We start from the raw sequence: 131,354 nt of genomic DNA on the forward strand, positions 1-131,354 counted from the left end.
AAAGCTTATAGAAGAACTGTAATTCCTGCAGGAAGATACCACATTCGGTAAGACAAACGCAATGATCATCGTGATTATCTGTAAGAAATGTATAACACTATCAAAAACAATAGCATAATACAGATCTGTATGTTACAGAATGAAGCAGGAAGACGGCTTTTTTATTGAAGAGTAGGATTGAAGAGTAGTCCACACACACACACACACACACACACACACACACACACACACACACACACACACACACACACACACACAAGCTATAACGTTAGCAAATAGCCTGTAAATAGTTTGTAACGTCTGTAAAATGTAAAACATTATATTGAATAAAAAATTATTTCACAAACATCTACTGCATGTGCAGTTTGTTAACATAACGTTAGACGTCGTCTTTTTGTCTGGTACTTAAAGGGGTGGTTTACTGCTTTTTTTCTTTGCATGATTGTGTTTATGGGGTGCAATATAACATGTCTTCTGGGTGTTTTTTTTTTTTTAAGTCTTATTTTTCATAAATTTCACCTTTATTGTAAGCCGCTTTCTCCTCTGTCATTTGAACGACCGGTTGACTTCCTGATTCTATGAAACCACTCCCTCAGAAACAGGCAATGGGCTCAGATTGGTTAGTTGGGCCGGTGTGTTGTAATTGGCTAAACTGCGTAGTGCATGTTGTCCGGAAACTTCACGCCCATTACCTTTATGGGCGAAAGTTGCATGTGCTCCGGTCAAATGTAAATAATGGTGTCAATACTGCCGTATCAGTTTGAGCCAGAATCAGACCCAGAAAGCGGCAATGAAGAGAGTCAAGCAACCTCCCCAAACACGGCTCTTACAAAACATTTCTGAATGGTAAATTTTTTATTATTATTATTCTATTCTAATCTACTATTATTATATAAGAATTTCGATACGCTGTTACTTGAAAATGCTACTGCTGCTTGTTAGCTTTTGAGATACGGTTTTCTCCTGATTAAACATTTAATATAACTGAATAAATGACTGAGTAATACCGTTTTTTAAAGTTATTGTTTTAACTTCAGCAGCTGAAGTTGGCTGTTGCGATTACATATAATTTTTTGAACTTTATACACGTTTGTCTTATACACACAAAATAGCATCGAACTAACTGGCTATAAACAAACAGCGTTGGCATTGGTTTACGTTCCTGATCAAATCGATCGTCATAAAATATACATGGAAAATACATTTACAAAATTAGTACATAATTACAAATTCAGGTTCAAAATGTTTGTACGCGTTTGTACGTGTAAGTGGCTACTAAAGCCAGCGCTGGCATTTGTTTACGTCCTTGATAAAACTAAAACATTACCTCTGAAATTATACATGCAAACATTATTAAGTCTTACTTACAGGTTGTGGCCCAACAACTGCTGCCTCTGGTTTTAAAGTTGGAACTGCTTCATGTTTTAGTAACAGTTTCTTGTTGAATCCGGCATTGAATTCGTGGAGATTCTGGAAGCTGTCTTCCGTAAAATGCGCAGCACAGAGAGCTATTACGATTGAAATTTTCAGGAACATAATCAAACATAAATTTTAGCCATTGTTGACGAACTACAGCGTCCGTATGAAGCCCGAACACAGAAGACCTGGCAGCTGGGTGAAAATAACACACTTTCGACGGCATGGCTACAGCTCTCCACTATAACTCTTCCTCTTCGACAAAGCCGCAGAAATATGGCCATGCCCCCTTTTTTGCATGGGTTAGTTACGTATAAAACCCGGGAAGTATCTCGTTGTAGTCCCATTCGAGTCGTTTTTGTAGGCATTAAACTTCCTGATTTTTAAAAGACAATATCTCTGCTTACGTTGAACTTTCAGCGCAGCAACTTTGCAGATACTGTTCATGCACCAACAGCAACATTACACACCATTTAAAATGAAAAAAGTGAAATCACAATCAACCACCCCTTTAAGTTAGCGTTATTTAGCTAGTTCATGCTTACAGCTGTTAGCTAACAATGACTGTACCTAACGTTAGTTGTTCGCTGGTTCGACCAGCACATGCATCTTGTTAACGAGCCAGTGTGATGCAAACATGTATGAGAGGTTTGACATGATAATATGATAGCAGATGAATGCTTTTTATGCGTAGTTTAATGTTAAGTTTGATGTCTTTCACTGCGTTTTACTGAACTTCAGCCCAGAGCCTTTAAAGCCAACCAACCCCGTGACGTCACATGTTAGAATACTGCACAATGGCGGCGCCCTGGCCGTGAAAGATATAACGTTTTTTTCTTTTTTCTTTTATATGTTTACATTTATCATGTTTCTTATATAATTGTTGATTATAGTGGAAATCCATTTTGTAAATCATGTAAACTTGATTGACTGCTTCATTTCCCCTTTAATCTATTAACATTAGATTTAGTTTGACTGCTGTTGATTGCTGTAACTGAGTTATAACTGCTATCAGTGGTTCCCAAACCTGTCCTGGAGGACCACCAACACTGCACGTTTTCTGTCTCCCTAATCAAACACACCTGATTCAACTCATCAGCTCATTAACCCATGTGATAATGAGCTGATGAGTTGAATCAGGTGTGTTTGATTAGGGAGACAAAGAAAACGTGCAGTGTTGGGGGTCCTCCAGGACAGGTTTGGGAACCACTGCGCTAGATGAACAATAAGAAAAGCTGATCAGGTGGTATTGGTTATGTTTTGACATAATCATCATTTGACCTGAGTCACAAAACTCATTTAGAAAGTCAGGTTTACCTTGTTGATTACAGCAGCTTGTGATTCTACAGTATACTATTTTCAGCATTTTCAATATAATCTAAAATATTTCTTAAAAGTTGTTTTATTTGGACACACAGACATCAAGAATCAGCCTGTGATTCTCAACAATGGTGACAATAATAAAGCATATTGCAGTCCATTCTGGGTGCCACCAATCAAAACTCATTCATGGCTCCCATCATGCATTGCGGTATGAATAAATTATGATCTGAATTGTCTTAGTAATTTCCTTTTCCTAATTGAATATTATTTTTGTCACCATTGTTGAGATTCATACACTGATTCTTGATGTCTGTGTGTGCCTTAAAGAAAGTTATTTTTTTATTATTTTTTATTATCAAAACATGTTTTAAGAAACTATTTGGATTATATTGAAAAATCTGGATATTATTCTGTAGAATCACTGTGATGCTATAATGACCAATATACATATAAGTCAGAGATTAGGCTCTAAATGAGATCAGTGATTCAGGTCAAATGTAGTGGTGGGCAGATCGAGGCTTCGTGAAACAATGAAACAGTTGAAGCAAATGTGCCATATTGTGTCGAGGCTTCGAAACAATCCGACACCCGTCGCAACGGTGACACCTAGTGGTCACTTGCAGGTGTTGATCTGAAACAACCTTGACGAGCCATTACATTTAAAAAAAAAAATAAATTATTATTGTATTTTTCTAATATGTGAAACTTGTAACCTGTAGGCTCCTCACTGTGCATAATGTTATTTTGGTCATGAAAAATTTATATTAATAAAAGAAATCAAGCCACAGCTAGGTGCAGAGGATGGTAGCATTCCCCCTGTACCTAGGCCTGCTATGTCAGTCTATGTTATGTTATGTAATCTGATTCATGTAATTTATACTTCATATATGCCATCAGTTTAGGATTTGTTACTAATTGCTGTTTTCATTTTCATTCAGAGTCACAAATGTCAACATCAGGCCCATCATCATCATCATCATCATCATCATCATCATCATCTTGTGTTGTTGTTGTTTTTTGCCTCTTTATGATGTCTCGCTTATATTAGTCCTAATTTGTAAGTCGCTTTGGATAAAGGCGTCTGCTAAATGACTAAATGTAAAAATGTAAATGTAAATCATCAACAACACCAGTAGAAACACAGGACAGTTTATGGGAACTTTTTGATAATTGTGTCCACTTTTTTATAGATTTTTATTCAAAAATATTAATTTCTCTGCTGTGGAAGGACTTAGGGTGTACTCACACTAGGCACGGTTGCCATGAACCGGGCCCGAGTACGATTGTCCCCACTCCCCACTCCCCACTCCCCACTCCCCACTCCCCACTCGCCACTCCCCACTCCCCAATCGCCACTCCCCCTCTGGCCTGCACTCACATAGGGTTTCAGCATTCGTGCCGGAGCACGCTTACGTCATTATGGTGCGACGGTTTCGGGATAAACAGGAAGAGCGGCGCTCTCACTGAACACAATGGAGTCCATCGCTCTGTTTACTTTGTGGATAATTTTGAGTCGTTTGGTCCACGGTGGTCCACAGCCCTCTCACAGCCTGTTGTTAAACAGATCTATCGCCTTTGTGGCACGAAAATTTTCACGTTTTTTATGCGTTTTGTCCAGCTGTTCTTGTATGCTCTCATCTGCCCAAATTTCCAACAAGCATTGCACCTCTGCCGTAGACCAAAGCGACCCTTTCCCCGCCATGTTGGTTTTGGAGCGTCGCAAAACCGTGACGTCACGCGTCCTGTTCCGTGCTCCAGCACGGTTAGCGCTCACACTGCATGTGAACCGCGCCCGAGTCCAACTGAACCGTGCTCTGGCCCACCTCTTCCAAGCGGGCCAGGGCCGGCTAATCGAGCCGCGCCCGGGCACGGTTCGGAGCACTCACACTAGTCAAACGAACCGCGCTTTGGTGGTCAAACGCACTCGGGCACGGTTCAAACTGGCTAGTGTGAGTACACCCTTAGCCTACTTCTTTTTTTACAGATAATTTCTCCAGCCTTTGAAAAATCCTCTCACAAGGGACACTTGTTGCTGGCATGCAAAGATATTTTTTAGCAAGGACATACAAATGAGGAAAGATTACTGCTCTCTCTTTCCAGTAAGTTAGGGGATCATGAGTTCTGGGCAAAAACGCATCGTTGAGGTATGTTTTCACTTCCACTGTGGCATCAGCTGTAGCATTGTGTATCATCTGGGTTTCACGGACACAGTTATCAAAAAGTTCCCATAAACTGTCCTGTGTTTCTACTGGTGTTGATGTAGATGATGATGATGATGATGGGCCTGATGTTGACATTTGTGACTCTGAATGAAAATGAAAACAGCAATTAGTAACAAATCCTAAACTGATGGCATATATGAAGTATAAATTACATGTATCAGATTACATAACATAACATAGACTGACATAGCAGGCCTAGGTACAGGGGGAATGCTACCATCCTCTGCACCCTGCAAAATGGCAGGATGAGTGCTCCTCAAATGGCGCATCATGGATGATGTATTTGTGGCAGGATTAGTTAAGTGAGTGACAGTCCTGGCATCCTATCAGGAAAGAGTACGGGCTATTTAATGCTGGTTGGCTGTACTCTGAGATGCGTCACGTCTTGTCCTCCCCCTCCTGCGTCATCCACTAGCGCCTCAGGTATGTGCTGGTAGCGAGTGGTTTAAATCGTGTGTTTAGAACGCTACTGATATGTGTTATCTCTTCAAATTGTAGTGTTTCATTTAAGCACTTTTCCGACGGTGCATTTCATCAGCTTAGAATAGGTGTCTGCCCACCCTTCAGGTGTGTAAACTGTCCCTGTATTGAGTGGCGGTTATGATGGCGTGCAGTATACTGAGTCGCTATATCACTGTTAATGCGTTGCTTCCTGTACCCCAGTTAATCGGTGGTTGTGATGATCGCGGTAAACAGTAGCCTGTGGGGATTATATGTGGGGTGATGTCGTCTTTTGGTAAGTGTCATGTAAGATGTCTGGAAGATTGTAGTGGAAAGAAAGGCACTAACATCTCGCTGCTTCTCTTTAAGGCGTTCGTGAGGCGCGGGTCCTCCCTTTCGTCCTCGGGACTATTTTGCTGGTTCCCTGCACAATCTCCCTCTCGTTCTTCCGTGTTCCTATGAACTTGAGTCCACCCGGATAACCACGGTGCTTGCGCTGCCCTCCGTGTCGCGCTGATCGCGCCGGCGGGAATTCATAAGGGCACAGGATTTGTACCGTCTACTTCCTTTCCTTTTTTAGTGTGATAGAAAAGTTATGATCAATAATAATTTACTGTTATTTGTACGAGAACCTGTGTGTGCGCGCGCGAGTGTGTGTATGTGTGTATGTGTGTGTGCTGCACCAGCTCTATCTGCTGTTATTCTTTTCCGTGTCTTTAGTTCAGCTGTGTGTATTTTGTTTAGATTTTGTTTCTGTTATTTACTTGTGTGTCGTTGCTGACCTTGATTATTATATTTTCTTTTGGCTATTTATTTTTGGCTTTTACCAAACTCAGCTGTTTATCTTGTTTTCTCCCAGGAACTGAGGTGGCCAGGCGGGAGGACCTTCGAGTGCATTGTGGTGGTGGTAGTGTTGCAGTGGGTGACACTTTTGGAGTGCTTGTGTGTATGATCCAAGTGCACGGTGTGTGTGTGAGTAGAATTACGCTTTTGGAAAAGCCATTAAGTGGTCCTTCCGCCGGTAGACTCAGCCTGGTTGTTTTGTTTTACTTTTTGTTTGACTGAAACTCCTCCTACCCTCGTGGGTAGAGGACTATGTTGGTGTGTGCCATTCATATTGCCCCCCTGTGAGCACTTGTTTTTGTGCTTTGACATTTGTGCATTGAGTGCTGAGCGCCTTTGTTTTAAGAAAAGATACTGTTTTTAACTATTTTTGTATGTCAATAAAAGACCTTTTTGTAATTTAGTTGTACTCTTGTCTCTAACCTCCCTGACACACACGAACCTGTGGGACCTAATGCTAATTGCTGGGTTATTTAGATATTCCCTGATTTATTCAGGGTGGTGTAGTCGACAATTATCACCATAAGCAAAGTAACTTATTGAAATCCTATACCGCTTCATGCCACATATTGTTGCAGTAGGCTAGCTGCTGATCACAATACATAGGCTACATCTCACTTTATTTGGGGTTTCCAAATGGAAATGCTCCCCCACCACCTGTGGAGCCTCCCTTTTTATTTATCTATCTATTAATCTATCTGTCTATATATTTATATATATCTGTCTATATATATATATATATATATATATATATATATATATATATATATCTATGCATCTATTAATGTGTCACTATATGTATACTGTCTGTCTCTAGCCTATCAGTCAATGTGTACATTTAAATGTAAGCCTAAATATAACTAAACAAATCACACTATAAATGTCACTATATCACCAAAAATCTGCTATCTGAAAATCAAACTCCTCTCACAAAAACCCACGAGGTCATTATGCGTTGACTTTTATACAGATGTGCGATTGTGTGGTCTGTTCCCGACCCTGTCAATCAAACGCTGATTTGCACCTGTCGAAACACTTGGGAAACACTCCGAAGCTTCATTTAGCCATAGTCACGTGACATGGGTGTTTTGAACCACGCTTCAGATCAGTGTTTCGAAACATCTGCGCTTCGGGATCTCGAAAAGCTTCGGAACGTCAGTTTCGCGTCAGCCATCCCTAGTCAAATTATGATTATGTTAAAATATAACCAACACCACCTGTTCACATTTTCTCTCTGTTCATCTGGCTGTTATAACTCAGATACAGCAGCCAAACAAAATCTAAAGTTAAACATTGAAAGGTCAACTGCCCAACTAAATCAAACACTGATCTCCATAATGGTAACAAAAATTGTGATTTTTCTCCTTCAGTGATTCTGCTTGTTAACATCAGGTGTCTTCAATAATGCTCAATCATCACTCAATCAATCACTTAAAGGGTAACTAAACCCTAAACCAACTTTTTTTAGTTAATGATCTGTAAGAATGGGGCTTTATTAGTGCTGTTCATTGATTCAAGTAGTTTTTTTGACATTTGTGTTTAAAGTGTTTTAATTTTACAAAATATGGTGTAAAAACGTCTGAGTGCTGCCCTCTTCAGGTTGAACAGTGGCTACTGCAGTTGAATTTTCCTATTGGAAGTTGTGGTACCCTCTGACGTCAGAGGGTACCAGCTAACCACGCCCTTGCCTGCAGAGAGATACGTCACAGATGCACGCCCCCTCTCCACTGGGCTCTGCCTACTTTTCCAGCATTTTTCAAATATTGCCAGTGGGTGGAGTCAGGCTCTGACCAGGGGTTTAGTTACCCTTTAATTAGCTAATTAACTTTAACACTCTTGAGTGTTAATTTAACACTCATATTTGAACACTTTAAGGGCGTTTTTCCACTGGGTTCGTTTGCTGCGGTCCGAACCCGAGTGCGCTAGTTCCCGGCGCCCCCCGCAGCGTTGGTCTGGTTTCACACTCAATTAGTTGTATCGAACCCAGGTGCGTTTGCAGTGATCTTACGTCATCGCAAACGCACACGGAAAACGCATGGAGAATACAACTCGACTGAGCATAGCTGTAATTTGTCTGTTTTTTTGGTGCTATTATGCACAACATAGTGAGAGACAACTACGTTTATATTCATTACATGGTGTAATTCAGCACATATCCAGGGGACGCCGTGTTTCTGCTGCTCGCAGAAGATTTTTCACTGATGCGACAGTGATACGCATGCGCGGGATACTATACTTCCTGAACAAGCGCGCACCCGAGTCCGTGTTGCTTGCACATTAACGCGAACCGCGCCACGGTTCGGGAGCAACCGAGCTCAGACCACCTCCTCCAGGTAGTCTCGGGTTCGGTACTCTAGTGCGCACCCGGGTCCGATGACAGCGTTCACATTAGCGATTTTTCATGCGAACCGTGCCCCGGTCCGCACTAAACTGCCAGTGTGAAAGCGCCCTAACACTCTTGAGTCTGGAGCCAAATAAACTCCCAGGAGAGTTTTTGCTGTGCAGCTGATTTCACTAATTAGTTCTCTTTCTTGCTGAATTAACAAATCCAGGTGATTGGAACAAGATACTGAGGAGGACTTTTACTTTCTGAACCTGGACTTTCCACCTCTGAACTACGGTCATCTGCAGTCAGATGATGAATGTAGTTTTCTCAAACTCTAAATTGCAGTACAGTCCAACACATTTTCAAGTGTTTTTTCTTATATATTTTCCTTATTATTTCATGACAGGTTTTAAAAGAGGACTAACTAGCATCTTTGTTATGCTGTTGTGTAAGTATGACTTGTTTTTTAGTTTTCCATAACATGTCAAAATGAATATTCTACATATATATGACGCTGTTTGGGTTACATGTTTGTTGGAGCATCTGAAATTGTTTGGTCTTCAGATATTAGTTTTTTAGGCCAGCTGACAGTTATTTCATTGTGCCCTTTGAAAGTGAAATGTGAAGGCCAATATGATAACCCATATTACCATTTAAAGCCATTTTTGCTGTGGTGCCCAGGGAGCGATTGAGGGTTCGGTGCCTTACTCAAGGGCACCTCAGTCATTTCCTGCTGTATTGAGATCGAACCCACAACCTTCGAGTTATCAGTCTTGTAAGGACCACCCATTGGCCCAATGATGGAATCCAACGGCCTAGCGAAGGAATAATGCGTGTATGTCTTTTCAGCGCTCCAGTGAAGTTCACTTAATTTATTGGAATTTAGTTTCAATATTAGTTTAGCTCTACGCTTAATCTGACTCCAATTTCAAATGATAATCAAATTTAGATCGTGTTTCTGATTAGAAAATAGTCATAAATATAGATAGATTTACGATGACGTCACATTTCTCATGCAACTCCTTACGGCGCCATCTTGTGTGTCAAGTGGGTCAAGCGTTTGTGTTACGGAGCATGATAATATGCTGAATCGGCATTATTCTGAACATGAAAATCATACGATTGTTCTCCGTTTGGCTGGAGTTAATGTTCAGTGCTGCTCTTGTGAACATTTAGAGGTTTTGTGCTCTGGAGATGTGACACTTTATCGAATAATTTCCAAGATGGGCTAGCTAAATGCACTAGCTCTCATCGGCTGTCAAATCGCTGTACCCAGGCGGCTGCTATCGACACAGCCCTTGAGAGGTGTTGGCTGGGCAGAAGCACACTCTGACGATTGTCCACCTTCATCACTTTCTCTGTGGCCACATCAGCTGGTCGAGACAGAGGCAGAGGCTACACCTGGAGCACATCGCTCCGTGCCTCTGCTCTCCATCTCTCTCCTACACTAAATTAGTTCGTAGCGTTGTGTTGTTGTTTTTTTACCCAGATGGTGTTGTCTTGACACTGAGTCTAAATGTACCGTATAATAAGGGCTGTGCAGATATCAGCCGCCTGGCTACAGCGATGTGAACCGTCAATGCAGGGCTCCAGACTAACTTTTCCACGAGGGAGAGAGAGCAAGACAGCGCTTAGTTTGGAGACGGTGAAGTCTTGTTTACATTTTCGCCTGGCTCCGAAGAGAGAGGGAGTGCGCGCGCGCGACCGGCTCTCTCTCTCTGCTCGTTCTTTCAGTTAAACATGCGGCCAGTTCATCTACATTACTCACCGATCAAATAAGACTTTGGCGGGACAAAAATTCACTTTGGCGGGCGCTAAAACAAGTTCAATGCAGGAGAATTCAGTAGTACATGACCATGCACTCACACAAATGCGACCACATAAAATTTTAACTCGCACATTCTCATCATATCTTGCCTTGCAAACATGGTCTAATGTGTCCCTGTAAATAACCTTCACATGTCCTAGGTTTGGAGGAATTTGTCATCGTTATCTCAACACAAAAGAGTCAAAAATACTTTATATTAACTGGCTTTCTATTAATGCAGGACAGTGAATGAGCCGTGTCTCCTAGTAGCTTACTGACAGGTTTGACACACAACATGGCGGCGCGCCGCAGAGGATAATGGGTAATTCGAGAAACGGAAACCCATCTATTGATTATGAATTAATTTAGATCTTTGATTATTCTGAGCATCTCATCATTTTGAATATTCGTTCATTACGGACCTAGTGTCACTTTGAGACGTCACGTCGCCAATGTGCGCTCACGATCACAAACTAGCCAGTCCTGAAATAGTCTGAGGGTGCAGTGCAACTATTTTACCCTATGCAGCCGCTCACTGCTGATCCATAAGTGTAATTTTTTGTAATAGTTGCAGCGTACAACATGCTAAGTCAGGGAATAGTCAGAAATCAGAAGGTCTTCCTAAGATGTGCCCCATGGTCCATTCAAAGTGCTTTCAGTTGGATCTATCCTGGACAAATATTTGCGGAAACACCAGACTGCACTTTTAATCTACTAAAATGAATGATTTCTGAAACTTCAGAATAAATCAAGATGTAACATTTATTTGTCAGGTAAAATTGTATCATGCCAATTACACAAGTAAATGCTTAAAAGCCAATTCAGAAATAATAAATACATGACATAATTTACTCAAAGATGACTCTAAAAGTAAGTAATGCTTTCCTGACAGAGACACACAGTGGTGTGCCAGTGCGGAAAAAAGGAAAAAACAATATATTCACAAGATACACCATATGTGATATATAGACATTCTTAATGAACTTTCAGTGACTTGAGGAGGGAGAGGGGGGATGAGTTGAAGTCAAACAAGGGGACAAGGAGATAAGTTTGGGCAGGGCAAGGTCCTGTGCTCTGTCTTTGCTTTCTGCTGCCCAGGGTTCATTGTATTGCTTTATTGCAGGGTGCATTTTGTCTTAGCAGGAAAATCAGTCCTTACAGTCTGACTCCCTAAACATTAGGCCACGACTGTCCCGTTGATTTGTATTATTATTTTTCAGATGTCTTGACACTAAATTTGGCCTTTACAACTATCACACCAGAAAAGACTACAATTGGTAATGTATTGTGCTTTGAATTGAGCTGTTGCCTTTTTCCTGCATATGCATGTCATTAGCTTTGCATCCCTTCATGAGAAGTAAAGTTGGATCCGTATTAGAGTATAAATCTTGTGAAATCAAAATGTTTCTGGTGATTCTAGTAATATTGCCTATATGAAGGATACTGTACGAGAACTGCTTCTAATGTTAATTTGTACTGTATTACTCAAGCTTGGCAATACTGCCTCCCATTTACAGTGTAATATTTTGCTAATAATAACAAGGTATATAAATGCTCAGCTGCACTTCTGGATAGATTTTTCTAACTTGTTTATAAACATGTACATTTCTTAAAATATTTCCATTACAGCTAATCTGTCAGACCCCTGCTACAACCACACTGTGCTGGATGAACCATGGAGAGCCATAAATTATACAGATTTCATCAATTCATACTACGTGTGTGACACCAATGTCTCCTGGAGCGGCTGGTATCGTCTTTTCATTGATGGCCTGAGTGCTCAGATCCCAGACACGTGTGTTGAAGTTGATAGTTGTAGCACTGATGTCCCACTCTGGATACTTGGTGGACACCCAACAGTTGAGGATGGAATCGTCACTCGAGATGTCTGCGGTTACTACGACAATTACTGCTGCTATTATGGGTCATATCCCATTAAAGTCAAAGCCTGTCCAGACAATTATTATGTCTATGAGCTGGTTGCACCAACTGTGGACTGTTCAGGATACTGTGCAGGTAATTATATTCACATGAGCTCTTTCTACACATTCATGATATGTGTATCTGTTCATTAATCACTATTCATCCAAACTTTCAGACGTTAGCAGCATTAACACCAGCTCTACAACTGTCTTACCAGTGACCATCTCAACTGGTAATGTAACACACTGTGTCTCTTGACTTATTTTCTGGCATGATGAATGTGATGATCTGTACCATGACATATGTGTGAGTTACTGGGCTTGTGTCAGTAGGTGAAGATGTTAGAAATGCAGTTAAGAAACTTCTTCCTTTGCAAACCACCATCTCTGGCTGCACATAAAGACCATGTGAAATGATCATTTTAAAATAAGTAAATGTAGGACAGGTATTAAACATACTGACATCCACTTGGGTGACTATGTTTTATTTGTACAGAAACTGCATTTGCAATGGCTGATATACCAAAGAGACATTTATTATTTACCCCAGGATGTATCATGCAGTTTAAGCCTAGCATTACAGCTTTGTGTTATTTGTGGCATTGTTTTCTTCTCCTGAGATCTTCAGAGATTTAATGTGGTCTTTTATCTTCAGTTGATTTCATCTCCGGAAGTCAGTTGTAGTTCTTTTGTTTCTCTTTTCTTCAGTGATTCTGCTTGTTATCAACAGGTGTCTTCAATAATCCAACAATCATCACTCAGTTAATTATTTAATTATCTAATTAACTCTCAGTGTTACTTTTAACACCCTGCTGGTGGTTCCCATATGAACACCGAGCGGTGTTAATTTAACACCGGGGAATTTACTGTGAAGAAGGTCTTTTATTAGACCAGCAAGAAAAAAACGAAGCAATGCAATAAAACACAATGACAGTTTTTGAATTTTTGTGTGAACTCATCTTCATTTAATAGTCCACTGTGTATGTCCCAGTGTATATAATAAAAAAATAAAAAAATGTCATTACAGCTAATCTCTCTGTTGACCCCTGCTACAACTACACTGAGCTGGACGAACCATGGAGAGCCAACAGCAGTCAGACACCAAACTCCTACAAGTGTGACACGTCTGTCTCCTGGAGCGGCTGGTATCGTCTCTTCATTAACGGCCTGAGCGCTCGCATCCCGAACACATGTGTTGAGAAGCATCACTGTGGCACTGAAGTCCCACTGTGGATACGTGGTGGACACCCAACAGTAACAGATGGAGTCGTCACTCGAGATGTCTGCGGTCACTGGGACAATTACTGCTGCTATTACGGGTCTTTTTCCATTAAAGTCAAAGCCTGTCCAGACAATTATTATGTCTATGAGCTGGTCAGTCCAACTAAATGTGATTCAGCATATTGTGCAGGTAATTATAAATGCATGAGCCCTTTTTATTGTTTGTTTGTTAATTCATTGGTAACATCAGCAGTCACACCAGAGACAGCCTCAGCTGGTAATGTAGTCTGATGTTTCACTTCCTTTCAAAAGATGCTCTGTTATAATTAGTGCTTTCACAAAGAACACAGTAATTCAGTATCTGAGTCTGATTTATCACCTGTTTCAATCTGTTATTGTTTCAGTTCCTTTACAGCCAGTCACTTACACAACATTTACCAGTTCTACATCTACAACTTCTACCAGTTCTACATCTACAACCGCTACCAGTTCTACATCTACAGCATCTACCAGTTCTACTTCTACAGGTGAGTGTGACTCTATAAGTAGTATTATGATTCACCAACTGTCAAAATGATTGATGACCGTGAAATTGATTGACCTCTTGACCTTGTCCCATCCCCTGCCCTTGGGTTGACCTTGACCTCACATGACAGTGTCGCCTTTGACCTTGTATCCTCCGGGGGTGGAAATGACCTATGACCGTTGACTAATTGGTTGATGTGTATGCCCTTGTGAGTATAAGGTATCTATTGATTAAGGTTTGAACTTTGTCCCAGTTATAAAGTCATGAAGGGTTATTTTTGTGAGCTCTGACATCCGGTTGTGTCACATGCCATTCCATTACATTGTGGGGGTTTCCCGAGCACCGGGTTATATAAATAGGGTGTGCTGAGTGAAGAGATGATGGAGAGTCTGACTATGACTCAGAGAAAACCATATGGGCATGTCCGTTTGACAAAGTTTCTCCATGAAACGAAGGGTGAGTTTCTGATGAGTAGTAACCGTTTATTCGGGTACAAATTTCATAAGCCATCTCGAGTTGTTACACTCTACACAGCTGACAGCGCCGGTGAATTTCTACCGGGAGAAGACCCCTGCCTGGTATTTCCTGATAAAGACTGGTCTTTATTTTACAAGCATGTCTGGAAGGATCTGAATGACAGTGGTGAAGAACCTTTGTACATTGCGGAGTGGGACGGGGTAGCACCGAATGTCCGGTACCACGTGGTCGGTGACCACTCTAAAAAGAAGCGGGAGGAATGCGTCTACATATTCTGCTGCAAAGACAAGACAAAACTCTGTAAACGATCAGGGGCAGTACTACGTAATGAACATCATGATCTGTATGAGATGCAATTTTTGTTCAAGTGGTGCAATATGGGTCTGCTGAGTAGCATTTTTTTTCAACCATAAACAAAATGTTCAAGTGGTGTGACATGCAAGACGGATACAACAAGATTAAAGTGCAACTGTTCCACCCTGAGAGATGCGCACGCAGCAGTACATGCTCTCTCCCATCCCCGCCCATTTACTACAGTCATTATAAAGCTCAGCGGTCAGACCCTCCCACGTTTCATTTATAAGCCATGGCTGAAGACACTGATTCAGAACACGCACATGTGTGCAGCTGCGGCATCTCTTTCGTCAACATTCTTGACCCTCCTGACGACAACGCAACCGATCATATTCTGACTGCCACCCCAGAAACATCAGACCTCCACAAAGAATGGCTGGATAAATTAGGCACCGACCTTGGATCTCGCAACCTGTCTTTCCTGTCTGATGTGTGTACCGGCAGCGAATCTGCTGCTAAACCCGGTTCCGACGCTACAGACGGTTGCTTCACCGACATTGGATTCAAAATCATAAAAGCCACAACTGTGCTGCTGCTGCAAAATCTCATCGGGGACAAGCTGAAGGAGGACTGCGAGGGTTGTGCGATAAACCATCCTAGCCAACTACAACATTCATGCCTGTTTGACCCACCCTTATACTTCTTCGACATCTACTTTGAGCTGGCACGCAAACTCTTTAAACCCAATCTTCATTCCATCATCGCAATTGTCCTAAACCGGTGCGGTTTAAAATCACGACCTCAGCGGATTCAAGGAACAGTCGGTACTATTCTGCATGAATTAAGAGAGGAACCATTCATCACTGCTAAGCTAGAAAAAAATCAGGGTGAAACTTCTGGACAAAACCTGCAAGGAAATAGTCTACAACGTCGTCGATCTCTGGCAAGTCCTCTCAATTGTGAATGGCGAGTGATCAAGACCCCACCAGCACGGGTGCCGCCTGTAGCCGAAAGAGCTTCATGGAATTCATATTTAAAGGACATTACAGACGACAGCTGATTGTATTGACGCGTAATATCATCGAGAACGCAGGCGAATCGGATGATGAATGTGCGGATGATGATGATGAAAACAAGCGTGTAACAAATCTCAAGAAATACATGATGTTTATAAGAAGACTGCCTAATTCATGGTCTGATGTATCAAACATTTGTGTTAATGGCATTGAACCACCGTGTGTGATGATAAAAGATGTTCTGGATATGATGCGTGATTGTAGCGATGAGTTTGCAATCACCGACGTGCTCTGTATGTGTACGTACTGTATGTATCAGACGTATGTCTGTTATTGCTTTCAAAACATGCTGACAATGACGATAACGACATCGATAGAATTATCTAAATGTTTGCCAATTACATCCTAGACCATAATGTGATGGGGTGCAGAAATGGTCTTTTCTGGTTAGACTATCAGTAATGTTATTAGTATGACCTTTTTTACTAACCACGTAATACCATTAGGCCTATATCAAATTCAGTTAGAGTATGATGTTGTAACGGGATTCCACTGGAGGCAAGTTATAAAGAACCCAAGTGCAGTTTATTACAAATAATAAAAAAACATAAAACAAAAACATGGCATGGCATGAAAGCAAAAACCAAGGCATGAACATGAACATGAACTTACACAACAGCAGAACTACAGGAAACAATACAATACTTGACCAATACACATGGCAAACAAGAGGGCTTAAATACACAGACTCATGACAAGACAAGGGAAACCTGTGAACAATGAACAGACGATTAACCAATGACAAGACACATGGCAGGATCACATGACAAACAGGGAATCACATGACAAGACACAGGAACATGACAATGACATGAAACGTGACCAAGACAAGACCAAATCGTGAGAGTATGGTGTATCATGTATTAATTTTACTGTCTGTAACGTCATTGTGTAATTTTTTAATAAAAGATTAATTCAATCCATTTGTAAGCATTATTCGTTTGCAGAGGTTGAAACGACAGCATGTCAGAGCTCATGAAAAAGGCTTATTAAACACTGTCCAATCCCGGATCTTTTGGGGGTAAAAAAACGATTAAACGACGCCGTCTTAAAAGATAGTGGCGTCCGTCTAAGCGATAAACAAGTTTCAGAATGGTTGGTTGGAGAGGATGCTTACACATTACATAAAACAGCTCCTATAAAATACAAACGTAATAGAGTCATTGTGTTAGGGGTTGATACGCAATTCCAAGCTGATCTTGTCGACATGATAACCTATTCCAAGGATAATGACAAAAATAAATATTTGCTGACATGTATCGATGTGTAGGCATGGGGTCGTGTGTTGAAGAATAAGAGCGGCACTGAGGTTACTAAAGTGTTTGAGTCTATACTCGAAGAGGGACGCGTGCCACAGAAATTGCAGATGGACCAGGGAAAGGAATTGTTTAACAAGCATTTTCAAGATGTGATGGAAAAAGCCACTACCAACTTGAAAGCGAGTGTCGTGGAGCGTTTTAATAGAACATTAAAAAGTCGTATGTGGAGATTTTTAGCGGCTACAAATTCCCGTCGGTACATGGATGTTTTACAAGACATTATACAAGGATACAACACCAGTTATCATCCAAGTATCAGAATGAGGCCGGTTGACGTCGACAAAGTAAATGCGGACCAAGTGTTTCTAAACTTGTACGGTGATATAAAGAAGACCGAGAAACCTGTATTTAATTACAAAGTCGGCGACATTGTCTGGATTTCTAAAGTGAGAGGTCCGTTCGGCAAAGTTTATGAATAGAACTACACAGAATAATTTTTCACCATATCATTGCGTATTCCGCGTCAACCCCCCGTCTACAGACTAACAGATTATGACAGTGACATAATGGAGGGGTTTTTTTTTATGAAAAAGAGTTGCAAAAAATAATAGTGAGTAAAAACAAATATTTTAAGGTGGAAAAGATTTTAGGTCAGAAAAAAACAAGGGAAATCTACGCTTGTATTAGTGAAATGGTTAGGATGGCCGTCAACATTTAATAGTTATATAGATAAAAAAGCTCTGGTGGACGTACATTCTCCTTAAAAACATGTGAACTGCTGGATGAGATCATACGAGCGAAGGACTGACATGGATGACCGCGGTTTCTATGTCGCCCTACCGTGCAATGCTTCTTTGTCAGTTTATCCTGAAAATCGCATTTCCAGCTATACAACCAGGTTAGCAAAAACTATAAACTTGAAAGGGCAATGGGAAGTTGGACTCACTGAAATTGAATATCCTAGAAGCTGGTATTCGTTTAATGATGAAGATGGATATTTCACCCTACACACCGCACCTGGACCCCAGAATAGTGGAACTCTCCAAGACGTAGCATCGTTTAAAAAAAGAGTTATCAGGGTTTTTTGTATCGAGGCGATTACAAATAAACGAGGGGTACTATGCGAACATTCGTGCAATCATCCGTGCGATAAATCTAGTTCTCGCACCGACGGTCGTATTGAATCACGATTCAAAAAACAGTGTTTCTGGTCGCAAGACCTAACGTTTCGGTAAGCTTCCATGGAAAACTCTGCAATATTTTGGGAATGATACCGGAGGATGCTCTCGGACGTTCTGCTTACCATGAAGAAGCTGATTTTACAACGAGCATTATCACGTACGCACCTCATCAAGCCGATATCAACGCGGGGTTCTATACATTTTACGTTTACACCGACATTATCCAATATCAAGCATTCGTACGTCCCCCTTTTGAGATGTGAACCGTGAAATACCATTTTCTTATGGAAAAGTCATCGTAAAACTACACTTTAAACCAGCGATCCATTCTATTCTTTAAAAAAAGAAAAAAGAAAATGAGTTATTATTATAACCCTAGAGATACGAATTCTGCGGAATATGTCAACTATTACCAAAATCATGCCGGTGGAGGGCTACCAGGATATTCTGGGGGAGGGGTGATGTATGGGGCGGGGTTAGGGGGTCTTTTCAGAGGACTGTTCAGGATGGCCATACCTCTGTTAAAAAGAGGATTTAGCATCACGAAACCCCACCTAAAATCAGCGGCTAAAAATATAGTATCCGATGTCGTCTCAAACGTATTGACGCGTTCGCATAACGATAATGGTAAAGCTCTAGACGGCTCTGGTCTTATGGTCATGGCCCGTAAGAGGTTGTCTAAACCGCCGGGCGTAAGGAGGCCTGGTCAATGGGGTAAGCAGAAGAAGAAAACAATGCGAGGATCAAAGAAGCGCTCCGTCGTACGTAGAAAGCTTAAAGGGATAGTTCACTTTGAAATACAATTTTGGAATGTTTTAGCTTACCTCAAGGGCATCCAAGATGTAGGTGTCTTTTTTTCCGCAATAGTTTCAATTTTGATTTTTTAGGTCAAACCGTTTTTGTTTGTCAGTCATATAATGTAGGTCTATGGTCACTGTCTCAAAGAGCATGCACAGAGTCCAAATTAAAACAATTCCCCATCGTCCAAATTAAACAATTCCCCATCGTAAGTACACATCGATGGCCTAAGACACGAAACGAGCGGTTTGTGTGAGAAAACGAACAGTATTTATATCGTTGTTACCTCTTGTACACAGCCACGTCCAAGTGATCTGAGAGCGCGGGCGGAAGTCGACTTGGCTACTGCAGTTCATTGGAACGAAACCGTAGCCAAGGCGACATCTAGTGTATATATCTATACCCGCCCGCGCTCTCAGATCACTTGGACGTGGCTGTGTACAAGAGGTAACAACGATATAAATACTGTTCGTTTTCTCACACAAACCGCTCGTTTCGTGTCTTAGGCCATCAATATGTACTTACGATGGGGAATTGTTTAATTGTTTAAGAGTTCGAGCACTTATTCTTATCGTTGTATCATCAAAAGTCTGATCAACTACAGTAAAGATGCGCTGGAATCTATTTTCTCCGCTAGACTGCTTTACAAAGACACTGCCGGTCACATGAAGCGAATGACCCCGTCGGCCATAACACGGGGCTGACGAAGAGGTCGCTCTACACAAGCACGAGCAAGGTGGTGGAGCTGCTGGCCCCTATTCACAGCGATATTTTCTAAATATATAATTATTACTAAACGGCGTTGACATCAAAATATGCATGATTAGAGCAAAATATGAATTCTGCCTGGTGAGGTGCGACGACGTGGCTTACAAAATAAATAGTGTCAGCATCCTTATTTGTCAAGAAAGTCTCTGTATCACTGCCAGTGAGACTGGGGCATGCACAGGCATTACTCTCGACAGCCGCCAAGTACCCCATAGATAGGGTGTGTCTAAAAAATGTCTCCATACCTGCGAGGGCACGTGTTTCAAATCAAGAAAATCTGTTTTAAGGACCGCTACCAAAATCTATCGTCATAGCCATGGTCGACAATGATGCATTCACCGGTTCCTATGATAAAAATCCATTTGCATTCAAACATTACGATCTGGAGTTCCTAGCCGTCTATGTTGATGGTCAGCAATTTCCCGCTAAGCCTCTACAACCAAATTTCAAAGCAGGGTTGGCAGTGATTTTATCAGCTGGCGATGACGACCGGAAGACACCTTAAAAACCAGGCACTCTCTAGCGACAGGAGTGATTTCCTGAACGGATACACACTTTACGCATTTAACCTTATGCCTGATAAAGACTGTGGCCAGCACATTTCCCTCATCAAGTCCGGGAATATCAGACTCGAAGCCCGTTTCAGACAACCGTTGCCAAATACTGTTAATTTATTAATGTATGCTGTATTTGACAGCATCATTGAAGTGTCTAACCACAGACAGGTCCTGGTCGATTACTATTGAGATGAATACGGTACAACTCACGACGATCATGGATAAAATTACGTGCAGGACTCATTTTCTCTGTGTTTTACCGAGCGATTAACTACCCAAAACCCCTGTAAGGATCTTACCATCGATGGGGATTATTAACACCCAGCCTGCACGGATGTCGGGGAGCATTGGGTCGCTGTTTATTTAGCCCAAGTGGGCCCCGCTTTTTTTTAATAACAGTTTCGGCAACCCCCCCAACAGCACCCGCTTTCCAGTCACCATCAACAACTTTCTAGCAACCAATGATGTCGACGTATTATATTCCGACAGACGCGTCCAGGATTTTTCATCAGATACCTGCAGACAGCTCTGCATGTTTTTTCTATATAATTTAGCCAGAGGTTATGACTATAACTATGTGATGAAACTATACACCGATGATTATATGAAAAAATTATAAAATGGTATCGCTCTTTGTGAAGAGATTAAGACCGTATGTTTGTAATGTTAAAATGTTTTTGTGTGGTCAGTGTGTGCAGACATGTAAAACTTCAATGAATTATGTTCGATAGTCTGTGATTTAAACACGTCGTCTTCTGCCTCTGGATACACAGAACGTAAATATCTTCGTGCTTTTTTAGAAGGACGAACATGAGGGGACGTGTGTGTAACAGGTTTACTCTTTAGAGAATTAATCACACGTCTAACATGATGATTTGGCACTGTAGAAAAAGGGATGTTTAATTCGGCAAAAGCCGGTAGAAACTCCAACCATCCTAGAGGTCTTCTGTCATCCTGAATCTTTTGCGGGGCAGTAACATTTTTTAACAAATCGATCATGTGTGAACCTTGTACCACTCTACCCCTGAACACAATCTCCCCCAACTCGTTCCATGCGCTTAGTCCTTTAGCTTTAGACATCTTGTCTAATATGTATCGGCTGTTTTTCATACTTCTCGACGGTACATTCTTAAGAACTGCGCCCACAACATCTTCCACAGCTCTGGCGTCTTCAACGTTAGGATTTGGTTGTTCATCTTTATGACCGGGGTCAGGATAGGGTAATGAAAGCGTTAAAACACTGCTTTCACAATCGCCTTGTTTAACGATTGTCAAAAACCTGCTCAGGGTATTTGTGTAAAGTTTGGCTTTTTAATACGGATTCAAATCAGTGCGGAGTAAAATATTTCTTAGGGCATCATCCAAATCGTTCTCTACGGACTAGTGTTGTCAAAAGACCCGGTACTTCGGTACCAAGTCGGTACTCCTTTTTTTTTAAACGTCACGGTACCAGGTTTTCTCAAACCCGGTACTTGATGCGTGTGCATGCCCGAAGCGCGTGCAGTTGCGTCCTCTTCATAAAAGCGCTGATGGCGATCGGCGGTGCTGCTGCTGATGTGGTGCTGATGTTTTTGCGCGTGCAGATACGTTATTTCAAATGGCGCGCGGCAAGCGCGCTCATAATAGAAGCGGCGCGCTCGCTTTTCCATGTGCGTTCACGGATGCATAGCAACGACAGACGCCACGGGAGTACAAACGCTTGTGCGAACTGCGCTCTCCATGACGACGAGAAAGTGTGACATAGGCCTATTAATTGATTTCTAGCCCTTGCATTAGCTTTACTACTAGATATATTTATGGAGATGAGAAATAAAAAGCCGTCATTAATATCAGTTCGTCAGAAAAGCAGTTCTAGTCTTATTCTTGGCTGGATAACTCTTAGCAGGTTTAAAAAGCCCTTTTAAAGTTAAATATGAATACAGTTTTGGATTAAATAAAAGTATAGTCAAGTCAAATAAAACATTTTATCTCCTGTATAGTTTGGTAATGCTACAATAAGATACCATTCATTAACATCACTTAATGCGTTATCTAACAAACACATTGAGTGAACAATATATTTTTACAACATTAATTAATGTTTGTGAATGTTATTTAATACAAAACACTTGATTGGTCATGTTTGTTCACTTCATTCATTGTGCATTAAATAATGTTAACAGAAATAATGTTAACTTTTGATTTTAAAAATGTATTTTTAAATTAACCCCTAAAGGAGAATAATTGCGACAGTATATAACTATTGTTTTTTTTGTTAGGTCATTTTATCTAATGTTATCTAACAAATGGAATCTTATTGTAAAGTGTTTTTAATACTACAGTTTCCATCTTTGTGATATACACTTTAATATAATTATGTAAATTTAATCTAAATTAAGCTTTGGTACCGAAATTGGTACCGAGAACCGTGGATTTTCACTGGTATCGGTACCGAATACTGACATTTTGGTACCGTGACAACACTACTACGGACTGTTGAATGTTCTCGCAAACATTTTCAGTTTTCATCTTATCCAGTTGATGGTGTGGAACTAAATACATATTTTCAGCATACTCCATCTTCACCCCTATCTATTTGCTATTAAGCTTGAAATAACGACGCTTAGGAGCTGTAAAAGAAATCCACCGGTCTGATTGAAGACTCGTTTCTTGGCCGCTATGCCAATTTTTTTATCGGCCACAAATTTTATTTCAGCTTTACTCTTTTTCAGTTTTCAGTACTGTTGTTGATTGACCGAAATGGTACCATAGAGGATGTTGAGCGCTACTTCACACAGCGTTAAAATGAATTTGTTGGATGCCGATTGTAAAATAGGACGTTGTTGTTTAGGAGCGGCTTTATGTAGCAGTTTTAACATCTTTTTTTTTGCGGTGCTTATTCCAACCAAAATTCAACATCTGTCTGACGTTGGAGCTTGACGCCAAACAAACGTTGGGTTTAGACGTCAACCTGACTTTCATTTTCAACCAAAATATGACGTCTGACTGACGTTGGATTAGTTGGAGTCCAACGTCTTCCTGACGTCACATTGACGTACTCTGCCTGCTGGGTCCAGTCGGGTGTGTGCTGTTGTAAATGCACTTACAAACACGTTAATGTCGTGTCTCACAAACATCGCCTTTATGTTGGACGAGAGCTACGGCGTCTGCGACAAATGTGAAATATGTCAGTGTGTCAGTATTGCCAAAAAACTATTCTGGTGAATTCTTCGGGCTCGTTCACCAGGATGGTTTGCGGTAATTCTCACGCATCGAGAACCGTCCCCAGAGGCTATTCAGTAGTAGTTGATATCCCTCTGGGTGGAGTTGTGCTCACAAATGTTTGACGTCAACGCTTGTTGTTTCAACCGCAAAAACGTTTTTACGTAATCACCAAACAACGTATCTGACCGCTGTGGAAAATGCCAAACCTCGTCTATCCTGGGTATAACATAACCCTTCTCTACGGCTTTTAAAAGCTTGATACTTCGATCACAAAGTTTAATGGCAAACAAGTACAATTATGGCATGTGTGTATACATAAAACCTCATATAAACGGATTAATCTATGTTGTATACCCCGCGTTGGCCATGCCACAAAAAAATATGAACCATAAGCCTTCTTTCACGATGGTCTTCAGTTAATATGCAAAAGGTTCAAGCAAAATTATTGTCGTTCTCTATTTGCATATTATGGATACGATTCTCTACCGCTTGCTGGTGACGATATAATTCATAGTTTATTTCCTGCATATGGCATTCCTGTACTTCCTGAATATAGCGATCCTGTGCATCTATACGTCTAAGAATCTGTTTGATGAACTGATCCAGTCTGTGACGTGTCTCAATATGTCATATCTAAGTGGTTACGAATATGGCTGTTCAGCGTATCTATTCTGAGTGAGCGCTATCATTCAATGGCACATCACTCCTAGGAGCCGATGGCTGAGACGCTGCCGGCTCTTCGTTTTCTTTGTCTTCGTCTTCTTTTTCTTCTTCTTTTGACGATTCGTGAAAAGGATACGGTGTTTGACGATCTCTCGTGTTGCCTCCTCCTCCTCACGATCGCTCGTCTATGACCCCCTTTCCCAAGCAACCAATTGGGACGTTGTCCAGCTAGTCACGTCATCAGCGCTTCTACCAGGCCCTGCTGTATAGAATAAAAATTATAACATAACCCCTATTCAAGGCCCTAATTGTATACACAATAGTTTTATTAGCATAATACATTATACAGAGTTTTAAACAAAAGTGGAAATATTATTATTAATAATTAAAAATACATAATAATGTAGTTAGTCTTACCATCAAGTCAAGTCAAGTTTATTTGTATAGCGCTTTTCACAATACAGATTGTATCAAAGCAGCTTCACAGTATTAAATTAAAATAATACAACAAAGTTTGTTTCAAGAGGAATTTATTGATTGATAAAATTAAATTAAATATCCCCAAAATATCCCCAACTGAGCAAGCCAAAGGCAATCGCCATGGTCTCAGGACTCCTCACCGTACTAGAACTATCAGTTATTCTCCTCTTTCTCAAAGGTTCACCATTAGGCCCTGGGCTTAGGTCTGAATCCGAAGCTAAGTCTAGCACACTGCTACTAGGAACTATTTGGTCTCCAGCTCTCATCGACGCAGAATTAGGAGCACACCCGTCTCGCCTAGCGGCTACAATGGCACTAGGATGTTGATCTTCTTCTTCATTATCTTCTTGAGTCAAATCGATAAAGCCGGGCTGGGTTACACATTGGACCAAATCTATAAAAAAAGAATAATCAGATTTGTTGTAAACATAAATATTTTTATTTTATTTTATTTATTTATTTATTATTATTATTTTTAATAATAATCCGTCAGATCCGTCTGAATCAAATATCGATGCAGATACTGTGAATTGAAAGCAGAGGACAAAATTTAAATGTGTGTATTTAATTTTACAAAAATTATAAAGATTAGAAATATAAAAGATAGTCTTTCTCATAGCAAAGCCAATATCATAGCAGCTCCAGTCCAACATGTCACATTTTCACCCTACCTGTGTAAAAACGGATGTCATTACTGCTCCAGATCTGTAGGGGGCGATATATAACCATTAACCAATGCAAAACGGATGTCATAACCACTCCGGCCCTGTGGGTGGCAATAAACCTGTTAACCACAGTGTCAGTTTAACACGGCCCGAAGCATAACATTATATTATTAGTACATGTAAGCATTATATTGACAGACGATGCGATCGCCGGTGTATTGGATTCTGACACATTTGCATCATTATATAACATGGAACCATAAGTGCACTTAAGGCCATTCAAGAATAGTTAGCAACAAAACATGCTACATGCTATGCCGTCATATCAACTCACCCGGATGTGATAACGTGATGTTGCACGCAATGTCAAATCAAAGTTTGAATCAAAGCAGATTTGCGGTGATAATGTGCAAAATAATGCAACAAAGTTTGAATCAAAGCAGATTTGTGGTGATAATGTGCAAAATAATACAACAAAGTTTGTTTCTAGAATAAAATTGCATCATCGTTCACCAAGTAAGGCTTAGATCAATAATAATATCGCTGACCACCAGACCACCAGAACTATGAAAACCAAAATACACCCCCATGAATAACTTTAATAACAATACATATAGGGTAAACACAGAGGGTCTTGGAATATCCCGACCAATAGCTTTAACGATTGTCACTATCTACGTAAAATAAAATGTATAATTAAACATTTTGTTCGCCACAAATTGCAGGGACTCAGAGGAAATACAAAATAATATCTATACATTTAAAAAAATATATATTACAGCAATAATCATTAGAGATGCTCTATTAAGTATGATTAATTCGTGGAATATTAACTATCTCTCATTCTTAAGGATAATTTAATACATACATTTTTAAAAACTTATATTTCAGCAATAATCATCATAATACAATTACATTAGAGACGCTCCATTCACGAATATTAACTACCTCTCATTCTTAAAGGGATACTTCACCTCTGGAAAGATGAATGTGTATTTAAAATAGGTCATTTATGTAGAAGAAATGTGAAATAATTTTTGAATTTGGAGCTTTCTAGACTGAAAATGTAGAAAATGTGTTTTTGGCTTATGTGGATGAAAGACAACAACTCCCAAAATGCACTTGCTTCGCTGCCCTAGGAGGCCACTCCCAAGCCGCGCCTACCGGTAAGAGAGCGCAGTTGAAAACAACAAGGCTAGGCTACTAGTGAGTCTCCGTGACGAGTTTGCCCGGGATTTCGAGATCGCCCAAAATGTCCGGGATTCGGCTATTGCGTTCTACAGTCGCCATTCATTGTTTACTGTGGCGAGCAGGACGAGGCTGAGGGCCGCGGGAGAACGGCGTGAGGCCGGTGGCGTGATTACTGAGACGCATCGGTCTCGTATCTCTCACGGAGGAGCGGGAATTTTCTTAGCAATGTTAAAACGCACATCAACCGATCACTTGTTTAGCGTTCATGTAAACACTACATTCAGATTCACCAATCGAAATGAATTCAGTTAGATTGAAACAAAAGGTGTGCATGTAAACAATGAATGGCGACTGCAGAAAGCAAAAGCCGAATCCCGGACATTTTGGACGATCTCGATGGCCGGACATGCCCGGGAAAAAGAGGATGGTAACCCCAACTACTCAGCTTTCTCCTACTACTCAGCTTTCTCCACAGAACAAGAGCCTGTTAGCTTAGCTTCCAAAGAAAGACAGCTGACACTATGTGTACATTCTGTGAGTGAGATCCCACCCTCTATGGGCAGGTTGAAGACATGCGGGACAGCCCCTACTACTGGCTGTAGTCTTTAGCCTCTGGCCAAAAAATCCTCTGATGATGCAAAATGACGATTTTTTGCGTCATCTGAGGATTTTTTCTAGACAAAAAATACATAAATCTCTCATCTCAGGGGGATATGAGGGTAGAAAGCATGGTAATTAGAAAATTCTACAGGTTTTCTACTAATACAAAGCTTAATAAATGAGTAAAAGCTTAATTGTAAATGAGGAATCCCCAAACATGATGAATATGATCGAACACAGACTGTATCAGCCAGTAGCTAACACTGATGCTAACTGGCGCTCAAGGTCGAGCAGACAGCGGCACTCAGCTCAGAGCACAGCCGAGCCAAGGACTCTGATAGTGGGGGACTCCATAATCAGAAACATTAGCAGCAGGGATACAACTACATGCTGCCTTCCACAAGCTACAACTTCTGATATAAACAGGGAACTTCAAAACATTCTGATGAAACATAAGACTGCAAATCGACTCATAATTCATGTGGGGAAGAATGATATTCATAAAGAGCAGTCAGAACTCCTTAAGAAGGATTTCAATGAACTTTTTGAAACACTTAAAAGACTGAAAGTTCAAACATTCATCAGTGGACCACTCCCAGCAAGAGGAACAAACAGGTTTTCACGGCTGCTTGGGATTAATACATGGCTGCAAAAAACCTGCAATATAAAAGGAGTAAACTTCATTGACAACTTCAATCTTTTCTGGAGTCAGAGACAACTATTTCATCGGGATGGCCATCACCCAAACAAACTTGGTTCAAGAGTGTTAAAGGACAATATCGACTTCTCCCTCAATCATCCTTCTGCAGTGTGTGTCAATCTGAACGACACACACACACCTGGAAACAGTATGAATGAACACGGGACTTCACTTCAGCAGCAAAATGGACATGCGGTTGACATATCACACAAGGACAATGATAACACCACTGAGCCACAACAACCTCTGCTCATGGACACCATCTCAGCTGAGCCCTGCCCACAGAGCTCACCACAGACAGTCATATCAGAACTGCTCCAAGATTCAGCACCCAAGGACGACTTCCTGGAAAACAGCCAGGGAAGCCAGGACAGCATATCCCAGCCTCCGATAACACCTGAGCAACAGCCCCTTTCACCAGATACTTTCTCACTCTCGCCAGCAACTCCACTTTTGTGCTTCTCACAGAAAATGGAAGAACTGGTGCATGCTGGAACCAGACTATCCCACTCTTTTGCTGCAAGCCCCCAGATACCAACCAAAAAACGTCAGGCACCTCAAACACCAAAGCCTGCGCGCCGAGCTCGCCCGCCCCCTCCTCCTGTGAGAGCTCTTCGGCCTCTTCGGCCAAAACGCTAGGGCCCACACCCTCCTCCATCTGCTCGAGGTGAACCAAAAACAACTGATACCAGCTCTCAGTGATGTGTTTTGGGTTCCTGTTATGATAACAGTAACCTTCTCAAATGTTTACAGAACAAGCGGGAACCCAGTGTGCCTGTATCTTTCTCTATTGCTGTTCTATTACAAGATAGAAAGTCTAAGGCCTTCAATAGCCGTACAGCAAACCCAACTAATCTGGTGCCTATTACATGTCAAACTAAGATTGCTGTGGGGACAAAAAGTAAGACTGTTAAGTTAGCAATTTTAAACATTCGCTCACTTAAAAATAAATCACTTCTAGTCAACGACTTAATAACCACAAACAACCTGGACTTTATGTTTCTAAATGAAACCTGGCTAGAAGACAGCTGCAGTGCAACAATCCTCAATGAAACAGCCCCTCCTAACTTTACTTTTATGAGTGTCTGCAGAGCTGTTAAGAGAGGTGGGGGTCTAGCTGCTCTTTTTAAAGATATCTATCAATGTAAGCAAATATCATTTGGGAATTACCCGTCTTTCGAATATCTGGGTACTGTGTTAAAAGGTGCTCCTCGCATTTTACTTATCATTATTTACAGGCCTCCAAAATATTCTCCAGCCTTTGCTGAGGACTTTACAGAACTGTTATCAACAATTACCTCAGAGTTTGACTGTTTTGCCATTGCTGGAGATTTTAACATTCACATAGATAATGCAGAAAACAATATGGCAAAAGAAATCAAAACTGTTTTAAAAACTTTTGATCTGACTCAGCATGTACATGGACCCACACACAATCATGGACACACTCTAGATTTACTTATCAGTAAGGGTCTAAACATTTCATCGATTGTTATTAAGGATGTAGCACTGTCTGATCATTTCTGTATTTTCTTTGATATATTGATCTCTCCTGCCATTGAAGCTAGATCTGTGTCTGTCAAGAAGAGATGCTTAAATGAGAACACTAGTGTACTATTTATGAAGGCTATATCTTTAACACCAAGCATATCTGCTGACTCTGTTGATTTTCTCCTTGATTCTTTTAACTCAAAAGTTAAAAATATAATTGATGATATTGCTCCTGTTAAAGTCAGGAAGAAGAGTGGCAGACAAAAAGCACCTTGGAGAAACTCAACAGCAGTGCAAAATATGAAAAGACAATGCAGAAAAGCAGAGCGCATGTGGCGGAAGACAAAACTTGTAGTCCATTATAACATCTACAAAGACAGCCTGCATGCTTTCAATATGGAACTAGGCAAAGCTAGACAGACTTTCTTCTCAAATATTATAAACAGCAATTTAAACAACACACGCACTCTTTTTGCTACTGTAGAGAGACTGACAAACCCCCCAAGCCAGATCCCTAGTGAAATGCTCTCAAACAGCAAGTGCAGTGAGTTTGCTTCTTTCTTCTCTGACAAAATCAATAATATCAGAAAGGTGATCAGCACATCCTTGAGTTGCACTGAGGTCAGACAGATCAGACCACCTGAGAAAGTAGTTACTATGTCTGACTTCAAAGAAATTGATGGCAAAATTTTGGAAGAAACCGTACAACACCTTAAAACATCAACATGCGCTCTTGACACACTTCCCACATTTTTCAAAAGTGTGCTAAACAGTTTAGAAGCAGATCTTCTAGAAGTGGTAAATGCCTCACTTCTCTCTGGGAGTTTTCCAAACTCCCTGAAAACTGCAGTTGTCAAGCCCCTCCTGAAAAAGAGCAATCTGGATAAGACCATATTAAGCAACTATAGACCGATCTCAAATCTTCCTTTCATAGGCAAGCTCATTGAAAAAGTTATCTTCAATCAGCTGAACAAATTCTTAAGCTCAAATGGATACTTTGACAATTTTCAATCTGGTTTCCGATCGCATCACAGCACAGAGACAGCGCTCATAAAGATAATAAACGATATTCGCTTAAATACTGATTCAGGAAAATTATCAGTGCTGGTACTACTTGACCTCAGTGCTGCATTTGACACTGTCGATCATAACATACTCCTTGACAGGCTGGAAAACTGGGTGGGGCTATCTGGGATAGTCCTAAAATGGTTCAGGTCATACTTAGATGGGAGAGGTTATTATGTTAGTATAGGAGACCATAAGTCTGAGTGGACATCCATGACATGCGGAGTCCCTCAAGGCTCAATCCTTGCGCCACTCCTGTTCAACCTGTATATGCTCCCAATGAGCCAAATAATGAGAAATAACCAAATTGCTTACCACAGCTATGCAGACGACACACAGCTGTACTTAGCCCTATCGCCTAACGATTACAGCCCCATTGACTCCTTGTGCCGATGCATTGACGAAGTCAACAGTTGGATGTGTCAAAACTTTCTTCAATTAAACAAAGACAAAACTGAAGTTATTGCGTTTGGAAACAAAGATGAAGTTCTCAAGTTGAACGCATACCTTCACTCTAGGGGTCAAACAACTAAACATCAAGTCAGGAATCTTGGTGTGACACTAGAGTCAGACCTTAGTTTCAGTAGTCATGTCAAAGCAATAACTAAATCAACATACTATCATCTGAAAAATATTGCAAGAATTAGATGCTTTGTTTCCAGGCAAGACTTAGAGAAACTTGTGCATGCTTTCATCACCAGCAGGGTGGATTATTGTAATGGACTCCTCACTGGCCTTCCCAAAAAGACCATAAGACAGTTGCAGCTCATACAGAACGCTGCCGCTAGGATTCTGAGCAGAACCAGACAATATGAACATATCACACCAGTCCTCAGGTCTTTACACTGGCTCCCAGTTAAATTTAGGATTGATTTTAAAGTACTATTACTGGTATATAAATCATTCAATGGCCTAGGACCTCAATACATTGCAGATATGCTCACTGAATATAAACCCAACAGATCACTCAGATCATTAGGATCATATCAGCTACAGTAGAAATACCAAGGGTTCACTCTAAACATGGTGAGTCTGCTTTTAGCTATTATGCCAGCCACAACTGGAACCAGCTTCCAGAAGAGATCAGATGTGCTCCTACAGTGGTCACATTCAAATCCAGACTCAAAACACTTCTGTTTAGCTGTGCATTTACTGAATGAGCACTGTGCCGCTGTTCGTCCGACTGTTTGTACTGTACTGTATTTTATTTTATTTTTCTAAACTGTTTTAATTATCCTTATTTCTTTTAATTATTTTAATTTCTCCTACGTCAGCAGGGCATTTAGCCCGAAACTGTAAATGCCCACTCAGAAGGTAAAAGAAAGTGATAATGTGAAAGTGACGTGTATTAATGTGGGTTTGAAAGTAGAACAGTGTTTAAATGACGATATTAAAGTTTTCGTCTGAGAAAGAATGTGAACGCAGTGCTAAAGAAAGTGAAAAGAACGTGTGAGTAAATGAGGGAGAAAAGAAAGTTAAAGGAAAGTTGATAGATGGAAGTCGAGAAAGAATGTGAACGCAGTGCTAAAGAAAGTGAAAAGAACGTGTGAGTAAATGAGGGAGAAAAGAAAGTTAAAGGAAAGTTGATAGATGGAAGTCGTAAGAAGATTGAAGGTTAAAAGAAGGAAAGATTTAAGTCTTAAGGGAATCCTTTGAAGGAAAGATCTATAATAATATTATTTTTTTATTTTTAAAAGTACTGTATTTTATTTAATTTTTCTAAACTGTTTTAATTATTCTTATTTCTTTTTATTATTTTAATTTCTTCTATGTAAAGCACTTTGAAATGCCATTGTGTATGAAATGTGCTATATAAATAAACTTGCCTTGCCTTGCCTTGCCTTGCCTTAATGCTAAATCCTGAAGTATCCCTTTAATGATAATTTAATACATCAGATAGTCACTTAACAAATCACAGAATAAATTAATTAAAGAGATATCACTTACTATGGTTTCTGTCCATTGTGATCGCTGGGGAGATGAAACAGCTAAGTTTTCACAAAGAATGTGTGATGGCTTGGCGCCAGCGATATTTAAACAACTCGTGGGGGTGTGACAGGCGGGGTGTATCGCCATAGAACACGTCTGTGCGACATGTCAAAGTGTGTCCACTAGATGTCCTCAGTGCTCTATGAGAAAAACATCATGCCGCATCCTGCTATGAATTCAATCAATGGGCTTATTCATTGAGACACTCAGTACTCTATTGTGTATTTTAATGATATTTCTCGTGAGTCATTCATTTACACATTACTAATTTTATGGCTATGTATAATGACTAACTCTTGTATGGGCAGGTAACGCATGATATTATACAATTTCTAATTCATGGTAGATACAATCAACGTACACATTTTAGGACATAATACATATCTTGTCTGATGTTCTGCATCCTAAACCGTGTATAATTGTCTAGTAACTTCTTTCTCATAAGATGTGTTGGCGAATAGAAGTAGCTTATAATCAGTTTATCATTGCTGACCGCATGAGGCATCACACTTTTCTAAATATGTTCAGGACGGCAATTCTCTCTGAAGATAGACCTATCTGATGATGATGATTTTTCTTACAGATACAACTTATGTCATCAATCATGACAATCCAGATTTTCAAACGCATGAGATTCTGCTGCATTTTTATCAGTAAATCTGAAGTATTTAACATTAAAAAAAATCTAATTCTGTGTACATGAAGTTTAAACCACTTTATTGAAACAAACTTCAAGAATCAGCACGTGAATCTCAATAACAGTGACATGCTTCATGCAGCAATGCATTCTGGGTGCATCATACAAAACTCATCAGTGGCTCCCAAAATGCATTGCGGCATGAAGCATGTCACCGTTATTGAGATTCATGCGCTGATTCTTGAGGTTTGAATGTGTGTAAGTCAATGTTTCTTTTTTTATTCTTTTTTTTATTATTGTATAGATTTTCAAAACTAAACATGGTGGGATATCATGCTGTAGAAACATTATTGTAATACATTTTATGAAATTAGTAACACACATAACATTACATGATGATTATATCATTGTCATCATCATCAAGTAGCTGACATCATCTGATCACATTTTAAACCATAACAAACAGTTACAGCAGCCAGAGAAAAACTAACATTAAAACATGGAGAGTCAAACTGCCCAACTAAAGCAAACACTGATCACCATAATGATGACATCAAACCAAACTATTAACTTCAATACATCATCAACATCTAAACCTTTGTTAATCTCAATAAGAACTTTTCCACACATATGACAGAAATAAAGTCTGGTTTGTAATAAGTGAAGCTGGTAATGCTGTTTGTGGAGTTGTTTAATGAAGTTGGAGCCTGACATCCGATGTTTACATGTCAACCCAAGCGACGTGTCCAATAACATTTCTAGCTGGGGTGACTCACATTGTGGCCATAATAGGAGCACACAGTGAGTGTACTGTGAGGTTACACTTTTAGCTCAATGTGAACTCACATTGTGATCATATGGAGAGATCACTGTGAGATCAACGTGTTGACAGGGCACAGCACTGGTGCTCATTACTGCATGTACTGCACTATGAGATTCCAATTTTTTTATTGTGTAATAAACATCCACCATAAATTAATAAATATTAACTTATTTTGCACTAGTGCAAATTACACCTGTGCATGCAACTATAATGCTATTCCACATGCTCCTGCACAAAGTACACCAATAATATCACTACCACAACATCTCCAAGACTTGCCAAAACAACAACAAACATCACCACTACTAACCCTCCCCATAATTAATGTCTTCATGATGAACACAATAATAAATCTGATTTGTCAAAATTTTCCATCTGTTAATATTACAGGTCATTTATTGACAGTCATTTTCACAACATCTACCAGTCTCACTACTGAAGGTGAGCATGTTTCTGGGCTGAATGTGACTTTCATAAGATGCTCCTCCATAATTAGTCTTCTTGAAGAACACAGTAATTCAGCATCTGAGTCTGATTTATCTTCTGTTTCCATCTGTTATTATTTCAGTTTCTTTACTTCCGGTCACTTCCACAATATCTACCAGTTCTGCTACAGGTGAGAATGATGTTAGACTGGACTGTGATATCGATATGTAACCTTCCATAATTACTGTCTTCATGAAGAATACAGTACTTCATCTAAATTTGACATTTCTATCTTGTAAATGTTACAGGCAATTTACTGACATTCACTTCCACATCATCTACCCGCCCCACTATTACAGGTGAATGTTTTAACGAACTAAAGTGTGGTTTTGGTTTTCAAAAGAAGCTCCTCCTAATTTGTGTGTTTGTAACATCGGAAATACAAGACTTCACCATTAATGAGTGAAAACACCGAGTTTTTAAAGGCAAAAACAAACAAGAAAATGAAAATGCTGATTCTTGATGTCTGGATGTGTATCTAAAATTATTTTTCCTTTAATGTATTTTAAAAATCAAAATTCAGGATTACTAGAAAGCTACAGACAGGAGAGTTTATCAGGGTTGGAGCTAAACTCTGCAGGGCAGTGGCCCTCCAGGACAGCATTTGCCCAGCCCTGTCCTAGAGTTTCTTCTAATGAGCTGATGAGTTGAATCAGGTGTGTTTGATTAGGGAGACAAAGAAAACGTGCAGTGTTTGGGGTCCTTCAGGAGCAGGGTTGGGGAACACTGGGTTAAAGGATATGTAATTCATGATATGATTAAGGATATAGGAGGAGTACCCTCTGGTGGTTATCATGGGCACTACAGCTGGCGAGTGTAACCGCAAGCCTCCATAATCATTGTCTGCATGAAAAACAGTAATTCAGCATTTGAGTCTGATTCATCATCAGTTTCCATCTGTTAGGTTTCAGTTCTTTCATATCTAGTCACTTCCACAACATCTATCAGTTCTACTTCTACAGGTGGAAAATAATAATAATAATAATCTAGACTGAATGTGGACAAAAAAAAAAAAAAAAAAAAAAAAAACAACTCAAGATGATATTGAACATTTTTGAAGATTTTCTCAGATTGTAATATTGAAATGCCACCCTCCATAATAAGTGTCTGTCTTCTTGAAATAGAACACAGTAATTCAGCATCTGAGTCTGATTTATTTTCTGTTTTTATCTGTTATTCTTTCAGTTCCTTTTCAGCCAGACACTTCCACAACATCAACTTCTACAGGTGAGGATGATGTTACACAGGACTGTGGTATTGAAATGCCCTCCATAATTAGTGTCATCTAAATCTGACTTGACATCTCTTTCCATCTTATAAATGTTACAGGTAATTTACTGACTCACTTCCACAATATCTACACAGCAAAAATCCCCAGTGTTAAATTAACACTGCTCAGTGTTTATATAATCCACACTCTCAGAGTGTTATAAGTAACACTGAAGCAGTGTTAAAGTTAATGAGATAATTAAGTGATTGATTGAGTGATGATTGAGCAGTATTGGAGACACCTGATGTTAACAAGCAGAATCACTGAAGGAGAAAATCACAAATTGTAAGTCGCCATTATGGTGATCGGTGTTTAGTTTAGTTGGGCTCTTGACCCTTACATTTTTTACTTTAGATTTAGTTTGGCTGCTGTACTTCAGTTATAACAGCCAGATGAACAAAGCAAAAAAGTGATCTGATGGTGTCGGTTGTGTTTAAACAATATTTTTTTACCTGAATCACTGAACTCGTTAAGAACCTGATCTCTGAGTTAGGTTTATTTTTTTGATTGTAACAGTACTGTTTTTGCATAGAATAATATATATTTTTTTAATGTTTTATTTAGACACATAGACATCAAGAATCAGCCTGTGAATCTCAACAATGGTGACAATTATAAAGCATGTTGCAGTGCATTCTGGGTTGCAGTGCATTCAGTGCACTACCACCAATCAAAACTCATTCATCATGCATTGCTGCATTAATTAATAATGAGATTTATTTTCTTGTTAATTTCCTTTATTCTTACTATTTTGTTTGATTTCTGCTGTTTTTATGTGACTTTTTAGTTGCTTGTTTTCTAATGTTCAGAGTTGATCTGTTTATCTGAATATACTGTTTATCACCATTGCTGAGATTCATACGCTGATTCTTGATGTCTGTGTGTGCCTAAATGAAAAGTTCTTTTTGTATCAGAATAACTTAAGAAATCTTTTGGATTACATTGAAAATGCTAAAATTATTATACTGTACAAGGCCAGTGCTGTTCTAATCAATAAAGTAAATCTAACTCCGAGATTAGGCTCTAAATGTTAAAACATAATCAACACCATCAGATCACATTTTCTCTTTGTTCATCTAGCAGCAAAATCTAAAGTGAAAAATGTAAGGTTCAAGAGCCCAACTAAAACAAACACTGATCACCACAATGGTGACTTACAATTTGTGATTTTTCTCGTTCAGTGATTATGCTTGTTAACATTAGGTGTCTTCAATAATGCTCAATCATCACTCAATTAATCACTTAATTATCTCATTACTTCAACACTGATTCAGTGTTACTTATAAAAACTCTGAGTGTGGATTATATAAACACTGAGCAGTGTTAATTTAACATTGTGGATTTTGCTGTTTACCCATCCCACTTCTACAGGTTAATGAGCAGAACTGAATTGTGGTTTTCAAAGCAGCTTTATTGTCTTCATGAGGTACACATAATTTAATCTGAGTGTAATTAATCATCTGTTTCCATCTGCAATTTTTTCAGTTATTTTACACCCGGTCACTTCCACAACATCGACCAGTTCTGCATCTACAGGTGAGTGTGACACACTTCCTTTCATCAAAGTATATGTTCTGGTGATAATTTCTGTCTTGTTAAAATTACAGTTTGTTTAGAAACAGTCAATGACAAGTATGCATGTAATGCATCAGGGTTTCATTTGACATTTGTTATATATTCATGTTACATGTAATATTACACTCTCATAACCTAAAGTATGTATGTGATTGTGTGTGATTTTGTGCCCTGCCCTATTTCATTGGCTCTACATCAAAGTTAGAAAGATATGACATGGTAAATAAAAGAGTATCATGATCCTCAGTATTTATAACTTTTAATGTAACATTTTTGTTGTAGCACATTAGCTCTATGAAATATTAATAATCAATAATAACTGGTTATAATTTATTATGAATATCTGGATCAGTTAATATAATTAACTTACATTTACATTTACATTTAGTCATTTAGCAGACGCTTTTGTCCAAAGCGACTTACAATTTAGGACTAAATTAAATGAGTCATCATGAAGAGGCAAAAACAACGCAAGAAGGGCTCAAAATATGAAGTTCAGGCATTGTTCAGAGTAGCATAAGCCAGATAAGGGAGGATTAAAGGAAAATAAAAGATTTTTTTTTATTATGAGGTCAAGTGCTCACGGAAGAGATGAGTTTTCAGCTGTCTTTTGAATGTTGTCAGGGATTCTGCATTCTGGATGAGGGTGGGGAGAGCATTCGAACAGCATGGAACCGTGAATGAGAATGTTCTTGAGAGTGATTTTGTGACTCTCTGTGATGGAACCACGAGCCGTCGCTCGTTGACCGATCGTAGGCTTCTGGTAGGGATGTAGACTCGTAGGAGTGAGTGAAAGTAGGAGGGAGCTGAGCCTGTGATGGATCTGTAAGCAAGCGTCAATGCCTTGAACTTGATGTGAGCAGCGAGAGGTAGCCAGTGCAGAGAGATGAACAGAGGAGTGACGTGGGCCCTTTTTGGCTCGTTGAAGACAAGACGAGCTGCAGCATTCTGAATCATTTGTAGAGGTTTAGTTGCACGCCAGAAGAGCATTGCAGTAATCAAGCCTAGAAATGACCAGGGCCTGGACGATGAGTTGTGTTGCATGCACAGTTAGGAAAGGCCTGATCTTCCGGATGTTGTGCAGTGCAAACCTGCATGATAGAGCTGTCTTTGAAATGTGGTCTGTGAAGGTCAGCTGGTCATCCAATATTACTCCAAGATTTCTGACCGACCTTGATGGGGTGATTGATGCTGAATCTAGCTGGATAGTGAAGTAGTGCTGTAGAGACGGATTGGCAGGGAGGATGAGAAGCTCAGTCTTTGCCAGGTTGAGCTGCTGGTGATGTTCCTTCCTCCATGCCGAGATGTCCGTCAGACAGCTTGAGATCCGTGGAGCTACTGTGGGATCATCTGGTTGAAATGAGAGGAAGAGCTGTGTGTCATCAGCATAGCAATGGTAAGAGAAACCATGTGCCTGTATGATGTGTCCCAGTGACGTGGTGTAGATGGAGAAGAGGAGGGGTCCAAGAACTGAACCCTGAGGAACCCCTGGGGTCAGTTGATGTGCTCTGGATACCTCGCCTCTCCATGCGACCCTGAAGGACCTACCTGTGAGATATGACTCAAACCAGTGGAGAGGAGTACCTGTGATGCCTAGTGATGAGAGGGTGGACATAAGGATCTGATGATTCACAGTGTCGGAAGGCAGCAGACAGATCCAGGAGAATGAGAACTGAAGATTTGGAAGCTGCTTTTGCAATCTGTAGGGCTTCTGTGACCGACAGTAATGCAGTCTCAGTTGAGTGCCATTTCTTGAAGCCGGATTGGTTGACATCTAGCTGGTTGTTCAGAGACAAGAGGGATGTTACTTGGTTGAAAGCAACTTTCAAGTGTTTCAACATTTTCAACTTTCATCAATCTTTCATTTCAATTGAAAATAGCCTTTATTTTATGTCAAATAGTAAACTGAACTTAATGTTATAAACTAGTATTACAATCAATTAACCTGTTTGTCCCGTGAACACTCAGTGTTAATTGTTTTTGTTTTTTTATTCTAAGAAATGTACTTTCCTGGGGCATGGGAAATGTCTTTCTTTCTTTACAGTACTACTAAGAGAAAATAGTCAAGATCTATGATTAGAGACACCAGACATGAGCTTGAGACACGGACAACTCAACGTGTGGCATGAACAAGATTTTATTAACTAGACTAAACAATTAAACTACTCTAATATATACATACATGTATGCATACAGTTTCCAAGAGAAAGAAAGCTGAAGCAGAATACAGGAAAGCAAGAAGTTATAGCATTGTTTGAAATTCAGCAGATCAACAGCCTTGATCAAACCCTCAGTTTAGTTCAAACACGCCCTTCTTAAAAAGGGGTAAGGATATTTAATGTATCAAATAATGAGACTAAGTTTGATACTTGCATGTCTCGCCCATTTGAATTAAACTGCCCTGATGCAATTTGTTGAGGCTCCAATTGATCTTTGCTGATGTGGTCTTGATGAGAGAGAACCAGTGGGAGTCAGAGGATCTTTGGTGAATGGAAAGACAAGGCCGCAGCCTGGCACAAGCTTGGGGGTCCTTAGACACTTCTAGTTCAGCATCATCTTCACCTCAGCATTTCAGAAAAGGACTAAGAGAGTAAGAGAGCTGGTCTTGTTATCAGTGATTTTTAAAGCGTGAAGATGTCACACCCTCTGGAGGTGTGTGAGCCAATGAGAAGATTTCCATTTGGAGGGAAATTTTACGACCCATTGTTCTAGCAGGGCATTTGAATGTAATTTCATTGTGTGTTTAAGAAAAGAATCTTCAAGATTCTTATAATACTAATGTGTCACAAAATTTAGCAAAATGTAATGTAAATTAACCCTCTGGGGACCAAGCTGTTTTTGGGGCCCTTGAGATGTTCTGACATGCTCTGACATTTGTGCTTTTTTCAGTTATTTATAAACATGTTAATGGCAAAGGTGTAAATTCACTCTATATAGCACAAACAGGCCTACCATAATATGCGAGCAACATGTATGTAGATGTTTGTATTTTTAAGAGAATAATGTTTATGCGTGGTTATTTAAAAAAATAAAAATGAAAGTTGCTGAAATAAGACCACAAAACTCATACAAAATATGTGCCCACAAGACTTTTGACTAATGGATGTTGTCCCTTTCAGTTCTAGCTTCAAAATTATGTGAAAATAGTCTTGCTTTATCGTTCACAAAAAAAAATACATTGATTTAAATGGTGTAAAACAGGTTTTGCTTGGAAAGCCAATATGCGAGGGGGAGGAGTAGTTTACACCTTAGTCCCACCCACTCTGCATAATGACTCTGCATAATTAGCCATTCATTCAGGTGTGACACTGACTGAGCCACAATGCAAGGACAAAATATATATTTTGAAGAAGACTTATATTGACCATTTAAGATTTTGCTTACATCTATCTTGTAAATATGTTTTGCTATTTTATTAAAAAGGTTACAATTACAACAATAATTACAATTTCAGCAATATTTCTGCAAAAAAGTACTCTTTCTTTGTAAAAAAAAAAAAAAAAAGATTATAGGCCTACATTTGATCATATGTATTCATTAGTTTGAATATAGCCAACATTGGAACATCTTAGTCATGACTTTATTTTTGACAAAATAGTATTTTATATATATGAGCAGAAAAGCTTATTTGATGTGACAGTATATTCTACAGTAAAAACTGTACCCAAATCTAGTCAACAAAATGTTGTCTTTCATACTTCGCCTGACTGTAACGCAGTAACTGTAACTGTAAAAGCAGTTTATTCTTTCACACACAGACGCGCGATTCATATTTAGGCTAAACACTCTTTACAAATATGTACCCTTCATTCATCTCACAGAAAACGCGATTCATATTATAGAAACGCGATTCATCTTTTTGTTTACATAAGCCTACAACGTTATTCCATAACGTTATTCCACATTAACACTTGAGAAAGGATAACTTAGCCTACCTCACTCCTCAGCGGGATCTGCTCCTCATATCAGCACGGAAAATTTTCTCCATAAGGTAGGCTATATTATGCCTCTTTGTTTACAGCTGATGTGGGGGCGTTTCACAGACTGAAATGGTTCTCAGAATTTGCGTTTGAATAGCACGCGCTCTCCGGGGCGTGGTCAAATTACTTTTGAATGGCTCGTAATGAGCTCGACTGGAGTCGCTCTCTTTTTATACAGATTACAGAAGCTGATAATATTGGTTTTTTATATAAATTACTTCATTTAAAAGCTGCGATCTCAAGCTTTATGCCCGTGGGTCTGTTTGCCTGTTTGACTGAATTTTCGCGGAGTTATAGATAATTTTCGAACGCGTTTCAAATGGGAGTTTACTGACAGAGAGAAGGCAGAAATAGCATCAAGTTAGTTTTTCTTTATTTGTCAAAAAGCAAAACACTTTATTTGTATTGTGAGTATACAGAAAAAAAATAGAAACTGAACAGGATCGATTGATGTATTACACGAAAATGAAAGATCAAAATTAACAGAGCATTTTGTGTTTATTTTTCATTGCTAAAAAAAAAAACGAGCAAAACGCGCGGGCGCGTTTTTGGTCCCCAGAGGGTTAACAAATGAGGGACGAAGATTAGAGTTTATAGAGACCAAACATGCCACACATATGATTTTGGTTAGCCATAGTATGCAAAGTCTGAAACATTAGTCCAATAGAGTTTACAATAATAGAAAAGCCAAACCACATAAAAGAAAAATCATGAGATGGGAAAATTAGATACATGTTTACACATTTCTCAAGTGTTTATATATATAATATATAGGACTAACAGGGTTTATTTCTCTTCATCAGTAAGAATTAGGTGAGCATCACAGCCCTCTGCAAATTCCTTTTTGGGGTCGTAAAAGGTATGATCAATCTTAATGATCCTGTAACAGGACACCAGGTTCTGCCAGTGTGTTAGCTTCATTTGGGATGTTAGTTTTGGGGGAAGTTTCATAGACCTTTGTTGGAAAGTGAGTTTACTGTATTATTCATTAAATATAATGAATACTTTGTGTGTCAAGTCAAGTATATTTGTATAGCGCTTTTCACAATACAGATTGTATCAAAGCAGCTTCACAGTATTAAATTAAAATAATACAACAAAGTTTGTTTCAAGAGGAATTTATTGATTGATAAAATTAAATTAAATATCCCCAAAATATCCCCAACTGAGCAAGCCAAAGGCAACAGTGGCAAGGAACCGAAAAACTCCATCAAGTGACCTAATGGTGTCCTAAAACTCCATCAGGTGACCTAATGGAGAAAAAAAAAAAAACCTTGGGAGAACCCAGGCTCAGTCGGGGGCCAGTTCTCCTCTGGCATTTATGAGCTAGAGGCCGGATTGTAGTTTGAACTGTAAGATTATATGAATGCCTGGCTGAAAAGATGCGACTTTAATCTAGTTTTAAACTGGGAGAGCGAGTCTGAGCAACGAACAGTATCAGGAAGACTATTTCAGAGTTTTGGAGCCAAATGTGAAAATGCTCTCCCTCTGATTGGTGTGTGTCTGATTGGTCCAGATGCTACAATATACAGGACTAACAGGGTTTATTTCTCCTTCTCAGTAAGAATTAAGTGAGAGTCACAACTCTCTGGAAATTCCTTTTGGGGTCGTAAAACTTCTTATCAGTCTTAATGTGTCCTGTAACAGGACACAGAGTTTTGCCAGTGTGTTAGCTTCATTTGGCAATGGCAATCCATGGTGGAGTTGATGGGTCGTAGGGTCGAGGTTGAATCTGGGGATTGGAAGTTTGATGTGGACCTGATGACTGGAAAGCTTCTGGCTGATCCGTGTAGTACACAGCAAAATCCCCAGTGTTAAATCAACAATGTTCAGAGCCATATGGTCCCACTCTACAGGATGTTAAAGTATCACTAAAGCAGTGTTAAAGTTAATGAGATCAGTAAGTGAGTCTACAGCATAAGATTTTGCCATTTTTAATATAATAAGAGGGATTTAAAAAAGTTGTTCTAAAAAAATCTTTGAACAGCTCTATCATTTAGACCAGGGGTCACCAAACTTTTTTCTCTGGGGGCCACATTATCGTTCTTGACTGTGATGGGGGGGCCGGGTCAGTTATATAACATAGAATTGTATGACCCAGACCAAAATGACCACCAGCAGGCCTCATTGTGTAGTAGAGATTACCATTTTGCTGTCCTGAACACTGACAGTTATCTGACAGTTCTCTGCGCGTGCGTTGTCTGTCACTGCTTGATCTCGAGCATGTCGGGTGACGAAAATTCGGAAAATTCGAAAAAATGTAACTGAAAAAATCAACAAAATACCAGATGCAGACATGTTATTATTTTCCAAAAAGCAATTTAAAAAAATAGGCCATGACGACTTTTGGGGATTGCCTCATAGGGCCGTTTCAAGTAGTGGGGGGCAGATGGGCAGGGGGGGCAGTCAAAGGGGTGCGGCGGGCCTGAGTCGGCCCGTGGGCCTTAGTTTGGTGACCCATGATTTAGACATACAGACATCAATAATTGGTGCATGGACCTCAACAACAGTGACCAACAAAAAGCATGTTGCAGTGAATTCTGTGGCCACCAATCAAAACTCACCCATGGCTCCCAGCATGCATTGCAACATGAATAAATTATGAGCTGAATTGTCTTAGTAATTTATTTTATTCTTTCTATTTTATTTATTCTTTATTTATTATTTTTAGCAGTTTGTTTTATGCTCAGAGTTGATCTGTATATGCTGTTTGTCACCGTTGTTGAGATTAATACGTTGATTCTTGATGTGTATGTGTGCAAAAATTTTGTTCAAATGGCACAGCATGATATTCTGCACAAACAATTGCTGAATCTCATGCTGTAACATCACAGGGCTGATGTAATCAATAATGTAAAAATAACATTAACTATATATAATCAGAAATTGGTCAGAGAATTATTCAGCACCCGCAGAAATGTTTTTTTGTGCTTTCTTTTGCCATAACACATGTGTTTTATAAACAGTTAAAGCAGCCAGATTTTTTTTTAAGTCAAGGGTCAAAAGCCCAATTAAAACAAACACTGATCACCATAATGGCGACATTAAAATGGTGACTCTTTCCTTAAGTGATTCTGCTTGTTAACATCAGGTGTTCATAAGAGTCAATCATCACTAAATTATCTCACTAACTTTAACACTGCTTCAGAGTAACTTTTCAGAGTAATTTGAACTCTCTTGAGTGTGGACTCAAATAAACTCTGAACAGAGTTAATTTAACACTGGGGTTTTTGCTGTTCAGGACCATCCACAATGAAGGAGATCTAGTGTTGGGTTTAATCAGCGATGACTTGGAATCGGCTGGGACCAGCTGTGATTGTAGCACAGCCAAAACCTTCTCCTAAAGCTAATTAAACATAATTTCTCAGCAACCCAGCGTTGTGTCTGTACCTCAGGGGTGGGAGTGTGAGTGGGGCTCCAAATCAATACGTCAAACTACACCAACATGCCCTCGATGACGGTTGCTGTTACCAGCTCACGCACCTCGACTGACTCCGCATTGGGCTTGGTAATAATACATAGTGAGCAGCCGGGGTATTGGGTTAGGCACACCAGGTTGAGAAAATACCATGTGTGATCCTCGAGTGCGTGATCCTCGAGTGTGTGATCCTCGAGTGAGCGATCCCCTGATTCAGCAGGAGATTAATCAAAGATGAACATCTTGTCTTGGTCTCTCATTCTGACAGGGGTTGCTGTGTATAATCCACAAGGCAATGCCTGACTGAATGAACCACTAATAAAGACTTTTGATTAACACAATAAGATCACAGGCACTACACAACCTAACAAAACTACAACATTCACACAACTTCATTAAATGTAATATTTTTTTGATGAAGACCATAAAATAAATCTCGATTTAGTTATTTGACTATTACAAGGTATTCTTACTCACAGACTATTCTTACTCTGAGATTATTCATTCAATACCATTGACAGTCACTGTTGCAGATCTCAGTCACACATTCTGATTATTGAAGGTAATGATTTCAGAACAATCCAGAATAACCACATTTGTATTTGTCAAGTAATGTATTTTACCAGTTTTATAATAAATAAGTAAAAGATACATGTAAACCAATTCACAGCTGATTTATTCTCACACCACTTCTACAACCACAACCACAGCCTCAGCCAACCCCACTGATTTGACTTTTAAAAGGAAATTCTGTTTAATTCATGCTGAGTTTTCTAATTCCAGGTCTGAATATCACACTGCTGGAAGAATGCAGGGTAAGTTGAGACAAATTTCTGAAACTGCGTTGGGAAGTTTGGAAAACATACCAATAAAACTGGAAACAACCAACACACTAATGCGCTATAATATGCACTGATGTTTATTTTACTTTGTAGGAAAACACTAACAATTCACTTTTATTTCACTTTAAAACAATTAAAGAAAAACATTATCGAAATCAGGAAATGGTCCACAGTCCAGGGACTGAAATTTAATTTTTTTTTAAAAATATGTTTCAATTGTGATTTCAGGCCATAAGACGATGTGTAGAAAATCTTCTTGACCAGGTAGAGAACATTACAGCTGTAGAGCTCCTTTTGATAGTATAAGAGAAAAAATGAAAAATAATAATTATTTATCACATAGATATAATATACTTTAGAAATGCCTTCTTTTGTTTCAACATCTACAAATAATCCTATGTATATGGTCACTAAAACTAGGATGTAATTGAAATGTTGGATGTGGTCCTCGGCGCTTCAGAGAAGGTTTTAGTGTCATCATCAGCTGACCCAAATAAACTGGTGTCATATGGAAACCGTGTGTTAAAAGCCAGTGAGAAGCTGGTGTCCATGCTGGTGATGCCGACAAACACAACTGCCAATGTCAGTTTTAATCTTGACACTGTGGGTAAGTGAATCAGAATTGTGAATATGCTGTGAAATCAAATCACTGAGTTAATGTGCATAAGTCTTAGATGTGTGAAATATCTGTTGACATTTTCTTTAGATGGCCTAAAAGTAATTTTAGATAGTCAAAAGTAGTCGATCTCCGCATGCAACGTAACATGAGGAGATTAAAGATGGAGAGCTTCTTAAGCGTCGCAGATAATTTTTTATCTAAGTTTTCAAGCCTTTAATTGAAATGACAAGTTCATGACATTTCCTCATATGGAGTCAGTTCATTACGTTGCACTTTTGACTGACAAAATTCCAGCCACCGGAAACACTAAGGGCCCTATTTTAACGATCTGAAACGCAAGGGTCAAGCGCAAAGCGCAAGTAACTTTGTGGGCGGATCTCCGGCACTGTTGCTATTTTCCCGGCGGGATAAATGCCTCTTGCGCCCGGCGCAAATCTAAAAGGGGTTGGTCTGAAGTAGCTTCATTATTCATAGGTGTGGTTTGGGCGTAACGTGAAATAAACCAATCAGAGCGACATCTCACATTCCCTTTAAGAGCAGGCGCACTTGTTCTAAAGCGGATTCCTATTATAACGGCGGATTTGCCAGGCGCGCGCCAGGAGCGGTTCACAGCCGAGGAGACCGACGTTCTCGTCAGGGACATTGGGGATGGAGAAACCCACCCAAATTAACTTCGGTTAAACGGGCGTATGATAATTTGGGTAAAGGTGTAAGTTAGATGTATGCTTTTATATTAAATTGTCTATCTATCTATCTATCTATCTATCTATCTATCTATCTATCTATCTATCTATCTATCTATCTATCTATCTATCTATCTATCTATCTATCGTAATAATGTATGATTCGCAAAAATGAAAACTGCTGCTTCTGTGTAGATGAGAGAATCAAAGTGCGCGTTGTGCACACGCTACATTGATTATGGCCAAGCATGCGCCCTTAAAATAGCATATGAATAACATGCGCAACGCGCCACTGACTTTAAACAATTTTTTCCTGGTTAGTGGCGCAATTGTTTTCTAAACCTGCAAAATAGCATGAAGGAACTTTTGCGCCGGAACACGCCTCCTCTTTGCGCTGAACCGCCCCCGGGAGCGCAATTGTATTTCTTAGTTAACCGACGTGCTTCTGTGGAGGGAAAAGTCCGCTTTGCACGGGTGCAAAATAGGAATGATACATGCGTCGGTGTACAAAGTCAATTGCGCTGGGTGCAAGATAGGGCCCTAACTGATAAAGTGAGTCGTACAAAATCTTTCTTTTTAGTAAACTTTTAGTAAACGAAAATACAGTCAATCTTAAAAGTGGCGTTTCCATTCTAATTATGTTTCAAAGTTTGACTCGGGTAGATTAACAAAAAGAGCCTAGGTTAAATTTTGGCTAGAGTTACCCTTTAAAATACACATAATTTGTGGTTCAGATAAGGTCTATTTCTGGTTTATTTCTTTGCTCTTGTCTGACATGTGGCATTGCTATGGCCTGCTTGTGGCCCAGATCTGGCAAACAGAAGTGAGCCACCCAAGGGTCGTCATTCCATGTTGCATGTGGGCCAGAGTATCTTTCCACGGGTGCCAGATGCGGGCCGAAACAATGTTGTGATCCAGCAGTGTCATAATCATTAATGAAGAATTGTAAATGCATGATAAGACACAAACATTTTGAACTACTGTGTCAATTATACACAAAGAGACAATCAAAAGCTTCATGCTGCAATTTCATGCTGGGTACCTATTCTTTGTGCATTGAGTGCACTTTGACCTCACATTGTGACCATGTGAGTATCCTGGGAGCTCACGGTTAGATAAAATTGTTGACAGGGTTTCCATCTAAATTGGTTATATCTCTTAAGCCAAGTAGTGAATGCTTTATAGGTAGTATGATAATCATATTCATCTGCAGTCATGCCGAGCCAAAGCAAAACCACAACAATGTTCTTCCACAAAAGGCATGCAGTTTTGTTTTGACTGTGAGAGGGGCAAATGTGACATAGCATAGGCCTAACTTTAACATAACTGTATTTTTTTTAATCAGTGGTTGAAGTCTTCATGGTTGGACCACAGGTCACCTTAGATAAAATCCCTCAACTTGACACAACAAATTCTTCTGTGGACATTGATCTCATTGGGATCGCCAAGAACAACAATGAAAGTATGTGAAATGTTTTAGTTTGATTTAATAAAAATAATAATGAATTGATTGTTCTAGTATTGCATGTAAGCTTCTGTTTCTGTCACACAGGATCAGCTGCTGTGGCTTTCATGAGTTATAACACAATGGAGAATCTACTGAAGCCAGACTTCTTCAACACATCAAATGACATGATTAAAACCATGATGTCCACTGTGATCTCAGCTACTCTTCCCAAAACCACCAACACTAAACTCACCAAACCAGTCAACTTCACCCTCAAACACATCAGAGTGAGAGACTGAAATGTGTTTTTGTCCAACCTGAGAACTGATGAACATCTGAAAACATCTAATATTCAGTGTTGTTATATTTTCTGCATGTTCTTTCTTCTTTTTGCAGGAGTTTGACCCCAACGGTTCCCTGTCCTGTGTGTACTGGAATATCAGCGAGTGGATTGTAGATGGTTGTTCTGTTTTAAAGACCAACAGCAGCTACACTGTGTGTTCCTGTGTTCATCTGTCCACATTCGCTCTCATCATGCAAACCAGCCGCCCATCAGAGGTACGAGAACATTTATAGTGAGCACTGAAGAACAGCACAGATTTGGCACTCATGTACTCTGACATGTTTTCTCAGAGCGACTCACTGCTGGACCTGTTGAATTTGGTGTGTGTGATCGTGGGGCTGGTGTTCTTCAGTTTGGCCCTGTTGACCTTTGCCCTTTGTCAGTGGAGTCCTGGAGTGAATAATGTGGCTCGAATCAACCTCTGCCTGAGTCTGCTGTTGGCTCACCTTCTGTTCCTGCTCACACAACAGTTCCTGAGCCTCATACGCCCTCATCAGGTGAGAATGATGAAGGAGCCCTACAGCTCAGCACAGTCTCACTGAGAATCATCATAACCGTCTCTCATGATCTCCAGGTGTTGTGTGCCGTGATATCAGGTGTGCTGCACTTCCTCTTTCTCTCCGGCTTTGTGTGGATGTTCATTGAAGCTGTGCTGCTCTTCATCTGTGTGAAGAACCTATCACAGATCAGCTCCAAAAAGAGGGAGGTGCTTAGCAGTGGATTCCTGTGTGTGATTGGATATACGGTTGCTCTGGTTGTGGTGGCCGTGTCTGTCGGGCTGCTTCCTGAAGGATACGGCAGTGAACAGTGAGTTATTGTTGTTGTTGTTGTTGTTTTAGTTTTAAGTTCATTTGATTTGAGGCAAATAAAGCAGCTTGGGTCTTTTGTGACATTTCTTATCTGTTTAAATATATTTTAACTGTATAAGCACATACAAGATTAAAAAGATTTTAAAAAGTCTACACCAGACAGTATTTTTGACACATTCATTCAGTTCTTATATTATGTTTCCTCTAAACAGGTGCTGGATTAAAATGGATAAAGGTTTTATCTGGAGTTTTCTGGGTCCTGTTTGTGTCATACTAGCAGTAAGCACATTTCTTATTGCCTCATGATTTTAATTTATATTAAAGGGAAAACAAAGTGCTTCATCATTATTTTCTACTTCCCAGTTAAACATGATTCTCTTCATCAAGATCATCATCAGTCTGAACTCAACTCTCAAAAATCTAAACGCTGAAGTTTCACAGATGAAACAAACCAAGTAATAAATATTCAGATTTGAACACGCCATATCAAAAATATAAAAAAAGTAAATAAAGACTCTTTCTCTGCAGGATTATGGTATTTAAAACACTGGCTCAGTTTGTGATTCTTGGTTGCTCCTGGATTCTGGGTTTCTTCACTAATGGCAGGAAGGTGCTGGAGATCCTCTTCCTGATCTTGAACTCCCAGCAGGGAACCTTCATCTTCCTGGTCTATTGTGTCCTCAATAATGAGGTCAGACATCACTCAATTTACCACCATATTTAATTCAAAACTGAATATGAAAGAATATTACAGTTGTTTTCATGTCTTGGTAACCTGTGACTTTTATAGAGAAATGTAAGAGGCAGTTGTTTAATCTGTTACTATTCTTCCATTTCCTTCCTGTAACGGAATGTTAAAATGAGCAAGTGTCAGAAATTTAGATGGCAACATTGTGACGGCCCAGATCCGGCCCACATCTGGCCCGCACGGCCCTTGGGTGGCTCACTCCCCCGTCAACATGTGAGATCATGTGATGATCACAGAGCCATCACACCATTCTCATATGGTGATGCTCACAGTGTCAGTAATATTTGAGCTCACTGTGAATTCAAAATGTTGAGCAGGTTGAGAGGAGGCGGTTCAAATATCAGTCACTGGGGAGAGATTCTACTTCCTGTTTCTCAACACTATCACAGTGATGTCACAGTGATGTCACATCTATGAGTGCGCACCAGATAACAGATTTTTATAATAAGAACATTCTCCAAACATACAATCAGAGGTGTATAGTCCAGGAAAGTCCTGCCATATGTTTATTCCACCCATGAACTCAGCCAGCTGATTTCACTAATTAGCTGAAAAACTGTGCTAATTGCCCTGTAAAATAACGGTAATCTATTGGCAGCTGTGGTTGCCAGCACTGTACTGTTAATTCACAGCCCTTTACCGTTAATTTACAGCTCTCCTTTTTTACAGTATGTTACCGTAAAATACCATGGAGGGTAACTCGTATCATTTGGGAAACCGATTTCTTCAAACAGTTCGAGGTCAAAAAGTAGTATTTATACTGATAGTACTGTGAACTGACTTCGAGTCCACTGAAAATTAATATATCTTTATATAAAACTGCAAACACCTAATAGTGTTGTAATAGTGAATTCATTAAAAACATGATTTTAGCTAAAGTCTTTGCAGTTTGTATATTAGCAAACAAAGAACACATGAATGTGCTAAAGTACTTAGCAAGGAGAATGTCACTGCATCAGCAACTACACAGTTACTGCCTTTAAATAAAGCAACCGGCAGCAGCACATCAGTGTTTCTCTGCTCATCTTTGACTGAAGCACAGGCTCTCCTCTCCAGCTCAATGGTGACACACAAAACGAATGAATTAAACTAACAGATCTCTCCTATATCATATTGTGCAAAAACACATAAAACATTTCAGTTTAATATTTACTCTCCTTATCAGTTATTGACTTTGCATAACTTTTTTCTTTGAACTTTCACTAATATTTCAGTGAAATTAACTTCTTTTGTTTAATAAATCTTGACTGTTACATTTTACAGTATATTACTGTTTTTCCTTGATTTTACGGTAATCTACTGGCAGCTGTGGTTGCCAGTAAATTGCTCTTTTTCTACAGTTTTATGCCGTAAATTAATTTACAATTGATTACTGTTAAAATACGCTTCACGCTGTTTTGTTGTTGTTTTTTGTTGACACATTTAACCCTTTTAACCCCACTGCAAAATCTTCAGTTTTAAATGAACACTTGTGTGTCCACACTACAGAGTGTAGGAGTAACACTGAAGCAGTGTTGAAGTTAATGATATAATTCAGTGATTAATTAACTGATGATTGAGCATTAGTGATGAACACCTGAGGTTAACAAGCAGAATCACTGAAGGACAGAGGAAGAACAAGAAGATAAAAAAGCGAAACACAAGAACTACAACTGACTTCAGCCACAGAAGACATTAAATATCTCAAGATCTCAGCCGAGGAGGATTAAACAACTCCACAAACAGCATTACCAGCTTCACTTATTACTAACCAGACTGACTTTAATGGTTTAGATGTAGTTTTGTTTCATTTGACGTTAGCATTATGGAGATCAGTGTTTACTTTAGTTGGGCTCTTGACCCTTGACTTTAACAATAGTTTTCCTTTAGTTTTGCTGTAATTGTGTGTTTTTAAGACATAGCAATGCCACATGTCAGCCAAGAGCAAGTACATAAACCAGAACTGGACCTTATCTGTGCCACAGCCTTAATAAGCCTGTTAACAGGCAGAATCACTGAAGGAAAGAAGAGAACAGAAAAAAGAGATGAGCAGAAACACAAGCTGTCGTTTTGGTAGCTTGGTTTCAACAAATGTTATTTTTGCAGCGATGATGATTTTTTGTTCTGAAACCTGCAGTACGGTTTTATAAAACAATGACTTCTTAAATGTCAAAAGATCTAAGAAATATTTGATTCCGTGTGTCATGACCCCTTTAAATTGATGTCATGAAGTCACTCAGCTCCTCTCTTCTCATTCTTGTCCAGGTCAGACAGCAGTACAGGAAGTTCTTCAGATATCTTTACTATGGACTCAAACCCAAACACATCAAAAGTGTCCAGTAAAAATATTGAGGACTACAGCATCCAGATTCAGGAAATAAATGAACTGCCATTATCGTACAGTACATTTTAACTACAACAGAATCAACGCTTTCAGATTAATGACAATCTCAAATTCTGTCTGTAAATATTAGCTATAGCCTAATGTTATACTGGTCTTATTTTATAGCTGTCATTAATTAATAAATTTTGATCTATTATCTTTAACTATTAGTTTCTTCTTTTTATTCTTGTTTTGGTCTTTCTTTATTTTTTAGACCAGTGTTTGATATATTATACTTGAGACCCTTATATTATACTTAGTTATTATTGCTTTTATTTTTATTCACCTCTATTATTGTGCATACATATTAATGTGTTAAGACAGTAGATGATTTGTAATTAAATTATTCTTATTGATATTAATGAATGTTTCATTTGACTTTTTTTTTGGGGGGGGGGGGGGGGGGGGATTTCTTTTTTTTCTCCAGCATTTTTGAGTTGCTAGTAAATATGAAGAAAATGATCAGAATTCAAAACTAATTAGACTTTTTATAACAGATCCATCATAATAATAATATTAAAGTTTTAATAACAAACATGTTACATGTTAATCTATTTATGGGATATTATAAATTGCAGCTTTTTTAAGGAATCTCTTCAGAATCTGCCTCTTTCACTTCTAATGTCTAGATCAAGGATGGGCAAACTCGGTCCTGGAGGGATTGTTTTGATGGTTGCTATCTATCTGACCCTAATCAAACCAGAGGTGGAAAGTCCAGGGGTCAGAAAGTAAAAGTCCTGCCATATGTTTATTCCAACCATGAACACAGCAAAAACTCCAGTGTTAAATGAAGTCTCCTGGGAGTTTATTTGGCTCCAGACTCAAGAGTGTTAACGTTAATGAGATAATTTAGTGATTGACTGAGTGATAATTGAGCATTATTGAAGACACCTGATGTTAACAAGCAGAATCACCAAAGGAGAAAATCTCTTTTTTAAGTTACCAATATGGTGATCAGTGTTGGCTTTAGTTGGGCTCTTGACCCTTAAACTGATAACGTTAGATTTTGTTTGGCTGTTATAACTCTCAGGTGAACAAAGAGAAAAGTTGACCAGGTGGTGTTGGTTATTTTTTGACATAATCATCATTTGACCTGAATCACAAAACGAATTTAGAGAATTAGGTTTACCTTGTTGATTACAGCAGCCTGTGATTCTACAGTATACTATTGTCAGCATTTTCAATATAATCAAAAATGTAAGAACAACAATGGGTTGTACATTAATATTAATATTAGCTCAAATGATCTATAGGGAATTGTAATAATTAATCATGAATATGATTAATATTTTGCATATTACCGTTAAGTTAATTTATTCGAAGTTGAAAATAGATCGATTTGTATATATGAATAATCAATCACAACGAATTCTAAGTCATCATTCATATATCAATAATCCTATTTCAGATCGATTATGAGATAACCCTTAATGGAAAATTAATGTAATTACCGAACAGTCGTTTGTCCCGCAAACGACCATAAGATTAACTCACCAACTTTCTCATAAAAGTTACCACTTCTTATAATTCCAGAAAGATCAGTTTTCTGGCCATGAAAACTATTCTCCTGTCCTTATAGATTTAGGTTACTAAACCATAATCAAATTGTAAAGCCTGTAGCTAGATCAAACATTTCAGGGACTCGTAATGTGAGAATTATAGACAGGATCAATCAAGTATATAGGTTTTAATACAATTGAACTAATGAATACATAACTACGATTCACACAGAGTAAATATGTATGTATATACAGAACACGTAAACAAATACAAGACTAAACGGATAACAGATGAGAGAGGGAGATGATGAAAGGGAGAAAGTGAAACTAAAGTTCAGGATGAGAGATCACCGAGATGATCTCAGCATGGAAAAAATCACAGGCACTGTAACCTTGAGAGACAACAAGAAATCAGATTACATTAAAAGTTCAATAACTTATCTTGCAAAATGGTTCTCTTTGTTGCTGAAGAACGCCGAGTCGTGTTCGGGCGTGTGTCCTAAGAGCAGCGTGCGTGTTTCTTTAAGAAAGCAGGGCTTGCTTCTGTGAGCGCGGCCGCGGGATGTTCAAGTCTCTTTAAAGTTGAGGTTACCGGCTACGTTCATTTCACTGAACGTAGGTAGAGTCCGAAGACGAAAATAAAGAAAAGACTTAAAGAAAAGAAGTCTTTGTCTCTGGGGGAAACACCCACTCGAGGGAGTTATGGTGTTGTCAGAATTTGAGCCTTTATACTCTAGTAAGACGATTCATATAGTAATAATCATATCACTGCAATCTATTATCGAGATTCAACTCCGTTAAGTCTCAAGATTTAAAATGATATAAAACATGTCATATGAAAGATTATAGGAATACACAAAGTTACATAAGATATGCATAATTACACATATTTAAGCTTTGTTCATTCAAATAAACGTCATAAACGAAGTGAATATAACCTAGAAAAACACTCAGGAGTATATGAAAAATTACATGCTTATATTCTAAGTTTAATGTCCAAAGTTAGTGTATGTGTGTGCGTTAATTTGTGTGCTTCCCATTATCTCTTGCAGAGAAGCTTTGGCTGCAGCTTCGTGCAGGGTCGTAAAGTGTTATCCTCGACGTATGATATACATTTGGGAGTCAGGAGGTTACAAGCTTTAGTAAGCTTAGCAAAGAACTTTTTGGGAAGGAATGTGCTTTGAAAACACAGAGAGTCTGAATTTGTTAATTCAGGACAAACGAACGAATGATTCAAATAGCCCAGTCGCTACAAAAATATTTCTTAAAAGTTGTTCTGATCAAAAGACTTTGAAAAAGTACTCTATTTGGACACACAGACATCAAGAATCAGCCTGTGATTCTCAACAATGGTGACAATAATAAAGCATGTTGCAGTGCATTCTGGGTGCCACTAATCAAAACTCATTAATGGATCCCATCATGCATTGCGGTATGAATAAATTATGATCTGAATTGTCTTAGTAATTTCCTTTTCCTATTTGAATATTCTTTTTGTCACCATTGTTGAGATTCATACACTGAATCTTGATGTCTGTGTGTGCCTTACATTTTTTATTTAATTTTTTTTATTTTAATTTGATTATTATCAGAACAACTTTTAAGAAATCATTTGATTTATATTGAAAAATCTATATCTTATTCTGTAGAATCATTGTGATGCTGTAATGTCCATTATACATTTAACTCAGAGATTAGGCTCTAAATGAGTTCAGTGATTCAGGTCAAATTATGTTTATGTTAAAATATAACCAACACCACCTGATCACCTTTTTTCTTTGTTCATCTGGCTGTAATAACTCAGTTACAGCAGCCAAACAAAATCTAAAGTTAAACATTTAACCCTCTGAGGTCGGCAAACGCGCCCCCGCGTTTTGCTGGATTTTCTTCACATTGTAGCACAATAAACTTAAAGTACTCCGTCATTTATGGTTATACAGAAAAAAGAAATATAAAAAAATAATCTGTGATATTTCTACTTTTGTATGTGTCCACTTACAATCAAATCAAAACATTGTGCTTTTGTAAAAGAAAGAAAATAAACAGGGTGTGCGTTCTGCCTCTCCGTCGCGGAGAACTTTTTTTTCTTGAGCACGTCTATAAACTGAAACAAAACTCAGCGAATACTTGTCACACATTTATGAGCCATATACCCTTGTGAAAAAAAAGTGCACTTAAGTGTACTTTTATAAAGTGTACTTATTACATAAATAATATACTTTAAATACATACACTTAAGTGTGAATTAAATGCCATCTTTTCGGCGCACTTAATGCACATTAAGTGTAATTAATTTCAAATATATCATATATTAAGTTGAAATAAAATGTAATAAGTTGCCATTAAGAGTGATTTTTTGGAACAACTTAATTGGTACTTTATTACAACTTTATATATACTTTCATAATTGCTTCTAGTGTTTTTAAAATATACTTAAAGTGCACTACAAAATGTAATGACACGCAATTAATGTGATTTAAAATATACTTTAATGTCAGTTAACAATACACTTAAGTGTGAATTAAATGCAATGTTTTCGACACACTGAATGCACATTAAGTGCAATTAATTTAAAATATATCACATATTAAGTTGAAATAAAATGCAATAAGTTGCCATTAAGAGTGATTTTTTGGAACAACTTAATTGGTACTTTAATACAACTTTATATCTACTATCATAATTGCTTCTAATATCTTCAAAATATAGTTAAAGTGCACTACACAATATAATGACACGCAATTAATGTGATTTAAAATATACTTTAATGTCAGTTAACAATACACTTAAGTGTGAATTAAAAGCAATGTTACAATCAACAAAACTAAATGTAAAACCCTCTAAATTTACTGACAAAATAATCTCTAAAAGAAGTACATAAAAACCTTTCTGTTGATGCACAAGAAAACCCCAAGAAACACTATGCATAAACACAAACAGTTTTGGAAAGAGACCTTTGGGTAATGCTTTACAAAAATATATTAGTTACCTACTTCAGTTAACATGAACTAAGAATGAATAACACTTTAAGCATTTATTAGTCTAAGTAAGATAATATTAGTCTTGGTTAGATCATGTTGGCTAAAAAATAAACTAATATTAACAAATGAGACCTAATTAAAAGTTACCGAACCTTGTTATTTAGCTCTTAAAGGGATGTTCAGCAGAAGAAAGAAATTCATACAGGTTTGAAACAACATGAGGGTGAGTATATGATGACAGAATTTTCATTTTAAAGTGGAGTATCCCTTTAAACCTTTACCAGCACCAACATTAAACAGGACCAAATGCTTACTCCAGCATTACAGTGAATCTAAGTTTGTCAAAAAAAAAAAAAAAAAACCCTGAAGAACTCCAAAAGTACAAAAACCAAAATGATTTGTCACCCAATTTTTTAAGTTGTTGGAAAGTGCTGTTTATGTCAATGTCCCAGATGCTCTCCAGAGTATATGTGAATGGAAATGTTTCAAAGATGCAGGAAAGTCAGAAAAAATGCCTTGAGGAAAAAAACAAAAAAACAGAAAATTTGTTTACAATACAGATCCAGTCTATTATTATATTTGGCTCAATTGAATGAAAGAGATAGATATACAGTTGCGCTTCAAAGTTGATATACACCTTGCAGTATCTGCAAAATGTTAACACTTTGATCAATAATAGGGATCACAAAAATGTACGTTTTATCTTTATTTAGTACTACCCTGATGAAGCAGTTTATTCTGCAAGGTGTATGTAAACTTTTGAGTGTTAACTGTTGATGAATGTGTGATGTGATTGATTACCTCAGTCACCAGGGCCACATCGTAGTAGAAAGCTGGGCAAGGTTCCTTCTATTTCCCACAAACACCAGGATTCCACTGACTACGCCATCTTTACTGACACTGGGCTTAAAGTGATTCAAAATAGAGAACCTTTTTATTGCTATTTTACAGGGAATTAAGCATAACTTTATCAATTACACAAATATAGATATATGACCCATGCAAACCCAGGACCAATGCAAATTAAGAAAGGTGTTGTAAAGTTTTCTTTTATCGAAGCAGAGACCAGGAGACAGTTGGGATCACGTTCAAACAGAAGAGTTTCTTTATTTGAGCGCGGCTGCGGTTTCGTCCAACATAATCTAAAGTATATAAATTTACAGGGTGTCTTATAGGCATTTTAGGAGGAGGGACTTTTGAAGGTGGAGACAAATTCAAACAAAGCATGTAAATGAGTATACAGGTTAAGGTAACACCCTAGACTGTGAGGGTCTGGCCAATCCTAATTCAATCAGCATAAAGGCTCCAAGAGCCATTTGGGTCCGAAGGCCATTTGCAGAACAAAAGGTGAGATTCTCAGTGAATCATTCGTGAGCTAATCCCATCATTCTGAGTGAAACTGGGGCTCGAAGAGCCATTAAAGACAATGAGGAGAAAACAGGAAAGGCAACTTTGCTGAGCAGAATCATTATCTTACCCTTAAACACTAAATTAGTGTTGGGCGGTATTACGGTAATATCGGATACCGCGGGATCTTAAAATAGCACCGGTATCAGTTTCAATACCGTCATTACCGGCACTTATATAGCCTATAATATATATATAATTTATTTATTGCCTAAAAACTGCTTATGTGTGGTTGCAGTTTGGCAATATTTCTGGTTCCAACCGCATGAGAAGGGAGAGGCGGTAAATACAAGAGATGTAAACACCTCTAACCTAATGTCGCATCTCCGAAACAACCGCCCACTCACTGCTGCCAGGATGCATTTTGTTCTCCAGTTCATTAAATAAGCGCATTAAGTTTCGTATTTGTTAAAATATTATAATGTTATTTTTTCCATCTTTGTTGATTATGAAAAGTGAACGGCACAAATAAGATGGGATGCATCGGGAGTCAGACGATTTGACCACTTCAATAAATTTCGTTTTGTAAAAGGCCTCTTTAAAACGAATTTCGTTTTGTATATATTGTTTCTTAATTTTAATACATTTTTCATCAACCAATTTCCTGGATAATCATGACATGATGGGCATGCCGCGGTCACTTGCATTGAAATCTCATAAATTAACCGAAACTCAGTGTAGGCTATGCCTCACAGACATGGCAAATATATATAAATAAAGCTTGAAATTTATTTAAACGAAACAATTGAAAACGAAAGAAATAGGCTACTCACTGATTAGGCTAAGTAATCCATGATGTGCATTTCTCTCTAGGCGCGTTCATACGGAGATGCGATCGTCAATTTCATTAAACGAAACCATTCAAAACGAAAATAAATAGACTAGCCTAACGTACTCTCTGTAATCCATGATGTGCATGTCTCTCTATAGCGTTCAGATGCCGATCGTCAATTTCTTTAAACGAAACAATTCAAAATGAAAAACAAAAAGGCCACTCTCTGATTGTGTAATGATGTGCATTTCTCTCTATAGGCGCGTTCACTACAGAGATGGCGATCGTCAACTTCCATCTTTGCAGAAAAGTTGTATTAATAAAAATCAATGGACACGTGTCACCGGATTACAGAGGCACTTTTTGCTTGTTGCACGCACACAGATATTATGTTGAATAATGGTGGGCTCCGGCTCATAATAACAGTTAATGCCGTCGGCCTGACTCAGACACAACGTGCAGGGGTTGGGCTTGATTTTTTATTTATTTTTTGCCCGATCTGGCATTCAGTTTCTGAACGGTGTAGGCACAAGCCAACAGTTTGGTGACGCCGTCTGAGCCCATTATGTCATAATTTTTAATTAGTCACGGTAATACCGTATACCCCGGTAAAATAGGGAGGAGGTTTGACGGTATCAAAATTCGAATACCGCCCAAGCCTACACTAAATACAATATTCTTTACCGTGATGTTATGTAAGGAAGCATATTTGAAATAGATTCTTAAATTTTAACCCTTCAAAGGTATTCTTACATTTTAAGCTTGCCCCACATAGCTATCTTCATGAAGGATGTTCCTGTTCCTGTATTTACCACGGTTGACACAGCAATGCTGCAAGCCTTCTTCCTTTGGTTTGTTACCTATAAAATATATGATGATTATAGGTGCATGTGTAAATGCACAGGTGGGAATTTATTACTTGCACATGACATGCAAAAGATTCAAAGCATTTAAAAGCTATAGGGATAGTTAGTGACTTGAAAGTAGTGTTTTAGCTTGATCAGGATGTGCTGCCCTGTCATGATAAATCTTGTAACATCACCTCATCAATACAGGTCTGTGATTCCACACCGCTTGCACTGTATCTCCAATAACAAATATGAACTGATCCTGCAAAATGAATGTTTAAATCCAGATAAACACAAAAAATATGACATATTCCAAAACAAATAGTAATTGAACAACTCTTTAAATACAAAATGAAATTGAACACATTACAAGCATTTTTTCTAGAGGTGGGTAATATATTAAATATTTATGGTGGTTATAAAATTGATTATTTGTATTAAATGTATATAAACGTCTTCGAGTGTTACAATATTGGATCAGCATTCAGCAAATTTTTAGTAGCTTGTTTAAAATAATTTAAAAAGTCGGTTTAGTTAAAAAAAAAATCAGCAACCAAATTCCTCGAACACGACCACACACACCTTCCTCACATTACAATGCAAGACATTATTAGAATGCAATCATATATAAATTATTGAAAACATGATTAATTCACCTCCCGAGTCTATTGAGTTTATAATATCTGTGATTAAAATGCACTCAGCAACTGACATGTTACGGTGAAAAAAAATTAACAAAAGAAAGCATCAAGATATACTTACTTGACTGATTATTTGCAGCATAACGTCTCATCTGCAAACAAACATCCAAACGTGGTGCTCCTTTTGTTCTCTTGTTTGGCTAGCTTCAGTATCATCACGCATCGCAAACGGATCGCAAAACATAGCGCATTTTTCAAACTCTAGTGAAGTAGTGCGTCATAATGACGTAGTATTTCTCGTGCATGCGCATTAAACAACATATTCATATATCATGCATGGTTAAATGTTATTTCAGCTTTTCTGTTTAAGTTGAAGTTGTTCTAACTCATTGTGTTGTTAAACTCTGTAAGTTCACAAAACTTTCATTAACCTAACTAAAAGTCAATATTTTTTTCAATGTAGTGTAGTGTGATTAAAATTAAATGTATTTTAACTGAATTTAAATGCAAATTAATTTTGTTTACATTTGTTTAACTTTTGCTCGCAATTAATACAATTAAATGTGTGTTTAAAAATGTGTTATAAATCATAATTATTTAAAATGTATGTTTAAGTAAAACTTAGTAGACATTACAAAGTGCAGTTTTTAAAACATGCACTTAAGTATGTTTAGTGTTCTTTCTTTAAGTAACATTTAATTAGACATTATTAAAAAGTGCACTTAAGTGTGTTTATAAAAATTAGGATGAAAGTGTACTTTCTTTAAGTTAAGCTTAATTAGACATTATTACAAAGTGCATTTTTAAAAATGCACTTAAGTGTGTTTATAAATATTGTGATGAAAGCGTACTTAAAGTTAAACTTAATTAGATATTATTACAAAGTGCATTCATAAAAAGTGCACTTAAGTGTGTTTATAAATATTATGATAAAAGTGTTCTTTCTTTAAGTAAAACTTAATTAGACATTATTACAAAGTGCATTTTTAAAAAGTGTATTTAAGTGTGTTAAGAAATATTGTGATGAAAGTGTACTTACTTTAAATTAAACTTAATTAGATATTATTACAAAGTGCACTTGTAAAAAAATGTACTTAAGTGTGTTTATAAATATTGTGATGAAAGTGTACTTTCTTTAAGTTAAGCTTAATTAGACATTATTACAAAGTGCATTTTTAAAAATACACTTAAGTGTGTTTATAAATATTGTGATGAAAGTGTACTTACTTTAAGGGCGCTTTCACACTGGCAGTTTAGTGCGGACAGGGGCACGGTTCGCATGAAAAATCGCTAATGTGAACGCTGTCATCGGACCCGGGTGCGCACTAGAGTACCGAACCCGAGACTACCTGGAGGAGGTGGTCTGAGCTCGGTTGCTCCCGAACCGTGGTGCGGTTCGCGTTAATGTGCAAGCAACACGGACTCGGGTGCGCGCTTGTTCAGGAAGTATAGTATCCCGCGCATGCGTATCACTGTCGATATCATTGTTTGATTGCGTTTGCGATGACGTAAGATCACTGCAAACGCACCTGGGTTCGATACAACTAATTGAGTGTGAAACCAGACCAACGCTGCGGGGGGCTCCGGGAACTAGCGCACTCGGGTTCGGACCGCAGCAAACAAACCCAGTGGAAAAACGCCCTAAGTTAAACTTAATTAGATATTATTACAAAGTGCATTTGTAAAAAGTGCACTTAAGTGTGTTTATAAATATTGTGATGAAAGTGTACTTTCTTTAAGTTAAGCTTAATTAGACATTATTACAAAGTGCATTTTTTTAAATGCACTTAAGTGTGTTTATAAATATTGTGATGAAAGTGTACTTTAAGTTAAACTTAATTACATATTATTACAAAGTGCATTTGTAAAAAGTGCACTTAAGTGTGTTAATAAATATTGTCATTAAAGTGTATTCCCTTTAAGTACACTTAAGTGGTCTTTAATTTTAATTTTATTATATTATCTGCAAGTGCACTTTTCAAAAAGTATACTTTTATTATTTTAAGCACACAAAAAGTGCGCTTTCAATACAATTAAGCACACTTCTTTTTCACAAGGGTACCTTTATACACATTTAAGTGTGTACTTTTAAATGATCGGATTCAAACTGAAAACAAATATTCTCTGTTTAAGTCATTTGTATAAAACCAACAGGATGTCCAGTATCTCAAACGCTTGCTAATTACTTTTTAATTCGACACGCCCACTCTCGCAAAAGAGATTCACATGCAAATCTCCACATGGGACGCGAACGCCCTCGTTACCTCAAACACAAAACACCAAAACTTCACAAGTCTCTGCTTTTCGTCGAGTTTGGAAGACACGTCTGAGCTTACATTGGATTTACATCAGAAGAAGAAGAACGCGATTTGAAGTCAAGAAAGATGTAAGGTAAGAAATTCTTACTTATTAGTTTATGGTATTGTTGCATAAACTTCACATTGCAGTTGAACTGTTGCTAGATATATGGTGAATATTATACTATTTAGACCCGTGTTTACTGTTAAATACTGTTTGTGGATATCTGCTCAAACATAGATATGTATAACCATAATGTTTAATATTTTGGAGCGCGATGGCATTTGAATGTATCATATTTTGGAGCGGGCTGTGGGTTTGAATGTATCATATTTTGGAGCGCGCTGTGCGTTTGAATGTATCATATTTTGGAGCGCGCTGTGCGTTTGAATGTATCATATTTTGGAGTGCGATTGCGTTTGAAAGGAAAAATGCACCAAACATTAGGCTTTATGTTTTTACAATTATCTCATTTCATATCATCATAACGAATGGAAACATTTGAAGTAACATATGATAATCAATATATTTTTCTATAGCGTAGTTGTTCTTGAAATCTTTTGGAAGATTTAATTTATTGTTATTATTATTTTATGCAGCACTGCGTAGCCTATGCCTACAAGGCACAACAAACCTGGTGTTCATAATATATTGTTGGAAACATGTGTGTGTGTGTGTGTGTGTGTGTGTGTGTGTGTGTGTGTGTGTGTGTGTGTGTGTGTGTGTGTGTGTGTGTGTGTGTATTCTGTGAATTTTAAAAAGAAATTTTAAGCAGAAAAATCTAAAATCTATTCCCAAAATCGTGCAGTCCTATAGTTTCTCTTGATATCAGTATGTTCACAGTTTTTTCTTTTTTTTTTTTCTTTCAGGGACCAGATGCAGTCCTGCTGACTTCAACATTCACATGAGTCTCTGTATATGAACATGGTAAAGTGAAAATCAAACACCTTGGAAATGAAATGTATGTACAATGTTTTTAGGAATGGCACAAAGGTCTCTGTCTTTGGATCATTGTTTTCAATGTGCTCTTTTGTCATTTGTTGTGTATTTTTGGATTATGTTGTGTTGTAAATAAATCCAAACAATCTAAAAGCCATTATTTTTTAAATCCCCTCATTCTTTGTGCAAGGTTGCTCTGAATGACAGGGCCTGATAGCTCCTAATAGGGCAGTTAGGGGAGTGTCTTTGTCTTTCTCAGGTGTGAAAAGCTTACATATTAATGAGCTCCCGCATAAAGCTTTCTCACACAAAACACGTCGTAAAATTTTTAAATCAATATATTGTCTTATCTGAATGAGCAGTCAGGGTGATTTTCACATAGTTTTGGAGCAAATATTCTAGGCTACGTCAATAATTTTCAAAAGTCTTGTGAAGAAATAATCAGTATGGGTTTCATGGCCTTATTTCAGTGAGAATTTTTTTTGTATTTTCACAAACCACGCATAAATGTCATTATCTCAAAACTACAAACTTTTACATACATGCTGCTGATATATTATTGTAGCAGAGTTTGTGCTGAATACAGTGTAATTAGACTTTAGCCATGAAAATGTCACTAGTAATAGAAAAAAACACAAATGTCAGAGCATGTCAGAACACCTCCAGGGCCCAGAAAACAGCTCAGACCCCAGAGGGTTAAAGGTCAACTGCCCAACTAAATAAAAGACTGATCTCCATAATGGTGACTAAAATGTAGATTTTTCTCCTTCAGTGATTCTGCTTGTTAACATCAGGTGTCTTCAATAACCCACATGGAAAGAATCTATATGAGGATATATGCGCATATATGAAACCTATATGCAGTTTATATGCACATATATGCTGCATATATACAGCATATATGCACATATATGATAATATATATGCTGCATATATGCGTATATATGCCACATATAGGCATAATTGAGGTGCATATATGTGCATATACAGGCCATATAGGTCTCCTGTATTGCTTCTTTATATATACATATAAGCCCTATATGTACATACAAGATATGTCTCCTATAGCTCATGGCAGGATGGTCATTTTGTAGCTCATATCTCACTTTGGAAACTGTCATACATGATGCCTAGCTCAGATAGGCACATCTATCAATTCGAAGCTCACGGAGCTGAGATCAAAAAGATAAAAATAAAAAAAAATAAAAAAATTCTGTTCAGTTTTTTGTCTTATTTTTGTTCTTGTACTATTTGATTGTTCTTAAGTAAATAAATAATGTAAATTTCTACATTTTGGGGTTTTATTTATGTTGCCTACACTGTAAAAAAAAGTGTACTTTTACAGGTAATGGTCTGTATTTTTTTAACAGAATTTTACCGTTTTGTCATTATAGTGAATGCCTGTTATTTTACAGATATTTGCTGTAATTTAAAGGTCCACTATTAAATTTACAGGTAATTGCTTGTATTTTGGTTTTACATCAATTTACGTTTTTTAAGGAACTTGTCTGTATTTTTACAAAGTAATATTTTACAGATTTTTTTCTGTGAAATTAGAAAACAAAGAAAAGAAGGTATAACTGCAGAAATCTGCATCTATTCAATATGTTGTCCTTACAGATTATTAAGCATGTGGGGGTTAAAGTGAGGTTTTTTTTAAGGTTAAATAATAGTATTTGTACATACAGCCTACCCTACATAGGCTACAGTAGACCTGTATTGAATTGTTTTTAGGCTATAGTCTTTTAATCTTGTCTTGCAAATAGATGCTCATTTTGATCATTATTTCATTGTCTTATTCTCCCATAATTTCATGTATATTTTATTAATATTTTTCTAAATCTCCATTGCTGCACATTCAGGGCTTTGTGTGTGTGTGTGTGTGTGTGTGTGTGTGTGCGCGCGCGCGCACGCGATGACGCAGATTCAAATTCGCCGCCATTACGTTTCCGCTGTTTAGTCCCGCCCACAACGGTCAGCTGATCAGTCGACTTTGGATCTGTATCAAGTGCAAGTGGGAGATTTGAATTCAGTCTACTCTCCTGAAGTGGATTGTGAGATTAACAGGGGTTCAATATGACACCTCATAATTCAAAGCAATCGTGTTCGTCGAGAGCAGCCGTGAGCAGGAGCCCTAGCTGTTGTCAGTTTGGATTCTTCGGAAATAGCACCCTTTTCAGTGAGCCTGGTTCGTCACAGCGGACATCATGCCAACCGATCACCGGCTGAGGTAAGAGTCTGCATGTGAACGATATTTTATATTACATTTGTGTTAAGTTTACGTTACAGTTTTCAAGCTAACATTAGCATTTTAAATGATGAGCTGGAGGCAAAACACTGAAAATGTAGCATGCATCTTTACATTTTCCATGTTTTAAGAAAGATCAGTTGAACCCACACCTCAAAAAATAATACCTAAAACAAGCTTTCGTAGACTTGTTATACATAAAGTCCGTTTAATTGTGTATAAAATCTTTGTTAATACGCGATAGTATCTGTCAGTAAATCAATCTCTTAAATGGCGGGACATTTTAAACACTAGCTATGTTTCCATCAACTTGTCAATCGAATTATCTGAAGTTCGGTAAAAAAAATCATGCGAATAAAGCTCGTGAAAGTGTGTTTCCATCAAACGGCTTTAAAGCGAATAAAAACCTGTGCGTAATGACGTCACATGCTGTTTTGCGATCAAATTGGTATATCGAATTGATTTGAGACATTTTAAGGTGTTTCCATTCATTTTCGCACTGAATCGCACAACATTCAAGCAAACATTTGCGAACAAAGTTTTGCTAGACAAAATGGATCGCGCCATCTACCAACAAATGTTCAATATTGCACAAGTTGTAATAGTGCAGAGTCCTGCACGGGTCCATTTTTGGAGACCCGTGCCCGCGATAAATCGCACACAAGCTAAAATCATTCCATTTAAAGTGCTTTATTTTTTATCTCGCACCTCTCTCAACATCACAATAGCCTCATGAATGGGCTAATGAGCGCTAAAGTGCGCTTTGTTTTGGGCCATTCAAGTAGCCTAGGCTACCTCCAGTTCACGCGCGGGCGCCTCTCCGTGTCCTGATTATTGCCTGATATATTTAGCTCTTATTTATTAAATCCAAGGAAAATGGTTGATTAAACATTGGTTAAAATTAAGATACAATTAATACAAAACGAAATTCACTTTAAAGAAAGTCTTTCTACAAAAACAAACTTAATAAAGTGGTCAAAATCATGTCTGCCCACTCCATTTGTCTCCCGATATTCGGGATCATCTTATCTTATTCATGCTTTTTTCACTTTTCATATAATCAACATGCAATTTTAAACAAATATATATATATATATATATATATATATATATATTATTTTATTTAAACATGAATATGAAACTAAATAGTTTTTTACTGACTGGGCTACAACACATAGGCTTATTAGCCTGCCCTACAATCATTGAATATTATTTTGCTTGATTGACGGGTTTTTATTTAAAAGAAAGAGCGTAGCCTACACAATACTTAGGCCTACTAAAATATAATTAATATTATTTTATTGCATTTGTATTAGTTGTTTGAAGAGTAAAAAAAAAAAAAAAACGGTCGATCTTAACGCAAGTTTACAACCGGCCAGTCGGTCGGACTAAAAGGGGAAAAAAATGTATTGGGTCGGTCCTAAATTGACAGGATCGGTCGGGTAACGGCAAACAAGAATATTTTTAAGGATGCCCAAAACACATATTTGCGAGTGTGTAATGGCAATTTAGACATACAAATATTGCACATATTTTTCATCCGCTACCCGCCCGCAAGGAGTTCATTATCCGTCCGCGTCCCCGCCTGTGAATTTTAGGAATGTCACAATCCACCCGTTTTAGCCACTTTTATGCGGGTACCCAACCCATTGCAGGACTCTAGGTGCTTATGTGACAGCTGATAGCGACATTATTTGACTATTATGGCATTTCTTAGATTTTTTGCTATAATAGCCGTTTTATTTTTCTGTTAAATTAAATTCAAAAAGTATCTCGTCTCCTCGTTTGTCCACTTTGTTGACACCGGCCATGTGTGCAAACCAGACAGTATATAATGGGTACAAACTGGGCGGAAATTAGCTAAAACTTCTTCTTTTGTGGCGGGTTGTACCCATAAAATGACCTAAAACTTAATCGCAATCCATTATTTATTCGGCAAATAACGTTTCCATCAGCGTTTATCGCATAAACCGTACATCGATCAAGATAAAATCCGATGAGACCGACCGTATTTCATTTTAGTCGATATTCAAGAAATTCAATCGAATTTTACTGTTTCCATAAGGCATTTTTCATTCGATATCACATAATTCGGATAAAAACGTGTTGATGGAAACATAGCTACTGTCTGGAAGCTGAAAACTCTTCTCTTAAAAAATAGTAACCACGTTTTTGGCGGATTTTTATTACCATTTTTAATAACCACAGTTATACTACAAATAGGCCTAACGTTACCAAGGTTTTTTTTTTTTGGTTAAACCATAGTTAATTTTCATAAGGGTTAATGTGGTTATCAAGACCGTTAAGAAAACGAATTCAGCAAATACTGTACTCGTTGATGATACAGGAAAACACATGAGGCTAGAATATGAACACCACATGATAAATTCCATATTCTGGCTGCATGCTTGCCAACACGTCAGTTGAGGTTTTGCATTGTCCCAGTGGAACATATTCTGACATATGCAAATGTAATACTGAGTTGTAAAAAAAAAAAAAAAAAATATATATATATTTGTGATTTCAGGTCAAGTGGAAAGCAGAATGATCATGGCAAACAAGGTATGGGAAGAAGTAATTTAAAATATTGTAATGGCCGAGTCTTCTGATTCCATATGATTGCACTAAAAGTGGCAGAAAATTTAATTTGTTTTATACTATATTTTCCCATGTGAATATTCATTTGATCCTTGTGAGGCCACTGGAGCTGCACAAGGTTTGGTTTTGCTTCAGTAAGACCACGATTGTGTTAGATTCCACCCATCTATTATTATTATTTTTTTGTATTGTAACTAGGCTCTGTCATTTAGAAACATGGGTTTTCCTATCACTTATAATGACATATATCTCTACCTTTCATTCCAGCCAGAGGATCTGACGGTTGCTGCTGGCATCTCAGCCTACCTGATGGAAAATTCTTGCTGGATGAATGACCTTCACCTTCAATTCAACCTTGCCAAGACAGAACTGCTTATGGTTTCACTTTCAGCCAAACCATGCGATCCTGCTGATTTGCCTTATACAACACCAGAAAGATCCGGCCCTTCCTGTCGGAGTCACACAACTCCTTGTCTAAGCTCTTGTTCTATCCAGACTGGACTATTGTAATGCTCTCCTGGCAGCTCTTCCAGCATCAGTCAAACCTCTGCAACTGATCCAGATGCTGCAGCAAGACCTAAACTCACTGCTTCAGATCTATGTGTCTCCAGAAGCTTGTGTTCTGCAAGTGAACGGCGCCTTGTGGTGCCATCATCCCAAAGAGACACAAAACCACTTTCACTGACCTTTACCTGGACTGTTCCCTGCTGGTGGGATGACCTGCCCAACTTAACACATTTTCAAGAAACTGCTAAAGATCCATCTTTTCATAAACACTTGACCCAATAATACTAAATCTTTGTTTTAATAATAAATAAATAAACTTGTACACTGTGCTACACTAACTGGGACTTGTCACTGCACTTGTTGCTTCTATTGTTCTCTTAATTTTTAAGTCACTTTGGATAAAATGTAATTGTAAATGTGTAAAATAAGTTATATTAGAGTATAAAGGTATACAGCAATTGCCTTTTAATGTAGATATTTTTACATGTTCTAAATTATATACTAAGATTGTATTTCCTATCATTCACATATCTTGATGTTCAGTGTTTGTTTAATGAGTAATACTGTAAATGTGCAGGTATTTTGTACTTATACGTTTAATTAATTTAACAGAAATTGACTGTACATTTGCTATTATTAAGTACTTAATTAGAGATTGGTCAAAGTTGTGAAATTGGAAATGCCTTAACTGTAAATATACAAACTTTGAATTTGAATTTATGTATTTAATGCATTTTTATACATAACTTCATAGTTATTATACACAGGAAAAACTATATATTAAAAGATAATTACTGTAGATAGACAGCATTATTATAAAATAACTTTATAAAACCCTAAATTTACAGTTTAACTTGAAAGTTAAATGTTTTTTTTTAAATGTAATTTGACATCATTTATCCGTTTTTCCACGGTTTAATAAGCCATTATCAACAGTAATGTACTGTAATTTAATAAATTTTGACTGTAAAGTCAATTCTGTATTTTCACTGTTTTTGCCTGTAATTTTGTGAAATGGTTATTTGCTGTAATTTAACGGGATCCGTCTGGAAACTTTGCTGCCAGAGATTTACCGTTTGTATACAGGATTTTTTATTTTTTTTACAGTGTAGGCCTAGTAGCTATGGATTTTAATAATTTTACTAATATATAGTAGGTAAACATATAGGTGCATATATAGGTGAACATATAGGTGCATATATATGTGAACATATAGGTGAGCATATATAGGTGAACATGTAGGTGCATATATGTACATATAATATAGGAAAACGGCCAATTTTATATATGTCACATATATTAAAAACATATATCAAAACATATATTAAAACATATATGTTTATATAGGTTCTTTCCATGTGGGAATGGTCAATCATCACTCAATCAATCACTTAATTAGCTCATTAACTTCAACACTCTTGAGTGTTAATTTAATCTCTTAACAAGCATTAATCCGGGGCGTGGCTATACTTTTATTACTTTTTTAAGCTTTGTTTTATAACAAATATTGAACTGACTATCATAAACTATGCATCATTTGAAAGCTAAAACACTCAAGAATCATGTTCTAAACTTGTTTTTGCAATCAATACACCAGAGAGGAAAGGGTTAAATTAGGGCGTTTTTCCACTGGGTTTGTTTGCTGCGGTCCGAACCCGAGTGCGTTCGTTCCCGGCGCCCCCCGCAGCGTTGGTCTGGTTTCACACTCAATTAGTTGTATCGAACCCAGGTGCGTTTGCAGTGATCTTACGTCATCGCAAACGCACACGGAAAACGCATGGAGAATACAACTCGTGTGAGGAAACAATGATATTCGACAGTGATACGCATGCGCAGGATACTATACTTCCTGAACAAGCGCGCACCCGAGTCCGTGTTGCTTGCACATTAACGCGAACCGCGCCACGGTTCGGGAGCAACCGAGCTCGGGCCACCTCCTCCAGGTAGTCTCGGGTTCGGTACTCTAGTGCGCACCCGGGTCTGATGACAGCGTTCACATTAGCGATTTTTCATGCGAACCGTGCCCTGGTCCGCACTAAACTGCCAGTGTGAAAGCGCCCTAAAATGCAAAAGGTCTGTTCTTGTAAAAATGAGCAAAATGAACCGCAGTACTTATCTTTCATCTCGTATGGTTCCGATCAGAGTTAACGAGTATCCGGTACGGATAAAGCACTTTTGTCGAGTACGAGTATTATACGAGTAATACGAGTCAATATCTGTGCTCGGATTTTTAAAAAAAGAACGTTTTGTTGAGATTAGGGCTGGGCGATATATCGATATAAAGAATATATATATATATATATATATATATATATATATATATATATATATATATATATATATATATATATATTTGAAATGCGATATGGAATTAGACCATATCGCATATATCGATATAATTCAAATTTGCGCTGTGATCCTTGCTCCAAGCCAGCTGACCCGGAGCTCTCTGCACTGCTCCCCGCGCCCCCGCGCCCCCGCCCCTCCTTTTCCACTTTGCGTGCGTGTTTAGAGCATGTTATGTTATAACATGAAATAAAGTCTTTCACCTCAGAAAAACGGACTTTCTTGTCCTGTCAGCTGTTATACTGTAGTCGTAGCGCACACTCAATTGCACGCGTAAATGCGGCGGCGCGCGCTGTGTATCGCCTCACTGTATATAAAGTGCAAAAGAAACTACGAGCATGCAACGCCGTTACGTTGTAAATTACACGAAATAAAAGTAATGCAGGTATGATTTTCATTTTATTCACCAGGAGCAGTTTCCATGTTTCATTAACAGTTCTTGTTAGTATTGTGTATTCACCATGGTAACTGTCGTTTCCATATTAACCCCAAAAATGCCACTATTTTTCTTTGTGTAATTTTTTTATATATTTTTAAATGACTGTGGTGGCTCATACCAACATTGTATTAACAAAAACTAGTTTGGGACTGCTATTTAATACCTTTAGCATAGGCCTAATGTTTATTAGTACTAGTCTTTACTATTAGTCATATTCTTACAATTTATGTTAAGTAAAGGGGGACAGTACTTGTGTGTGTGTTAACAAATTTTGAAAAAAATAAAACATGAAAAATAAAAAAAATATCAGGATATATCGTATATCGAAATTTAGCCTAAATATATAGGGATATGACTTTTGGTCCATATCACCCAGCCCTAGTTGAGATGAAAACTCTTGTTCATTACATTTTACTTCATGATTGCAACCGCATGTGTTGTATTCATTGTTGCAAAACTTGTTCTGTAGTTCGTTTGTTATCGTGATCAAAACCATTGATCTGAAGCTCAATGCTGATGCTGTCATGTAAATAGTTTTCTAATCAGCAATAAATATAACAATCTCTGATCAACCCATATCAATTGCATGCTTAAAATAACATACCGGTTAAAGCCCCGCCCATTTCAAGACAACCCAACCCACTTCCTGGTTAAATCCCGCCCACTTCCGGGTTAGGCCCCGCCCAGTCCGAGTACAGATAATGCTGTACTCGCTCATCCCTAGTTCGGATCAGTTCGGACGAATCCAAGAAACAACAGCATACATTTCAATGTAAGGGTCTACTCTTCAAAATGCATCCCACTTTTTAATCCAAAACAACGAAAAAAAAAGGGAAAAAATGAAATACATCCTTCTTTGTTTGCATGGGCGTTTTCGAGATAGAGTTCGCATCATGTTCATTTTCAATGAAATGTCGATTCTAATCATAGACTGTAAAAAAATATGGACGTAGTGTCCGTGACGTCACCCGTAGGTTTCTGAAGAGCATTTTTGAAGCCTAAAGTGGGCGGAGCCGGCCATCGCCATCTTGGCCTTGCGTCACTACCGGATAACAGAAAATGGGCAAAGAGGCTGAGGAGCCTGGCTATCTGAAATCACGACCACCTAGCTCGACGTGATCGAGTTAGCTTATGCTACTGAGAGTACCAAGTCTGCGACTGCACAGGGCCTCGCGCTAAAGTGACAGTTCATGATGTAAAGCAAATTAAAAGTTCCTATTTTTGCCCTTCGAAATATTATAATAGTTAAAAGACATGGCTACAAGTGAGACTGTGTATCGTGATTCTGTACTATTCTGCTAGTTGAAAATGTATCATGCAGTAACTTAATATTACTCTGAGAGAGTGTGTGTGACAGTGATTTATGTGGATACATGTCAGTCACTCTTTTTTTATAGTCTATGGTCCGTCAGCACGGCATCGCTCGTCAAGTTCGTAGAGAGCTTATTCAGTCTATTTTAAATTCTGATTTTGGCCGCCTCTCAAATGGGTTAAACCATAGATATTGTAACGACTACGAGAATGAACCAAACACAATTGAAGCTTTTAGGTGATTTTGTTCATACATAATCCCACAAAGAGTCTTCACATTCCAGACTCAAATCACCAAACCCAGAGCCATGAATCACCACAGGCTCCAGAGAGTCTGCTAACCAAAGACTTTTATTGGTTAACTAAAGGAAGAACGTTGTCAACGTGTGATAGTTTTGCAAGACAAATCTGTTCAGAAATGGTACTGCTCAGGGCCCTAGCAAGAGGTCACCTGACCCCTGCAACTAACAGACCCCATCTTTCTTAAGGACCAAGGTCCCACGAGAGATGAACAAAACAGACTTCAGCGGGAACTACCCATGACCTCAGATTGGAATGTCTTAAAACACATATAAACTTTACACACCAACACACTTTACATATCAAAATCCATAAAACTCATCCCAGAACAATTTTCGATGCACTTATAATGAAACATCATGCAACTACACAATTCTATGTTGTTTCTACAATATATCTGTGTAGCTAATATGCTTAGATGCCATATAATTCATGTAATTGTTATAACTATTAGGTGTGTGAATGAAAGTGTGTCGTGCTTCCTGTCAGCATGATCGTATGTTCTTAATTCAAAAGATGGCTTGATTGAAATCTGTGTAAAATGTTTCGTATTCGTATAATAGTAATAATGTCTAAACTGTGGCCTCTTTCCTCTCTGCTAGAGCTTAGAGAGTAAGGAGAGCACAGATAAGCTTGATTTATGATAAGAAGTGAAGAGAACGCCACCTCCTAAATAAGCCAGTGTTTAATTGGTCAGAAACTCATCCAGGAGGCTGGACAAACTTTTGAGTTTAAAATCTTAACACCAGAACAAAGTTTAAGTTTTAGTGCAGAACAACAAGTCGGGTGGAGAGAGCAGACGATGGTTATAGTAACCATGTAGACGCCAGAGACAAAGAACCCAAATTAAGATCAGAAGAACGTGTTCAACAGCTTCATTCAAGCCATCATCTACTCTCGTCTCAATTTTCTTTCTTTTCTAAGTTTTCCTTTATTTTCCGTTGTGAGTCTCGGTTCTAAGTTAAGTTTTGCGGCAAAGTTTTGGTCCACGTTTCTTCTGCAAAGCCAGCTTCAAACAAAGACTTCCATCAACCAGCCAGTAGCCTACACCACGTGATTGGCCGCCTCAGACCAGGCACGAGGAGACCAGCCAAATGAACTCAGGAAATCCCTTTTATGCCGAAAGGGAATCCCAAGAGAAAAAGGAACGCAAAACGAGCAAGTAACTTCCAGACTTTTAAGCTGAACTGGTGTATTGATATAAATTTAATAACCTGTCTAAGAAACGATAGAAGGGTTAAATTAATGATTGATGGTTCGTACAGGTTATGTCTTATAAGTGCATAGAATCTTGAGATTTCATCGTCTCCCTCTTAAACTCATTCTTTCCAAACTCTTTCTTTCTTTCTTTCTGTAACTTGTATGAATGTGTGTGTATATGCGTGTGTGTGTGTTTGTGTTAGGTACTTTTATGTGTGTTAGCATATAATCAATAAAGTGTTGTTTGTATTTGAAAAGAGAAGTATTACTTGTGTTATGTGCTTACGAATTTATTGTCTTGAACTGCGATCTAAGTTACCGATGCTTTTACCCTTGATTTATTTCTTAATTTACTGTTAGCTGGGGATTATTCTTTCTTGGCCAGGAAGATATTATATTTCCTAGAGTTAATAATTGTTTATGCTTTCTGTTCATTGGATGAACTGATAAAATGATCATACTATTGATTCTGCTACAGTAAATTCTGAAAATAATTAAATGATTAATTATTGATCATAATCCGTTATGAATAATAATTAGTTATATTTATACGGGCGTATAAACGCTACAATATATTGCCTATGAAGTTCAAGTAAATGCGCTAGAAAATCTGCGCTCATTCAAGGATGTGCATTTATTGCATGGACGGAGAAAGCGCCGACACCTGCAGGATTTCACCTGACGGTACATAAGCATATTATAATCTATCTGTTCCCTGAGAGCAGAACGAACAAGCCTTTATTAAGTTGGCTTGAGAAAGCCAACTTACTGAAATCCTATTTAAACTTATTATTATTCTTCTTCTTTTTCTGACCGCAAATTTTTGGACACTAACTCCTCCTAGACCTTTCAAGCTACATACTCCAAACTCGGGTCAGACCTTCATACTGTTCTGACTTGGTGTGCTATATATCTTTTCAGACTGGTTTGAGTTACGGTTTTCTTAAAAATGTATATTAAAAATCATAAAAATCCCATAGACTTTCATTGCAGACTGCTCAAATTGAGCCAAGACTACGGTGGCCCATTAGTGCACAAACCAAAAACTCAAATCTAAACTCTCTGAAGCCCTAGACTCAATTAAACTACCATTCTAAATCTATCTATCTATCTATCTATAAACCTTATCTATATATCTATCTATCTTTCTTTCTTTCTAACTAATCTATCTATCTTTCTAACTAACTTATCTTTCTTTCTCACTAATCTATCTATCTTTCTAACTAACTTATCTATCTTTCTTTCTTTCTAACTAATCTATCTATCTTTCTAACTAGCTTATCTATCTTTCTTTCTAACTAATCTATCTTTCTAACTAACTTATCTTTCTTTCTTACTAATATATCTATCTTTCTAACTAACTTATCTATATTTCTTTCTTTATAACTAATCTATCTATCTTTCTAACTAACTTATCTTTCTTTCTTACTAATCTATCTATCTTTCTAACTAACTTATCTATCTTTCTTTCTTACTAATCTATATATCTTTCTAACTAACTTATCTATCTATCTTCTTACTAATCTATCTTTCTAACTAACTTTATCTATCTATCTATCTATCTATCTTACTAATCTATCTTTCTAACTAACTTATATATCTTTCTTTTTAACTAATCTATCTATCTTTCTAACTTATCTATCTTTCTTTCTTTCTTTCTTACTATCTATCTTTCTTTCTAACTAACTTATCTATCTTTCTTTCTTACTAATCTATCTATCTGTCTTTCTTACTAATCTATCTATCTTTCTAACTAACTTATCTATCTTTATTTCTTACTAATCTATCTATCTTTCTTTCTTACTAATCTATCTATCTTTCTAACTAACTTATCTATCTTTATTTTTTACTAATCTATCTATCTTTCCAACTAACTTATATGTCTTTCTTTCTTTCTAACTAATCTATCTATCTTTCTAACTAACTTATCTTTCTTTCTTTCTTACTAATCTATCTATCTTTCTAACTAACAAACTAATCTTTCTTTCTTTCTTTCTTTCTAACTAATCTATCTATCTTTCTAACTATCGTATCTCTTTCTTTTTCTTTCTAACTAATCTATCTATCTTTCTTTCTAACTATCTTATCTCTTTCTTTCTTTCTTTCTTTTTTTAACTAATCTATCTCTTTCTAACTAACTAACTTATCTTTCTTTCTTTCTTACTAATCTATCTATCTTTCTAACTAACTAACTAACTAACTTATCTTTCTTTCTTACTAATCTATCTTTCTAACTAACTTATCTATCTTTCTTCATTTTTACTAATCTAGCTATCTTTCTAACTTAACAATCTTTCTTTCTTTTTTACTAATCTATCTATCTTTCTAACTAACTTATCTATCTTTCTTTCTTTTTAACTAATCTATCTATCTTTCTAACTAACTTATCTTTCTTTCTGTCTTTCTTACTGATCTATCTATCTTTCTAACTAACTTATCTTTCTTTCTTTCTTTCTAACTAATCTATCTATCTTTCTAACTAACTATCTATCTTTCTTAGTAATCTATCTATCTTTCTAACTTATCTATCTTTCTTTATTTCTTACTAATCTATCTATCTTTCTAACTAACTTATCTATCTTTCTTTCTTTCTAACTAATCTATCTATCTTTCTAACTAACTTATCTATCTTTCTTTCTTACTAATCTATCTATCTTTCTTACTAATCTATCTTTCCAACTAACTTATCTTTCTTTCTTTCTTTCTTTCTAACTAATCTATCTATCTTTCTTTTTAACTAATCTATCTATATTTCTAACTAACTAACTAACTAACTAACTGTAACGGGGTTCAATGTTGTATTGCAAGGAAGGAAGAAGACAGGGGTCGGCGTGACTGAAACACTCACTTTAATTGCAAAATAAAAAGAAACAAATAAACAAAAGAGGCGCACGTAGCGCATTCACCGTGCCACGCACAGTAATAACAAAGAGGACAAATAACAATCACAACTTTCATTCAAACACAGCGTACAGGTGAGGTTCCAGTCCAACTCTCTCTCCCATCTCCTCCCGCATGCTGGCTTATAACCGGTCTCTCCATGCCAATCACTGCAATCAGACACAGGTGTTCCTCATTTTGCACTTGACCTACTTACTCACCGATCAGCCCCCTCCTTTCTCTCCTGCTACAGACTTCGCAAAACCACGCCCCCCTCGCCACATACCCCCACCGCCCGACTCAGGCCGGGGAGCCATCCGGCCTGCAGCCTCCCCCCCCCTCCTCCTGGAGAGGAAGTCAGCCACAGCCATCTGTACACCCGGCCTGTGGATCACCTGGAACTTAAACGGCTGTAAAGCGAGATACCAACGAGTGATCCGCGCGTTGGTATCCTTCATGCGGTGGAGCCACTGCAGGGGAGCGTGGTCCGAACAGAGGGTGAACTCCCGTCCCAGGAGGTAATAGCGGAGGGTGAGAACGGCCCATCTGATGGCCAAACACTCCTTCTCTATGGTGCTGTACACCGTCTCTCTCTTAGAGAGCTTTCGACTGATGTACAGCACCGGCCGCTCCTCACCCTCCACCTCCTGGGACAGGACCGCGCCCATCCCCCTGTCCGACGCGTCGGTCTGTAGGATGAAAGGGAGAGAAAAGTCAGGGGCATGTAAGAGCGGTCCACCACATAAAGCAGCCTTTATCTGGGTAAAAGCCCGCTGACACTGCTCCGTCCATTGAACCGTATCTGGTACCTCCTTTTTAGTTAGATCAGTCAGCGGGCTGGCGAGGTCCGAATAATTAGGCACAAACCTTCTGTAATAACCCGCCAGCCCCAGGAACTGTCTAACCTCCTTTTTGGTCTTAGGTCTCGGACAAGTCGCAACCGCTGCCGTCTTATCAATTTGGGGACGCACTTGTCCATGACCCAAGTGGAAGCCCAGATACCTTACTTCCACCCGCCCAATTGCACACTTCTTCGGGTTGGCCGTGAGCCCCGCCCGTCTCAACGTCTTCAGGACAGCCCGCACCTGCTGCATATGACGCTGCCAGTCACCACTATAGATGATGATATCATCCAAGTAGGCAGCGGCATATGCAGCGTGCGGTCGGAGAATCCTGTCCATCAGACGCTGAAACGTTGCCGGAGCCCCGAACAACCCGAAAGGAAGAGTGACAAATTGGTGTAACCCGAACGGCGTGGTGAAAGCTGTTTTTTCTTTGGATAAGGGAGATAAGGGGATCTGCCAATATCCCTTGGTTAAGTCCAATGTCGAATAAAAACGAGCAGTACCCAGCCGATCAAGCAATTCGTCAACCCTTGGCATTGGATAAGCGTCGAACTTCGACACAGCATTCACCTTCCTGTAATCTACACAGAACCGGATCGAGCCGTCCGTTTTAGGAACTAAAACTATCGGGCTCGCCCAGTCACTGCTAGATTCTTCTATTACTCCCAACTCTAGCATCGCCTCTAATTCGCTTTGCACAACTTTCTTTTTGTGCTCTGGCAGTCGATACGGCCGGCTGCGAACCACCACGCCCGGCTCTGTCTCAACGTGGTGTTGAATGAGGTCCGTCCGACCAGGCAGGGGCGAGAACACATCAGCAAAATCTGCTTGTAAATTACGCACATCAGTGAGTTGGGATGGTGAGAGGTGGTCTCCCCCAGCGGCCAGGGCGAGAGATTTTGTTTTGACATTCGCCTCTGGACCGAGATCCTCCTCTCCACTCACTACCATCGCCAGCATCACTGATTCCACCTCAGACCATTTTTTAAGCAGGTTGAGGTGGTAAATTTGATGTGCCCCGCCCCTATCTGTTCGTATTACCTCATAGTCAAGATCTCCAATTCGCCGTGTAACCTCAAAAGGTCCTTGCCACTTTGCGAGTAATTTTGAGCTAGAGGTAGGAAGTAATACAAGCACTTTCTCTCCCGGTGTAAATTGACGCAGTCTAGCCCCCCTGTTGTACAGCCGACTTTGCTTGTCCTGAGCCTGTAACAAATTCTCCCGTGACAGCCGCCCCAAAGTGTGGAGTTTTGTTCTCAGGTCCAGGACATACTGAATTTCATTTTTACTAGCTGAAGGTCCGTCCTCCCAAGTTTCCCTAAGGACATCTAACACCCCGCGGGGCTGACGCCCATAGAGAAGCTCGAAGGGGGAAAACCCCGTGGAGGCTTGAGGGACCTCCCGTACAGCGAACAAGAGGGGTTCTAACCACCGATCCCAATTTTTGGCGTCTTCTTGTACAAACTTTCGAATCATGGATTTCAAAGTGCGGTTAAATCGTTCGACCAGCCCGTCTGTTTGTGGGTGATAGACACTGGTCCGGATCGATTTAATGCCCAATAATTCGTAAAGTTCGCGTATCGTTCGTGACATAAACGCCGTGCCTTGATCGGTGAGAATCTCTTTCGGGATTCCCACCCGGGAGATTAGTTGAAACAGAGCGCTCGCCACGCTATTTGCGGAAATATTGCGAAGCGGGACTGCTTCAGGATATCGCGTTGCGTAGTCCACCAGGACTAAAGCAAAGCGATGTCCCCGTGCTGACCGTTCTAATGGCCCGATGAGGTCCATACCAATTCGTTCGAAGGGGACCTGCATCAACGGAATAGGGCACAATGGTGCTTTTGGGTTGGCCGGTGGATTCACCAGCTGACATTCACGACAAGACGCACACCACTTGCGTACATTCTCGTGAATGCCCGGCCAAAAGAATCGGGCCATGAGACGGTTTAGTGTCGTTGTTTGTCCTAAATGCCCGGCCATTGGATTAGAATGAGCCGCCTGGAAAAGCATTTCCCGACGGCTTTTGGGTACCAACAACTGAGTTGTATCCTGCTTTGATTGGGCATCTTGGGTCACCCGATACAACTTATCTTTTATAATTGTAAAATACGGATAGGTGAGCGGTTGGTCTGGGTGGAGAAGCTGGCCGTCGATAGAGCGAACCTGATCAAAGGCATGTTTCAGCGTGTCATCCTGGGACTGTTCCAGGGGAAAATCATCGCGCTCTGAGAGAATGGTTCTCTCCAGTGCGCTCTGTTCCCCTGAACCAGTACCCAGAGGTTCCGGATCAGCTTCTCCCAACTGAGCAGTCGCCACCTTCCTTTTATCTTTTTCTACCCAAGAAGCATCCGCACATAAATGACCCAATAATTCATTAAACGCTGGCCAATCCGTCCCCAAAATCAGCGGATGCCGGAGATGCGGGTTAATCGCCACCTCCACACTATGCTTTTGTCCCCTAAATTGAATATCCACAGGCATTAACGGATAATTCACCACTTCCCCGTGCACACACCGTACCTTAACCATGCGGCCATTATCCAATGCCTTAGGTTGAATCAGGCTTTGGTGTATAGAGGTTTGGTTACAGCCTGAATCCACCAGAGCCTGAAAAGTACCCCCCTTTATACTCACGGGTATTTGGTACAGGCCAGCTTGATCGGGGGCAGCTTGCGGCGCATCGGGGACCCGGATCAGCGTCCCCACCTCCATCACCGGACACCGATCGATAAAATGACTCGGGTCCCCGCAGCGCCAACAAGCCGGCCCGGACCTCCCCGCCGCTCCAGTGGCAGGAAGCGGGTCAAGGGATTGGCGTGGAGAGAGAGGTAGCGCAGCCTGGGGAGAGAATCCCCCCCTCGATGGGCCCCCTCCCCGGGGAAGAGGCCTGGGGGCAGATACCGGCTCCGCAGCACCCCCTGTCCTCCACCTTGGAGCCGGCCGCGGCGGCAGATTCACCCGGTACCTGGGAAGGGGAGAGGGCTTAGGGGGGGGGGTAGAGAGAGAAAGAGAGAGAGAAGCAGATGGCAGGGGTTCGCCGACCCCCGGGCACGCCACCATTTGGTCCTCCGCCAGCTGGATGGCCTGGTTCAGCGACGTCGGGCGGTGGCACTGGACCCACTGCGCGGTCTTTGTTGGCAACCGCGCCACGAACTGCTCCAGCACCACACGATCGATGACTTCCTCGACGTCGCTTCCGTCGGCCATCAGCCACTTGCGGCACGAGTCCCGGAGCTGTTGGGCCATGATGAAGGGTCGGCCAGACTCCTCGAGGTTCAACGTCCTGAACCTCTGGCGGTGTTGTTCCGGAGTCCGGCCAACCCGCTGGAGAATGGCCCGCTTTAAATCCTGATAGACCAGGAGATTCTGGACTGGCAGTTGGTGTGCGGCCACCTGCGCCTCTCCGGACAGCAGGGGTATCAGCCGCATTGGCCAGTCCGTCGAGGGCCATCCCCGGTCCTCAGCCGACCTCTCAAACAGTTCCAGAAATGCCTCCGGATCATCCTCGGGGCCCATCTTGTTGAGAGGTATCGGCGAGGACGAGTCTTTGTCCGATGGGGGGACGGCCCTAACCTCCCGGTCTATCCAGCTCCGGAACAGCTCGCGGTCTTCATGCTGGCCTCGGAGGAGCGCCTCGAACCGTTTGTCCTGCTCCTCCTTTATGGCCAGCAGATGTTGATGTTGTTCCTGGTGAAGACCAGCGAGCGATTGGATGATGTCCGCAAATGGTGTACCTGGCGGAGTCTGCATGGCGGCGATCTTCTTCCTTCCCGGGTTTTCGGCACCAGTGTAACGGGGTTCAATGTTGTATTGCAAGGAAGGAAGAAGACAGGGGTCGGCGTGACTGAAACACTCACTTTAATTGCAAAATAAAAAGAAACAAATAAACAAAAGAGGCGCACGTAGCGCATTCACCGTGCCACGCACAGTAATAACAAAGAGGACAAATAACAATCACAACTTTCATTCAAACACAGCGTACAGGTGAGGTTCCAGTCCAACTCTCTCTCCCATCTCCTCCCGCATGCTGGCTTATAACCGGTCTCTCCATGCCAATCACTGCAATCAGACACAGGTGTTCCTCATTTTGCACTTGACCTACTTACTCACCGATCAGCCCCCTCCTTTCTCTCCTGCTACAGACTTCGCAAAACCACGCCCCCCTCGCCACACTAACTTATCTTTATTTCTTTCTTACTAATCTATCTATCTTTCTAACTAACTTATCTTTCTTTCTTTCTTACTAATCTATCTATCTTTCTAACTAACTAACTAACTTATCTTTCTTTCTTACTAATCTATCTATCTTTCTAACTAACTTATCTATCTTTCTTTATTTTTTACTAATCTAGCTATCTTTCTAACTTAACAATCTTTCTTTCTTTTTTACTAATCTATCTATCTTTCTAACTAACTCATCTATCTTTCTTTCTTTCTAATTAATCTATCTATCTTTCTAACTAACTAACTTATCTATCTTTCTTTCTTTCTAACTAATCTATCTATCTTTCTAACTAACTAATCTTTCTTTATTTCTAACTAATCTATCTATCTTTCTAACTAATCAATCTTTCTTTCTCTCTTTCTTTCTCTCTTTCTTTCTTTCTAACTAATATTTATTTATTTCTAACTTATATTTCTTTCTTTCTAACTAATCTTTCTTTCTTTCTCTTTCTTTCTTTCTCTTTTTTTTCTTCAAAATGTATCTATCTATCTTCAAACGTTTTATTTCTATATATCTATCTATCAAATCTTTCTTTTTCTTTCTTTTTTTCTAACTATTCTTTCTTTCTTTCTTTCAATCTAATCTATCTATCAAACTTTAACCTACTTTAAACATCAAACTACTTTAAACTTCTTCAAACTTTCTGGTCCGGCTTTCTCAAGCCAACTTAAAGTTTGTCTCAACAAACTTTTTTTTCTAGTTGACGTTTTTAAATCTGAAAACTCCAAAAAGCAACGAAATTGTCAGACATCCATTAGTGCATGTTCACAGAGGAAAACAACTGAAATACAGCGCTGGTTGTTCTCTCGAACGATACTCGACAACAACGACGGAATCCTAAGCCATGGGCGAAGTAATGGCACGTATTAAATTGTATGAAATAATCCCGAAAAAAAGCACAAAACACTGCAGAGATGGCAAGTTCAGCAGCTAACATATGCTGAGGTGAAGTGACGGCTAGTAACAGCAGACTAACGGCTAGCATTGACATCAGCGGCAATCCACCTGTCACTCTAGTGGACACACCCTTAATTATGCAGAACTTTAAATATTAATCAACTAAACGGATGAGTTATAAAAAAATTCACCCCCCTCACAGTTGTTATGAAGGGCAAAATTAGCTGTATAGACCAAAGCCACATAGAGAACCAGGCTGTAAACATGTTTTTTTCTGCTGTAAAGTTGGTAATTAAGATCTTCTGATAGTGACACAGAAAAAGTTAGATCATTATCAACTTTCAAAGAATACATTGCTAACTGCACATTAATAATGTGTGATCTATTTAGATGAGACACCATTGAGGGCGACCCCAAGCAAAAGAAAGTCAAGGTACCATTGTAAATTCCATTCAACAAATGGCAGGTTAAAGTAAATTAACATTTCGCATGCTATTTAGATGGACCATTTCCTAAAAAAAAACTAAAAAAAACCAGCATTTGTTGAGAAAAGGCCAGACAAAGGTATAAGTATATTTGTATGCTCTTTTTAAACAACTAAATAAATTATTTAAAATTAACGTTTAAAATGAAAATTTCCCCCTGAAACATATTTGTTATTTTACATTTCTTTGATACAGCAACAGAGGCTACACTTCTGAAGGGGGTGGATTGGAATCCACTGCTGCTTCAATGTATATGTAATGAGTGATTATAATCAAGGTATTAGTCAATATTTTCCCTTCTAAATATCAAATGAATTGAATGACTTCTCTGGAGATTTTACTTTGTTATAGAAGTTACCAGTGTTATTACTGAAATGTTCTTTTCATGTATTCTTTAATGTCAGTATTTGATATCTGAATGTAGCTTGCTTATTTATCCCGGCTTCCAGAAATTAAATAGGAACTGGTTTTGTGTTTGAGTTTGTCTTCAACGTTCAAACAAATAGGGGTCATTGAAGTCTATAGTTTAAGGGACCATTTCTCAGTTAAAGCCTATATTTTCCAGTTAGACTAAAGTGTCCTATCCTGAGAGAAAGAACTTGTTATCTTGATGTTTTGAGACGAGACTCCTGTTTATAGTTAGAGCCTGGCCAAATCCAACCTTGGAAATGGCTGTGTGTTGGTGTGTGTGTTAGTCTTCTTGGTTACAGGTTAAGGAACCATTGGCATTGTTGTTCGAGACATACTGGCACCCAGCAACTCAAATCTGCGACCTGGAAGGTCACGACGTGCCTAACATCAGGGTCCGAGTGTCAGCGGCATAATCTATGGAGATATGCTTCTGTCTATCTGTATATGTGTGGAAAATGACTATGTTTATCAATTTATTAGCCAATCAGAATCATTCAACCTGTAAGCAATGACGTAGCTTAGACCTTGGAAATGGTATAACTGCTGTGATCTTTGTAACTGTAAGCGGGGCGGCCTACGAACTCCTGTGTGAGTCTTGAAGCTGACTTCTGCTGATGAAACTGCAAACTATTTTCAGTAAAACTTTTCTTCTATTTTTTAATAATTCTGACTCCGGGTCTTCTTTCAAACATCTGGTCCATGGGTCCTAAACTGTTAACCCCTAACAGTATGGTGGAGAATGCGGCGGGCAATTATTCTTGGTGACACCCCTGGCAAATCAGCAAACAAGGTAGAAAGATTTTATTATTAGGATAGTGCTGTCTGAATGGAAGAGATTGTGAAGGGGGACGGAAGAGCTTCACTCCGACGAGGCGAGTGAAGAGCTTCACTCCGATGAGGAGAGTGAAGATTAATTATACTAAGTTAAAAGTATAAGAAGTCGCTGATAGCATTGTTTAAGGTTTAAAGTTAACAAGAGCAGACAGCGCAAGCGAAGCGTGCTCTGTGGGGGCCCCGCTGGGCATTGTTGGTGGCAACACCCCAGCAGAGTACGACCCTGGATTGAAGGTCCAGGGCGCCGCAAACCTACTCCATCTCTTCCATCTCAGATAGGGGATCCCCGAATTTAGTGAATCAGGCAGTTAGGGATACTAACAAAAATAGGGTTGTTTGCCAGGGATGCATCAGGAATGATCCCGAGAGAAAAAATAAAAAGTTGTGACCCAAATTGGCGTGGACCAGTATATGTAACTGTAATGTTGGAGTATACTTTGCAGTTTCATCACGCAGAAGCCAAGCTGTGTTGTTCAAAGATCGCCGCCTCCATTTCTGCAATAACTTAAGGTGAGTTTGAACTGTGATTAAGATATGGCAGACAAATTGAGTAACTTGATCAATAACCTGAACAGTCCTGAAACAAATAGTGAGACAGAAGAGAGCAAACGCTGTAAGCAGCTGTGCTCTGAAGCTCTGACTTCAAAGAAATGAAATTAATAAGAAAATGGGTAGTCAGAGTTTTGATTCTGTTTGGAAATTTAAACAACAACTTGACTGGCTAAACAAAGAAAGAAACTGAAATGTTTTAATTTTTAGCCTCGTATTGCTTCCGATAATTACAAAAAGCAAGTAAATGTAATTATGGGTTGGGGATAATTTCCTTGGACAAATGTGATTCAAGTTAAACAGAAACATTGTGAAAACCCCTTGGAATATGTTGAGTGATTTTCTGTGCAGCTTATGAAAATTAATGTGCTGCCAATGATAATGATGAAGATTATGATGCGGCTATTGCAATTGAATCCGCCACTGGTGGACTGTCAAAAGAATACAGAGAACTGCTTATCAGTGGCTCTGTTTACATTCCTGATTGGGACACACTGCTTCAAGGGTGTGCAGTAAGTTGGAGCCGTTTGCAAGCTCAATGATCAAACTATAGGCAAGGTGTCTGTTGCTGTAGTTGAGGCTGACACATGAACCCACCAGATGACAGTGTTTTAATTATGGTCAGCAGGGCCATTTAGCCAGTAATTGTAAATGGCCACTCAGAAGGTGAGAAAATGTGAAAGTAACAGAAATTTCTGGTATTAATGTGGGTTTGAAAGTAGATCAGTGTTTAAATGACGATATCAAAGTTTTCGTCTAAAGAACAAGAGATAAAAACAAGGTAAAAAAAATTGAAGTCTTAAGGGAATCCTTTTGAAGGAAAGATCTATAATAATCTAAAAAAAAAATTCATATATGAATTAATGAATACAGGTTTATGTAAAATTACAGATAATGACTAAAAATATGAGTTGCAAAATACATAAAAGTAACTAAAGGAATGATTGTGTTTTAATGGAACACTTTAAAAGGGTTTAGATGATATAGAGAGACTAATCTCACGGATGCTTTACAATGATAACTGCAAAAGATGCATCACAAGCGGAGAGTGCTATAGCCTCCTCAAAGTTAGTGTGAATACTAATTGATAGTAATCAAATAAGTAGAAGCAGTATTACTGGATTAACAGTTGCTAAATGTAAAATGTGTAGAAATGCATCTGATTAAACAAACAGCTTGTTAGTGTTTTGAACGTGGAGGAATGGTGTTGACCATGAAAGAACTAGGAGCTGATGTTTTGCTTTCAAAAGATAAGCTTGTGATTGGCAGAAACAGTTTGCTTATCAGAATCTGGTGCGTGCTGTGGCTGAAACGGCCAGTGCGACAGAGACATGATCTGAGTGGAAATTTGTAATGTCTAAATTCCCTGATGTGGGCAAAAGACAAATATAAAATATGGTTGTTGGAAAATACATGTAAATTCTGGCAAAGATGCCTAACGCTGGGCTAGAGTTAAAAGATGGTAGATTAAGTTTGATTTTAGAAGTTTGCAGTGTACCAGTCCTAAATGCTTCAGGGTCTCTCTCTCTCATTCAATGTCAGCTAAAAGCTGTTATCTGAGCCTGTGTCATAAATGATAATAAGATAATATAGTAAGGCACAGTGTTTTAGTTGAAAACCACAGATATGGAGATGTTAAAAGAAATCATGCTACAAGGCAGTTCAGATTTCATACATTCAAAGGGAAATTTGTAAATGTTTTAAAAGTAAAACTGAATGACTTTAAAGAAGTCTTAAACGATAGAAGGGACGTTTTTGACTAGGTTAATTCATGACCAGTAACTTCTTTGTCTGATTTTAGCCTCCACCATGGAACAGGGCTGATGGCTCCGGCTACAGATGTAACAGTAGACTGAATAGACGGATGTGATTAAAATTCACTGAGATTTTGCTGATTCGGACAGATTTAACAGATTTTTGTGATTAAATACTGTTGTTATTAACCTGTCTCCCTGTGTTAACACTATTAGGCAGTCCAGAGTGCTCTGGTGACTCTTGAATGTGCCTTTCCTAAGCTCCAGAAAACAACTGAGTCTGTTGGGGAAAACTGAAGAGATGGGGAAGCGCGGTTACCAGTGTGCACGAGGTGATTACTCAATGACGGGTAAGATCTTCTTTGGCCAAACGAAGGCAACCTAAGGCAGGGGGTCACCGCCGCCACTGGGCATCTCCTGATGGGAGGTGTGTTATGTGAGATGGGTATGAGAGTCGAGCGATGCCTGTGAGGCCAGCAGCATCATAATATCATTAAGGGGAGATGAGCTGTGCGAAGTTACGGCAGTCTGACCCAAAAATGTGAGTTCCTCTATACCACTCACCAGAAACCGCATTCATTGGATGACTTGTTTTTCATTGTGACAAGTGTCTGCAACTATGCCAGGGGACAACACCCTGTTGGAGATTATAGATAAAGAGCTGATGGGAATGGGCTTTCAAGAGCCAGCTGAGACCGTGAGGTGATTGTCATTATTTGTTGTGGAGACAGTAACAAAACTTAATTTATGTCAGGAACATGATGCTGGTTGCCTTATGGGCAAGGGAAAAATGTATAGAACTGTTGATATTGAAATAATATGTCTATAAGATAGTTTTAACTACTGAAGGTCATTAGACATGTTGGTGGCTAAAGATGAAGACAGCTTGTGATGAGTTAAGAGAAATTTCTGGATAACAAAGGTTAGATGAATTGAGTATTTAAACTAAAGATAACCTTAGAAATGCTCATAGCATAATGTATTTTAGATTGTTGTAATGGTACTAATTTGAGTTAAACATTTGTATTTTAAAATTTGTGAACTATTAAGGGTTCTAGACTATGATTTATTTAGTTACAGTCTTAGGGGGCTGTTGAAAAGATTATTTGTTTATAGTGAGAGAGACTGCTGAGTGGAGGAAGGGTACTCTGTCTGTCGTTCTGTTATCGGCCTGATAAAGCAAGCTGAAGCAAAATAATGATAATGAACCAAAACAACCCAGCTGACTTTTCTAAAATCAAATGAATAATGAACAGACGTGCTTTGAAACTGGTAAAGAGACTATGTAAAATTAGGTAAAATCGAAAGAAAAATGTGAAGTAAATATTTTTAGAGTTAATATAAAAAAAGTGAACATTGAAAATGAGCATTTAACATGTGTGTCTAGAATGAGTGCGTGTGATGGTGACAGCACTTCATGTCTTGTATGTGTTAGTTTGAGGTACTATTATTTCCAGATTTTGTGAATATTGTGTCATTAACCTCTGGAATGAGTGTTTTATCATTGAAGATGGGTTTAGTGAAACGACAAACTTTAAAGAAGCTGATCATTCTGAGTCAATCTGATGAAAAGACGATGCAGAACATTTGACGAGCTTTAATTGGATTTGTTTTCCAGCTCTGTCTGCTATTGGTAATTATGACTACTGTTGTCATTTATGATGTTGATCTGAATTACTCTCTGGATTAGTATTTATGTAAATTGGAATTGTGAAGTTTAAAATTGTCATCCATAATGGGGTAAAAACTTATTTATTTTAAATTTAAATAAGACACCTAGGTGGGATCATAATGGTAAACGTAAAAATAATAGACTTGATGGCAGAGAGACAAAGTGACACATTGGCTAAGTCACTATCCAAATTATCCAGAGAGAGCGCCCTCTATTTTATGAAAGGCCGGTGGGCAAACAAAGGAGGAGTGGATATAACTTCTAAAAAGTTTTATTTCTCAATCCATTAAATGGATGTATGACATTAGATGTCTAAGAAAACTACAATCTAGGTAATAAAGGTTAAAGAAGAATGCAGCTATATGGCTGTCTTAAGGGTTGAGATCCGAGTAACATAATATTTTGGTTTGTGAAAAACAGTAAAGATAAGTGGGACTGAGACAATACTGATAATATTTTTTGGATTTTCAGACTAACCATTTGATAGAGGAATACTGTGAGAAGTAGTTATAATGAAAAATAAAGTTAAAATTAATGTTATGAAAACAAGGGTATAGAAGAATTAAGAAAATACCATGATTTCCCTTAAGAGGGAACTTTAAGTGTCACTAGACTGACAGCGGTGAGAGACTCGATGGAAGAGGGAAGTGAAAAACAAAAAGGTTGTTGTATGAGACGTGTGTGGGGGGATTGTAAGAAAACAATAATGTACTGGTTATGAGGCAGAGCGAAAAGAAAGGAAAAGGATGCAGAAGGAACTGGCATGTAGGGAAATAGGGAAAGATGAGAAGAAATATAGTAGAAAAATGTATGTTATGAAAATAAAATTTCTGATAGAATGTATGGAACTATTTATGAACGCCTGTTTAGTCAAACTAAGTTGGAATGATATGAAAAGAGTATGATTAACAGGGATTAACGTGATGTAAAGATAAGGAATGAACAAAGGTTTTATTAAGTAGAATGGGTAACAGTTCTATATTTTAGTGTAAAATAATGATTGAAATGATGATGTGAATTTGTTTGTTTTTATTTCTATTTTTGAAGAAAAAAAAGTACAAGATGTTACATGCTATGTGACTGTAAACTGAAGGATGAATTCAGAAGAGACTTAAAGTACTTGGATTATGGGTTATGGATTATTATGGGTCTTAATAATTATTATTATTATTATTATTATTATTATTTTGTTGTTGTTGTTGTTTATTTTCAGTTTGACAACCATTGTGTTTTGAACCTAAAGGGTCTATAATGGTGGTAGTGAAAATAATGGATTAACTATATTTCTTAGTTCATTATAAAAGGAATTGGAAATTATAAAAACTAGTGCATGTATCCTGGTATTTATGATTATAGACAATGTCTGTATTTAGGATCTGAGTAGTGACTGCGGGTCTAGCCCATGCTAGGAATACAGCAACAGTGCTTGCTTATTTAGCCCGGCTTCCAGAGAATAAATATGTACTTTTTTGTATCAGTTAGTGGATGATAGTACCAAATTCGACAAGATGAATAACAGCTGTGTAAGACAGCTATGTCAGCAGGTTCTGGAGATCAATAATACTATGTGCTATGTGGGATATTATGTTCATGTTAAGTCTTTGAAGGAAAAAGATTGTCTGTTTTATTTAAAAAAAAAAAAAAATAATTATTAACCTGACAGAGGAGCATGTGTCAGAAACCAAACATTTTGAAGCAGCCTTTATGGAAAGACCAGATGTGGTGGTATTGGACCCCACATTGGTCTAAAACGGGGGACTGAAGGGGGTGGATTGGAATCCACTGCTGCTTCAATGTATATGTAATGAGTGATTATAATCAAGGTATTAGTCAATATTTTCCCTTCTAAATATCAAATGAATTGAATGACTTCTCTGGAGATTTTACTTTGTTATAGAAGTTACCAGTGTTATTACTGAAATGTTCTTTTCATGTATTCTTTAATGTCAGTATTTGATATCTGAATGTAGCTTGCTTATTTATCCCGGCTTCCAGAAATTAAATAGGAACTGGTTTTGTGTTTGAGTTTGTCTTCAACGTTCAAACAAATAGGGGTCATTGAAGTCTATAGTTTAAGGGACCATTTCTCAGTTAAAGCCTATATTTTCCAGTTAGACTAAAGTGTCCTATCCTGAGAGAAAGAACTTGTTATCTTGATGTTTTGAGACGAGACTCCTGTTTATAGTTAGAGCCTGGCCAAATCCAACCTTGGAAATGGCTGTGTGTTGGTGTGTGTGTTAGTCTTCTTGGTTACAGGTTAAGGAACCATTGGCATTGTTGTTCGAGACATACTGGCACCCAGCAACTCAAATCTGCGACCTGGAAGGTCACGACGTGCCTAACATCAGGGTCCGAGTGTCAGCGGCATAATCTATGGAGATATGCTTCTGTCTATCTGTATATGTGTGGAAAATGACTATGTTTATCAATTTATTAGCCAATCAGAATCATTCAACCTGTAAGCAATGACGTAGCTTAGACCTTGGAAATGGTATAACTGCTGTGATCTTTGTAACTGTAAGCGGGGCGGCCTACGAACTCCTGTGTGAGTCTTGAAGCTGACTTCTGCTGATGAAACTGCAAACTATTTTCAGTAAAACTTTTCTTCTATTTTTTAATAATTCTGACTCCGGGTCTTCTTTCAAACATCTGGTCCATGGGTCCTAAACTGTTAACCCCTAACACTTCCCATCCCACCCCAACATAAACCAAGTACATTAGTACAAACACATCAAAAAGTATAGTACCATGAGTACATAAAATATATTTTCTGCAATTACATGTAATTCTTTTTTGTCTTTGTATACTCAAAATAGAAAAAGTCAAAGAGTCTTCCCAGAATGCAACCTATGACGATTCAGATCCCAGTACATCACATGATTTATCTAAAGGTAGAATTGAATAAATGATTTAACTCTATGGGGTGAATTCACTAAGAATTAATTGCGCCCACTGACATTTTTGTGTCAGTGCTGGTTTATAGCCAAATTGACAAAATAACTATGCAAATGGAAATTATTATTGGATAAATTACTGCTGCCATGATCTATACAGAAACTTCCTTTTAATATTTTTCACGATAAATGTATTATTTTAAATTATTTAAGAATAATTTGTCAGATATATAAATGTTGTACTTGTTGAACAGAAAAGAATGACAATGACTTGATTTAAATACTCAGATTGCAACTGCTTTAAAACATTCTACTGGTGCCTACTAAGGGTGCTTTCACACCTGCCTCATTTAGTTCGGTTGAATCGCACTAGAGTTCGTTTTCCCCATTGGTGCGGTTCGCTTGGGCAGGTGTGAATGCGGCAATCGCACTCGGGTGCGCACCAAAAGCGGACCAAACAAGCATACCGAGACCTCCTGGAAGAGGTGGTCTCGGTACGCTTTGAAACGAACCCTGGACAAACTTCGTTTGTGGTGAGAACGTGATCCGACCTCGAACAGAACCAACTGCCAAAGAACTGCGCATTTCTGGACTAAGCCATTTGCCGTAGTCAGCTGCACTGTGCATTATAGGATGAGGAGAAATGTTTGTTGACAGTTTGCAGCTCGCGGACAAACTTGGAATTGTGAGGAGATGCGGAGCCTGATTGAAATTATTATTAACATTATTTTCGAGCTGCATCCTCGGTTCATTCTCAAATATTATTGTTTGTCTAAAGTGGTGTAGACAAACTATATGAAAAAATATGACGAGGGATACATTCAGCCCACGCAGTCGTCTCTCCGTAGTAAACAGCGGCGTGTTGTCTGCCGGATTTTCCACCTCTTTGTTTACTTCCGGGAGTTCTGTTGAAATTTTCCCGCACGTTAATTCTGACCAAACGAAGTGCGGTTATGGAAATGCGTTCCGAGTGATGTGGATGTTGTCACGTGACTGCATTTTGGTTCGTTTTATCAACTCATAAACTGATTCGGACCAGAGCGATCAGTGTGGTGTGAAAAGGAACCAAAACGCCTTAAAAATGCTACAAAGTATCATTTTTCGCCCTTGGTCCGGACCAAATAAACCGGACTACAGATGTGAAAGCACCCTAAGACAGGTTTTTGTAGTAAAATATCACAGGCAAAAGTGGCACATCCGTTTAGTGGATTCGTCTCAATATGATGTTTTTCAAAGTTCAAGTCGACAACTGTGTTTTTATCATGCTTGCAGATCTTGATGAATCACCCATATTTAAGTATGTGTCTGTGGCAGAATATATTACTGAAGGTAATATTTAATTTGTATTCAACATCTGTAAACTTTATTTGAATTGATTTTAGATTGAATTGAAAGTAGCTGATGTTAGAAGTTAGATGAGGCAATGATAATAACATTGCGTATGCCGTGTGGTCAGCCCTTGCAGATGTTTGTCTCTCCTCTAAAAAAGGTATGTAATGTTATACAACAAGCACTCAACTTTGAATTATCCTGTGTGGGAAAAGGTATCTTGTATGGACAAATTGATTCCTCATGATATGACCTATTTAACAATGTTATTTAACAGAACTTACGCTCTATGATTGGTCAATGAACTGTGTGTGTTTTTGACACTTCAGAACACAATCAGTTGTCATCAGTCGTCACATATCACAACGTAATCGCCTCAATATCTCACCAAATATATATAATTAAGTGAATATGTTTCACCCTTTTGGTGTTTTATCCAGTTAGCACTTATTTATTTCCAACGCACGGGTCGGGTCATGCAGTACACTGCTAACCGCACTTTTTGAAACTGTAACTCTCGCGAAACTTACTCTCATTCATTTTTTATCGACATAACATCTCGTTATTACGAGAAAAATGTCGCTTTACCTTTCATATAAAACCCTGATTGCCACAAGATCGTATGTCACAGGAGTTGCATCTTTTTCTCACAAGATGTTATGAAAAGGACTGACTTAAAATGAAAAGCATTTCATTTTTGCTTTTTCCAATCGATATTATTTATCAGGACTGTAAAAACAAATAAAAAATAACAACAATAAAATGTGTATAGTTACATTACCGGTCTGTAAACTTTTTTGCTCCACAAATGTCCACGTTAACGTCTGTTTTAAATAGAACTTTTATAGAATAGAGCTTTATTTTAAGCTAAGTTAAGCCCAAAACACAATTTTTGTTAGGAAAAAGTTACAAACTGCTTTCATCACCCTGGACAGGTCCCATCATGTGCAGGTTTAAATATCAATAAACCTAATATTATCTCCTCTATTTAATTTGCAAAATCTCTGTAATTTATGTGACCTTAAGCCTATGAGTTTCCTCACAATATGCAACATTTAATCAACAAACAGAAATCACTGCAGTTTGCCTACCCACACGGGCTAAGGTTAGATCAAAATCAGACTTACCTTTGTCTTTGAGAAGATTTTAAAATGGTATATTATTCCTGAATAATAAGCAGTAGCAAGAAACTGAACATGTCCTGCGAAGAGGGGGAAAAAAAACGTTTCATGGGAAAAATTTCCTCAGCACAGTCGTTAAAACAGACGTTATAGAGTGCCGAAGTTATGACGTCACTTTGTAGGCCAAAACGCGGAAGTGAGTTAGCATTTTAGCACTTCCGGTTCCCTCGCCCTAAAGTCTATGGGTTTTTTGAATGGGTTTTTGCTAAATCGCCTGAAATAAGGTCTGTGGTTAACAAAGCCTCTAAATATTTTCACGTTTTGATCTATGACATAAAACACACCAGTTATAACCTGCTTGTGATTTTTTAAACTTTATTGTGTCTTAAAAACGGTGGTTGCTAACAAGTTGCTAAAAGGGACTACATCCTTTGGCGGGGACTTTAGACGTCATCATGACAAACAGGAAATCTCTCACTAGCCCGTGTTTCAGCCTCACGTTCTTAGAAGTTTACCTTTCAGTTAATATACATAACGTTATATATTTAGTCTTTTCAAATTGTAGTTTTTCCAAATATTGTTGTACACAGAATTCTGTGATATTAAGGTAACCGATTACCATTTCTTTATTTCTGTGGAGAGACTAGTTCGACAATGGTGTTTTGTTTTGTCCCGAGATGCAACCACAAGTCGTCGAATGAAAGATGCTCGTTTTACCGTTTTCCGTCCGATGTTACCCAGCGGAGAGTCTGGGTTCGTGCCGTAAGGTAAGCTCACACAACGATGATTTACATGTGAACACCGTATTTACTGCCTTAATGTGGCCACGACGAAACTTTAATGGTGCATATTGCTTAACATGCCAATGTAAGAATAAACGTTTTCATAACCAAATCAACAGCTAAAATACCTTTTGTCTTTCTCTTAAAATATCTAAAAGCTTGTTTACTTTGCCACTGTTTAATAGATTAGATCCGCTGCAGTTTTATTAAAGGCTAACGTTACGTCGAGAAATGTGTTCAATTAAAATATTCAAAATAATACCTGGTTTATTGACTTTTATTGTAACTTGTTTGGATATAATTATAGAAAGGGTGGGTCCTGCACCCTGATATTTGTGAACTTGGCTTTTACCCACTTATAATAATATGATTGTATTTGTAAACAGCATTAGCCTAGTTAAGGCATTAGGTAACAATGATATTAATCTGAGTTATTTTAGTAGTAAATGTTAACTATATTTAATGTGCTATATAAACGTAGACAGATCAATGAAGAAGATTAATGTAAATGCTGAAAAACTCCATTCTAATTTAATACAAATATTTTATTGTGTGATTTTAATCTGTAAAGGTGTAACTTCCATAAAACTAACATTGCATATTTTGAATTTATCCTTAGACGAGCTGACCGGAAGCCCAGTGTCCATTCTCGCATCTGCAGCTGTCATTTTCCTGCAGGGGGAAAAAATTTCCCTGTTTTGTTTTTATCCACAAATGATGTTCCCACTGGACAAATTTTGGAAGATCATTCATACTCCCTGAGACAGGATAGCGCTGATGTGCCTAAAAATGTTCCACCACCCATGGATGAAGAGGAGGAAATGGCTACACAATTTATGGCTGACAAAGATGATGAACCATCTCCGGCTGATCAAACCCTCACTATCAATTCTGAGGAACAACCAAATAGTAGCACAACTAAAGAAGAGCTGCAGTCTGAACGAAGAAAAAGAATCCAGCTTGAGATTGAGTTAGAGCATTCCATAGCAGAGATTCAGTTTCTCAAAGACAAACTCCAAGGGCAAACGAGTTACTGTCATGACAGGTATTCAGCCTCTCAGATGAGTGAAAGTGTGATTCGGATGGAGACAGGATTGCCAGATAGAGATACTTTCAGTGCTGTGTGTGAATATGTTGCTCGTTTTGAGGATTCTATTACGTACTTTGCTGGATGGAGACCCAAAGAAATCATCCTTGAGGACCAGATTTTCATGACCTTGATGAAAATTCGCCACAACTATACACACTTACACTTGGCTGAACTCTTTCACTGTAGTACAAGGACTGTAAGTAATGTATTAATAACATTCATAGAGGTTTTTCACAAGGTCCTTTTTAAGGATATAATGAGTACTGTTCCCAGCCGGGAGAAAAACCAGACCTGCATGCCGTCTTCATTTCTACCTTTCCAAAATTGCAGAATGATATTGGATTGCACTGACATCAAAATTGCTATTCCCAAACAAATGGATACACAGAAAGAGACCTATTCTGCATACCGTGGCATGCACTCCTTCAAAGTACTCATTGGGGTGGCACCAAATGCTGTGATTACATACTGCAGCAAACTTTACCCAGGATCTGTAAGTGATAAGGAGATAGTACTTCATTCTGGTGTTTTGAACCATTTTAAGCCTGGAGACCTGATTTTGGCTGACAAGGGATTCCTAATCCACAACATTCTGCCAGAAGGAGTCACAGTAAACATTCCCCCATTCCTCAGTCACGGCCAACTGACACACAGTGAAGCACATGCTACAAAGCTGATTGCACAGAACAGAATTCATGTAGAGAGGGCAAATGGCCGTTTAAAAGATTTTAAAATTCTGAGATTTATTCCATCTCACTTGCGGCACTTTGCAGATAAACTGGTTCAGGTATGCTGTGCACTAGTGAACCTCCAAAGTCCTCTCATAAAAGAAGTGGCAACAGAATAGTGCAAAAACGCTCCTGCTCTCCATCCAGCCAGAAACATCAGGCTCCTGCTCTCCATCCAGCCATGCTCTCCATCCAGCCAGAAACATCAGGTTCCTGCTCTCCATCCAGCCAGAAACATCAGGCTCCTGCTCTCCATCCAGCCATTAACACCTGCTCTCCATCCAGCCATTAACATCAGGCTCCTGCTCTCCATCCAGACATTAACATCAGGCTCCTGCTCTCCATCCAGCCATTAACATCAGGCTCCTGCTCTCCATCCAGACATTAACATCAGGCTCCTGCTCTCCATCCAGCCATTAACATCAGGCTCCTGCTCTCCATCCAGCCATTAACATCAGGCTCCTGCTCTCCATCCAGACATTAACATCAGGCTCCTGCTCTCCATCCAGCCATTAACATCAGGCTCCTGCTCTCCATCCAGCCAGAAACATCAGGCTCCTGCTCTCCATCCAGACATTAACATCAGGCTCCTGCTCTCCATCCAGCCATTAACATCAGGCTCCTGCTCTCCATCCAGCCATTAACATCAGGCTCCTGCTCTCCATCCAGACATTAACATCAGGCTCCTGCTCTCCATCCAGCCATTAACATCAGGCTCCTGCTCTCCATCCAGCCAGAAACATCAGGCTCCTGCTCTCCATCCAGCCAGAAACATCAGGCTCCTGCTCTCCATCCAGCCATTAACACCTGCTCTCCATCCAGCCAGAAACAATGGATTTCCTGACGTTTCTAATATTACCTCAATGTAAAGGTTAGTAAGTTTATTAGATACCTCTATTCTCTCATCGTTCAGTTAAGCTCAGCCCAGCTTCTATTACACTGTGTCTACACCAGGTGGGATGTGACACACAGCTTGTTCTAATGGGATTTTCGCATTGCACCGCAACCTCATACAGTAAGAAATATGTCAACAAATTTTTTGATTGTTCAGATTTTTTACCACTATTTTTTAATTCTTAACAAAATTAAGCATAACACCACATTCAGGACACTCCACCCGCCAAATAATACATTTTAAGTTTACCCCAAAAATTAAGATTCTGTCATATCATTCCAAATAACTTAACAATAACTAACATTCATTTTAATAATAACTATGTACATTTTAGCCAACCTTCTAATAAACAGTTCTCTTTATAAACTATATATATATTGAACAATATTTACAGTTTACTTTTGTGCCAGCTGTGGAAGCATGTGGGACTTAAAAAAGTCTTCCAGGACTTGCAGGTTTGATTGCCAAGTGTCATCTCTGGATATGGGGATTATGACACTTTGTTTTGTGGTCCACACAGTGAAGTAGCAGGTTTCTCTTGCAGTGAGGTGAAGCTGCCCCTGTACTTGATGCCAGTAGGGGTGGTCTCTGCGCAGGCTGTAAACACCCCCTTCCATACTAACACAGAAGCCCTTATTTTGCACTGCCTCACTAATTGACTTTTCTCTTGCATCGTAGGGACACTTGGCCTCCAATATTGCAGATGACCCCACCAGACCATCTGGAGATGCTCCCAACACTCCTGATGGAGACAGCCACAAGCCAGACTCCTGGACTGGCATCTGAGTTGCTGTGGTGAATGCCTGGATGGCTTCACTCTCGTTCACAATACCCCACTGTACAGACAAAACACCCTCTAGGGCTTGTTGCTTTCCCAGCACCCTAGCAAGAAGTGAAGCAGTCACACGCTTTGACCTAAGGACCGCTCCAAAGTTGCTGGCAGTCAGCCTTCCACGTCTAAATAAATGCCAGTTTGGATTGTTGCGCTGACCAGTGGTTGCCACCTGAATAGCCCTCCGTTCCTCCTCTGACAAAGCCATACTGGCCAGGATAGCTTCAGACCCCTGCTGACCTACAGACTCTACAATTCTAGGAACAGAATGTGCTTCCAAGGTGTGAGGATTCTCTTCAGGCTCAGGTGAGAGAAGCCAGGACATTCCTGAGAACCTGCCCCTGAGTCTGTTCCTCAGCCAATCACGATCCTCTGCTGTTGGCTCTCGTGTCAGTGGGTTATAAGGCTCATTCGGTGGAGGGAACAGCTCCTCTACAGAGTGTGTGCTCTTAGCTGCTTTGGGCTTCTTCCACTGACATGTGGTGTCTGTGCAGCTGAAATTGTGGATGGCAAAGATGGCCAAAGCAGCTGCATGGCTGCATTTGTATTGTCCACGTGGGCATTCACATTGTGTAGCAACAATGCCATCTTTCCCTGTAGAGACCTGTCATGTGAATTATCAGTTTTTGCAATTAGTATATAGTTTGTTTTCAGTTTACTTATTTTATGAAAATAAAGATGTTTACTACAACTCTTGCTGTAAGGTTTCTGTGGCTCAGTGATTAGAGCATTTTGTTAATTGTGCAAAAGGTTGCGAGTTCAATTCACAGAGAACACGCTGATATGTATAGCCTTAATGCACTGTAAGTCGCCTGTCTGACAAATACCAAAAATTAAATGTTAAACTATTGTATACTACTTGTATACTATTGTAACTACTACACTCCAGTCAGCTCACAGTAATGTGAATGTGAGATAAAATTTACTACACTGGCTCTCACATTGGGGCTTGTGGATTACCAGGTAAAAATATATAGAAAATGTTAACAAAATGAGTATATATGGTTTATTTAGGGAACATATATGGTTTAATTATAATATATTATAATAAGCATTTGTTGATGCTATTGGACAATTCTCTTTAAATTCAACATATATAATTATATACAACTATTATATTAAATGTTTGGAATTTAACTGTTTTATGCTTGTTCAGAGATTATTTGTATAGTTATCTTAAATACATAGAACACTATTATAACTCCTCTATCTCTCCCTAGTTTTACTTACCGAGACTCGATAAACCTTGTCCCTCATGCTGGCCCTTACAATACCGACAAGTAAACCAGCATCTAAGCTGCACTGTTCTACATGTCCAGATTTATAGTGGTTCTCTCCTCGATCTATGGTTTTTCTATCGTCTAAGAAAAAGGACATAAGATTGGAAATTGATACGGCCATAGTTAACGTTAGTGCTTCTGAGATGGTAAAAGCGCGCGCGGTTTTTTTCTGGCGAATTAGCAAATGGTATGCAAACATACAATCAAACATAATACAGTGAGAGATAATCTTTAAAGTTTATTTGGGGCACAATGATCAGGCATAATAATCTTAATCACAAAGAAAATAATATTAAGGTTTATATAAACTAACAAAATAATAAACGAATAAATAAAACATTAACAAAAGATAAAAAAAAATCTCGGAGAGGCACGCATAAACAAAATTAGTTTCTAACATTTTTGGAAAAAACGAATGGGCAATATTTCTCATGAAAAAGTGGATAAGTGTTCATACACAGCGCAGAGTTTGAGGAAGCTTGATGATGACGTTGATCCGCGACCATGGGGTGCTGTAGTCCGTTTATAGCCTACCGTTAGCATTTTATATCTGACGGCTTTATTTAGGCTTCAAAATGTATACATTTTGGATTAACTTGTAAAGATTATCTTGATAGACAAAACGTGTAAGGGTCACAACTCTTTGTTGAACACAGATCTTATTTTTTGCGATTTTCCAAAAGTCTATGGGGAAAATGCATTGCTTTTTGATCGAGGGAACCCATGCGCCGCTAACTTCCGGGTTGGCCTACAAAGTGACGTCATTACTTCGGCACTCTATTTTAATATACTTAAAGGCGGATAATAACAACCAATCAGCAATCGCTCCTTCGGAGTCATTTCGGATTTGTTTTACTGTTGCTACGGGGTTAAGGCAGAGTTATGTAGGCTACTATCAGACAAATTCACGGTGCGTCAATTTCATGTAGACGTTATCATATGCCCTATAAGGAACAATAAAAGCTTGCAGTGAGAATGCAAAAAAAAAAAGCACATTTTTATCCCAGCCAAGTGCCCTTCAAAGACATAATTGCGACGTTTGGACCAAAAGGCCAGTTTATAAATTGCATTATTTGCAAAAAATAATGTGACAGTTTATCATATCCCTTATTTTGCCTTTTTTTTTTTGTTTGTTTTTTTGCCTAATACAACTCTTATTTAAAGGTTACAATGAAAACAACTAACCTGTTGTTTTGTTGTTGTGCTGTTTCTTTAGGATCGACTGCCAGTACCTGCAGAATTGGAGTAGTTCGCTTGTTCTACATTCCTCGAAGTATTCCCTTTCTTTGTTCAAACAAATTATAATTGTGTTACAATTATAATTAAAATGTTAATGTGTACTGTTGTTTTCAAAATAAATTAGCTGAATTTACCTAATTTTGAGTATGCATTCATCATTCAGCAGATTTAAACAGTCTTTAAATGAGGTGTGGGCAAATGAGGACACAAACTGTCCGCCTTGAAAATGACATATTTAGTACCAGCACAGGACGTTGTCACAACGTCGTGCTTACTAACTGGTAACGTCGCAAAGTTACGTTTGTCACAACGTCGTGCTTACTAACTGGTAACGTCACAAAGTTACGTTGTAGCAACGTATCTGGGAATTTCACTTTTCCGGTTGCCACGACGTAACTAATTACGTCGCCACGACGAAAGTTTGGTCACCAGATTACGTTGCAGTTCCGTAACAGTTCCGTATTTGTGTTAGCTGGGTAGCTTATCTGAGCTAGAAAAACAAACCAAAACAAATTCACATTTAAATGTTAACGATTAGCACGCGGCTAGCGATCTTTTATGAGCATCTCAAACAACATAAAACAATCTGAATCTGTGTCTATATGGTATCAAACAGCAAGAATCAGGTTCACAACTCCGATTGGTTTTAAAAGAATGGTATTTCGCGCCATAATGAAGCTAGCACAATCAGCATAACACTCGAATTAGTATTATCATCCTTACCGGAGATTTCTCGGGGAGCTCGCAGAGACATGCGGCTTAACTCTCACTCACACAGCTTTCAACCTAATGGACACACAATATTTCAATATTTGGTACGAGATTTTTCTTTGAATTTCTATCCTTCAGAGGATATTTTTCATACCAGTCCTTGTTGCTTTCTAGCAGCGTCTTCACTGGAGGAAAGGCGTGTTTGATTTAATAGAAAAAATTCCCTGGGGTGTACGCGCCACCCTCAGGCAGAGTAGAGAGTTGCACTCCAGTAACCTTGTGCGGGTTACATATTACAGTTTGGAAGTAACTTGCACAACACTGTTCACAAAAGGACTAAGAGAGTAAAAAGAGCTGATCTTGTGATCAGTGATTTTTAAAGCGCGAAGATGTCACACCCTCTGGAGGTGTGTGAGCCAATCAGAAGGTTTCCCTTTGGAGGGACATTTTTATGACCCATTGTGTTCTAGCAGGGCATTTGAATATGTAATTTCATTGGGTGTTTAAGAAAAGAATCTATAAGATTCTTTTAATACTAATGCGTCACAAAGTTAGCAAAATGTAATGTAAATTAACAAATCGGGGACAAAGATTGGAGTATATAAAGACCAGACATGCCACACATATGATATTGGTTAACCATAGTGTGCAAAGTCTGAAACATTAACTCAACCGTTTACAAGAATACATTGGCCAAACCACATAAAAGGAAAATCATAAGATGGAAAAATTAGATACACGTTTATACATTTCTCAAGTGGTTATATATAGAATATATAGGATTAACAGGGTTTATTTCTCCTTCTCAGCAAGAATTGAGTAACAACTCTCTGGAAATTCCTTTTGGGGTCATGAAACTTCGAGTTTCGCCAGTGTGTTAGCTTCACTTGTGATGTTAGTTTTGGGGGAAGTTTCATAGATCTTTGTTGGGCAAGGCCGTCGCTAGTGGGGTGAAAGGTGGTGACAATTATAGGGGCCCCCGCTGCCCAGGGGGCCCCACAAAATCCAGCAGTTATACTATATAGGCCCCGGTTGTATGAATAATTATAATATTTATATTAGTTGCATGCCTGAGATTTAAATGAAAACCACAAAAACATACAATTTGGTTAAATATTTTTTCCAAATATCTGCTTCTCTTACCTCCCTAAAAATGGTTTAGTCCGATCTAAAGTATTTATTAATTATTTAGTCAGTGACAAACATCAGATGGACCCAATAAAATTGTAAGTCCCACCCCAGCTCGTGAACAGAACCAATCAGAGTTGAGGCGGATGAAGTTGGTGGAAGAGCAGGAGACTGACTGACTGAAATTTTTTGGGAAAAGAAAACATAAATCAGGGTACCAGAAACGACATGAACAGAATGAGAGGGAGGCCAGGAGAGTTGTTGTATCCCAGTCGATCAAGATGTTCTTAAAGACAGGTTGCATTGTTATTTCGCTGGGAACTACCGCCGACTAAAGCCTGCCGGGTCCTGTCACTTTTCATTATCGCTGCGCACCACAATCGACCGAATGGTTACGTGGTCAAAAGTTCTCTTTTTACACTATTGTACATAGAGTTAAAAAAATGTACATGAGTCACGACGCATTGCATTATGCACCGGACCTGCCGGCTGATGAAGTATTTATTACATCAAGAAAACACGGATACAACACACTGCACTTGGATGAATACATTTATTAGATTTATTTAATAATATTACCAGTTCCATATGATCTTTATTAAAAAATAAGACAATAAATGATTTAATTTTTTTTATTTGACTGCATTCTTGTCGATTTCTAAATGTTTACTTTTTGATTTATGAATTATAACAGACTGATGGGGGGGGGGGGGGGGGGGGGGCATTATTTTGCTATTACTTTTTTTAAATTGGTTTTATTATTATTCAACAATTTCTTGCTTTTTGTTAGTTTTTATTAGTTGTAATTTTATATAAACATTTAACTTTTAAAATAAAGGTTTTACAACAACATCAACCATCTTCTGTTATATTTGGGCCTCCATGCTCATCTATTTACAGTATATGATATTGGTGGAGGGGGCCCACATCAATATTTTTTCAGGGGGCCCCGAATCCTCTAGCTACGGCCCTGTTGTTGGGAGAGTGAGTTTGCTGGATTATTCATTAAATAAAATGAATAATGTGTGTGTCTGATTGGTCCAGACGCTACACTATTAATTTAAAGATTGATCTCAACGCAAATAAAAATCATCTCACATGTATAGTAGCCCTACCTGAACTGTGAAAGGACTTTCTGTTCACATAATGTGCCTCATGTTCTCCTAGAGCTGTGGATTGCAACATGTGTGCAGTCTATTGCTCCTATGACTCCAGGGAATCCTATCATAGTTAAAAAATAATAATAAAATTTAAAAAAAAAAATTATATATATATCTGCTGCGATCAGTGGCGCAGATACTGCGTTCTCTTGTGGCAACAGAATCAACGCTTTCAGATTAACGGCAGTCTCAAATTCTGTCTGTAAATATTAGTCTAATGTTATACTGGTCTTATTTTATAGCTGTCATTTTATAAATTAATTTTGATCTATTATCTCTTACTATTAGTTTCTTCTTTTTATTATTGTATTGGTCTTTCTTTATTTTTTAGACCAGTGTGTTATATATTATACTTGAGAGTATATACTCTGTATATATGACTACACTCTGTATAGACTCTGTATGACTCTATAATTGCTTTTCTTTTAATCACATCTATTATTGTGCATAAATATTTAGTGTGTGAAGACAGTAGATGATTTTGTAATTACACTTATTGATATTAAAGGGTTAGTTCACCCAAAAATGAAAATTCTGTCAGTAATTACTCACCCTCATGTTGTTCCAACCGCGTAAGACCTTCGTTCATCTTCGGAACACAAATTAAGATATTTTTGATGAAATCTGAGAGCTGATCACTTCTCCGTAGGCTGCTAGGTGGCCCAAACTTGCTGGCCCAGAAAAGTTATTAAAGAGATCGTTAATATAGTCCAAGTGACTACAGTGGCTCAATCTTAAGTATATCAAGCGACGAGAATAGTTTTTGTGCGCAAAAACAAACAAAAATAACGACTTTATTCTCACTATTGGCCGACGCTGGTCATGTGTGTGATGCGTGATGACGTATAACACAGACGCGCTGCGCAAAAACACTACGAGGCCCAGAGAGAAGGAAATGAATAGTGGAATAAAGTCATTATTTTTGTTTGTTTTTGCGCACAAAAAGTATTCTCGTCGCTTGATATACTTAAGATTGAGCCACTGTAGTCACTTGGACTATATTAACGATCTCTTTAATAACTTTTCTGGGCCAGCAAGTTTGGGCCACCTAGCAGCCTACGGAGAAGTGATCCAGCACTCAGATTTCATCAAAAATATCTTAATTTGTGTTCCGAAGATGAACGAAGGTCTTACGCGGTTGGAACAACATGAGGGTGAGTAATTACTGACCGAATTTTAATTTTTTGGGTGAACTAACCCTTTAATCAGTAAATCTATGAATGTTTCATTTTATTTTTTTCAGCATTTTTGAGTTGCTAGTACATACGAAGAACGATCGGATTGATTTTATTCAAAAACCAATTTGAATTTTTTTAAACAGATCCATCATGATAATAATATTAAAGTTTTAATAACAAACATGTGACATGTTAATCTATTCACAAGATATTATAAATTGCAGCTTTTAAGGAATCTCTTCAGAATCTGCCTCTTTCACTTCTAGGGCCCTGTTTTAACGATCTGAAATTATTTTCATCTTGTGGGCGGGTCTCGGCGCTGTTGCTATTATACCGGTGGGATAAATGACTCTTGCGCCCGACGCAAATCTAAAATGGGTTGGTCTGAAGTAGCTTCATTATTCATAGGTGTGGTTTGGGCGTAACGTGAAATAAACCAATCAGAGTGTCATCTCACATTCCCTTTAAGAGCAGGCGCACTTGTTCTATAGCGGATTTTGTATAGCCTATTGTAACGGCGGATTTGCCAGGCGCACGCCAGGAGCGGTTCACAGCCGAGGAGACCGACGTCCTCGTCAGGGCCGTAAAACACAGAGAAGTGACGTTGGGGATGGAGAAACACATCCAAATTAACTTCGGTTAAACAGGCGTATGATAATTTGGGTAAATGTGTAAGCTAGATGTATGCTTTTATAATAAACTATCTATCTATCTATCTATCTATCTATCTATCTATCTATCGTAATAATGTATGATTTGCAAAAATGAAAACTGCTGCTTCTGTGTAGATGAGAGAATCAAAGTGTATGCGCTTTGTGCACACGCTACATTGATTATGGCCAAGCATGCGGCCTTAAAATAGCATATGAATAACATGCGCAACGCGCCACTGACTTTAGACTAGGTTTTTTTCGGTTAGTGGCGGAATTGTTTTCTAAACCTGCAAAATAGCAAGAAGGAACGTTTGCGCCGGAACACGCCTCCTCTTTGCGCTGAACCGCCCCCGGGAGCGCAAGTGTATTTCTTAGTTTACCGACGTCGACGTGCGTCTGTGGAGGGAAAAGTCCGCTGTGCGCAGGTGCAAAATAGGAATGATACATGCGTCGCTGTACAAAGTCAATTGCGCTGGGTGCAAGATAGGGCCCATAATGTTTATAGATGCTGAAAAATCATGAAAATGAGTTGCTTTGTTGTGTACATGTTCCTTTGTTTTATTGTATCGTATGTTTTGTTTATTTTATGTTATTCTTTGACTTTGTTCAGCGCTTTGGTCAGCTTTGCTGAGATAAATGTGCTATATAAATAAACTTTACTTACTTACATACTTACTTTTTACCCCTGTTGAATAAACTTGGCTGAAAAAATAAATGGTTAAATAATATTACACACATTTTTAAATATATATTTTTTTTAAGTTTAACATATGGTAAACTTGGGTTGACTCTTTTAAGATTTGATACTGATACAACATGTAAAGTAGTGAGATGAAACTGATTATTTGTCAAGGTTCCTGTTTTCAAAACATTATCAAATGGCACATTAAAGTGGCACATTTCCAAAATAAAAATTATCATAATTTACTCACCATTTTGTTATTCCAAAGCTGTATGATTTTCAATATTGGCCTTCAAGTGGTTCATGTTAAAAATCAGATAATTGACAACAAGAGCTTTATGTTGTAGTGTGTTTGGGAAACCTGGTTTAAAATGTGTTCAGAATTTGAGAGATTGATTTGTTTATATAAAGAAATGTATGTTTCTGTAGAACTATTTATGCATTTCATATTCGCATAAACAGACTCCAATGGACTTATTAATACTAGGACAAAATATTTGTTGCAAACATTATTTTGCAATGTAGAAACAATGGATTCCTATAAATTCACAATGGTCATGAATATTAGACATGCTAAAGTTTGTAATGAAGAGCAGTTTGATGAGCTTTCGGTCACTCTTCCTGGGCTTTAAAATTACAGATGAATGTGAAGCTGTGGTCGTCTTTGCAATCCCACTTTTGCAAAACATCAAAAATATGCATAATGACAAATATGAAGGTCTAAGATGATATAAAGGTCTAAGGATACAGATAATAAAGGCCAAGGATAGATTTCTTTTTAAAATTTGCTTTAAAGCAAAATGTTTTTGTAAATGGTGTGCTTTCCATGTACATTTGAATGTAAATTTGAATTTAAGCAGGAAGGGTTGACAAAATATGTTTGTTTCCTCTTTAGATGAACAGAAAACTGCGATATAATCTTTTGACACACATATTTATGTGTAGTCAGTCTAGTTGGGTGAAGAAACTCAGATCAGGTGAGTCTCTCTTTACATGCTTAAATGAGAATTTAATGCTTTAATGAAACTATCAATCTACCAGTTTTTGCAGTTTTGCAGTTTTGTAATTAATAGCTGGTTGTGATAACCAGTAAGATAAAGTAGTTATCTTAAAAAAAAAAAAAAAAAAAAAAACGAAAACATTTCCAGTTTTGGTGCTTTTAGATTTAAGCTCTTTTGACATGGTCAACCACAATGTACTTGGAGAGTTGTGTTGGACTACAGGGCACTATTTTAAAATGGTTATTTTCTTTTTTGAACAAACAGATGTGGTGTACCCCAGGGATCAGTTCTTGCAATGATTTTATTTTCATTATAAACGTTGCCCAGTGAGATCGATTTTTTTAGGAAACGTTTCATCTTTATGCTGACAACACTCACACAGCAAAATCCACACTACAGAGAGATTCTGCTTGTTAACAGCAGGTATTCATCACTAATGGTCAATTACTTCATTATCTCAGTTACTGCAACACTGCTTCAGTGTTACTCTAACCCAGGGATGGGCAAACTCGGTCCTGGACGGCCACAGCTCTGCAGAGTTTAACTTGTTTAAATGTCATCCAAAAATGGTACGGTAACGGTAATAGCATTGAATCAATGTTACAATGAGATGTTGGTTCAACATCATGTTTCCACTCTCAGAAAAAGAAACACAACAACTATAACAGCCTGAAATAAACTGGAAATAAAAGAAGACAATACATCTCTCAAGATCTCAGCAGAAGTTATTTGTGAGAATTAACAGAGGTTTAGATGGCAATGTTTTATTGAAAATGTTCAGTGTTTGCTTTAGTTGGTCAGTTTGACTCTTGGCTTTTAGGTGAGTTTGGTCTTTGTAACAGTCTTTACTAAAAAGTGCTCACGTCCTTCGCACCGAAGTTTCGAAACTGTTAGCAAAAGGGGCTGTAGAGCCAGTCCCTTTATCACAAAGCGAGTCAGGCTTTTACAGTCGCTACTTCCTCGTTCCAAAGAAGGATGGCGGCCTCATGCCCATCCTAGATCTCAGACACCTGAACAAAGCGCTTATGATGTGCCCGTTTAGGATGCTGACAACCAAACAAATCCTCGGGCAGATTCGCCCAGGGAATTGTTTTTTCTCAGTGGATCTGAAAGATGCTTATTTTCACATTCAGATAACGCCCAATCACAGGCCATTCGAGGGGCAGGCTTATCAGTACACAGTCCTACCGATGGCTTATCTCTAGCACCCTGTACATTTATGAAGTGCATGGATATGCAGCTCTCACCCCCTTGAGACAACTGGGAGTGCAAATGTTGAACTACCTCGACGATTGGCTGGTTATAGCCTAATCGGAGGCGCAGTTAATAACTCACAGATCCTGGCTCCTCAGCCATCTACGATGCCTAAGTTTCAGGATCAATGCTTCCAAAAGCACACAGTCTCCCAGCCAGAGTATTTCCTTCCTGGGAACAGTCATGAACTCTATACAAATGAGAGCACGGCTTACGTCAGAGCGCGTGCTCACCATTCAACGCCTAGTGGCATCGTTCAGAGCAGTCGCCTCTCAAGAGATTTCAGAGGATGTTAGGTCTCATGGCCTCAGCATCATCAGTACTCCAGCTGGGTCTACTGTACATGCGTCCTCTTCAGCGCTGATTAAAGCCCTGTGTACCGGCTCACACATGGCGATCTGGCCACTTAAGCATCAAAGTGAACCACGGCGGTATCAGAGCCCTGGCTCCTTGGAAAACAGCCAGCTGCTACCAAACCGGCGTGTGATTTTTAAAGAGGAAAGTTGTCTCGACAGATGCCTCCAACCTAGGTTGTGGGGCCCTTTACAAGGGCAGGCCCATCTCCGGCCTATGGTCGAGCCCGGAGAGACTCATACACATAAACTAATTATTAATAAAAACTAATTAATAAAACATAAAATATTTTTGCTAAAAAAAACATAAAATGGAGACAATAATGGAGACATGAAAATACACAGCAAAATCACTTAATCTAATTCACTTTTTAACACTCTGTAGTGTGGACACTGTACACTGAGGGGTGTTCATTTTACACTGGGCATTTTGCTGTGTACATTACAGAAAATACAATAAGGAGCCGTCTGCTCTCTTGATCAAACTAATCGTTCTGTGCAGGCTTTTAACACTTCAGATAATTACAACATGGCGTGAATGAAGGGAAGAGTGGAGAAAACTGACAACGGCATGTTTCTGTAATTAAAATCGGACTAGTCTACACAGAAGCAGCCTTTTACAGTTAAAAAAATACAACTTTATTTTCATGAGTGTGTCAGTGAATTATTTTATTTTTTTCACGTGTCAGTACGTGCTTTCCGCTGCTTGTGAGTCTGTGCAGATTTTTGTCATTTTTGACAGGAATGAAAACAAGGCTGTGATAGATAGAATACAGTGCATTATCTTTTACTGATGTTTAACAACATACCGATAGTTCAGCTGACTAAATGTCTTTAAAGGGACTATGTGTAGCTTTTTAGGTATTTTATTATCTAAAATCAATATTTTTATTCATAAATATGCCCTCAATGGTGTACAAATACCTATGCCAATGATCAGACTAATCCTCGTAAACGAAGAATTTATTATCTTTATATACATGGGACGGGTAAGTCCACGGAGGCTTCTATGTAGTTCCGCCATCTTGAAAAACTATAATAGCAGAGAGGGACAAAAAGTACTAGGCCAAGGCGTTTCCACAACGCGTTTTCTTTCAGAACCAGCGTCACGTGACTGAAGTCAGCAGAAGCGGAGGCGCAGAGCAGTGAGAGGTGCTTGTCACTGCACCGGCAAGTTTAAAAGGCTGCACTGCACGGTTATTTATACACCGTTCATTCATACATGCTGAGTCACAGGATAAGGAGTCCTCGTCGTCGAAAAAGTTCAAAATAGACCGTAAAAGGAAACGTGACCGGAGATTACAAAAACAAGGGTTAATGTCGGGATAGCTAACGCAGGAGAAAGCTTTCAAAAGAGACGCTGAAGTTTCCTGCTTTCTTCTCGACAGGTAAGTCAATGTTACGGCCTTAATTACAAGCTTTTTTTTTCATTGCTTGGTTGTGTACTTTATCGCGAAGCAAAGAGGACACGGAGACTGACAGAATAGACAGAGCAGGTTAACTTACTTATGATATAAAAAAATATCAGCTCTCAGATTCTGTCACTTTTATTACAAAATTCAAACAATATTGTTTTTTTTGGTGCTTGTAAATGTGACGCGAGTCACGACGGATCCCTAGCGGCACGTGAACCGATCATCTCTAGTAAATAAACACAAATGAACAATGTTGAAAGATACAGTACAACTTACCGAAATGTATATTCCTCATACATTATATCAACCAATCAATCAAACAAATGGTAAACAGCTGGAGAACAATTATGTATGTCACAACATTTACCTCAGGAAAGCCATTTAATGACCATAATAAAGGCTAGCAGTTAGTTGGCTAGAAAAAAAGATCTATAAAGAGTATTTTGCTAAATATGTGTACTATATTACATATTTATTATATTTTTATTTATATCATTAAATAAAGTTATTATAATTAAAAAAAACGCATTATATATCTTTCTGTATGTTTACAGCATTAGGTGAGTTGTTTTTTTCTTGAGAAAAATTAATGCCTATCTTGTGTAGATACCCCCCCACCCCCCGCTTCTCCATAAATCTCACTCCAAGCAAAACTCAAAAGTTGGCAGCTATGTTATATAGACAGTAGAACATTTATAGTTAAAAGTAAAACAGACTCTTTGATGAATAGCAGCTATTGAGTAAAGTAACGATAGAGAAGGCTCTGATGATGATGATATCTAACAATGCACGTACTTCAAAAAATATAACGAGTAAAGAAGGCATTACTACTAATTACCATAGTTAATGTTTTTCACAGTCAGTAATTGATAACTAACAATCTTTTTTTCGTTGTTTCAAGTTTCAGTTTGTTTTAAATAACAAACCTGTTCACCAAGAAAAACTCGAAGTGCTATTATAAGACATCCTGTCATAGCTTTTTGGTACATAACAGCTACCGTAGATGCAACGCGCATTTGAAAAAGTGAGGCGCTGGAGAGCATTATTCATTTGAATGCAAAATACAATTTCACCACTAGATGGGAGAAATTCCTACACAGAGTCCCTTTAAAAAAAAAAAAAAAAAAAAACTTTCAGTAGAGTGTTGTGAAAATTACATGATCTATTCTAGGATACAGTGAGTGCCATTGTAAAGACTGTTTGTCTATCCCTCAGCCTTGTTTTCATCTGTGTTGAATTCAATATGGCGTCTAACCTGACTAAGGTCTAATAGAGTAAAGCTGCACAATTTTGATCATAAATATATGGAAATATATTTCATTATAAGGGATCCGGTTGTTTAAGAAATGAGAAACTACATATTGCTTCCGTGTTAAAATTGTTACCAACTGAAAGTCAAGCACTGCAGAAATGATCCAATCATGGGCTCTTAAGTATTTGCTTATTTAAATCAGAACTGTGACAGACAGTTTATACACAGCAAAATCCCCAGTGTTAAATTAACACTCCTCAGTGTTTATATGTGTCCACACTACAGGGTGTTAAAAATTAACACTGAAGCAGTGTTGAAGTTAATGAGATAATTAAGTTAACACTGAAGCAGTGTTGAAGTTAATGAGATAATTAAGTGATTAATTAAGTGATGATTGGCCATTAGTGGTGACACCTGATGATAACAAGCAGAATCACTGAAGGAAAGAGAAACAAGAACAGAAAAAAGAGAAACACAAGAACTACTGACTTCGAGCCATTATTGCACTTATTATTTTACCAGTTTGACTTTATTTCTGTCATACATCTACACACGGTCTTATTTAGATTTAACAGAAGTTTAGATGGTAATGTTTTATGGAATGTTTCGTTTCATGTCACCATTATAGTGACCAGTGGTTGCTTTAGTTGGGCTCTTGACCCTTTACTTTTTAACATTAGTATTTCTCTGGCTGCTCCAACTCTGTGCTTATAGAGCATATGTGTTGTGGCAAGAGAAACTATGATTTGGGCTGTGTTTCCTGAAAACATCGCAAGCCTAATTTGATCGTACAGACCAATTGTTGCATTTAGTATGTGATCAAGTTAAGTTTAAGATGCTTTTGGAAATGCAGCCCTGGTTATGTTTCAATGATGAAATTACTAGTGACCTGATTCAATGATGTCACCCAGCATTATAACCTGATTATCTAATTGTTTTATTAATTTTTCACTACAGTAGTTACTTCCAGCAATGTTTTAAAGATCTGAAGGATTAAAAATCACACACAGACATCAAGAATCTACATATGAATCTCAACAATGGTGACAATCAAACAAATGCTTAATGTTGCAGTGCATGATGGGAGCCACCAATCAGAACGCATCAATGGCTCACATCATGCATTGCAGCATGAATAAATTATGCAGCTGAATTGTCCTGTAATTTTCATTGTTTTTTCTGTTGGCTTTTATTTTGCTATTGTTTTGTTCTGACTTTAGTAGCTTGTTTTGTGATGTTCAGAGTTGATCTGTTCGTCACTAGTTTGTTTATTGTCACCATTGTTGAGATTCATATGCTGATTCTTGATGTCTGTGTGTTTAAACACAATAACTTCTTTGCTCAAAGTATTTTCAAAATTTTTGATATTGCTGTTGGATCTCAAACTATAGAATCTCAGAGCTACAATCACCAATACTAAAACAAGACATCAAGCATATAGTCAAAAATTTAGACTCTCACATCAGTGAATCAGGACATTACATGATAATGTTTTTATCATCAAAACATATTGTGAGCAGGTCATGTTTTCTCTTGCAGTAACAAATGTGCTTTATAAACACAGAGTTGGAGCAGCCAGAGAAAAACTAATATTATAAAATGAAAAGAGTCAAGAGCCTAACTAAAGCAAACACTGACCACCAAAATGGTAACTTGAAAAGAAAAATTCCATAAAATATTACCATCTAAACTTCTGTTGACTCTCAAGAACTTTTGTCGATGTATGACAGAAATAAAGTCAAACTGGTAATAATAAGTGCAACAATGTGTAATGACTCGAAGTCAGTAGTTCTTGTGTTTCTCTTTTTTCTGTTATTGTTTTTTCTCTTTCCGTCAATGATTCTGCTTATTAACATCAGGTGTCACCACTAATGGCCAATCACTTAATTAATCACTTAATTATCTCATTAACTTCAACACTGCTTCAGTGTTAACTTAATTATCTCATTAACTTCAACACTGCTTCAGTGTTAACTTAATTATCTCATTAGCTTCAACACTGCTTCAGTGTTAATTTTTAACACCCTGTAGTGTGGACACATATAAACACTGAGGAGTGTTAATTTAACACTGGGGATTTTGCTGTGTATGAATACATGGTGTGAATGTTCGAACTCTGTTAGGTTTTGAAAAATAATGTGTTTGATTTTAGCATGTTTGACAGTTCAGGCAGGCAGAAAATGTTTGAATTGAATTCATTCCTTAATCAGCAAAAAATACACTTTGTTTTAGAAGAAAACAACTCTCATGGCATTGTGCTGATGTTTAAGCCATTACTATAACAGCAGATGTTTACAAAACTGTCTGAACAGATGGTGATCGTTTGAAACATAACAGTATCTAACAGTCAGCCCTCAATATCTGATTTAAAAAAATAAAAAATAAAAAAGTATATGAAGAGTTCAGATGCAAAAGCCTCTAAGTGCCATCTGAAATTTTCTTCTTGAATGATCATTTTTATCAAGCTCATATATTTAAGTTCAGTAATTTCACGTAAATGACAATTAATAGGTCATTTTCATTGGCTTTTAAGTGAAATTACTGAACTTAAATATACGAGCTTGATAAAAATTATAATTTTAGAAGAAAATTTCAGATGGCACTTAGAGGCTTTTGCATCTGAACTCTTCATATTTATATATATTTGTGTGAACAAAGTCATAAGTTGAACTGGGGAAAAACATTAAACATTGTAATATGTCCTCTTTTTTCATGCCAGGTGTGCGGCCTTTCATCACTTTCATCCTGTGTGAGTGTAATCCAGTAGTGTTTGCTTCAAACTCTGTCTGTTGATCCTGTGAACTGTATTACTTTTTGTACAATTGATTACATTAATTTCCCTGTTAAGTCATGATCAAAACTCTACACAGTTGTCTATGTACCAAACTTAACACACCAGTTAATCTCACTTCCAAATATGCATAAAGTACATGCCTTACAGTGTTTTGGGCTGGTGGGAGAATTTTTCGGGAATGAATTTGGCTTTAGAATGGTGTTGTGAATCTCATATTTTGCCAAAGAATAAATTAACATTTGTAAAATGTAAAAACACTAGAAATTTTGAAAATGTTGTATGCATTTTAAGGGATGAATACAATGTATAAAAGTCTACAGCCTGCAGTTTTGCTAACTGTTGAAAAAAGAAAAGAAAAGAAAATGTCTTGGTATTGATTAATACAGGCCAACGGTGTACACTTGTGTGTTTCAATGCCATTTGTGTATTCTGACTTTGATCACATCTTTCTGGTCCTCAGGTTTAATATCCACCACGATCTTGATAATGACACGTACATCTGCACTGGTGCTCAGTATCACATGTACTGCAACACAACAATGCATGACTTTTACTACAGGATATATCAGTATCAAAACCAAAACCAATACCAATGTGTGGATAATAACTGTAACTGCATTGGAAATAAGGACACCTGTAGCACTTTCTCCTCCTGTTTTTGTGAGACTTACAACAATAACTTCACTGTCCCTACATCAGTTAGTCCATTGAGAGTCTCTCAATGTGTGCTTTCTAATGATACATATATATGCACTGGTGCTCAGTACCGCATGTACTGCAACACAACAATGCATGATTTCTACTATTGGAGATATCAAAACCAAAACCAATACCAGTGTGTGAATAATAACTGTAACTGTTTTGGTAATAAGGAGACCTGTACATGCTATAGTAGCGCTTTGTCCTCCTGCTTCTGTGATAATAACACCCTGACCACCTCAGTCCAACTACTACAGGTGAGCATGTCTCTAAACTGGAATGTGGTGTTTGATTTTTACTATATTCAAGTTGTAATAATGAATTGCCACAGAATATCACGCTGCCGGATCAATGCAGAGTAAGCAGATTTTTTTCAGAATTTCAGAATTTACACAGTTTTGCTGAATTTATCGAGTGTTTCACTTGTTATTCATAAAGATCATTTGTGATTTCAGAGTCAGACCTCTGCAGGATGTTTTCTTGACAACATAGAGAACATTACAGCTCAAGTTCTCCCCTTGGATGTAAGTTTTAAAGAGAAAAATGGTACAATAATCAAATCTGTGTCAGTTATACACTGTAGATAATAGATGACTGACATCACAATTTTGTCTCATTGGCTCCCTTGACATATATATGTACAGTAACTCTATTTATCTGATCAATAAATTAGACTGTGACCAATATTTTGATTTTCATTAGATTTTAGAGTCATCATCTTCGTCATTATCATCAGTCAGCTCAGCTGAACTAGCCTCCTATGGAAACCGTGTGTTAAAAAACAGTGAGAAACTCATCTCTACATTGGTGAAGCCGACAGACACAAGTGACAGTGTCAGATTTACTCTTGCTGTTGTAGGTGAGTGGAGAAACTGTTATTATTGATGATGAAACTGAGATTATATATGATATCAGGGAGTCTATAATGGATCCAGCGGTGGATCACAGGTGGCAACGGTGATAAATGCAGCTACAGTAACTATGTAATTATGGATCTTTTGTTGTTGAAAGCCAGAATTTTGGCTCAAATTAATTCGTCATTGGGTAGACATGTCCTTAAAAAAAATCACAAAAAAAAAGAAAATGCAACATTAAACACAGGTTCACGTACATTGAAGTTCATGGTTTGTGGTGACCACTGTCACGCTGGGTTGTTGCAAGGAACACATCTGACGAAGGAGATTGAAAAAGAGAGTAGACTTTAATGATAAATTCACAAACACACAGCTTGAACGTAAACGAAATCAGACAAGGAACTGAACAAAAACAGGGAGTGATTAATGCATACAAATACATGTATGCATACTCCCTGTTTTGTTCAGTTCCTTGTCTGATTTCGTTTACATATATGTTCAAGCTGTGTGTTTGTGGAATTACAGGCTGGAGAGTTTCATAAGTACCCGAAAGTATCATAAGCCTAATTTGATCGTACAGACCATTTGTTGCAGTTGATCTACGATCATCCACTCACCTGCCGTGTCTGTTCCTGCACAGCAAAAACTCCAGTGTTAAATTAACACTCCTGTGAGTATATATGAGACCACACTTGTAGAGTGTAAAGTGTTAAAATATGAGTGTTAAATTAACACTCAAGAGTGTTAAAGTTAATGAGATAATTAAGTGATTGAGTGATGATTGATCATTATTGAAGACACCTGATGTTAACAAGCAGAATCACTGAAGGAGAAAATCACAAATTGTAAGCCACCGTTATGGTGATTATTGTTTGCTTTAGTTGGGCTCTTGACCCTTATATTATTAACTTTAGATATTGTTTGGCTGTTGTATCTGAGTTATAACTGCCAGATGAACAAAGAAAAAAAAATGATCTGATGGTGTTGGTTATATTATGACAATCGTCATTTGAACTTGATCACTGAACTCATATTTCTGACTTAGATTTATGTTGTTGGTTACAGCATAACTGTGATTCTGCATAAATATCCAGAATTTTAAATATAATACAAAAGACTTCTTAAAAGTTGTTTTGAAAAAAAAAATCTTTCTTTTAGGCACACAAAGACATCAAGATTCAGTCTATGCATCTCAACAATGGTGACGAGCAGAATATTCAATTAGGAAAAGTAAATTACATAGACAATTCAGATCATAATTTATTCATACCGCAATGCATGATGGGAGCCATTAATGAGTTGTGATTGGTGGCAGCCACTGCAACATGCTTTATTATTGTCACCATTGTTGAGATTCACAGGCTGATTATTGATGTCTGTGATTCTAAATAAATTAATTAATTTGAAAGTCTTTTGATCAGAACAATGTTTATTAAATATTTTGGATTACATGAAAAATACTGAAAATCATATGCTGTAGAATCACAGAGCTGCTGTAATTAACAAGTCCAAACTATCTCAATAAGTTTAGTTTTTCAGATCACAACATGATTATGTCAAAACATAACCAACACCATCAGATCACATTTTTTCTTTGTTCATCTGACTGTTATAAATCAATAACAGCAGACAAGCAAAATTTAAAGTAAACATGTAAGGGTCAAGAACCCAACTAAAGCAAACACCCATAACGGTGGCTTACAATTTGTGATTTTCTCCATCAGTGATTCTGCTTGTTAACATCAGGTGTCTTCAGTAATGATCAATCATCACTCAATTAATCACTTAATTATCTCATTAACTTTAACACTCTTGAGTGTTAATTTAACACTCATATTTTAACACTTTACACTCTACAAGTGTGGTCTCATATATACTCCCAGGAGTGTTAATTTAACACTGGAGTTTTTGCTGTGTAGGAACAGACATGGCAGGTGAGTGGATGAATTGAAGAATGATTTAGATAACAGATGTATATGATGAAATATACTGAGTCTCTTATCTGTTGCAGGTTTGGTGATGTCGTGATGGGAAGATGACGGACAACAGGTTGAAGACTGGAGGATCAGAGTGGCTGAAGGATGTCTCATGGACGCCAGGTAAGTAAACACGAAATGCAGGTAAGTCAGAATTACAGGCTGGAGAGTTTTCAAGGGAGAGTCAGGTTGTCGAGGTAATAGCGACGAGACCAGACAGTGAACTACTACTACTTCTTCTTTTGTTTTTATGGCGGTTGGCAAACCAACTTAATGGTGCATTACCGCCACCCACTGGGCTGGAGTGTGAATCAGGAGATATTGGAACTTAACTAAAAAGAAAAAAAAAAAAAAAAGAAAAAAAAAGTATTTTGGCTAAGTCTGTGTCTCTCAGAAACTTAATAACAAAGTGATAAATGTTACTGGATGTTTTCCCTACTAAACCTTGCATTGTAAAATTATTCTGATTGACCATTCTGAGAGACTGAAAAAGCTGGTTTCTTTCTTGGCTGTACTTTGTGCAATGAAATAAAATATGCTCTACAGTTTCTAAATGACTACAGTGTTGACATTTCCCTGTTGGATGTTTCCCTATATCTTCAATGAAGAATTGAGCCATGTGTGTCCTATTCTTAACCGTGTAATTATACTTTCTTCTACTCCTACACTCTGTCCTTCCTATATCCACTTCTGGTTGTATATTATATAAATGTCTCCCTTTATCATGATCTACCCAATACTCCTGCCATTTTGGTCTTGCATATGCTTTAATGAACATTTTAGCTTCAGATTTGCTATATGGAACTTGTAATAATCTATTGTGTTTCAGTGTTTGTTTTGCAAGTTTATCAACCTCCTCATTCCCTTTCACTCCAACATGTGCAGGTACCCAAAGAAACCCGCATCCTTTGCATTTAACTTATACAAAACCATACAAATTGTATGAATTATATTATTTCTTATATATTTCCCAGATTTCATGCTTTCTAAAGCTGAATAACTATCAGATATAATCACTGAGTTATTTCCCTCTACCCATTCCAAGGCCAACAAAATTGCAACCAGCTCTGTTGTGTATACTGATAAATTATATGTTATTCTTTCCTGACATATTACCCCATTCTTTGGAATATATACTGCTGACCCAGCGTGTCCTGTCTTTGGATCCTTGGAACCATCTGTAAATATGAATGTATGGTCAGAAAAATGCATATCCAGATAATATTTAACAATATCCACTGCTACTTCCTTTGATTTATTTTTGATTTCCTTATGAATGCCTAAATCTACATCTGGTATAGGGAAAAACGTACTCGGTTACTAACGTAACCTCGGTTCTCTCTAGAAGAGGGAACGAGTACTGCGTAAGATATCTTACGCTAGGGGAAAATCCTTTTTCCGCGAGATATTGAAGCCAAAAATTATCCTTAATTTTGTAATAATGCAAAACGCGTTGCGGCAGCATGCAGACATAGGCGAGGCAGCTCGCGCGCCTATTGGCTGCTTTGCGGCAACTGCAGCAGCCTATCGAGCGAGGCCTGGCGTGACGCCAGACCCAATCAGGGCACTTCGCGCCCGCTGCGTCACGTCCCGCCGAAATGGCCGTGGTCTAGGCCTATAAATACCGCTCGCAGGCAGCTATTATCTGGTTTTTCATCATCGAAGCAAACAGAGCGTGTGCATGCACGGCAAGATACGCAGTACTCGTTCCCTCTTCTAGAGAGAACCGAGGTTACGTTAGTAACCGAGTACGTTCTCTTAGGAGAGGTCTCTCGTACTGCGTAAGATATCTTACGCTAGGGGACCCAATGCAAAACGCCGTGCATGCTGAGATCTGACACCAAAGACCCAAGGGCGAAAGCCCGGGGTACATATAGTGCACAATCACCCAGGGAACTCACAGGGAGTCCGGGAAGAGGGAGGGGCGGAGCCGCACTCTTCCACATATGGCAGCGTCGCTTAGACGCGAATTTCATCATATAGACAGGGCGGGGTACGGCCTGAACTGATGGGGAAATGTGGGTCTTACACAGTTTGCCCAGGCACATCTCGTGCTGCTGCTTTTCACTGTCGATCATCGAGCTGTGCTCTGTAGATGCAGCATTCTGAGCTGATAGCATCAGGTCAGATAATACTGGTTAACTTAGACCGACAGCAGCCTGGCCTGCAGGGCGGGAACCTCTAGGTTGTAGAACCTTATAAATGTAGACGGGGAGGCCCAGCCTGCCGCCGTACAAATATCTTGCAAGGCAATCCCACTCGACCAGGCCCACGAAGAGGCCACGCCTCTCGTGGAGTGCGCTCTGACACCCAACGGGCACTGCATGCCCTTGGAGGCGTATGCCAGCGCTATAGCCTCAACTATCCATCTGGATAGGTTCTGTGTCGACGCGGCTAGTCCCTTAGAACGCCCGCTAAACGAAACAAAGAGCTGCTCCGTCTGTCTGAAAACAGACGAGCGAGACACATAAGCTCGTAATGCCCTGACTGGGCAAAGGAGGCCCGCGTCTCTTTCCTCATCAGGGACCGGTAGGGCTGACAGGGAGATAACCTGCGCCCTAAACGGTGTGTTGAGGGATTTTGGAACATAACCATGCTTAGGTTTGAGTATAACTTTTGAGTCATTAGGCCCAAACTCCGTGCACGTCGCGCTCACAGAGAGCGCGTGTAAGTCCCCTATGCGCTTCACTGAAGCGAGAGCCAGCAGAAACACAGTCTTGAAAGACAGATGTTTCAAATCAATTGACTGTAAAGGCTCGAATGGTGCACCTTTCATGGCTTCCAGAACCGTAGAAAGGTCCCATACGGGGACTGCGGGAGGTCTGGGAGGATTCAGTCTCTCTAAGGAAGCGGATGACTAAATCGTTCCTTCCTATTGACTGACCAAGCGTTGTTCCTGAGAACGCTGCTATAGCCGCCACATAAACTTTGAGTGTGGAGGGGGCCCTGCCCTTGTCCAACAGCTCTTGTAGGAAGGAAAAACACCTCCGTCACTCCACAGTCTGTGGGTGACACGCCACGGGCTGTGCACCAGCCCGAAAACACTGACCATTTCGAGGAGTAGAGCCGTCTCGTAGACGGAGCTCTAGCCTGCGTGATCGTGTTTAATACTCCTTTAGGGAGTCCAACATGTACCCGTTGATGGCCCAGACATGAAGGGACCACAATTCCGGGTGAGGATGCCAGATCGAGCCGTGGGCCTGTGAGAGGAGGTCTCTCCTCACTGGTACTGGCCACGGGGCAGTACTTGCTAACTGTATCACGACTGGGAACCAAGGTTGGTTTTCCCAGAACGGTGCAACCAGCAATACTGAGCATCCTTCTTCCCTGATCCGCTCTATCACCTGAGGCAGGAGAGAGACGGGGGGAAAAGCACAGAGCGGGCGGCGGGGCCACACATGGGCCAGCGCGTCCCTGCTCTTGGAGAAAAATTCCGGACAGTGAGCGTTTTCTTGAGACGCGAACAGGTCTACTTCCACTCTGCCGAATTTCTTCCACAGCAGTTAGACTGTCTGTGGGTGTAGAGACCATTCGCCTGCCGGAACATTGTTCCTGGACAGTCTGTCTGGTCCTATATTCAGGAGTCCTGGCACGTGCGCTGCTCTGAGCGAGCGCAGGTTGCGCTGAGCCCATACCAGGAGGCGTTCTGCTAGCCTGTACAGGTTCCTGGACCTGAGGCCGCCCTGGCGATTTATGTAGGACACCACAGACATGTTGTCCGAACGGACCAGGACGTGGCGTCCTTTTATTTGGGGACAAAAACGCGTCAGCGCGTTGTTTACTGCCAGCATTTCGTGGCAGTTTATTTGCAGGAGCTTCTTCCGTTCCGACCACTGGCCGAAGAACGGTCTGCCCTCGAGCAGCGCTCCCCATCCCGAGGTGGACGCGTCCGTGGACACCACTTTCACCCTCGAGGAAGTCCCCAGGCTTACACCTGATTGGTACCAGTCGTTCGCTCTCCAAGGTTTCAGAGCTGTGACGCACTTCTGATTGACCCTGAGGCGAAGCAAACCGGATGCCCACGCTCGGCGTGGGACTCGCGCTTTCAGCCAAAACTGCAGCGGGCGCATGCGGAGCAGGCCCAGCTGGAGCACTGATGATGCTGAGGCCATGAGACCCAGCATCTTCTGAAACTTCTTGAGCGGGACAGACGCGCCGCAGCGGAACGAGTTCGCTGTGCGTTTAATGTCTACCGCGCGCTGTGGTGATAGTCGCGCCATCATGGACAGCGAGTCCAATTCTGTGCCCAGGAAAGATATCTTCTGACTGGGTGACAGAGAGCTCTTCGCCCAAATGACACTGAGACCCAAATTCTCGAGGTGATCGAGTAAAACGGTCGTGTGTTCTATGAGCACTGAGCGAGATTGCGCTAGAATCAGCCAATCGTCCAAATAGTTCAGTACTCGCATGCCTCTCATTCTGAGGGGTGCGAGTGCCGCATCCATGCACTTTGTAAACGTACGGGGTGCCAGGGACAAACCGAACGGGAGGACTGTGTACTGATATGCCTGGCCCTCGAAGGCGAATCTCAAATATCGCCTGTGACGTGACGCTATCTGTATTTGAAAATACGCGTCTTTCAGATCTATTGACACAAACCAATCTCCTTGGCGAATCTGCACGAGGATTTGTCTGGTCGTGAGCATCCTGAACTGTCGCTTCACAAGCACTCTGTTCAGTTGCCTCAGATCTAGTATGGGTCTGAGACCCCCGTCTTTTTTCGGTACCAGGAAGTATCTGCTGTATAGCCCTCCTTCGCTCTGAACTTGAGAGAGAGGCTCAATGGCCCCTTAGTTCAATAGTTTCGCCACTTCGGCTCGAAGTAAATGTGCTACTTCTGCTTTTACCGTGGTCTCGACGCGCGCCGCATAGCGGCGAGGGCGTCGGCGAAACTGTAGTGAATAGCCTCTTTTTATAATGTCCAGCACCCACTTCGAAACCCCGGGCAGCTTTGCCCATGCATCTGCATGAATAGCTAGGGGTTGAATACGAAGCGCGCTCCGCTCGCTCAGCGATGGAGAAGCTTCGGCGTGCTGTAACACAAGCGTCGCGCTCGTGACATTTGAGGCAGGGGGCGCGCTGATAACAGTGGGCAGATTGCCCGCGCTCGACTCCTCTGCGGTGGTCAACCGCGAGGGGGAGGGCTGGGCGGTTCCCGTAGGAACTGTCATGTCTATGTGTGGATGTGGGCGCGGGACAGCGGGCACATTTATCACACCGAAAGCATCGTTCGCTTGAGTGAAGCGAATGCACGTTGGTTTCGTTTTTACAGAAACCGTGAGACATGCATAACGTGGTGTTAGTGGGCACTGGGTAGTGGGCACATTCACCATGTTTGAAGCGCAATCGATCTGAGTCGATTCATGTGCGCGAGCCCTGTGTGACGGGCTGTGCTTGTGTGTAGAGATGGACACTGGGCAGTGGGCATTCTTTCTACACATAAAACACCATCGGCCATGGCCGGGACACCAGAAAATTCACACTTATGGGATTTATCTGGGTAGCCGTAAAAGCGGCGTTTGTGTGCAGGCAAGCGTGCTGCGTCGCCGACTTGTTTACTGCAGAATACACTGGAACAGTCACATTTACTGGAACTGAACGAGCGAGAAGTTGCCATAGAAACAGAGAGCGTCAACATGCTGGCGTTTATTGCAGGCCTGCGTGCATTACAACAGGCTCGTTCACTGCAATATTGACATTTCCAGTCGCCTGAATTTCAGAGGGGAATGGGAAATGTATAGGAAACGGAGGTCGGTCCGTCCGCAGCGGGACCAGAAAACTCCCTTTTTTCCTTACGCCAGTGACGCACGGAACACCATAGAAACGGTGTTTGGGTGCAGGCGAGCGGGTTGTACAACGCGCTCGTTGGCTGCAAAATACACATCTGCAGTCGCCTTTTCAGGGAACTGACAGAGCGAGCATTGACGGCATAATTTTATCTGCCGGTAGACCCGGGATCGAACGCGGGTCTCTCGCGCGCAAAAACCTGAGAGTCTGCCACTGGGCCACAGGGGGAGACACATTGTAACTCAGTTAGCGCGAGTATTATCAGAGAGCGTCAACGTGCTGGCGTTTGTTTGCAGGCATGCGTGTATTACAACAGGCTTGCTCACTGCAATACTGACATTTCCAGTCGCCCGAACTTCAGAGGGGAATGAGAAATGTACGAGAAAGAGGAGGTTGGTCCGTCCGCGGCGGGACCAGAAACACTCTCTTTTCTCCTTTCGCCAGTGACGCACGGAAACCATAGAAACGGTGTTTGGGTGCAGGCGAGCGGGTTGTACAACGCGCTCGTTGGCTGCAAAATGCACATCTGCAGTCGCTTTTCAGGGAACTGACAGAGCGAAGCATTGGCGGCATAATTTATCTGCCGCTAGACCGGGATTCGAACACCGGTCTCTCGTGAGGAAAACCTATGATTCCGCCACTGAGCCACAGGGGGGAACACAAAGGCTTTTGGATGCACGAGCATATAAGAGCGTCAACATGTTTTCTTCGGCGTTTGCTTGCAGGCGCGCTTGTATTAAAACAAGCTTGTTTGCTGCAATATTGATATTTCCAGTCGCATGATCAGGGAACTGGGAAATGTATATGAAATTGAAGGTCAGTCCATCCTTGGAGGGACTAAAAACACTCCTTTCTCCTTTCGCCGGTCCCCCTTTTCACAGGGGGGGGGGGTGGGGGGGCGGAGGAGCAGTCTCGGAGAAGGATGCCAGGTGAGTCCTCAGAGTCACCATAGGCAGTAACTAGCTCGCAGTGAGGGCAGTCGCCGTCAGCGAGCGCGAGAGCTGCGTGATCAGGAAAAGGGGCGTCTTCAAAAAGACGGCCAGCTCTTTTAGTGCAATGAGAGTGTGTGTCGCGGCGGCGAGCACACACACATACATAAACACAGTAGCAGAGAAAGGATATAACGCCGGATAGCACAGCAGGAAGGCAAGGAAGGCGGCGCGGCCAGCGACTTCAGTGACTCGTCCCGCTGAAGGTGCTCTCTTTCAGACGGCGCGGCTTCTTCTCCAGCTCCAGCGATGCGTGTGCTTCGCTTGAAGGATGAAAAATAGCTGCCTGCGAGCGGTATTTATAGGCCTAGACCACCCCCATTTCGGCGGGACGTGACGCAGCGGGCGCGAAGTGCCCTGATTGGGTCTGGCGTCACGCCAGGCCTCGCTCGATAGGCTGCTGCAGTTGCAGCAGAGCAGCCAATAGGCGCGCGAGCCTATTTTTTGCATTATTACAAAATTAAGGATCATTTTTGGCTTCAATATCTCGCGGAAAAAGGATTTTCCCCTAGCGTAAGATATCTTACGCAGTACGAGAGACCTCTCGTAAGAGAACCATGGAGGAATAGGAGGGACTGAAACCGTTGAACAGTACTGTAATTTATGTAATCCTATATTCTCAGCTTTCACATCGCCAATCCACCCAAAACTTCTGTAATTGGACTTACTATGATCCCAGCAGTCTTTTAAGATAGCTTTAGCTGGGTGGCTATCAACTTGTCCCTTCACATTAACCCAGAATGCTAACATCAGTTGTACCCTTCTGATCCTCAAAGGCATCTCACCCATTTCCACTTGCATAGAAGACACTGGGGATGTTTTAAAATATCCACTACATATCCTTAGAGCCTGAGCTTGCATGACATCCAATGCTTTGATATTAGACTCTGCTGATGACATAGATGCTATACACCCATAATCAAAGACAGACCTCATTAGTGCCCAATATATATTTTGTAGAGATGCCCTGCTTGCTCCCCATGCTTGTCCTGATAGACAGCGTAGGATATTAACAATCTTTTTACATTTATTAACCATTTTTTCCAAATGAATCTTCCATGTCAATTTTTCATCAAACCACATCCCAAGAAACCTAATAATCTTCATTTGCTCAAGAGGCTGACTGTACAATTTTAAGGATACAGGTGTGATCTTATGGTTTTTTGAAAAACATATGACTTGTGTTTTAGACACTGATAATCTAAATCCCCATTTATTTGTCCATTTTTCCAAATCATTAATTGCATCTTGCATTTTTGATTTAACATAAGATTCATTACAGCCTCTAAACCATAATGCTCCATCATCAGCATACAGGGATTTCCCAATTTTCTGGTCAATATTTCAGAATATATCATTAATCATAATATTGAATAATAACGGGCTACATACACTACCTTGTGGAGTTCCATTCTCAACTGTACACCTCAGAGAATTATGCACCTACTCTTACCTGTATTCCTATTAAACAAAAAATCCAAAATCCAATTGTATACTTTACCACCAATTCCTAATCGTTGTAATTTAATTAATAACCCTTCTTTCCAAAGCATATCATATGCTTTCTCAACATCAAAAACATACTGCTATTACCACCTCCCTATTAGTCTGTGCTTTCCTAATATCTGATTCTAAACATAATAATGAATCCATTGTACTTCGGCCCTTACGAAACCCACTCTGATATGGGGAAAAAAGGTCATTGCTTTCTAGATAATGGGTCATTCTAGCTGTAATTATTCTTTCCATTATTTTACACAACTGCGATGTTAAAGCAATTGGTCTATAACTAGAAGAGTCAGATGGGTTTTTCCTTGGCTTTAAAATAGTTACTATAATTACATGTTTCCACACTGATGGAAGCTGACCAATTTCCCAAATTTTATTAAAAAAAATGTTGTACTATTTCTAGTGTCTCATCTGTCATATTTGCTACCATTTTGTAACATACCATGTATTTTCCTGGAGTAGTTTATTTTGCATTAAGGACTGCTTTTTTCAACTCAAACATATTTAAAGGTAAGTCTAATGGATTTCCTGAATGTCCTTTCTTTTCTAAAACAGCTGGGAAACGTTCTAACACTTTCATTCTGTTCACTTGTGCTTCCTTAGTGAGGTTCTCAGAACTATGCACTTTCCTAAATGTTTGAGCTAAAACTTGAGCCTTTTCTAAATTAGTAACTGCCACTTTATCACCACTTTTTAATACAGGTAATTCATAATTCCTTCTACCTCCTCCCATCCTCCTTATCATTCCCCATATATCAGATAACTTCACATCCCTTCCTATACTATTACAGAATTTCCTCCAAAAGTTGCACTTTTGTGCCTTAATTGTTTTTCTTTCTTCAGTTAAACAAAGACAAAACTGAAGTCATTGCGTTTGGAAACAAAGATGAAGTTCTCAAGGTGAACGCATACCTTCACTCTAGGGGTCAAACAACCAAAAATCAAGTCAGGAATCTTGGAGTGACACTAGAGTCAGAGCTTAGTTTCAGTAGTCATGTCAAAGCAATAACTAAATCAGCATACTATCATCTGAAAAATATTGCAAGAATTAGATGCTTTGTTTCCAGACAAGACTTAGAGAAACTTGTGCATGCTTTCATCTCCAGCAGGGTGGATTATTGTAATGGACTCCTCACTGGCCTTCCCAAAAAGACCATAAGACAGTTGCAGCTCATACAGAACGCTGCCGCTAGGATTCTGAGCAGAACCAGAAAATATGAACATATCACACCAGTCCTCAGGTCTTTACACTGGCTCCCAGTTAAACTTAGGATTGATTTTAAAGTATTATTACTGGTATATAAATCATTCAATGGCCTAGGACCTCAATACATTGCAGATATGCTCACTGAATATAAACCCAACAGATCACTCAGATCATTAGGATCATATCAGCTTGAAATACCAAGGGTTCACTCTAAACATGGTGAGTCTGCTTTTAGCTATTATGCCAGCCACAGCTGGAACCAGCTTCCAGAAGAGATCAGATGTGCTCCTACAGTGGTCACATTCAAATCCAGACTCAAAACACATCTGTTTAACTATGCATTTACTGAATGAGCACTGTGCCACTGTTCGTCCGACTGTTTGTACTGTTTTTTTATTTTTAATTTTTCTAAACTGTTTTAATTATTCTTATTTCTTTTTATTATTTTAATTTCTTCTATGTAAAGCACTTTGAATTGCCATTGTGTATGAAATGTGCTATATAAATAAACTTGCCTTGCCTTGCCTTGCCTTGCCTAACTACTGCCTGCTTTCTTTTCAGACAGTGAACTGAGGGAACTGGGGTGTCTTTATGGTGCTGATGATGAGAGTGATGATTGAAGACAGGTGGTGATGACAGGTGAAGGTGATTAATACTCAGGAGACATGGAACGAGTGGGCGGAGTGTTGAGGTCTGGTGCAGTTGGTGTTTCCCGAAAGTATCGTAAGCCTAATTTGATCGTACAGACCATTTGTTGCAGTAGATCTATGATCAAGTTAGGCTTAATATGCTTTTGGGAAATGCAGCCCTGGTTATGTTTCGTTGATGAAATTAGTAGTGATCTGATTCACTGATGTCACCCAGCATTATAAACTGATTATACAAATGCTTTATACATTTTTCACTACAGTAGTTAATTTCAGCAATGCTTTAATAATCTTTAGGTTTTAAAATCACACACAGATATCAAGAATCTACATATGAATCTCAACAATGGTGACAATCAAACAAATGCTTCATGTTGTAGTGCATGATGGGAGCCACCAATCAGAACGCATCAATGGCTCACATCATGCATTGCAGCATGAATAAATTATGCAGCTGAATTGTCCTGTAATTTTCATTGTTTTTTCCTGTTTGCTTTTATTTTGCTATTATGACTTTAGTTTTGTGAACCATTTTATAAAAGCAATAAGGTACTCGAGACAAGTGCTGTATCGTGAATAAGTAACAGCTGAAGGGGTAACAGGTGAACGCCCTTCAGCCGTTACTTATTCACGATACTGCACAGCCTCTCGTACCTTATTGCTTACATATGGGGTACGTTAGTGTAGATTTACTTTGGGGGACAGAAATGGACTCCTAATGTACCCCTATTTCTGACAGTGTATTGTGTGGAAAGTTGTATTTGAATTTGAGGAAGGAAAACAGTGGACTTGGTTTCATATTTCCTCATTATAATGATGGACAGATAACTTCTCTATATCATCTCAACACAAACAAACTTTTTCTTCAGTCAGTCGTGTTGTGTGATGATCACTGTATATCAGATTATAAATAGGTAAGATCTTTTTTCTGCTCATAATGATCCTCATCACTCTCTTTATGTCAAAAACATGTATTGATATGTGTGTGTTACAGTTGTGTAGTTATAATTGATTTGTGTGTAGTTATAGTTGAGTAATTTGGGCAATTATAGTAATTTGAGTAATTATAGTTAAATAACTCCAGAGCACTTGTAGATATTCAACAGTTTTCAGGTCTGATGTTTTTGGGAAACAGCTTGTGATTCTAAGATTATTTGTGATTCTTAATTTCTAGGAAAACAACAGAGCATTATTCCATGCAACGCTATCTCACGACCGATTTATCTAAACCCCAGTGACGGGTTTAGGGACGGGGTCAGGCGTATAGCTTATATCTCCTAGGAATTGGTCGAGTTGTTTCATCCTTTATTGCATTATGCTTGACAATAACAGTTTTAAAAGTCTCAATTTGAACTCTAATTCAAAATCAAATGCTGTGGAATGTTTTACATGTGTGTTTGAAACAAAGAGCCTTTTTATAAGTCATGTGTCAATGCAATGGCTAATTTGTTTATTCTCTAACTGTAAAGGAAACTCGTCCTCTGAACTGGTTTGTGGATAAACAGAAATAAACTGACAATGGCTTCCTTTCATAAAGGTGAGTATTCTTCTTGTGTTTAAAGGTTGCCTCTCATTGTTTTTTTCTGACCATAAAAAATATTTTAACGAAATAGTTTGTCAGTGTATTGTGTCATTATTGTGTCACTGGATATACAAATATTGTTTCTGAAGTTAATTTGCATAACAAAATGCTTTATGACTAATTTGTAATGAATAATATATTTTTTTATGTAATAACGTTTTTTTTTTCCACTAACAACCTTAAGAATAATGTTTTATTGCTAACGTTTTTAGAATGTTTATCAATGACATAACGTTACTGCAAGTTTTTTCATAACTTTGAGAGAACTTTCAGAGAACGTTAGCCAATGTTCTGGGAACGTTCACTGTTAGCTGGGACGGATGATGAATGTAGTTTTCTCAGACTCAATACATACAATTTCAGTTGTTTTTATTGACTTTTTCTTCATATTTCAGGTTTTATAAAAACTCATCCTCTCATCTCTGCTATTCTGTGTAAGTCTAAACAGTGTTTTTTGCTTTGTGTCTGTATGCTGATGTAATGACCAGTGAATCAGATCTGGTTTATCCTTCACGTCACTTCACATAGTAAATTCCCCGGTGTTGAATTACCATCGCTCAGTGTCCATAAGGGAAACTCCAGCAGAGTGTTCAAAGAAACACAGAAGCAGTGTTAGAGTTAATGAGATAATTAAGAGATGAATTGACTGATGATTGTTTGATTATTGAAGAAACCTGATGATAACTAGCAGAATCACTGAAGAAAAGAGAAACAAAAGAACTACAAGGCCATCCTTAAAAATATTTCAACTTCATACTTCAACCACAGCTTAATATGAATAAAAAAAAAAATATATATATAAATATGATTTTTTTTTATCTCTATTTCAAACCAGACTGACTTTTTTTCTGTCGTTAGACAGAAGATAGACAATACAATATACTGTGAAAGAAAAAG

General features: G+C 38.9%; 5 protein-coding genes and 2 long non-coding RNA genes across 8 annotated transcripts in view; 4 read left to right on the forward strand and 3 right to left on the reverse strand.

The window, feature by feature from the left end:
* Positions 1 to 3,916: 3,916 nt before the first annotated feature.
* LOC309493655 (uncharacterized protein) lies at positions 3,917 to 52,850 on the forward strand. Its single transcript, XM_082162841.1, has 25 exons — positions 3,917 to 3,977; positions 4,705 to 5,384; positions 8,978 to 9,019; positions 11,599 to 11,655; positions 12,008 to 12,394; positions 12,477 to 12,533; positions 13,328 to 13,711; positions 13,926 to 14,048; positions 34,356 to 34,406; positions 34,534 to 34,581; positions 34,700 to 34,750; positions 35,637 to 35,678; positions 37,207 to 37,257; positions 45,478 to 45,509; positions 45,765 to 45,800; positions 45,957 to 46,143; positions 48,184 to 48,300; positions 48,391 to 48,572; positions 48,682 to 48,843; positions 48,919 to 49,125; positions 49,203 to 49,435; positions 49,650 to 49,716; positions 49,801 to 49,892; positions 49,966 to 50,128; positions 52,430 to 52,850. The coding sequence occupies exons 2-25, from the start codon at positions 5,312 to 5,314 to the stop codon at positions 52,505 to 52,507; spliced, it is 2,922 nt and encodes a 973-aa protein (XP_082018967.1). The 5' UTR covers positions 3,917 to 3,977; positions 4,705 to 5,311; the 3' UTR covers positions 52,508 to 52,850.
* A 3,944-nt stretch (positions 52,851 to 56,794) lies between these two features.
* Positions 56,795 to 58,033, reverse strand: LOC309493940. Its single transcript, XR_014204117.1, has 2 exons — positions 57,829 to 58,033; positions 56,795 to 57,542 (listed from the first exon to the last, which is right to left on the reverse strand). It is a non-coding gene; the product is annotated as an uncharacterized lncRNA (long non-coding RNA).
* Positions 58,034 to 84,683: 26,650 nt separating this feature from the next.
* The window catches only part of LOC309493794 (uncharacterized protein), a 67,234-nt gene continuing 20,563 nt past the window's right edge, over positions 84,684 to 131,354 (reverse strand). Inside the window, exon 2 of the mRNA XM_082163044.1 lies at positions 84,684 to 88,607. The gene's annotated coding sequence lies outside the window, so the exon portion shown is untranslated. The remainder of the gene's footprint in view (positions 88,608 to 131,354) is intronic.
* Positions 94,935 to 101,168, forward strand: LOC309494392 (uncharacterized protein). The gene is made up of 3 exons (XM_082163713.1): positions 94,935 to 95,547; positions 96,182 to 98,251; positions 98,954 to 101,168. Exons 1-2 carry the CDS (start codon positions 95,435 to 95,437, stop codon positions 97,497 to 97,499), a joined length of 1,431 nt encoding a protein of 476 aa, XP_082019839.1. The 5' UTR covers positions 94,935 to 95,434; the 3' UTR covers positions 97,500 to 98,251; positions 98,954 to 101,168.
* LOC309494003 overlaps positions 105,129 to 131,354 on the reverse strand; it is a 195,783-nt gene continuing 169,557 nt past the window's right edge. Inside the window, exons 2-3 of the long non-coding RNA XR_014204181.1 lie at positions 105,419 to 105,754; positions 105,129 to 105,266 (exon numbers count right to left, since the gene is read on the reverse strand). This is a non-coding gene — a long non-coding RNA (uncharacterized lncRNA). The remainder of the gene's footprint in view (positions 105,267 to 105,418; positions 105,755 to 131,354) is intronic.
* LOC309493674 (adhesion G protein-coupled receptor E3-like) overlaps positions 108,085 to 131,354 on the forward strand; it is a 100,600-nt gene continuing 77,330 nt past the window's right edge. Inside the window, exons 1-6 of one of the 2 annotated variants that reach the window (XM_082162864.1) lie at positions 108,085 to 108,115; positions 108,404 to 108,562; positions 115,133 to 115,162; positions 115,668 to 116,163; positions 116,238 to 116,264; positions 116,362 to 116,430. In XM_082162864.1, coding sequence (XP_082018990.1) covers positions 108,501 to 108,562; positions 115,133 to 115,162; positions 115,668 to 116,163; positions 116,238 to 116,264; positions 116,362 to 116,430 — 684 coding nt within the window. In that variant the 5' untranslated portion in view covers positions 108,085 to 108,115; positions 108,404 to 108,500. Of the gene's footprint in view, positions 108,116 to 108,403; positions 108,563 to 115,132; positions 115,163 to 115,667; positions 116,265 to 116,361; positions 116,431 to 116,608; positions 116,766 to 118,771; positions 125,399 to 131,354 lie in introns of those variants that run through there. The other variant, XR_014204029.1, reaches the window with a different exon arrangement.
* Positions 128,764 to 131,354, forward strand: part of LOC309493630 (uncharacterized protein) — a 456,302-nt gene continuing 453,711 nt past the window's right edge. The window contains exons 1-3 of the mRNA XM_082162775.1: positions 128,764 to 128,867; positions 130,345 to 130,412; positions 130,853 to 130,891. Of these exons, the coding sequence (XP_082018901.1) occupies positions 130,394 to 130,412; positions 130,853 to 130,891 (58 nt within the window). The 5' untranslated portion in view covers positions 128,764 to 128,867; positions 130,345 to 130,393. The remainder of the gene's footprint in view (positions 128,868 to 130,344; positions 130,413 to 130,852; positions 130,892 to 131,354) is intronic.

Source organism: Leuciscus leuciscus, assembly GCF_965113295.1.
Source record: "Leuciscus leuciscus genome assembly, chromosome: 3".
NCBI classification, from domain to species: Eukaryota; Metazoa; Chordata; class Actinopteri; order Cypriniformes; family Leuciscidae; genus Leuciscus; species Leuciscus leuciscus.

What these genes read in the sequence shown, in the direction of transcription:
- LOC309493655 (XM_082162841.1), top strand. Translation starts at nt 5,312, where the DNA reads ATGCTGGTTGGCTGTACTCTGAGATGCGTCACGTCTTGTCCTCCCCCT. An exon ending in CACTGCTGGAAGAATGCAGG is followed by an intron (nt 45,510 to 45,764) that starts GTAAGTTGAGAC and finishes TTGTGATTTCAG; the next exon opens with GCCATAAGACGATGTGTAGA. An exon ending in TTTTAATCTTGACACTGTGG is followed by an intron (nt 46,144 to 48,183) that starts GTAAGTGAATCA and finishes TTTTTTAATCAG; the next exon opens with TGGTTGAAGTCTTCATGGTT.
- LOC309494392 (XM_082163713.1), top strand. Translation starts at nt 95,435, where the DNA reads ATGGTGTTTTGTTTTGTCCCGAGATGCAACCACAAGTCGTCGAATGAA. An exon ending in GTCTGGGTTCGTGCCGTAAG is followed by an intron (nt 95,548 to 96,181) that starts GTAAGCTCACAC and finishes ATTTATCCTTAG; the next exon opens with ACGAGCTGACCGGAAGCCCA.